This window comes from Schistocerca serialis, chromosome 10, assembly GCF_023864345.2.
Source record: "Schistocerca serialis cubense isolate TAMUIC-IGC-003099 chromosome 10, iqSchSeri2.2, whole genome shotgun sequence".
Lineage (NCBI taxonomy): Eukaryota > Metazoa > Arthropoda > Insecta > Orthoptera > Acrididae > Schistocerca > Schistocerca serialis.
Genome location: NC_064647.1, coordinates 75,961,378 through 76,105,556, shown reverse-complemented (window position 1 = coordinate 76,105,556; position 144,179 = coordinate 75,961,378). Strand labels below are relative to the sequence as shown.

Genomic DNA, 144,179 nt, shown 5'->3' with positions numbered 1-144,179 from the left:
TGGGATGGCTATTACTGCTAATACCCCGTTTAGAACGTTCTAATGGAAAGCAACTCTCAAAGAGTATGAGAAATGTGTTCAGTAAAGCATTAAATTTGTCATATATGTTATTGGCACTATAAAGATCCTGCCACTCTTGTTCCCTGACAAGGTTCAAAAAACTCTCTATTGCTGTTGAAATAACTTTCCTACATAGTTTGTAATTACATGTGACATTTGTTTAAGTACAAAAGTCTTTTAGTGTTAAAATTTGTGCATCATGTCTGAAACACCATTCACCCTCGTATTAACAGAATGCCCATCTAGTAATGGCTGTGCTACTGTTCCCCTGCACCCTAGTTGAAAAAAAAAAAAACAGTCTACATCGGGTCATATGAATTTAGGAGATCCTCCAACATCCTTTTCCTTGCATCATCATATTGAAATCACCACATATAACTAATTTCTGGGTCAAAAATGGCTCTGAGCACTATGGGACTTAACATCGGAAGTCATCAGAGAACTTAGAACTACTTAAACCTAACTAACCTAAGGATATCACACACATCCATGCCCGAGGCACGATTCGAACCTGCGACCGTAGCGGTCTCGCGGCTCCGGACTGAAGCGCCTAGAACCGCTCGGCCACCGCGGCCGGCTACTAATTTCTGGCACTTCCTACAAAGTGAATCAAGAATCCTCTGTAGCATGAGCAGAAATGCTCTGAAGTCAGAGTTAGTGGACCTATAAACACAACAATTAGAAGTTTAGTTTCACTAAATTCAACTGCCCCAGCACTACATTCAAATATCTGTTCAGTGCAGTGCCGTGATGGACTCAAATCATGAATACTGCTTTTTTTTTTTGCGTACACAGCCTCTCCCCCACCCCCCACTCCTTGGAAAACAGCCAGCTATCATCTGACTTCAATATAAAAAAGGTGCAGCTCTAACACCAACTAGTACAGGAATTTTTCCATGAGTGATCCCACCAGCATCCACTACACTGTCACCTATAGGCTTTGAGGGCCTCCTCTTCCCATACCTATTGAGATGCAGGCCATGCCTAGTGAAACCCGATCTGCTGATAGATGCAACTGGCACCACTGAAATGTGTTGACGTTCTGCTTTCTATACACGACTTCCAGAATCTGGCAACATGCTTCCAAACTTTCATACATTTACACGGTGATCTCTATATATTATTTTACTTTATCTATCTCGTTCTTAAGTTTTGCAGACCAGTGTAATGTCAATCATGAAACTGAAAAAGAAATACATCTGACACTGAAAACATACTAAATACGACCATAATGAAGTATAAAGAGGAAAATATTCTGCCAATAAACAAACGAGGAACAGATAACAGTAATCTGTACCGAATTATGTGTAGAGATCATACTTGACAAACGGAATAAATTTATTATTGTTTCCTTTTGACGACCTCCAGACTCAAAACTATCCCAACACCGGGCTGAAAATGACTTACAACTTCGTGGCGCCCTCCATCGGTAATGCTGGTATTCAATATTGTGTTGACCCACCCTTCGCCATGATGACAGCTTCCACTCTCGCAGACATACGTTCACTCAGGTGCTGGAAAGTTTCTTGGGGAATGGCAGCCCATTCTTCACGGAGTGCTGCACTGAGGAAAGGTAAGGCCTGGCACGAAGTCGGCATTCCAAAACATCCCAAAGGTTTTCTATAGGATTCAGGCTGTGCATTATGAACAGGTGCTCCATCATGTTGAAAGATGCAATCGCCATCTCCGAATTGCTCTTCAACAGTGGGAAGCAATAAGGTGCTTAAAACATCAATGTAGGCCTGTTCTGTGATTGTACCATGCAAAACAACAAGTGGTGCAAGCGCCGTCCATAAAAAACATGACCACACCGTAGCACCAACGCCTCATAATTTTACGGTTGGCATTACACACGCTGCCAGATGACGTTCACCGGGCTTTCGCTATACCCATAAACTGCCATCGGATCGCCACATTGTGTACCGTAATTCGTCACTCCACACGACGTTTTTCCATTGTTCAATCGTCCAATGTTTACGCTCCTTACACCAACAGTGGACCTAGGGATGCTTAGGAATACGGATGTATGACACAAGTGACACCCAATCACCTGACCACGTTCGAATTCCGTGAGTTCCACCGAGCGCCCTATTCTGCTCTCTCACGTCTAACTACTGCTGAGGTCGCTGATATGGAGTATCTGGCAGTAGGTGGCCGCACAATATGAAAAACTTATGTTTTTGGGGGTGTCCGGATACCTTTGATCACATAGTGTACAGTTGCTGAATCGATCAAAGAAGGCTTGAGTCTCACAGTGAATACGTAGCCCACCCATACAATTATACTTGGAAGTGACTTCAATCTACTCTTTATATAACGGAGAAAGTAGTTGATTAAATTCGGCGGTAGGTGTAAAAACTCATCCGAAATCGTACTCAATGCTTTCTCCGAAAGTTCTTTTGAACAATTAGTTAAGGAACCCACTAGAATTATAAATTGTTGCTAAAACATGGTCGACCTTTTAGCAATAAATAATTCAGAGCAAACGGAGAGCATTATGAAGGATACAGGAATTAAGGATCACAAGGTCGTTGCAATATCGAAACCCACAAAAGTAAGGGCAAAATATACCGCTTCGATGACGCAGACAAAAATTCGTTTCACACCTTCCTAAAAGAAAGACTCCGTTCCTTCCGAACAAGCTACGCAAGAGTGATGTGATTCTTCAATTTCTCCAGGCGTATTTTGTGATGAAATAAATCTCGGGTGAACAGCCTGGTATGAGTCTGCATAGAACACAAATGGCTCTGAGCACTATGGGACCTAATATCTGAGGTCATCAGTCCCCTAGAACTTAAGAACTACTTAAACCTAACTAACCTAAGGACATCGCACACATCAATGCCCGAGGCAGGATTCGAACCTGCGACCGTAGCAGTCTCCCGGTTCCGGACTGAAGCGCCTAGAACTGCACGGCAACCGCGGCCGGCGCATAGGACACAATATTTTGGCAATTGACCACGTTGCCATCACCAGGTGCGCTGATGTAATGGCCGGCGGTGAGTCTGCGCCATGTATATATAAGACAATCCCCCTTCTGCTCCTCCCGTAAACACAAAGTGAAAACTATCTTCCGTTCTCCAAACAAAACCAAGAGCCTTCATGGTAGTGTCAAGCACAACCTTGGTCTAAAATCAGGCGTTTATCAGATACCTTGCCAATGCGGTAGTGTATACATAGGACAGACCTGTACCATTGAGGACCGATGCCGAGAACATCAACGGCACACTAGACTGCAACAGCCCAGTAAGTCGGCAATCGCTGAGCATTGCGTGTCGGAACTCCACAGCATGGATTATGACCAAACCAAAGTTCTGACACAGACCTCCAAATACTGGGACTGTGTCATCAAAGAAGCCATAGAGATCAGAGTAAGGGTCCACAGCGGATCCATCCTTAGCAAGGCGTGGGAACCCGCGATCACCCGGATTAAGAAGAAGAAAAAGGATATTTCCCGGAGTGTACCGACTTCGGGGCAGGAGGGAAGAATAACGCGAGATGGCATGGCAAAACAAAGGGAGTTTCCGTTGCGGCGAGATATTTTCAGTAAATATCAATCACTTTCGAATGCGAGAATATTTTGTTGACATCCACCTACGTAGGGAGAAATCATCATAGTAAGTAAAATAAGAAAAATGAGAGCACGCTCGCAAAGATTTAAGTGTTCATTTTTCCAGCTCGCTTTTCTCGAGTGGAATGGTAGAGAAATGGAGTGAAAGTCGTTCGATGAAGTCTCTGCCAGGCACTTAAACGTGGTTCTTGAAATTTTCCCGACGTGTAGAGTATTCCATGACAGAGATCGCTCATGTACCAGCGGCCTTTGTTGCAGTTGTCTTCGCACTTGTTTTTACTATAAAGGTAACAAACTAGCAAACTTCAGTGCAAAACACTCTTCTGAAGATGGCTGAATGACTGTCAGCTGAAACATCCAGGGAGGAAATCGATGTTATCTGGCTGCAATTCTGAAGCTTTGCAGGACAGACTCAGGTTCGAGCTGTATAGTACTGAGGTAGATATAGATATAAATGAACCTGGTAAAAGCAAAAGACATCGATAAACATTTACGAGTCGTATCAATTGATTTGACCTTATCCCTAGGACCGTAACTCGATAAAAATATTCCAGATAGTGTGGGACATAACAGAATCAGCCAATAAATAACGACACTGGATCGCTAGGATGGATGAATCGCGATTCTGCTCTACCGTGAATAACCATTGTAGGCGAATATGATGGAGATCTGGAAAGATGTCTCATTCTTCTGCGACGGACAACTTAATTTCAGTTCCACAAACGCATTATTTATCCATGTTTCGAATCAAGAAGATCACTGATACTAGATGTGATACAGCTTTAATGATTTATTTCATTACAAGGTGGAAAGTGTGTATTTTGTGCATCAATTAAACCGTCTGAACATCTCACAATGCGTTGCATTGCACGTCATGATTCTGTAGAAAATTTAATCAGTTCCACCTTTTATCGCCCCGCGTCGTCTTAGACGATGCCAATCGCTGTTGCGCAAAGGCTTATGTTTAGTTATGCACCACAGTTTTTTCATGATATCGTCACCTCGACTGGCTTCTCTTGTAGTTTCTTTTTATGAATCAAGACACAAAGGAATTAAAGACAGAAGCTGTCATTGTAACTTCGCAAGGTACACGCTGGGTATGTAAATGATTGGAGTTCCAATTGTCTGTGACAGATAGTACGGCAACAAGAGTACATGAATGTTGTTAGTGTTTAGTGTTGTCATCAGGCCTGGTAAGGTCTATAAGGGGCGTGAACAGCTTCAGTTGTGGAGGGCAAGGAGATGCCGTGTAGTTGTCTGAGACTGCCCTATCAGCAGCTCACAGAGGCTCATTGTGGGCCTCCACTTGCTCGGCTGGTCGAATGTTACTATATCCAGATTTGTAGGGTACTCTGATGTGAGAATGTCCCGATGTCGCACAGAATAAAAACGTGAGGGCTGGCGTATTCGTCACAAAGGATCCGGTCGACCCATGTATGGCCAAAACTAGTAAAGATTGTTGTATTGTGCACGGAGCACTTCGTAACTCTTTCACATATCTGCCTGCCATCTGAGAAGAACTGGTAGACTCCATGTAACATTTTCTGCCATCCAAGTCCGTTGGTTAGAGAATGACAGCAGCAGGATTAGGGAATTTCTGGCCAGTGCGTAGCCTTCCGTTAACACCACAACACAAACGGCTGCGCTCCACTTGGCGTGGTGTCGCCTCTGGAAAACATAGATCGCTGTTGAAAGACATCGCACTGTGTTCAGCGACGAATAACGGCTCTGCGCTACACTGAATAACGGCTTGTAGGCAAGTATGAAGGAAATCTGGAAAGAGGTCTCATTCTTACAGCCAGCCGGAGTGGCCGAGCGGTTCTAGGCTCTACAGTCAGGAACCGCGCGACCACTACGGTTCGAATCCTGCTTCGGGCATGGATGTGTGTGATGTCCTTAGGTTAGTTAGGTTTAAGTAGGTCTAAGTTCTAGGGGACTGATGACCTCAGCAGTTAAGTCCCATAGTGCTCAGAGCCATTTGAACCATTTGTTTGTGCGAACAGCTTGCGAAGCAGGAAATTGGAGCACGGAACTGAACAGCCAGATAGGCATGAGCATAGGCGACCCAGACGTTTGCTTTCTGCCCAGTCCTGGCGAAGAAGAAGAGTGAGCGAAAACCCCGAAAAGACGTCGGAGAGGGTTTGAAACATTCTTACAAATTTTTGGAGATAAACAGCGGTATTACACTTCGGTTCACCTTATTGGGATGCATCGGGTCAGTGACTCCATGTCACAGTTGGTAGTGATTGAGGGAAATGTTTTGGCACAATAGTACCTCACGGATATACTAAGACACGAGCAATGGCTCATACGGAGGCATAGAAACAGTAACTTTTCTCTCGCTCTATCGACTAGTTGTGGTACAGGGTACCCTCCGCCACGCACCATACGATGGCTTGCCGAGTGTGTATGTAGATGTAGACGTACTACGACGTCATGCGTTAATTCTCACTCGACAATATTGTGGTGGCATTTTCAACAGGAAAACGCTCGTCACACACGGCGTGTGCCTTTATAGTCTGTCTAGGTGACAGTGAGGTATTCCTGTGGGCAACAAGATCCCCAAATCCGGTCCCGACTGACCATGTGAGAGACCAGCTCGGACGGTAATTGTGTCCCAGTGGCAGTACCGAATACATCGTAGACCAGCTACAACAGTTGTAGGTCAGTTTGTCTCAGGACAGGATACAACGGATTTGTGACACCCTTCCAAAGCGAATCAGTGCCGGCATCCAGGTCGGAGGGGCCGCCCCGTCACGCTGACAAGTGCGCTCACACTGCCGAATTCTTCATATATTTTACTCTTCTCTGTACTCACTCAAATAACAACATAAACTCTCTCAACCTGCGAACTTTCACTTCGTTTCCTCCTCCTATTCTAGATTCTCCACTTTCTTTTGTCACGCAGTGTACACTGCCTCCGTAAGTCAAGTGAATTTGTGGCACTGTAACGGGTCCGTCTTTCACTTATTCCGATTTGCTCTCCTAGCTATGACTATTGTTGCTACTAAAAGATAAAATTTACAATATGTTCAGAGTGTATAGCATTGAAACTTCCTGGCAGATTAAAACTGTGTTCCGTATCGAGACTCGAACTCGGGACCTTTGCCTTTCGCGGGCAAGTGCTCTACCAACTGAGCTACCCAAGCACGACTGACGCCCCGACCTCACAGCTTTACTTCTGCCAGTACCTCTTCTCCTACCTTCCAAATTTATCAGAAGCCCTCCGGCGAACTTAGCAGAACTAGCACTCCTGAAAGAAAGGACACTGCGGAGACATGGCTTAGCCTCAGCCTGGGGGATGTTTTCAGAATCAGATTTTCACTCTGCAGTGAGGACGGGGCGTGAGTCGTACTTGGGTAGCTCAGCTGGTTGAGCACTTGCCCGCGAAAGGCAAAGGTCCCGAGTTCGAGTCTCGGTCCGGCACACAGTTTTAATCTTCCAGGAAGTTTCATATCAGCGCACATTCCGCTGCAGAGTGAAAATCTCAATCTGGAAACATCCCCCCCCCGTTGTGGCTAAGCCATGTCTCCGCAATATCCTTTGTTTCAGGAGTGCTAGTTCTGCTAGGTTCGCAGTTTGGAAGGTAGGAGCCCGCATCTCGTGGTCGTGCGGTAGCGTTCTCGCTTCCCACGCCCGGGTTCCCGGGTTCGATTCCCGGCGGGGTCAGGGATTTTCTCTGCCTCGTGATGGCTGGGTGTTGTGTGCTGCCCTTAGGTTAGTTAGGTTTAAGTAGTTCTAAGTTCTAGGGGACTTATGACCACAGCAGTTGAGTCCCATAGTGCTCAGAGCCATTTTTTTGGAAGGTAGGAGAAGAGGTACTGGCAGAAGTAAAGCTGTGAGGACGAGGCGTGAGTCGTGCTTAGGTAGCTCAGTTGGTAGAGCACTTGCCCACGAAAGGCAAAAGTCCCGAGGTCGAGTCTCGGTCCGGCACACAGTTTTAATCTGCCAGGAAGTTTTATATCAGCAGACACTCCGCTGCAGAGTGAAAATCTTATTCTGTGTAGCATTATTGTTTCGGTCATAGAGCAAAGTATAAAGCAACACCGTTACATTAAAAGTGAAGTGGCTTTTATCGAGAAATGTTGGCAACATGTGCGATGCGATATTCTCACTCCATATGTATTAGTGAAACATGCTGTTCACATCTCCGCTAAAAATTGCGTCAGTTACTCAGAATACCTTTTTAAACACGTTACCACTTCAAAGTTTTGAACACATCCTTGTTGCAACCCACAAAATATGTCATGCGACAGTGACATAAATAATTTGCATATTAGATCGATGTTACTTTCTACGTGTATATGGCGCTTCAAAATATGTTTTTCGGAAACAGTTTTCCCAGTCATCTTCTGGATGTCACTGTACGAGCTACCTGATCAAAACTGTTTGGCCACCTATCAGACGACATTAATGTCGTACAAATTATGTGTTCCTTTGGAAGTCATATCTGGAAGCTGGAGACATCTGGAGACATTGAATAAGAGTCTCTGACCGTTCTTTCCACCAACCTGTCGTCTTCTAAAGTTGTGTCCCCAGCGCAGAAGACAGCTCGTCGTTCGTGGGATCTTCTTCGGTGGAGGCTGCTACGCTGTCAATTCGAACCTGTAACTGTGCTTTTTGCGGGATGCCACTTGCCCAGGTTAGTCTCCGTATCTACAGAGGGCAAGATCTGTAGTACTGACAGTGATAGTAGGCGACACTTCTCATTAATGTATCCTGTTTGATTATTATTCAAATAATCATACATTTATACTGTCTTTTACAGCAATCGGCATAGCTTTCTTAATTGTACGGTAACTTTTCCATTCAACTTCCAAAACACAAATGCCCGACTCTCCAGTAGGCATTAGACAGAGTACTACGAATTCACAACTAAGTTACTCCCGGTATAGAGTACATGTCGGGCTCTGAAGAACACCCGAAACAGAGTGACTATTACATATTCACATATAAGTAACGCACGATACTGACATACGTGTCCGACTCTACAGAACACCCGAAACAGAGTGAGTAGCGCAGCCGAAGTACTTTGCCTCCCAGGCACGACAAAGCGACCAGAAGGTCTTCAAAATGGTTCAAATGGCTCTGAGCACTATGGGACTTAACATCTAAGATCATCAGTCCCCTAGAACTTAGAACTACTTAAACCTAACTAACCTAAGGACATCACACACATCCAAGCGTGAGGCAGGATTCGAACCTGCGGCCGTAGCGGTCGCGCGGTTCTAGACTGATGCGCCTAGGACCGCTCGGCCACTTCGGCCGCCGCTCTAGAATACTGAGTATTCTTCAGATTCCGTACGTTCTGGGTTCTTATTTTATCGAGGCGCCTGTGGGTCCCTGTAGTGCCCTTATGGTTTTCATTTCGGTGGATTGCATATTGCTGTTATCTTTCTGTTTTAACGTCCACGTTTCACTGCCATACAGAATAACCGGGCCGTGCGGAATTAGCCGAGCAGTCTAAGGCGCTGCAGTCATGGAATGTGCGTTTGGTCCCGGCGGAAGTCCGAGTCCTACCTCGGGCATGGGTGTGCGTGTTTGTGCTTAGGATAATTTAGGTTAAGTAGTGTGTAAGATCAGGGTTTCCGAAGCATCTCGGTTGCAATATGGTTACTCTTATGTTTCTCAATACTAGTCAAATTTAATAAACAAAAACGATAGACTCGTAGGGTAACCATGACAGATTGTCATATTAAAATCAGGGTTAAACACAATGAGAAGTATACAAATAACTACCCTTGATGAACTGTGGTATCGTGTTGAAGCTGCATGGGCAGCTGTACCTGTACACGCCATTCAAGCTCTGTTTGACTCAATGCCCAGGGGTATCAAGGCCTTTATTACGGCCAGAGGTGGTTGTTCTGGGTACTGATTTCTCAGGATCTATGCACCCAAATTGCGTGAAAATGTAATCACATGTCAGTTCTAGTATAATATATTTGTCCAATGAATACCCGTTTATCATCTGCATTTCTTCTTGGTGGCCAGTAGTGTACTAACCTCACAGACCAAGCTGCTGCAGAGGTCTCCCGCACGCCAATGATCGCAACCGATTTACCATTCATTTTAGGTGATTTCTATTCCCAATTAAGGTTTCGTTTGCAGTAACAATAAGCAAGGCTAAAGGTCAGACAGAGTGGCAGTAGGAGATAGACAAGGAGAACGGAGAGAAGAAGGTGCACAGCGAGAGCGTGTGAGAATGAGACGGACAGAGACAGAAAATGTACTGAGACATGGAGGAGAAGGAAGTTACAGATATTCAATCACCATATATACTGAGGACTTCCGAAGCCAATGCTAGTACAGAACAGCATGTATGTTGGACCAATTTAAGAGAAGCGGAGTCCCATTGTTTCGGCATCGGAACACTTGCTGCAGGCAGCGCGCTCTGGTTCCAACCGGGCGCCGGCGGCCGCCCTGAGTGCCGCGACCGCCCCAGCAGGCGGGGGCGGATCCGCTGAATATGCATGCCGCGGCGCGCGCTGAGCCCGCCGGCCGCGAATCTATTACGCTGCGATCCGCGGCCGTGCTCGGAGAGGGCCGCCTGCCTCCAGGAAAACGCTTCTGCCGGGACCGCCGGACGGGCAGCGGCGCGCCGTCACCTACACGGAGACGGGCAGCAAGGAATCTCGTGTCCCACTTGTTGTACCTACCCTTCACTATCACCATAAATATAGCAGAGTCAACTGGAACTACCGGTACCGGATGCCGGGGATTCAACTGAACCTATCGATACCGGGTGTCTGTATAATATCGTAATGTATTGTTGTTCTGGTATGTTACATCCTACTTGGGTATTTTTACGAAAGTACCCGTGACAAAGCGATCTGTAATTGTAGCCCGAGATCTGCGTTATGCTGGAAGGTAATAATGAGCGTATGGCATTGGTGGCCGGGACACCCCTCGCGGGGCGATTCGGCCGCCGCTACACAAGTTCTTTAACGCCACTACGGCGACTTGCGAGTGAATGAGGATGAAATGCACACAACATCCAGTCATCTCGAGGCAGAGAAAATCCCTGACCCCGCCGGGAATCGAACCCGGAACCCAGTGCGCGGGAAGCGAGAACGCTACCGCAAGACCACGAGCCGCGGGCATGTTGGAAGGTGATAGTTTGGTTGTGAGTAGGAATGGACCAGCAATGTAACTACGAGAACTATGATGCGGTGATACAACGATCTGTAAAGTAGCCCGAGGTCTAGGCCAGCCTGAAAGGCGACGGTTTGGTTGAGAGTTGCCAAAGCGGAATCTAAAGCTTCAGTTAATCCATTAAACATTCTGCGTTGATAATGCTATACATCGCATCGTGTAGCCAACGACTACTTCCCTAATATATCTTTCTACCGACGTTTCCCGTCCCGCGCGACGGTCATGTATTTACCGTTTCCGTCTCATGGAGTGATCTTTGGCCGTTGAACTTCTTCACTATCAGGTGTAAGTGGACGTGGTTACCTTGGCCAGTTACCTTATTGAAATTACAATTAGATCCAGTCCTTCAGCTGCTTACAGGTTTTGATAAATATCAACGGGGACAGTTGAAAATGTGTGCCCCCACCGGGACCCGAACCCGGGATCTCCTGCTTACATGGCAGACGCTCTATCCGAGTGAGCCGCCGAGGGCACAGAGGATAGTGCGACTGCAGGGACTTATTTCGGGCACGTTTCCTGTCAGACCGACACTTGTAACTTACTGTCCATACACTACATTTGCAGTGCTCCTGCCCACTATACTCATTACTTGCGGCAGTCAATATTCCCGTAAGAGTTTGAGCAATGTGAGTGCGTCCGCACTGAAGAAGATCAGAAAGAACGGAAACCATCTTCATAGTGATGAAGCCTACCGGCCAATGATCTTCTTCAGTCATTTCCTTTCCTGCTCCTCTCACAAATAGAGCGAGGGAAAGCCTCCATATGAGGCTTTACTCGTGTCTTATTTTCGTGGTCCTTAAGCGCGATGTATGTTGCCGGCAGTAGAATCGTTCGGCAGTCTGCTTCAAATGCCGGTTCTCTAAATTTTCTCAATAGTGTTTCTCGAAAAGAACGCCGCCTTCCCTCCAGGGATTCTCATTTGAATTCCCGAAGCATCTCCGTCACACTTACCTGTTGTTCAAACCTACGGGTAACAAATCTAGGAGACTGCGTCTGAATTGCTTCGCTCTCTGCCTTCAATTCCTCCTTGTGCCAATCTCAAGCACTCGAGCAGTACTTAATGACACACACAGTGGTTACGGTTACTACAAGCCACACCACAAGTTGGAAAACGGTGCCAAATTTCTAGTGGTTTACTGTCGAGTTGAGATTTTTCACACACAAATGTTTTATTCGTATCTTACAGAAACTACCCGTACGGCAATAAACAGCCTTTTAAACACGCCGCTAACGGCAATCAAGTAATTTATAGCAACACAACAATTTAAAAAAAATTTAAAAAAAAAACACACAGAAGCTAGCAGTACGGCAATAAACTACCTTTTAAAACACGCCGCTAACGCCAAACAAAGTAATTTATAGCAATACAACAATTTAAAAAAATTAAAGAACATTAGTAAACAGGCTACTAAAGTAAATAAAGAACTTTGTTAATAAGGTACGGTGAGGTAGTGAAGCTACCAACACCGCCATTTAAAAAAATTAACAGGTCTCAGCAAACACACGATTAATGGCAATAAAAGGAATTTACAAACTAGGAGGAATTTTAAAAAAATTAAACAAAAGTGTCCTGGAATATCATTGGAACATAACAGATATGACGGACCTGTGTAAGGCGATCACAAATCACCCACTCAGGGATGCTCAGGCTAGACAGAATACTGACCAATTTAAATACGCCCGTAAACACAATTGCCACTCTCAGGCTGATCACTGCACCGACTTTTAGTCAGTGAAAACTTGTTATAAGATGGCTTAACTTGCTGACAGAATTAGAGCTAACCTCGTGCAAGGAAACATTACACCACACAGTCCTGAATGAGAGACCACATGATCAACCAACAAGAAGCATGATTTACTCATAACCCACGACATAGTAGCGAAACAATTAAACTGCCAAAACTACACCTCCCATCGGACAGTAACGAGAGGAGGAGGAAAGATCACTGTCTTCAATTACACCGGTGCCAGGGACAGGAAACCCGGTCGCCGGAGGCCACAAGGCAGAAGAGACGCTGGTTACACAAAATTATTACTTAATGATTAAACTTTCCACGAACTTAACTTCCAATTATGCTCGAACAGGCAGTACACGACCTTCGATGGCAAGGATCCACACATCCGACCGCGCACGCGTCGCCAGCGTACCCAAAAAGCCACGGTCACGCGACAACACGCTCTGTCACCGAAGTTCACGTCTTCTCTGCAACATTGATGGGTAGTGACCGCTCCTTCATGTTAGGTGTCTCCTTTTACACTCCATTGTTGAAACGGAGGTTTAAAGAAGCTTAACGTCCTACCAAGGTGAAATGAACAGCAACTACTCGTGGGGCGGTTCAGTATACAACCAACACGCGGGGAGCTCTTCCGTCAACTCGACCCGCTCGTCACACACAACCGACACACATCACGTGGGCGACTCGGTACAACCGACCACGCCTGCTTCGCGCTGGAGAGCCACACTGCCCTCCCGTGTCCACCACACTCTCTACGCACGCCATGCCCCTACTTCAGCGCCACCACACGAGGTTACAACCAGTCAAAGATCTCACTTCCTCCATAGCAGTTTCCCGGAAGCAAAAACGCACATATCGATAGCAGAGGGAAAAACAACCAAGCAGCCACTTAGTGACAGACAACATATCAAACAAACATGTCAGGGTAAGGAAAGGAAAACCAATGCAATCTAAACACAAGGTGTAGCACCTGCGTTCTATGTGTGGTCTCCTTTACAGGTTAACGACTATTGTCTAAAATTTTCCCAACAAACCGGAGTCGACTATTCCCCTTCCCTACCACGGTTCTCACATACCCGTTCCAAGTCATATCACATTGCAGTAGTAATACTGTTTCCGAACGTTACAAGATTGATCTTCCTACTCATCAGCATTAACGTACATTTTTCCACATTTAGGACCATCTGTCATTCATCACACCAACTGTAAATTTTGTCTAAGTCATCTTGTATCTATCTACAATCACTTAACTTACACACCTTACCCTACACCACGGAACCATCAGCAAACAATCGCTTATTGCTGCCCACTCTATCCCCAAATCATTTATGTACTATAGAGAACAGACAGTGGTCCTATCCCACATCCCAGGGGCACTCCTGACGATATCCTTGTCTCTGATGAACACTCGCCGTTGAGGGCAACATACTGGGTTTTTTATTTAAGAAGTCTTCGAGCCACTTACATATCTGTGAACCTATTCCTTAGCTCACACCTTTCGTTAACAGCTTGCAATGGGAAACTATGTCTAATCCTCCCCGGAAGGCCGGCCGAAGTGGCCGAGCGGTTCTAGGCGCGGCAGTCTGGAACCGCGCGACCGCTACGGTCGCAGGTTCGAATCCTGCCTCGGGCATGGTTGTGTGTGATGTCCTTAGGTTAGTTAGGTTTAAGTAGTTCTAAGTTCTAGGGGACTGATGACCTCCGCTGCTAAGTCCAATAGTGCTCAGAGCCATTTCAACCATTTGAACTCCCCGGAAAACTAGAAATATGGAATCTGCCTGTTGCCCTTCACCCTCGGTTCGCAGTATGTCATGTGAGAAAGGGGCAAGCCGAGTTTCGCACGAGCGATACTTCCAAAAATCATGATGATTCGTGGACGTAAGCTTCTCAGTCTCTAGAAAGTTTATTATATTGTAACTGAGAGTATGTTCAAGGATTCTGCAGCAAGCAGAAGTTAGGGATATTTGTAATTTTGCCATCCGTTCTTTTACTCTTCTAATACAATGGAGTCACTGTGCGATTTTCCAGTCGCTTGAGACTTTGTACTGCGCGAGAGATTTGCGATAATGGCAAACTAGGTAAGGGGCCAATGCCTTAGAGTACTCTTTGAAAAATCCAACTCGGATTCCAACTGGATCTGGTGATTTATTTACTTTCAAATTTTTCAGTTGTTTCTCTATGCCAGGGATGCTTACTACTAAGTCGTCCATACGGTGACTGCGATGGTCAAATGATGATATGTTTGTCTGATTCTCCCGCGTGAAAGATTTCTTGAAAGTGAAATTTAAAACTTCGGCTTTCGTTTTGATATCTCCGGCTGCCACGCCAGACTGGTCAACAAGGGACTGAGTGGAAGCGTTAGACCCGCTTAGCGATTTTACGTAGGATCAGAGTTTTCTCGAGCTCTCTGCCAGATCTTTTACTAAGGTATGACAGTGGTAGTTGTTGTATTCTTCATGCATAAATCAATCCTACCTTTATAAAGGGAATCAAGCAGTAAAGACAGTTGTTTATATGGTCTGTAGGGTCCCATCAGACCAATAGGCACAGCAAAAACGTAACTGGTTGCTGTAACAATCAGTCTGTCATGGAATAGAGTAACTATAGATATTTTAAATGTATATATGCAGACTGAAGCGACGAATGAAAATTTGTACCGAGGTCATGATTCGAACCTGGGCCACCAGCTCCCTCTGCAGATGCTCTAACCGTTATGCCACCCTGGCACACTGGCTTTTCGGAATAGCATGGGCTACCCTATCACGCGTCCCTCCTCAACACAGATTCTCCGTCATGTCTCAGTCTACTTGGTATCCCCATATACTCTAATAGCACTACAGAGTCTCACCAAATGTATTGCAGTAGCAACTCAGCAGCGATCATCATCGTCATCACCATCACCACCACCATCATCCCTTGGAGGTTGGGCCCTTCGACCTATTCTGGTCTCAATTCAACTTTGTTTCGGTCTTCCTGGGTCCCTTTGGCCAATAGGTCTGTGTTACAGTGTCACTTTCGGAATCCTCGTATTGTCCATTCTTCGTAATTGCTATTCCCCCTTACGTCTATATTCGTCCCTTTTACCTCGTACTGTAAATACTACGAGGGGCGTTCAGAAAGTAAGCTCCGATCGGTCGCGAAATGGAAACGACTATGAAAATCCGATAAAGTTTTGCACAGATGTGTTGGGTAGTGTCTCTAGTACAACCCCAGTTAGCATCACGTCGCTCTTCTCATTTCTGAGCTCGCAGTGAGTGCGTAAAGATATCTAGAAAATAGTGTCTGCCGCCAAGTACGAGGGCGTGGTGAGAAATTTCGCCTGAAGCTATGCAGCTAACATTACATAACTGTCGTGCTGTTTCTTCTTCAAGACAATTCTCAGCCGCATTCTGCAGGGGCAATGAAGATGCTCCTGCATCGTTTTCAAATGGAAATGTTAGATTACCCACAATACAGTCCGCAATTGTCTCCCCCTGAGTTTCATCTCTGGTCACATGAACCGCTCTCTTTGAAGACAACATTTTGACACAGACAACGAGGTGTAGGCCAGCGTGGAGAATTGGCGGAAAGCACTAGCGGCTGCCTTCTATGATGAGGCTATTGAAAAGTTGGAACAACGCTATGACAAAAGTCTAAGTCAGAACGGCGACTACGTAGAGAAGTAGCTGAAAGGTGTAGCTAATTGTTACAAGTAAAACATTTCTGATGTTCACTGTGGTTTCAATTTGGCAATCAATCGGAGCTTACTTTCTGAACAGGCCTCGTAGTAAATGATTCTGTTACGTCTGCCACAGACGGCCCCTGCCAGGCAGACTACTCTCAAGACACCCCTGTGTACCACATAACATACACAAGCACTTGCAGGCGCAACCAAGAGGAAAACCCTTCTTCAAAATAAACAGAACTTGCTAGAGACTAATGCGAACCCTTTTCTGCAGAGGTCGCCTCACAGACACAGGGAAAGTTGGAGTACTCCGCCGACCTCCGCCGGCTTTATAAGGCTAGCGCAGCAGCAGTATAGCCAGTTCCGAGCTAGGACCTGCTCCGACAGACCTAACCGACGCTCTTAATGAGTAGTCGTCCACATGTTATTTGTTTTCTTTGTGTGGTTCAAATGGCTCTGAGCACTATGCGACTTAGCTTCTGAGGTCATTAGTCGCCTAGAACTTAGAACTAATTAAATCTAACTAACCTAAGGACATCACACACATCCATGCCCGAGGTTTCTTTGTGTGTATATAGTGACTGTTCGAGAAGTGTAGTTCAGTTTCAATAAACGATATTATACTGAGTGTTCTACAATTCTGAGCGTTCTTCAGATTCCGTACGCTTTTCATTTCGGTTGCTTGCGTATGGCTGTTATCTTTCCTACTTCACGTTTCACTGCCATACAGAATAACCGGGCCGTGCGGGATTAGCCGAGCGGTCTGGGGCGCTGCACTCATGGACTGTGCGGTTGGTCCTGGCAGAGGTTCGAGTCCTCCCTCGGGCATGGGTGTGCGTGTTTGTGCTTAGGATAATTTAGGTTAAGTAGTGTGTAAGATTAGGGACTGACGACCTTAGCAGTTAAGTCCCATAAGATTTCACACACACAGAATAACCAGCACTGCCATTATCTTGTACACCTTCAACTGAGCTCCTGTGCATGCTGTTTTCAGTGTTGTTAGAGTAGTTACCTTCTATCGCTCCAAGTTATAATTTGTACCCCTATCATAATCATACGAAATATCACAGCCGAAATACACTGGTGAGTCAAAACATTATTACAACCTGCTATATAGTTTGTTTGTCCGTCTTTGGAACGAAATACATCACTGATTCTGCATATCAGTGATCCGAAAGTTAGTTGGTAGGCTTGCGGAGGTTTGTGACATTAGATGTGCACGCAGAGATCATGTAATTCGCGTAAATAACGGGCAGCTGATTCGCGCACGCGGTGATGGCGCCGATGGGGACGCAGACGTGTTCCACAGGATTTACATCAGGCGAATTTGTCGTCGACACATCAGCGTGAGTTCAATATGATGCTCTTCAAACCACTGTAGCACGGTTCTGGCTCCGAGACACGGAGAATTATACCGCTGAACGACGACATGGCCGTCGGGGAAGACGCCAACATGAAGTGTTGCCGGTGGTTCTCAGTTGTCAGCGTGTCTTCGATTAATAGCAGGCAAGCCCAGGAGAATGTCTCCTACAGCATAATACTGTTCGAACCAGCCTGTGTCCGTGGCGCACTGCACATTTACAGCCGCCGTTCACCTTAATGACGGCGTTTGTGAAGAAATAGTGTAGCAAAAATGTGATTCACCCGAAGAGCCGACACGTTTCCATTGATCGATCGTGGAATCCCGATGGTCCCGTGCCCACTGTACTCGCACCTGACCATGCCCTCGGAACATGTGAAGACGTTGGGGTGGTCTCTTGCAGTGCTCCATGTTCAACAATGTACGATGAACGGTGTGCTCCGAAACGCTAGGGCGTGCACCAGCGTTGCGCTCTACCGGCGGAGACAGAGCCACCGAGCTGCACGTTCCGTGGAGAGTCGTGGACGGCTAATCATTTAGCGCCTATTACACTCCAGGAAATTGAAATAAGAACACCGTGAATTCATTGTCCCAGGAAGGAAGGCAACAGAGCATGCATAATGTCGGCACTAGTACAGTGTATATCCACCTCTCGCCGCAATGCAGGGTGCTATTCTCCCATGGAGACGATCGTAGAGATGCTGGATGTAGTCCTGTGGAACGGCTTGCCATGCCATTTCCACCTGGCGCCTCAGTTGGACCAGCGTTCGTGCTGGACGTGTAGACCGCGTGAGACGACGCTTCATCCAGTCCCAAACATGCTCAATGGGGGACAGATCCGGAGACCTTGCTGGCCAGGGTAGTTGACTTACACCTTCTAGAGCACGTTGGGTGGCACGGGATACATGCGGACGTGCATTGTCCTGTTGGAACAGCAAGTTCCCTTGCCGGTCTAGGAATGGTAGAACGATGGGTTCTATGACGGTTTGGATGTACCGTGCACTATTCAGTGTCCCCTCGACGATCACCAGTGGTGTACGGCCAGTGTAGGAGATCGCTCCCCACACCATGATACCGGGTGTTGGCCCTGTGTGCCTCGGTCGTATGCAGTCCTGATTGTGGCGCTCACCTGCACGGCGCCAAACACGCATACGACCATCATTGGCACCAAGGCAGAAGCGACTCTCATCGCTGAAGACGACACGTCTCCATTCGTCCCTCCATTCACGCCTGTCGCGACACCACTGGAGGCGTGCTGCACGATGTTGGGGCGTGAGCGGAAGACGGCCTAACGGTGTGCGGGACCGTAGCCCAGCTTCATGGAGACGGTTGCGAATGGTCCTCGCCGATACCCCAGGAGCAACAGTGTCCCTAATTTGCTGGGAAGTGGCGGTGCGGTCCCCTACGGCACTGCGTAGGATCCTACGGTCTTGGCGTGCATCCGTGCGTCGCTGCGGCCCGGTCCCAGGTCGACAGGCACGTGCACCTTCCGCCGACCACTGGCGACAACATCGATGTACTGTGGAGACCTCACGCCCCACGTGTTGAGCAATTCGGCGGTACGTCCACCCGGCCTCCCGGATGCCCACTATACGCCCTGGCTCAAAGACCGTCAACTGCACATACGGTTCACGTCCACGCTGTCGCGGCATGCTACCAGTGTTAAAGACTGCGATGGAGCTCAGTATGCCACGGCAAACTGGCTGACACTGACGGCGGCATTGCACAAATGCTGCGCAGCTAGCGCCATTCGACGGCCAACACCGCGGTTCCTGGTGTGTCCGCTGTGCCGTGCGTGTGATCATTGCTTGTACAGCCCTGTCGCAGTGTCCGGAGCAAGTATGGTGGGTCTGACACACCGGTGTCAATGTGTTCTTTTTTCCATTTCCAGGATAGTAGTAGTATCTCCGGCCTTCTGCCTCTTTCCCTAGATGCCCACGACAACCGCACGGGAACATTCGACCAGATCTGCCGTTTCCGAGATACTCGTTCACAGGCTCTGCGTAATAAAACTCAGTCCTTTGTCAAAGTCGTTTATCTCAACGGATTTCCCCATCTGCAGCCCATATCCTCAGTAGGGTGATCCCCCGTCCGTGTCTGCTCCGCTTAGTTGCTTTCTTTACAGAGTCACACACCCGCAACAGCACCAGGAGGCATTCTACGTCATTGTGGTCTGTTCTTATAATGTTTTGACTTATCAATGTGATTGAAATGTTTAAGCTATTCTACAATTTTGCTATCCAAATTCATCTTCGCGGTTACTAAATAAACTCCTGGAAATGGAAAAAAGAACACATTGACACCGGTGTGTCAGACCCACCATACTTGCTCCGGACACTGCGACAGGGCTGTACAAGCAATGATCACACGCACGGCACAGCGGACACACCAGGAACCGCGGTGTTGGCCGTCGAATGGCGCTAGCTGCGCAGCATTTGTGCACCGCCGCCGTCAGTGTCAGCCAGTTTGCCGTGGCATACGGAGCTCCATCGCAGTCTTTAACACTGGTAGCATGCCACGACAGCGTGGACGTGAACCGTATGTGCAGTTGACGGACTTTGAGCCAGGGCGTATAGTGGGCATGCGGGAGGCCGGGTGGACGTACCGCCGAATTGCTCAACACGTGGGGCGTGAGGTCTCCACAGTACATCGATGTTGTCGCCAGTGGTCGGCGGAAGGTGCACGTGCCCGTCACCTGGGACCGGACCGCAGCGTCGCACGGATGCACGCCAAGACCGTAGGATCCTACGCAGTGCCGTAGGGGACCGCACCGCCACTTCCCAGCAAATTAGGGACACTGTTGCTCCTGGGGTATCGGCGAGGACCATTCGCAACCGTCTCCATGAAGCTGGGCTACGGTCCCGCAAACCGTTAGGCCGTCTTCCGCTCACGCCCCAACATCGTGCAGCACGCCTCCAGTGGTGTCGCGACAGGCGTGAATGGAGGGACGAATGGAGACGTGTCGTCTTCAGCGATGAGAGTCGCTTCTGCCTTGGTGCCAATGATGGTCGTATGCGTGTTTGGCGCCGTGCAGGTGAGCGCCACAATCAGGACTGCGCCACAATCAGGACTGCAGGTGAGCGCCACAATCATGGTGTGGGGAGCGATCTCCTACACTGGCCGTACACCACTGGTGATCGTGGAGGGGACACTGAATAGTGCACGGTACATCCAAACCGTCATCGAACCCATCGTTCTACCATTCCTAGACCGGCAAGGGAACTTGCTGTTCCAACAGGACAACGCACGTCCGCATGTATCCCGTGCCACCCAACGTGCTCTAGAAGGTGTAAGTCAACTACCCTGGCCAGCAAGATCTCCGGATCTGTCCCCCATGGAACATGTTTGGGACTGGATGAAGCGTCGTCTCACGCGGTCTGCACGTCCAGCACGAATGCTGGTCCAACTGAGGCGCCAGGTGGAAATGGCATGGCAAGCCGTTCCACAGGACTACATCCAGCATCTCTACGATCGTCTCCATGGGAGAATAGCAGCTTGCATTGCTGCGAAAGGTGGATATACACTGTACTAGTGCCGACATTGTGCATGCTCTGTTGCCTGTGTCTATGTGCCTGTGGTTCTGTCAGTGTGATCATGTGATGTATCTGACCCCAGGAATGTGTCAATAAAGTTTCCCCTTCCTGGGACAATGAATTCACGGTGTTCTTATTTCAATTTCCAGGAGTGTATGTCACGGAATGCCATGTTTAGCGATTTTGTAGTGTAGAAATTTTAAAATTATACTCTTTACAGATCTTATGCAGTAAAAAATTTGCCCTTTGAAGGTTCTCTTTTGTGTTATTCATAACCACTAAGTCATCAGTGAAATGTAGTCGATTTATTTGAAGCTAGAATTAGATTATGTTATGCATTTATTACATTAATCTACACAAATTGCTCATTTACTTCAATTAATTATAAGCACAATACAAGTACTTAATGCAAAGTACAACCACAAAAACAGAAACACAGAGTTAATCAGGAAAGGAATAAACGCTCAGGCTCGGTAGTGTAAGGTGCTTAAATACACCATCCACATGAAGAAAATTTGAATTCAAAATTCTATTTTAAAAAACATTGACAAAATTAATTTAAAATGTCAACTCACTAAATTAAATCATTACACCGCTGCATTCAACAAATGATTCTAGTTGCGGAAGCGGCCAGCTACAGGCCCTCACTAGCGCCAACACCCACCGCCTGAGATCACCTTTACACAACGTTTTATAACACTGTAGACAGGAATTTCTAAAACACACAAGAAATATTTCAGCAAACCACTGAGTTAATATACTGCATCCCCAGGGTCTCACAGCTTGTGAGTACGTGGCTGGTGACCACGGGGCCACGATCTGAGTCCTGGCATTGCTTCCACTTACTTACGCCAGGCTCCTCACTTTTGTCTTTCCTATCTGGCCACCCTCAGATAACTCTTGTTCTTTTCCGACCCTGACGCTATTAGGTTTCGATGGCTAGGGGTCTTTCATTTTCCAACATATACTTCTCATGCAGCGTCTGACCCTCTTCGTCCCAAGTTAGGGGCCGCCTCCAGAACTGCGGAAGGCAACGGAATACCACCGCAGATTATCTTCCCTGCATAGTGCAGTCTCCATTTTATGCCCAAAAATGGCTGCCTCTCATGTTAAATCAGTACCCGGAGGTAAAATAGTCCCCACCCGGATCTCCGGCACGTGGGGGGGGGGGGGGGGGGGGGGGGGAACACATCTTGAATGGAAGCAAAAAATCAAAACAAGAATTGGTACCTGCAATGTTAGATCTCTGCTACGGGTAGAAAGACTAGAAAGCCTTAAAAGAGACATGGAAAAGAATCATATGGACCTCGTAGGAGTTGCTGAGGTAAGATGGAATGAATGTCGAGAGTTACGGTCAGATGAATATGTATTGTACCACTCAGGAGGAGAAATAAAACGAATTAAAGGAGTAGGAATGATTATGACAAATGGATTGGCTAAATGTGTGGAACATGTGGACTTTTCTTAAAAAAAAATCTTATGGGACTTAACTGCTAAGGTCATCAGTCCCTAAGCTTACACACTACTTAACCTAAGTTATCCTAAGGACAAACACACACACCCATGCCCGAGGGAGAACTCGAACCTCCGCGGGGACCAGCCGCACAGTGCATGACTGCAGCGCCTTAGACCGCTCGGCTAATCCCGCGCGGCGCACATGTGGACTATGCAAATGACTGGGTTATTGGTGTAAGGCTGAAAGGAGCACAAAAACATTTACTGATTGTCCAGGTGTAATGCCAACTTCAGAACATGATGACCAAATTGTAGAGGAAACGTACAATGTAATAGAAAGAATAATCGACGAAAATAAAAAAAATGCTGCAAAATAGTAATGGGAGACTGGAACGCCATTGTGGGAAAAGGGAAAGAGGGAACATAGTAGGCAGTCATGGTCTTGGAAAGAGAAATGACAGAGGTGAATGGCTAATTGACTTCCGCAGACTGATAGTCGGCTCTACCCTTGGAAATCACCGGAGGATAAACACAGAAACCAAACTGATTTTATACTGGTAGAAGAAAGATACAGGAATGGAATTAAGAAGGTGTACACATTATCAGGCGCAGATATTAATAGTGACCGCAACTTACTTTTGGCAGAAATAGAAATAAGAATAAAAAAAGCTGAAGGAGGCGATCATGTTGAAGAAGTGGGATCTACAGAAGATAAGATCCAACAAAGAACAAATTAAATGGTCTCACTTGAGTTTCTAAACACATTATGAGACAAGGAACCACCTGATAATATCAAATAGTACTGGAATATGCTGAAAGAAGGAATCTTTAAGGCAGGACAGCAAAATGTAAGACATGTAAAAAGAAAAGGGCGAAAAGTCATGGGTAACACAGATGTCCCAGATCGAGGAAAGAAGAAAATTTAAAAAGAAAGAACACTGAAGATGCAAGAAAAATGTACCGAAGGTTAAATAATGAACTGCGAAAAGAAATAGAGCAGTCTAGGACAAAATGGCTAAAAGGGGAATGTGAAGAAATTGAAGAACTGAACAGGAAGGGAAGATACGACCTACTATACAACAGAGTTAAGTCTATGGCATGGGATCAAAACAGAGCAGGAACTGCTACTATGGAAATTTTGAGTAAAGATGAAAAGGTAGTGTACAAAGATCGTAACGATGCCCTCCAGAGATGGGTAGAATATCTAAAAGAGGTGTATGACACAAATCGCAAACCAGAAACTCTGGAACTTGAATCACTCAAAAGTGTCAGAAAGGACCAACCATCATAACTGAAGAAGTAAAGTCTGCCATAGTAGCAAAGAAAAATGACAAAGCAGTAGGTACAGATACGATACCGGGAGAAATATTAAAATGCTTGACCTAAGATGAAATAAGAGAAATATTGAAGTTATGTAATAAAATATATGAGAGTGGTAAATGGCCTGAGGACTTGCTGACAACAGTAATGATTCCTTTACCGAAAAAACAAGGAACCAAGAAATGCAGTGAGCACAGGAAAATCAGCCTCATTTCTCATGCAGCCAAAGTGATGTTTAGAATAATTAATAAAAGAATTGAAATATTAATGGAGGAGAATCTTGGCGAGGAACAGTTTGGCCTTAGACGGAATATGGGCAACAGAGATGGTTCAAATGGTTCAAATGGCTCTGAGCACTATGGGACTCAACTTCTGAGGTCATCAGTCCCGTAGAACTTAGAACTACTTAAACCTAACTAAGCTAAAGACATCACACACATCCATGCCCGAGGCAGGATTCGAACCCGCGACCGTAGCGGTCTCGCGGTTCCAAACTGCAGCGCCCAGAACCGCGCGACCACTTCGGCCGGCAACAGAGATGCAATAGGGCTCCTACAAATATTGGGAGAGTGGGTTACTGAAAGAGGAAGTGACCACTAAATGTGCTTCATCGTTCTAGAAACGGCATTTGATAATGTGGCTTATGAGAAGCTGGCGACTACAACGATGGAAAAGAGAGTGGACTGGAAAACCAGAAGACTTGTAAACTCATTATATCTGAATCAAAAAGCCTCAGTTAAAGTACAAACTGGGTCGGACTAGGAAAAGGAGTAAGACAAGGATGCTGTCTATCACCTACCCTTTCAACCTCTACTTGGAAAATATGACTGACCAATGCGCATTAGATGACAAAGGAGTAGAAACTGGAGGAAGAAGAGTAGGGTGTTTGAGGTTTGCTGATGACATGGTCCTTCTAGCCACAGGGGAAAAAGGATTATAGGATTTAGAGGACACCACTCAAGGTAATGGAAAAATTATGGAATGAAAATTAACAGAAAGAAAACAAAAGTATTGCACAAGGATAAAATAAAGAAATAAAAATTATGCTGAATGGAGAAATATTAGAACAGGTGCAAAATTTCAAGTATCTTGGAAGAAGGATAGACATCGACTGGAAGCGCAGCACAGAAATTAAGAGGCATATTATGAGAAAAGGAGAATTTTCTGCAGCAGTCTGGACAGAGAACTGAGGAAAAGACTCATAAAATGGTTTGTATGGAGTGTCCTTCTGTATGGTGCTAAAACATTAAGGAAGAAAGGCAGAGAAAGGCTGGAGGCTTTTGAGATTTGGACATGGCGGAGGATGTAAAGAATAAATTGGATGGACAGTCTACGATACTTTTACAACTCTAGGTGCAACAGATGGGTGAAATGGTTCAAATGGCTCTGAGGACTATGGGACTTAACGTCTGAGGTTATCAGTCCCCTACAACTTAGAACTACTTAAACCTAACTAACCTAAGGACATCACACACATCCATGACCGAGGCAGGATTCGAACCTGCGACCGTAGCGGTCGCGCAGTTCCAGACTGTAGCGCCTAGAACCGCTCGGTCAGCCCGGCCGGCCCAACGTATGGGTGAATGGGAAAGAGAGGGAGAGAGAAGAGACAGAGAGACAGAGAGAGGGAGAGAGGGAGAGAGAGAGAGTGAGAAAGGGTGGGAGAGGGTGAGAGAGGGGGGAGGGGGAAAGAAGGTGCGTAGTTAGTTAGACAAGGGAAGCGGGAGAGTGTGTGAGAGACGATAGGAGAGATAGGGGAGAAAAGCGGAGACTGATACTGATGAGAAGGTGGGGGTGGGGCGGGGAGGGGGGGAAGTGCAGTAGAGGTACAGATACATGGAAGGAGAGGGAAAGGTGTTGGTGATGTTTAATGGTGAGACATGGAGGGCATCTGAATTCAAGAAATACTTTATTTGCATCCAGTTAACTTGTATGAGAGATGCTTGCTGGTAGAGTTGACCTACTGCTTTCCCATGTCAGAACTGTTAAAAGAGAGACGCGAATGGGTCTGGAGAGTAAGGGAGAAAAACTTTCCCCAGATGAGCACAATATACAGGTCAGATAATAAGAGCCGTAGTAAAAAGGAAAGGGGGAAGTTGGTTGTTCTTTTGCAACTGGGTTACTGGCGGCAGAATGGGATGGGAGGCAGGTTCCCCTTTAAAGTGGTTAACTTATAAATTAAACATACAGTCAGGAGCCACGTGGCCCCGTAGCCAGCCCGCTCGCGGCATTAAAGTTAATTTTAAACGGTGCGGCGTGGGTGCGGGTGGAGACTCATTAAAAAGCGGCGTGACTCGATTACGGAGGGGCGGAGCGGCCGCCCCCAGAGCCGGGGGGCCGTGATTTACACCGAGTTAGGCCGCGGCTGGGGGCGGCAGAGAAAGAAGCCGGCAGACACGTCTCCTGCCTTATCTCGCCTGTCTTCCCTGCAACCACCTGGCAGGCATTTGCACGGGAGGGCCCGACCACAGATAGCGAGAGCCCTTCCGCGGGGATTGTTAAGCCCACAGCCCTCGGGTCTCACAGACGCCACTACCAAACAACACGTTAAAAAGTTTGTTTTACAAGCACATACAACAGACAGGTTACGACTGCCGGTACATTTCTTTTCTATATATGCACAACAAAGCCACGCATCTACGAGGTAAAAGGCCTCGTACTATGATCTGAACCAGTTTATGAAACAACATTTACTGCTTCAGTCACTTCTTTTATAATATTTAATAGCACGACGAGTTTCGGTGATATGGTGTCATCATCATACGCATTGCTATAACGTGCGAGCTACATTGATCTGAAGTGTTGTGAGGAATATTTGCTTGGTGTTGCAATGAGGTTATGCACCGCAATTTAACTGTGTTCAGAATTATGTACGTACCTGTTGGCACATCCACCAAATGATCATCATAACATTTTACATTAATGTACACGTACCTAATACACCTGCTGATGCCATCGGGGTAATAAATAGTAGTAAAAGTGAGTAAAGCGGTAAAAATTATTTCACAAATATATAATGTAGTTGCTGAGCTCAGCCATTTCCATACAACGTAGATAACGTTAAACTTTGAGTCATCGTCTCTTAACTTTTTGATAGGTGGAACAGGTTTTTTGATTTCCACTTTTACTGTGGGATCCTTGCTTTGTTTATGGTAAGTTATTAATGCAGTATTCTCCAAACAGATCTTTTTCGACAGAAAGGACAGTTACTTCAAATCATACGAGGGCTATTCAGTAAGCTATGCAGCACATTTTTTTCTCGGTCAATTTCGGTTCAAAAAATTAGGAACTTCTTGAGCGAAGTTGTGAAATATTCCCGCTTCTGCCGTTAGTTTCATGAAGTTTCGATGAAGTGGCACGATACGTAACCTTCAAAATGGCGTCTGTAACGAAGGTGCGTTCCAAGCAGAGAGCGGTCATTGGGTTCCCATTGGCAGAAAACCAAGGCACCGCAGATATTCATAGGCGCTAGCAGAATGCCACTCAGAGACCTTGCAGGAAAAAAAAGCACGGTGAGTCGGTGAGCGTGGCGTCTGTCATCATCGCAACGAGGTCGCGCGTGCAGGCCGGCCGCACACAGCTGTGACTCCTGCAGTGTTAGAACGTGCGGACACTTTCATTCGAGGCGATCGACGGCTCAGCTGAACGTCTCTCTTGGTAGTGTTGACACACTGGTCCACCAGGTGGGATACCCAAAGGTGTGATCCGCTTTGTTCCTCGCCGCCTAACAGAAGACCATAAAGAGCAACGAAGATCATCTGTGTGGAACTGCTTACACAATTCGAGGCTGATCGTGACATTTTTTGTCGAACATCGTCTTAGTTGATGAAGTACGGGTTCATCGAACCGGAAACAAAACGGCAATCCATGAGTGGCAGCACACCATCTGTCCTCTGAAGAAAAAGTTCAAACCTGCACCCTCAACCAGTAAAGTGTTGGTGATAGTCGTCTCAGACTCTGAAAGGGTTATTCTGATGTCCACCCTCATGCTGCAAGGAACAAACTCTGAAGTGTATTGTGTTATCCTCAGGAAGCTGGAGAATCGACTTCAGCATGTTCGTAGGAAAAAAAAAAGTGCAGACGAACTTTTCCTTCTCCACGACACTACACGACTTCGAACTGTTCGTGCACATGGTTGTTGTCTTGCAAACGTTCCCATCTGTTGACTCAGGAATCAAGACGTGGCTGCACAATCCGTTACAGCCACGCAGATAAGATGCCTGTCATCTCGACTGCTAGTGATACGAGGCCGTTGGGATCCAACACTGCGTTCCGTATTACCCTCCTGAACCCACCGATTCCATATTCTGCTAACAGTCATTGGATCTCGACCAACGCGAGCAGCAATGTCGCGATACGATAAACCGCAATTGCGATAGGCTACAAACCGACCTTTATCAATGTCTGAAACGTGATGGTACGCATTTCTCCTCCTTACACGAGGCATCACAACAACGTTTCACCAGGCAATGCCGGTCAACTGCTGTTTGTGTATGAGACATCGGTTGGAAACTTCCCTCATGTTAGCACGTTGTAGATGTAGCCACCGGCGCCAACCTTGTGTGAATGCTCTGAAAAGTGAATCATTTGCATATCACAGCATCTTCTTCCCGTCGGTTAAATTTCGCGGGTGTAGCACGTCATCTTCGTGGTGTAGCAATTTTAATGGTCAGTAGTGTACTTACTACGGCGACTTCTCTTACTGCAGCGATCTCTTCGATCATTACTTGCAAAACGATTCATATCAATCCTGTTTAGAGACGGAGTCACAAGATCCCGATTTAGGTTTTCGTGATTGCCCTAAATCACTCCAGACAAATTTCAGGATGGTTCCTTTGAAAGGGTAAGGCCGATATCGTCCCTTCTCCTTGAAACATTCCGAATTTGTGCTCCTACTCTAATGGCCTCCATATCGACGGGACGTAAAAATTGGTCCTTAGCTCCGCAACAGCTGACCGCCTCCGAGTGCTCCACAGATAGGTGGACGGCCGTGCTCACGACCGCAAGGCGACTCCTGTCGGCTATCCCTCGCTGCCACCCGCATTCCGTCCACGGCGAGGCCGCTCGCAACCCAAGGTCCGTCCGCTCTGTTCGGCTCGCCCGCCGGTCAATCCAAGGCTCCGGGTTCAGCACTGACCACCCCTTGAGACTCCCTGCCGCCGTCACTCGCCACCCCGCAAAAGCTCAGAGCGCCGACCGCGCCCCCTAGGCAACCGTTAGTGGGTGCTAACGAGACTGCCTCGGCGGGGCAGGCATCAAGATGCGCTACAAACTTTAAAAACAGTAATTATAATATAATCCGACCCTCAGTAGTGGAACCTCTAGTCATTCAAGCAAAATTGACGCGCACAACAATGAATTACGCTGTGCAATAATAATGCTAGTTAATTACAACGTTAAACAATACTGCTCATTCCAGGAAGAGGAGAAACTGAAGAAGAATATGTTACGTCTGCCACAGACGGCCCCTGGCACGCAGACTACACTCAAGACACCCCTGTGTACCATATAACATACACAAGCACTTGCGGGCGCAACCAAGAGGAAAACAATTCTTCAAAACAAAGATAACTTGCTAGAGACTAATGCGAATCTTTTCCTGCTGAGGTAGCCTCACAGACACAGGGAAAGTTGGAGTACTCCACCGACCTCCGCCAGCTTTATAAGGCCAGCGCAGCAGCAGTACAGACAGTTCCTCGCCGAGCTAGGACCAGCTCCGACGGACCTCACCGACGCTCTTGATGAATGGTCGTCTACAAGTTATTTGTTTTCTTTGTGTGTATGTAGTGATTGTTCGAGAAGTGTAGTTCAGTTTCAATAAACGACATTATACTCTGCCTCGTGATGACTGGGTGTTGTGTGATGTCCTTAGGTTAGTTAGGTTTAAGTAGTTCTAAGTTCTAGGTAACTGATGACCATAGATGTTAAGTCCCATAGTGCTCAGAGCCATTTGAACCATTTGAACATTATACTGAGTGTTCTTCAATACTGAGTATTCTTCAGAATATGTTGCTAAATTGCTGAGTGAGGAAAATTGTGAGATATACAAATAAAGAAAAAAGAGGATTTGTGCAGAAAAGTAATGATGGAAGCGATGAAGGATAGGAAATGTGAGGAGAGAGCATGAAAATCTCTCACAATTCTGGTGCTGGAGTACATTATTTTCCTGGAGTACATTATGCAACATCCAGATACCTGGAAACTGATGTAATTCTCTTAAAGCAGTTGTGCGCCGTAATCGCTTATTATCACTGCAAAAGCTAAAAATTCGGGTCATGTTTCATAGTGAATGAACTACTGTGCATTTACACCCAAAATACCACGTTTCCTATGAAAATGAATGTATATTTGGATTTAATGACAGTGTAGTGTCTATGTGCTTAAACTAAATTTCAGACACTCCTAATAATCCGGAATCTCCGCTGATGTTGCACCCATATGTGCAACGAATGGCTAGATTAGTAGGGTTCCATGTAAAAAGTTTTATTGTGGTGATAATCCATTCATGTTGTAAAAACGGGTATATGTATATACAGTGTGATTTAGCTGCCCCTACCGACAGGTTTCATGCAAGGTTGAACGCCATATTCTCTCTGACGCTAAACGCGAAAAGTAAACAGCTCTTCCTCGCAGGAAATTTAAAAAATGGTTCAAATGGCTCTGAGCACTATGGGACTTACTGCTGTGGTCATCAGTCCCCTAGAACTTAGAAAATGCGTTTGAAGGTCACCTTTGTATGTTTTCTTGAATAATTCAGGAACTAAAACTTCTAGTGAAAACGTATCCCAGTACTAAATTTAAGTGCATTAAATTTTCTGCAAAAATGTCCTCCTTATTTTTTTTCTATAGGACCAATAGTTTGTACATATCAAGTAAAAGAATGTACAAATCTTGGATATCTGAAGGCACTGCTTCTAGCACGCAGTAGGAACTGAATCACTCCATATATACACTCCTGGAAATGGAAAAAAGAACACATTGACACCGGTGTGTCAGACCCACCATACTTGCTCCGGACACTGCGAGAGGGCTGTACAAGCAATGATCACACGCACGGCACAGCGGACACACCAGGAACCGCGGTGTTGGCTGTCGAATGGCGCTAGCTGCGCAGCATTTGTGCACCGCCGCCGTCAGTGTCAGCCAGTTTGCCGTGGCATACGGAGCTCCATCGCAGTCTTCAACACTGGTAGCATGCCGCGACAGCGTGGACGTGAACCGTATGTGCAGTTGACGGACTTTGAGCGAGGGCGTATAGTGGACATGCGGGAGGCCGGGTGGACGTACCGCCGAATTGCTCAACACATGGGGCGTGAGGTCTCCACAGTACATCGATGTTGTCGCCAGTGGTCGGCGGTAGGTGCACGTGCCCGTCGACCTGGGACCGGACCGCAGCGACGCACGGATGCACGCCAAGACCGTAGGATCCTACGCAGTGCCGTAGGGGACCGCACCGCCACTTCCCAGCAAATTAGGGACACTGTTGCTCCTGGGGTATCGGCGAGGACCATTCGCAACCGTCTCCATGAAGCTGGGCTACGGTCCCGCACACTGTTAGGCCGTCTTCCGCTCACGCCCCAACATCGTGCAGCCCGCCTCCAGTGGTGTCGCGACAGGCGTGAGTGGAGGGACGAATGGAGAGGTGTCGTCTTCAGCGATGAGAGTCGCTTCTGCCTTGGTGCCAATGATGGTCGTATGCGTGTTTGGCGCCGTGCAGGTGAGCGCCACAATCAGGACTGCATACGACCGAGGCACACAGGGCCAACACCCGGCATCTTGGTGTGGGGAGCGATCTCCTACACTGGCCGTACACCACTGGTGATCGTCGAGGGGACACTGAATAGTGCACGGTACATCCAAACCGTCATCGAACCCATCGTTCTACCATTCCTAGACCGGCAAGGGAACTTGCTGTTCCAACAGGACAATGCACGTCCGCATGTATCCCGTGCCACCCAACGTGCTCTAGAAGGTGTAAGTCAACTACCCTGGCCAGCAAGATCTCCGGATCTGTCCCCCATTGAGCATGTTTCGGACTGGATGAAGCGTCGTCTCACGCGGTCTGCACGTCCAGTAAGAACGCTGGTCCAACTGAGGCGCCAGGTGGAAATGGCATGGCAAGCCGTTCCACAGGACTACATCCAGCATCTCTACGATCGTCTCCATGGGAGAATAGCAGCCTGCATTGCTGCGAAAGGTGGATATACACTGTACTAGTGCCGACATTGTGCATGCTCTGTTGCCTGTGTCTATGTGCCTGTGATTCTGTCAGTGTGATCATGTGATGTATCTGACCCCAGGAATGTGTCAATAAAGTTTCCCCTTCCTGGGACAATGAATTCACGGTGTTCTTATTTCAATTTCCAGGAGTGTATGTTTGTAAGTATGCAAGTTCCACATCATCTTCTAAAACACCGGACCAATTTCAACCAAACTTGTGCACATATCAATTACTGTCCTGAAAGAGCAGTGGTGGGGGTAAGTACCACCTACCTATCAAAGGGGTGCAGGTGGGGCTCAGAGAGCAGTGTAGCCGATGGCGTGCAAATACCCGTACTTTACTCATCCAGTATTTAAGAATGAGAACAATTAGTGACCTGCAACAAACTTTACACAGTGTTTGAAATATCGACGAAGCTCTTTCACGCTGACGAACCACACAAAATGATGAAAGGAAGAAAATTTATCGCTAACTACATTTTCGCTGTTCATATAGATAAGCTGTCCACCAACGTAGATGAGTGGACAGCGCTTCGGCTTGGCATCCCGGGGTGGCCGGGTTCGATTCCCGGCTGGGTTGGGGAGTTTCTCCGCTCAGGGACTGGTTGTTTGTGTCGTCATCATCATCATCATCATCATCATTTCATCCTCATCGACGCACAAGTTGCCGAAGTGGCGTCACCTCAAAATACTTGCAACAGGTTATCGGGTCTACCCACCCACGTGACATATCATTTCATATAGTTAGGCTGCCACATGAAGCATAGTGTTTTAATTTATTACTTCATTACTTCTAACCGTATTTGTGACATACTTTGCATATAGTTCTCACATATAACTTTGAATGCACCAGAAAAATTGTATCGTTCTACGACTCACAGATCATTAGCTATGTCGTCATAAACACAGAGATGCGTGAGAAACTGGTAAATCATGCTAGACGTTTGAACTTTACTACGTCATTGCTACTTTCTCCATTCGCAAAACTTTTCTCAGACAGCATCCACATCTGCGGAGAATGTACTTACATAAAATCGTGCGAAACATAGTTCAGAAGATATGACGTCAAATACTGAGGTGCACGAAAAACGGCCGCATCACGTTTTACATTTTGATTTGTTACTTCTTTGCTGCTATCTCTATTCACAATATACTTCGCGGATAGTAGCCACAATTTACATCATTGTACAGCGTACAGTTCAGAAAATTTTGTTGTGGTGGTCTTCAGTCCTGAGACTGGTTTGAAGCAGCTCTCCATGCTACTCTATCCTAAGCAAGCTTCTTTATCTCCCAGTACTTACAGCAACCTACATCCTTCTGAATCTGTTTAGTGTATTCATCTCTTGGTCTCCCTCTACGATTTTTACCCTCCCCGCTTCCCTCCAGTACTAAATTGGTGATCCCTTGATGCCTAGGAATATGTCCCTTCTTCTAGTCAAGTTGTGCCACAAATTTCTCTTCTCCCCAATTCTGTTCAGTGTCTCCTTATTAATTATCTGATCTACCCAGCAAATCTTAAGCATTGTTCCGTAGCACCACATTTCGAAGGCTTCCATCCTCTTCTTGTCTGAACTACTTATCGTCCACGTTTCACTTCCATACATGGTTACACTCCATACAAATACTTTCAGAAACGACTTCCTGACACTTAAATCTACACTCGATGTTAACAAATTTCTCTTCTTCAGAAACGCTTTCCTTGCCATTGCCAGTCTTCATTTTACATCCTCTCTACTTCTAACATCATCAGTTATTTTTCCCCCCAAATAGCATAACTCATTTACTTTAAGCGTCTCATTTCCTAATGTAATTCCCTCAGCATCACCCGATTCAATTCGACTACAATCCATTATCCTCGTTTTGCTTTTGTTGATGTTCGTCTTATATCCTGCATGGGGGCTTAATTAAATATAATGCAAATATTTTTGGATTTTTTTAGTAGCTGTACGTCCGATTACGCAAGTCTCGTAAACGGTTGGTCCTGACTAGTATTTGTCCGCAATCTGACTGCATAGAACAACAACAAAGAATGAAATGAAATTTTTCGTTAACACAATTAATTAATTAAGTCCCCAGCAACTATAAAACCTACGAACCCAAAGCACAAGTGTAATTGTTCTGTGTGTGGGAGTGTGACTCAACGTACACATCTGGCACGGTTCTTCTTCAACAAGACAAGAATTTTTAAACACCAATTATACTGACGTGATAAAAGAAAATTAGAAATACTATAATTGCGCAAGAAAACCAGAATTACACTCTAATACAAGAACACACGCCAGATGCTTTGTTGACTGAACCTGTAATGACGCATTATTTAGGACACTGAAATAATGAGTAAAAAAAAGAAAAGTAGTTTGTTACCTTAATTTATATTGATGAAAAGCACTCTAATCATTACAATCTCTCCACACCGACTCGTTACTATCACATCTCAACCAGAACTCTCCAATATCACATCTCAACAAGCACTGCCTACAAACACTCTCTGCTACGAGTTCTTAACAAGTACTGACTGCCCCGAGTCCTCGACAGGCACTGCCTACTACGAGCTCTCCCCAAGCACTATGGAGGCGGCTTAATAATACTCTTTGGCGCAATCTCTGGCGCAGTGGCTCAGTGTAGCCACCTTTCATATGCCCCTCCTCCACAGGCCAGAATTTGATGATATTTTTGCCAGCATTGGTGGTGAAAATACCACCAAATTCGTCCACAAAAATACAGACAAAAATAAAAGATAATATTAATACCTAAATATCACATAATTAGTTAAAATTTGTTACCTGAAAAATGAACTCAATTAATAGTTTCCTTTTTTAGTTTATTAGTTTCTTCTTCAAAATTACATTCTTCCTGAAAATTTCTCGATAGCAAGTCGTCTTAACGTCGGACACGCACAGAATTTACCTGAAGTTCTTAAATATTTTATAGAACCGTATCCTGAAAAATACTGAATGTTAATAACATAATTCATCAAGTCACTATAGCTTTATACTGAATTTAGTCGGAGAAATTAGACCGTGTATTTGTTTACGGCTGTCAGTGCATTCGCACTGAGCGCTCGATCAGCTGTAGGCGCGTGACGTAGGAAGTAATTGTTTGCGATCAACGACTGCCTTGTGCGGCGCGCAGACTTGACTGTTGCTTTGAGTATGTGCCGCCGCCAAAACACACCGCGGTATCCTTGTATTCTCTGCGTGTTTACATGTAGCTGTTAGTTTCTCACAAGTATGTCATTCCACAAAAATTTTCAAAAGTATATTATTCCACAAAAATTTTGGAAACTACGAACCTCACGTTTTGTGGTAGGAACAGCATAATTACGAATAGCGTCTAATTTCTCTGGATCAGGAAGAATACCTTCTGTAGAAATAATGTGACCGAGAAATTTCACCTGAGAACGACCAAATTCAGATCTTTCCAAGTTCACTGTAATGCCAACTCTTGCAAAGATACGTAATAATGAATCCAAAATTGTGTTATGCTCACTCCAAGAACGTTTAGCAATAAGAATATCGTCAACATAAGAAGTAATATTGTCACGAAGATAAACAGGTAAAATTTCATTTAAGCTAGGAATGAATGCTGCTGAAGGTACAGTAAGTCCAAACAGTAATTTCCGAAATCACATTTAGGTAAAATCGTCATATCCGGTTATTGTTTACTACTGTCTAGATAGATTGATAGTCGAAGAGTTGGTTTGACAGATGCAAAGAATAGTAAAAGAGTAGGCAGCGGTGCAGAAAACTAAAAGAGAAATAGCACCACTACAGCTCGGGGCCCTATGCTCGCTACGGCACATATTCACTTAGAGTAGTGAATCCCCTGAGGACCTTAATAGCCGCACATAATTTCCAGTTTGTGGCTTAGTGGCCAATCTGGTGGAAGTGCGTACATACATTGATCTAACCATGCACATGGATGTATGTCATTCTTAGAGTTGCGAAAGATCTTAAATTTCCGAACAGTCAAAAAGTGTTTATAGTCAAAGTTTTCGCCTCGTGGCGACAAAGACCTACCGCGTCTGTCCCAGTCCCAATGACGATTATTGTCAAGTTCGCGCGCCTGGCGCTCTCTTGTCGCATCCCGTAAATGAAACAAATTATTTTCTTCAAACCCCTCTGCTATCTGTGATTCCAAATTTCTTTTGCTGTCTTTTCCTACAATTTCGCCTTCGATCTGTTTGACTTGATTTCGTAATGCCTCAACTTTCCTTTTAACGCATTCATTACATTTTCCCTGATTTTCAACATGTTTATTTATGTTCTGGTACTCTTCGGTTTCTGCAAATGGTAATGGAGCTGTATCATCCGAATCTCTGTCCCCATGTAAACAAAGATTTGTCAGTTTATCTGAAATCTCCTCAACTCTTTCCGATAAATCACCTATTTGTTCTTTCTGTTTATTTATGTCTTCCGTAAGTGTCGCGACTCGGGTTTCAGTATTAACACATTTAGTAGTTAACTGTTCATATTGTTGTGTTAGATTATTTAATCTGTCATTTGGTACGGATTCCTCGATTCTCTCAAATATTTCTTTCTTATCGTGTGCACGTTGTAAATTTAACTCTGAAAATTTTTGTACTATCACGCGATCTCTTTCTTCCTGTTCTCTATCCTGTTCCCTTTGTCTAATCTCTACTGCAATTAATCTATTATTGTGAGAATTCAAAATCGGTTGTACTTCTTCTCTGATTTCTTTCTTTAACTCATCTTTCATATTTTTGAAACATGTCCCTATTCGTGAGTCTAACCGTGTTTCCAGTATTCCCATCTCAGTTCTGATTGTTCCTATTTGTGAGTCCAACCGTGTTTCCATTGTTCCCATATCAGTTTTTAATTCAGATCGAAAGTTCCCATCTCTCTTTTAATTGATCCAATCTCTGTTTTAATTGTTCCTGTCTCTGTTTTAAATTCAGAGTTCCCATCTGTGATTTCATTGTTCCCATTTGTGAGTCTAACCGAGATCCCAAATTTAATATTGCACCCATCAACTGCTCCATGTTAAATGGTTCAGAATTCTTTTCGCCCCTAACATTTCCCGCAAAACTAACTTCCTTCGTCATAGCTGTAAGGCTATCTGTGTTCGATACTATTTCAGAATCTTCTGTCGTTAATCTCGTATTCTGTGAATTTTCTGATTGAGAAAAATTTTGAAATGGTTCCGGACTATTTTCCCGACTTATTACATTGTTCTCCACTTCATTATTCATGATACTGTTTTCCTCTGTTGGCGAGTTCGCCATGTTAACAATTTCGTCATTCTCACTATCCATCATTTTTGCCTTTTTCATCGATCGCGTAATCATTTACAAAATATACAAAACTCGTCACTGTACGAAAATTATACACAATGACTCCTTATCTTCAACGATACCATTCACACGAAATATTTCCCTCAAACACGATTAACGAACAATTGAAATAATTGCACTAAATTATCAAACCCGTAGACAAGACCACAACAAAAAATAAATTTTGAAAAATACCATTAGAAGAATGCCAATTACCAAATCTACACATGCAATATAGACTACAATTACTAAACTACAAATTACTACAACAATACTACTGTCTACTATTTTTACAATCAGAAGAATTCCAAGGGACGATCCTGGCAGGGTCGCCACGTGCATGGGGGCTTAATTAAATATAATGCAAATATTTTTGGTTTTTTTAGTAGCTGAACGTCCGATTACGCAAGTCTCGTAAACGGTTGGCCCTGACTAGTATTTGTCCGCAATCTGACTGCATAGAACAACAACAAAGAATGAAATGAAATTTTTCGTTAACACAATTAATTAATTAAGTCCCCAGCAACTATAAAACCTACGAACCCAAAGCACAAGTGTAATTGTTCTGTGTGTGGGAGTGTGACTCAACGTACACATCTGGCACGGTTCTTCTTCAACAACACAAGAATTTTTAAATACCAATTATACTGACGTGATATAAGAAAATTAGAAATACTATAATTGCGCAAGAAAACCAGAATTACACTCTAATACAAGAACACACGCCAGATGCTTTGTTGACTGAACCTGTAATGACGCATTATTTAGGACACTGAAATAATGAGTAAAAAAAAGAAAAGTAGTTTGTTACCTTAATTTATATTGATGAAAAGCACTCTAATCATTACAATCTCTCCACACCGACTCGTTACTATCACATCTCAACCAGAACTCTCCAATATCACATCTCAACAAGCACTGCCTACAAACACTCTCTGCTACGAGTTCTTAACAAGTACTGACTGCCCTGAGTCCTCGACAGGCACTGCCTACTACGAGCTCTCCCCAAGCACTATGGAGGCGGCTTAATAATACTCTTTGGCGCAATCTCTGGCGCAGTGGCTCAGTGTAGCCACCTTTCAATCCTTCTTTCATGACACTGTCCATTCCGTTCAGCTGATCTTCCAGGTCCTTTGCTGGCTCTAACAGAAGTACAATGTCATCGGCGAACCTCAGTTTTTATTTCTTCCCCATGGATTTTAATACCTACTCTGAATTTTCGTTTGTTTCCTTTACTGCTTGCTCAATATACAGATTGAATAACATCGGGGATATGCTACAACTCTGTCACACTCCCTTCCCAGCCACTGCTTCCCTTTCATGCTCCTCGACTCTTATAGCTGTCATCTGGTTTCTGTACAAATTGTAAACGGCCTTTCGTTCCCTGTGTTTTACCCCTGCCACCTTCAGAATTCCAATCAACATTGTCAAATGCTTTCTCTAACTCTACAAATGCTAGAAACGTAGCTTTCCCTTTTCTTAATCTAGCTTCTAAGGTAAGTCTTAGGGGCAGTATTGCCTCACATGTTCCAACATTTCTGCGGAATCCAAACTGATCTTTCCCGATGTCGGCTTCTACCGATGTCGTAAACTGCACGAAAATGAAAGTGCAGAGCATTATTCGCTGATTTGCACACCAGTAACTAACACCAATAGCTTCTTCCCTATCATCCCCCATCCGCCATAATTAGCCTATGAGATATTGACACAGATCGGATGCAATAAATAGAGCCAAATTTCCTCCAATAAAATACCAGTCTTGTCTGAGTAAGATGACACGGTAGAACGTTTGTTATAGTTTTATAATCAAAGTATGTTAAACTATAACGTTTTGCTCATTAGCGAGCCACTCTCGCCTTTCTTCTAAGTTGTTGTTTTGGTCTTAGTATAAACGTTAATCTTGGAAACACGCAAATCAACCTACTGATACATTTGGCGTATTTACACCCGATAACGACTTACGGAATCATTTTCTGGCGGAACTCATCACTTAGAGTGGAAGCATTGACTGCGCAGACGGAAGCAGTAAGAATAATATGTGGTGTTCACCAGCGGTCGTCATGAAGGTACGTCTTCAAGGAGCCACATAAATAATTTCGCTAGTGGAATTCGTTATAAATAATGCGTCACAATTCGCGAGGAATAGTGATGTCCAAAGTTAAAACACCAGCTGGAAAAATGACCTTTATTACACATTGTTAAAGGTGTTCAGTGGCTCAGAAAGGAGTTCAGAAAGCAACAACAAAATTTATTATCATTTTCCCAATAACATAAAATGTCTGATAGGTAGCAAACCAAGTGTTAAATCTACCTTGAAATTATTTCTTCTGGACAATTCCTTCCATTCCCTGGACGAATTTCTATTTGTTACAACTGGTAGCCTGTGAAAAATAAATAACTAAATACAATAATTAAAAATTTAAATGTAGTTGCATGAGTAGGACTAATGTATTCATTAATGTTAACACCAAACACGTAGACACATCATGTAAACCGCCTCGTTCCACATCGTTTCGATAAAGCATCGTTCAAATGATTTATGATACATGTAACAAACTAGTAACTATAGGGAAAAGCGACTAATATTGAGATTCTACATCTTTTACCACAGGTAAGACAAACATGATCTTTAAATATAATTAATAAGCTATCTTCAGACCATATTAGGAAAAACTACTCGCTCATAGAACGTGCTGCTAAGTAATTAATACACTAATAGAAAACAAAAATGATCAGCGCCATTTGAGCTGAGCTTTGTAACTTTACATTCTTTATTGTATTTACTACCCGCGGTCCTGACACTACGGTTCGTCTGTGTGTGTGTGTGTGTGTGTGTGTGTGTGTGTGTGTGTGTGTGAGAGAGAGAGAGAGAGAGAGAGAGAGAGAGAGAGAGAGAGAGAGAGAGACCGCTTAACGGAGAGTTTATAAGCGCTGGTAGTAAAATTGGTAGAAATGAATGTTGTTAAAACGTCAAAATATTACAAGTAAGAGTCGATCTTACACAAAATTGAATTCTCTCTACGTCAGTCTTACGTTCACACGTACAAAATGGCTCTGAGTACTATGGGACTTAACTTCTTCGGTTATCAGTCCCGTAGAACTTAGAACTACTTAAACCTAACTAACCTAAGGACACGACGCACATCCATGACCGAGGCAAGATTCGAACCTGCGACCGTAGTGGTCGCGCGGTTCCAGGCTGTAGCGCCTAGAACCGCTCGGCCACTTCTGCCGGTTCACCCTTACAATAACACTGTCTCACATTCTCTAAGATTCTGTAAATTTGTTCAGATGTTCTAAACGTTTCAATTGAGACACAAGTAATGCAAAAGGAAAGCTAAAATTTTTGCACACTCGCAGTAGCTGGCTGACCTGACGATCAAATCCAGTCGTTAATTTAAAAAAAAAATATTTGTCCAAGATACTCAAATCTAAAATTTAATCTGTTACAAAGGTCAGCTTTTCCTCCATAGATTCAAGTAACTTAATTTTTTTTTACTGAATTTCTGCACCTTACGTACATTCAACGACTATATTTTGGTGTAGACAACAACATAGTCAGCATAGGATATATTTTACCAATGGCGCTGCTGATCTTACCTGATTAATCTATTACGTACAAGATGGTTGTAAAGTGAATACTTACTTTTAATTTTGATTTTCCTCGAAAGTAGCATCAGCTCTCGCTCGCTTGTAATAATGTTGACTAATATGAGTCTCACCATTTATGATTACAGAGGTTGATCGAATGGAAACCGAAAAATGGCTTGTGTTCTCACAGTAGAAGACAGAGCTGACTCTGCAGCCAGGTGTGAAGTTCGGCGTTCGATGGTGCAAGTTCGCAGATGCCGGAGGCAGGAGCGAGGTGGGAATGCAACGCTTAGGCATAAAACAAGAAAAAACACAAAAAATTACTGGCACCTGGTAGTGTGAAACATGAAAGTCGGTATGGAAGACACTCACCATCCAAATCGAAATAAAGTGTGAATGTTGATCAGCACATCACTGAACAGAGCCTTCCAAAGACAAAAAGACAAGCTGCTAGGGAAACGGGACTGTCATATCACATGCTAATGAACATTTTAAAAAGTAAGCTACTTCTTCGATCTTTGAGGCCACATTACGCGCAACAAATGTTAGATGAGGATTGCGACAGGGAAATTGAGACTTAATTGGTTCGGGAGATGATTATCTCGATCTGCACAACAATATCCTCTGGTCGGATGAAGCGGTATTTTACGTTGAAGGTTTTGTTAACTTACACAGTTGTCATTATTGGTCAGATCTGGATCCAAATGTAACGGATGAAAAACTGCAGTCAAGATCAAAGGAACCATCTGATGTGGGATGACGACAGGCAGGTTCACTGGCACTTACGTGCTTCGCCACGCCATGCATGGTGCACCACACGTCGAATGCTTCGCTCGTACGTATGGCCTGTGATTCGAGAAAGGGGAAAACGGAAGGAAATAATTGTTCATGAAAGATGGAGCTCCGCCACGCTACGCAATCCCAGTGAGAGAATGCCTTGATGACAGTTCGTCTTTCAGATGAATCGGCCGCTGGGGGACGACAGATCGGCGTGTGCACAGTACTCGCAGACCTAATCTCACTTCATGCGAATTCTTCCTTTGATTTTGGGTTAAGGAACAAGTGTACAAGTTAAAACCAAAAGATATAAACAGTCTTGAGATTCTTGAGATAAAAACCTGCGAAATTTTTGCAAATTTCCCAGTTGAGGAGCTACGAAAAGGCGCGGGTTCTTTTCCTAAAAATTGAAGATTTGCGTGGAAAAAGCGGGTGCATATATTGAAATGTGACTTAATAACCAATTGGAATACCCTAGTAATGCAGTCAATTCAAATATATCTGTGATAAGTTGTGTACTTCTTGGAATATTCACTGATACAAATAAGTACTGACTTTACAACCACCTTGTATTTTCGGAACGTTATGGCCTTGTAACACCACACAAACGTGTGGTTCCTGAAGAGGGGCAGCAGCCTTTTCAGTAGTTGCAGGGGCAACAGTCTGGATGATTGACTGATCTGGCCTTGTAACAATAACCAAAACGGCCTTGCTGTGCTGGTACTGCGAACGGCTGAAAGCAAGGGGAAACTACAGCCGTAATTTTTCCCGAGGGCATGCAGCTTTACTGTATGGTTAAATGATGATGTCGTCCTCTTGTGTAAAACATTCCGGAGGTAAAATAGTCCCCAATTCGGATCTCTGGGCGCGGACTACACACGAGGATGTCGTTATCAGGAGAAAGAAAACTGGCGTTCTACGGATCGGAACGTGGAATGTCATATCCCTTAATCGGTCAGGTAGGTTAGAAAATTTAAAAAGGGAAATGGATAGGTTAAAGTTAGATATAGAAAGAATTGGTGAAGTTCGGAGGCAGGAGGAACAAGGCTTTTGGTCAAGTAAATACAGGGCTATAAATACAAAATCAAATAGGGGTAATGCAGGAGTAGGTTTAATAATGAATAAAAAAATAGGAGTGCGGGTAAGCTACTACAAATAGCAGAGTGAACACATTATTGTGGTCAAGATAGACACAAAGCCCACGCCTACTACAGTAGTACAAGTTTATATGCCAACCAGCTCTGCAGATGACGAAGAAATTCATGAAATTCATAAAATTATTCTAGGTAGTGAAGGGAGACGAAAATTTAATAGTCATGGGTGACTGGAATTCGAGAGTAGGAAAAGGGAGAGAAGGAAACATAGTAGGTGAATACGGATTGGGGATAAGAAACGAAAGAGGAAGCCGTCAATGTAGAATTTTGCACAGATCGTAACTTAATCATAGCTAACACTTGGTTCAAGAATCATAAAAGAAGGTTGTATACATGGAAGAATCCTGCAGACACTAGAAGGTATAAGATTATATAGTGGTAAGACAGAGATTTAGGAACCAGGTTTTAAATTGTAAGACATTTCCAGGGGCAGATGTGGACTCTTACCACAATCTATTGGTTATGAACTGTAGATTAAAACTAAAGAAACTGCAAAAAGGTGGAAATTTAAGGAGATGGCACCTGGATAAAATGACTAAACCAGAGGATGTACAGAGTTTCAGGGAGAGCATAAGGGAACAATTGACAAGAATGGGGGAAAGAAATACAGTAGAAGAAGAACGGGTAGCTTTGAGGAACGAAATAGTGAAGGCAGCAGAGGATCAAGTATGTAGAAAGACGAGGGCTAGTAGAAATCCTTGGGTAACAAAAGGGATACTGAATTTAATTTATGAAAGGAGAAAATATAAAAATGCAGTAAGTGAAGCAGGCAAAAAGGAATACAAACGTCTCAAAAACGAGATCGACAGGAAGAGCAAAATGGGTAAGCAGGGATGGCTAGAGGACAAATTTAAGGATGTAAAGGCGTATCTCACTAGGGGTAAGATAGATATTGCCTACAGGAAAAATGAAAGAGGCCTTTGCAGAAAAGAGAACCACTTGTATGAATATCAAGAGCTCAGATGGAAACCCAGTTCTAAGCAAAGAAGGGAGAGCTGAAAGGTGGAAGAAATATATAGAGGGTCTATACAAGGGCGATGTACTTGAGGACAGTATTATGGACATGGAAGAGGATGTAAATAAAGACGAAATGGGAGATAGGAGCGCTGAAAGACCTGAGTCGAAACAAGGCCCCGGGAATAGAGAACACTCCATTAGAACTACTGACGGCCTTGGGAGAGCCAGTCCTGACAAAACTCTACCATCTGGTGAGCAAGATGTATGAGACAGGCGATATACCCTCAGACTTCAAGAAGAATATAATAGTTCCAATCCCAAAGAATGCAGTTGTTGACAGATGTGAAAATTACCGAACTATCAGTTTAATAAGTCACAGCTGCAAAATACTAATGCGAATTCTTTACAGACGAATGGAAAAACTGGTAGAAGACGACCTCGGGGAAGATCAGTTTGGATTCCATAGAAATATTGGAACACTTGAGGCAATACTGACCTTACGACTTATCTTAGAAGAAAGATTAAGGAAAGGCGAACCTACGTGTAGACTTAGAGAAAGCTTTGGCTAGAATACTCTCTTTCAAATTCTAAAGGTGGCAGGGTTAAAATGCAGGGAGCGAAAGGCTATGTACAATTTGTACAGAAACCAGATGGCAGTTATAAGAGTTGAGGGGCATGAAAGGGAAGCAGTGGTTGGGAAGGGAGTGAGATAGGATTGTAGCCTCTCCCCGATGTTATTCAATCTGTATACTGAGCAAGCAGAAAAGGAAACAAAAGAAAATTTCGTAGTAGGTATTAAAGTCCATGGAGAAGAAATAAAAACTTTGACGTTCACCGATGACATTGTAATTCTGTCAGAGACAGGAAAGGACTTGGAAGAGCAGTTGAACGGAATGGACAGTGTCTTGAAAGAAGGATATAAGATGAACATCAACAAAAGCAAAATGAGGATGATGGAATGTAGTCGAATTAAATCGTGTGATGCTGAGGGAATTAGATTCACTAGGATGTAGGTTGCAGTAAGTACTGGGAGATGAAGAAGCTTGCACTGGATAGAGTAGCATGGAGAGCTGCATCAAACCAGTCTCAGGACTGAAGACCACAACAACAACAACAACCTACGTTATTTTCGTTTCTGTGCCACATTCACCGTCCCGCTTAATGTACTGAGTTCAGTTACTTAAATATTCCTCAAGAAAATTACTACACTGGCAGAGAGTTACAGTATGACGTCTGCATCGCGGACAGGTTGACTCTAGAAATTACGAGAGCGTGGAAGACTCGGCTAGCATATCACTTGGAAATTCCTGACCGATGGTGACTGTGTACCGGAGCGGTACCATGACAACTTTACTTCTGCCAGTACTTATTACGCTATGTTCGAAACTACCCGGCATACGTTGCAGGACTGCAGAGTGAAAATCCATTTTGTAATTCTATCACTTCTCCCAAGCATATCTCGTGCGCTGACCATGACCCGAAAAAATCAGAGACATGAAGTTCATAAGCAGGGTTGCAGACATCGTAAGTCAGCTTGGGGACTGGATGTAAACTGGAGTACCTGTGCTACAACTGAATATTAGCACTGCTGGAATCCAATTTATTTTCTGAAATTATAAAAATAAATTGCGATTATGATTAATACAAGCTCTTTCTTCTAATTTTTAATTTTTTAAAATGTTTTTCTTAAACTCACCAGTCTACGATTGCGCCTACAGTTTCTCCACACTTTTAACAAACCACCATTCACCGCACTTGAGTATTCGCTGGCCTGCTGTGGGCATCGAAGTCGAGTGCCGGAAACCCACCACAGGGGCACACAACTAAAGGAATTCGTTAATTCCAGGCGCCTGCCAGTAGTCGAGACGGGAGGAGCTTTCTGGAATTCCTGGAAGCTGCAGAGCTGCGTAAATATACTTTAGACTCGCCTCATAGAGGGACAGGAATTCCAGCACAGTTGGCTCGCATTCCCTCTTTTAATTTGCTCGCTGGAAAATGGCGAGGAATTCCGTTAATATCGTCCGATATACGATCTGGACATGCGACGTGTGCTTAGGCGTTCTGAAGATTCCCCGGCAGCAACGAGGGAAACGCGAAGACGCTGAGCTGAACGCAAAGTGTCTACCGCCACAAGAGAGCAATCGCCAGCAGCCAAATCGGAACTTCTAGCGGCTTCTTCTATCTGGGCTCGAAGTAACGCTTTCATGATACTGAGCAGCAAGTAGTGACACCTCAAGACGATCGGGACCGACCGACCACCGTGTCGTCCTCCACCAGTGGCACTATTTAGATGAGGTATGGAGAAGAAAGAAGAGTAAACATTGGACGATTGACACAGTGGAAAAAAGTTTTGTGGAGTGACGAATCACGATACACAATGTGGTGATCTGACGGCAGGGTGTGGGTATGGCGAATGCCCGGTGAACGTTATCTGCCAGGGTGTGATGTGCCAACAGTAAAATTCGGAGACGGTGGTGTTATGGTGTGGTCGTGTTTATCATGGAAGGAGCTTGCACCCCTTGTTGTTTTGGGTGGCACTATCACAGCACAGACGTATACTGATGTTTTAAGCGCCTTCTTGCTTCCCACGGTTGAAGAGCAATTCGGGGATAGCGACTGCATCTTTCAACAAGAGCGCACTGCTTCCCAGCCATTGTCGACGCTTAGACCTTGGAGGTGCTACTCCTCCCTCAGGCATCTCTTCAGATGACGTCACGAGGTTGTGTGCGCACCTTTCCAGTCCTCCCACCAAGGAAAATCCCTGGCAGAACCGGGAATCGAACCCGGATTCCCTGCATGGCTATCAGCTACTCTGACTACCCATCTACGGACGCAGACCCTTTATGATATATATGTAGTGTTATTTTCATAAATGCCTCCGGTGTTGCAGAAGGCGACTGCGTGAAAACTACAAGGCGTACAGAAAAATGAGACATATTTGAGGACAGTGCAGTGCTTCACGTTTCGATTCAAAACAAGCACCATGGAATAGTAGCGTTTCCCGCGACTATGGGGTAGGCATGTATAAATGTCTAATGGAGCGATGAGAGCGGTTTGTTATCTTGAACTTGTTAAATGTCACTTGTAGCGCTCCAGTGACGAGTAGGTACCAAATATCAGGTAAAAGCGGGAACAAAAACAATTAACGGTGGTACAACAAATTCAGTGAGACGAGCTGCGTATGTAGAGCAAAGAAAATAAGACGGTCGTGACCATCAGTAAAGGCAGAGAGTGAGCAGTAACCCTTCGTCAGGATTCCAGAGAAACAGAAAGTAGGTGGGAGAGAAGAGCTGCAGATACCGCAGTCAGCTGTCTAGACCTACTTTCCACAAAAAGAGGGGGGGGGGGGGAGGGGTGGAGAGTAGTAAAAGGGATTCAGGGATTCTGGCTTCCATCGAAATATTTATATTTTGTACTGTGTAAAAGAAGGCCTTAAAGATTTTGTTTTTGTTTTTGTTGTTCTTGTTTACCTGGTCTTTGGGGGGACTGGTTTAATGCAACTTTCCATGCTCAAAGGAGAGAGGAGGGGGAGACCCGGAGAGTAGTAGAAACGACTCTGGTTTTCATCGAAATATTTCTGTTTTGTACTGTGTAAGAAAGACCTTAAAGATTTTGTTGTTGTTGTTCTTTTTGTTTTTGTAGTCTTCAGGGACTGGTTTGATGCAGCTTTCCATGCTTAACGGAGGGAGGGAGGGGTGGGAGACGCCGAGAGTAGTAGAAGGGATTCTGGCTTTCATCGAAATATTTATATTTTGTACTGTGTAAAAAAAAAACCTTGAAGATATTGTTGTTGTTGTTGCTCTTGTTGTTAGTGTTCCTGCGTTTGTGGTCTTCAGGGACTGGTTTGATGCAACTTTCTATACTCAAAGGGGGAGTTGTGGGAGGGGGGGGGGGGGAGATGCGGAGAGTAGTAGAAGGGATTCTGGCTTTCATCGAAATATTTATATTTTGTACTGTGTAAAAAAAAACCTTGAAGATATTGTTGTTGTTGTTGCACTTGTTGTTGTTGTTGTTCCTGGTTTTGTTGTCTTCAGGGACTGAATTGATGCAACTTTCTACGCTCAAAGGGGGGAGTTGTGGGGTGGGGAGGGGGAGATGCGAAGAGTAGTAGAAGGGATTCTGGCTTTCATTGAAATATTTCTATTTTGTACTGTGTAAAAAAAAGACCTTAAAGATTTTGTTGTTGTTGTCCTTTTTGTTTTTATAGTCTTCAGGGACTGGTTTGATGCAGCTTTCTATGTTCAAAGGGGGTAAGGGGGAGGGGGAGACCCGGAGAGTAGTAGAAGGGATTCTGGCTTTCATCAAAATGTCTGTATTTTGTACTGAGTAAAAAAACGAACTTAAGATTTTGTTGTTGTTGTTGTTGTTGTTTTTATTGTCATCAGGGACTGGTTTGATGCAGCTTTCCATGCTTAACGGAGGGAGGGAGGGGTGGGAGACGCCGAGAGTAGTAGAAGGGATTCTGGCTTTCATTGAAATATTTATTTTTTGTACTGTGTAAAAAAAAGACCTTAAAGATTTTGTTGTTGTGGTCCTTTTTGTTTTTGTAGTCTTCAGGGACTGGTTTGATGCAGCTTTCTATGTTCAAAGGGGGTAAGGGGGAGGGGGAGACCTGGAGAGTAGTAGAAGGGATTCTGGCTTTCATCAAAATGTCTGTATTTTGTACTGAGTAAAAAAACCAACTTAAGATTTTGTTGTTGTTGTTTTTTTTACTGTCATCAGGGACTGGTTTGATGCAGCTTTCCATGCTTAACGGAGGGAGGGAGGGGTGGGAGACGCCGAGAGTAGTAGAAGGGATTCTGCCTTTCATCGAAATATTTATATTTTGTACTGTGTAAAAAAAACCTTGAAGATATTGTTGTTGTCGTTGCTCTTGTTGTTGTTGTTCCTCGTTTTGTGGTCTTCAGGGACTGGTTTGATGCAGCTTTCTATGCGGAGAGTAGTAGAAGGGATTCTGGCTTTCATCGAAATATTTATATTTTGTACTGTGTGAAAAAAAGACCTTAATTATTTTGTTGTTGTTGTTCTTTTTTGTTTTTGTAGTCTTTAGGGACTGGTTTGATGCAGTTACTATGTTCAAAGGGGGTAAGGGGGAGGGGGAGACCCGGAGAGTAGTAGAAGGGATTCTGGCTTTCATCAAAATATCTGTATTTTGTACTGAGTAAAAAAAAGACCTTAAGATTTTGTTGTTGTTGTTGTTTTTATTGTCATCAGGGACTGGTTTGATGCAGCTTTCCATGCTTAACGGAGGGAGGGAGGGGTGGGAGACGCCGAGAGTAGTAGAAGGGATTCTGGCTTTCATCGAAGTATTTATATTTTGTACTGTGTAAAAAAAAACCTTGAAGATATTGTTGTTGTTGTTGCTCTTGTTGTTGTTGTTCCTGGTTTTGTGGTCTTCAGGGACTGGTTTGATGCAACTTTCTATGCTCAAAGGGGGAGTTGTGTGTGTGGGGGGGGGGGGAGATGCGGAGAGTAGTGGAAGGGATTCTGGTTTTCATTGAAATACTTTTTTTTTTACTGTATAAAAAAAAAGATCTTAAAGTTTTTGTTGATGTTGTTGTTTTCGTTTTCGTAGTCTTCAGGAACTGGTTTCATGCAGCTTTCCATGCTACCCTATCCTGTGCAAGCTTCTTCATCTCTGAGTAACTACTGTAACCTACATCGTTCTGAATCTGCTTGAAGTATTCATCTCTTGGTCTCCCTCTACGATTTTCACACCCCACGCTTATCCTCCAGTATTAAATTGGTGATCCCTTTACGCCTCAGAACATGTGCTACCAAATGATCCATTCTTCTTCTCAAATTATGCCACAAATTTCTCTTCTCTCCAATTTTATGTTTCTTATTACTTACGTGATCTCCCCACGTATCTTCAGCGTTCTTCTCTAGCACCACCTTTCGAAAGCTCCTATTCTGTTCCTGTCTAAACTACTTATAGTCCAGTTTTCACTTCCATAATGACTACATTTCATACAAATATTCAGAAAAGACTACCTGACGCTTACATATATCCTCGATGTTGACAAATTTCTCTTTATCAGAAACGCTTTCCTTGCCGCAGCATGTCCACACCACTACATTCGTAATAGATGTTTGCCCATCACTTGTTGGGAATGTAGATCTCACGGGGAGCTTGCAGGGGATGAGTCCCTGCAGGCGCACTATCCTCTGTGCCCTCGGTGGCTCAGATAGATAGAGCGTCTGCCATGTAAGCAGGAGATCCTGGGTTCGGGTCCCAGTCGGGGCATACATTTTCACATGTCCCCAACGATGTATATCAACGCCTGTTTTGCAGCTAATGTTTCGATTCCATTATCATTTCATTTAGAGAAGCTGCACGGTCATCAATGGTATCTGTTCTTTCGGGAACATATACTACCTTCATATATATTCCAGTCACCATTGTCAAAAGCTTCCTCTAAGTTTACAAGTGCTAGAAACGTTGGTTTGTCTACATTTAACCTATCTCCTAAGATTAGTCATGAGGTCAGTAATGCCTCACGTGTTCCATTTCTATGGAATCCAAACCGATCTTCCCCGAGGTCGGCTTCTACCAGTTTTTCCATTCGTCTGTAAGGAATTCGTGTTATTATTTTGTTGCCGTGACCTGTTACACTGATAGTTCAGTTATTTTCACACTTGTCAATGCCAGCTTTCTTTGGGATAGTCGTTACTATATTCTTCTTGCAACCCGAGGGTATTTCACCGGTCTCAAGCGTCTTGCTCACCATATGGTGGGGTTTCGTCAGGGCTGGCTCTCCCAAGGCCATCAGTAGTTCTAATGGAATGCTGTCTACACCCAGGGCCTTGTTTCGACATACACTATGTGATCAATAGTATCCCGACACCCCCAAAACATACGTTTTTCATATTAAGTGCATTGTGGTGCCATCTACCAGGAACTCCATATCAGCGCCCTCAGAATTAATTGACATCGTGAGAGAGCATAATGCGGCGCTCCTCGAAACTCACGGAGTTCGAACGTGGTGAGGTGATTGGGTGTCACTTGTGTCATACGTCTGTACGCGAGATTTCCACAGTCCTAAACATCCCTAGGGCCATTGTTTCCGATGTGATAGTGAAGTGGAAACGTGAAGGGACACGTACAGCACAAAATCGTACAGGCCGACCTCGTCTGTTGGCTGACAGAGACCGCCGACAGTTGAGAGGGTCGTAACAGGAATTACAAACTGCATCATAATTCACTGCAAGTACTATGACAGTTAGCCAGGAGGTCAGAAAACTTGGAATTCGTGGTCGAGTGGCTGCTGATAATCTACACACGACGCCGGTAAATGCCAAACGACGTCTCGCTTGGTGAAAGAAGCGTAAACATTGGACGATCGAACCGTGGAAAGACGTTGTGTGGAGTGACACTACAAGGGGTGCAAGCTCCTTCCATGAAAACCACGACCACAACATAACACCACCGCCTCCGAATTTTACTGTTGGCACTTCACACACTGGCAGATGACGTTCACCGGACATTCACCATACCCACACCCTGCCGTCACATCGCCACATTACGTCTATTGCCCGCTGAATGAGATCCGACTTCCTTCTCGTCCTGTGCAGCTGGCGCTGGGAGTCGATGAAAGTGGCGGAGATACCACAACATAGAAGAAGTAACTGAGTACACTGGATGCTAATGCCACTCTGAGATGAAGGCATTGGCATTGGACATGTGATGTGCTACAACAGTTCCCGTACATGTCACGGTGAGTGTGCGGCAGCGCAATGCCGAACAGAAAGGGACAATCGAGCAGAAATTAATAATCAATAAATAAGGTGACAGATTCTAAATCATTTGACAGCTAACAACCCGTCGATATATTCATAACTTACCAATAAATTTTATTCTGATATACTTAAAAATTCACAGAGGGTATAATAAGAGTGGCCGACCAAGAATGAAGTGTTCGGATTAAAAATGGTGTAAGACCGGGTTGTAGTCTTTCGCTCCTACTGTTCAATCTGTACATCAAAGAAGCAATGACGAAAATATAAGAATGGTTCAGGAGTGGACAGAAATTCAAGGTAAAAGGATACCAATGACACTATTCGCTGATGACATTGCTGTCCTGAGTGAAAGTGAAGAATAATTCGTGATCTGCTGAATGGAAGGAACAGTCTAATGGGTACAGAATACGGATTGAGAGTAAATCAAAGAAAAACGAAAGTAATGTTAAAAACATAGGCCTAAATTTGGGATTGAAATTTCTGAGCATGTACGTTTGGAGCACAGCATTCTATGGTAGTGAAACATGGACTGTCGGAAAACCGGAACAGGAGAGAATCGAAGCAATTGAGATGTGGTGATACAGACGAATATTAAAAATTACGTGGACTGATAAGGTAAGGAATGAGCAGGTTGTGCGTAGAATCGGAGAGGAAAGGAATATGTGGAAAAGACTGCTAAGGAGAAGAGACGGTAGGACATCTGTTAAGACATCAGAGAATGTCTTCCATGGTACTAGAAGGAGCTGTAGAGGGCAAAAACTGTAGAGGAAGACAGAGTTTGTAATGCATTCAGCAAACAATTGAGGTCGTAGGTTGCATATGGTACTTGAGATGAAGATGTTGGTACAGGAGACAAATTCCTGGCGGGCCGTATTAGATCGGTCAGAAGGCTGATGACTAAAAAATAAAATAAAGTAGATAAATCAGTCACGAATTAAGCCATTAACGAAATTTTTGAGAGAAATGAAGCTTTATAGAAATGGCTCCTGACATACCGACGAACTGAAAACTGGAAACAGACTGCCGCCATTTTTAGAGGAGTTAATAATTTATTCGTGATGGTTATAACCCTGAGAAACCGCAAAAGATTTAAACGAGCATCTTGTTGCCCATCGGCACCGTAGACGGCTGTGGCTGAGCTACGGTAGGAAGCCTATGTGGCATCTGGCAGGCTCCAGCTCCCCACTCTCACACGTAGTGGGATATGTACTAGAGCGTGGCGTCAATCTTCCCGAACAAGGTCTGGCTGTTGCCACGTATGGCCCATTCTAAAGGGAGTAAGGTTTATAAGTGCATATACACTACTGGCCATTAAGACTGCTACACCAAGAAGAAATGCAGATGATAAACGGGTATTCGTTGGACAAATATATTATACTAGAACTGACATGTGATTACATTTTCACGCCATTTGGGTGCATAGATCCCGAGAAATCAGTACCCAGAACAACCACCTTTGGACGTAATAACGGCCTTGATCAGCCTGGGCATTGAGTCAAACAGAGCTTGGATGGCGTGTACAGGTACAGCTGCCCATGCAGCTTCAAAACGATACCACAGTTCACCAAGAGTAGTGACTGGCGTATTGTGACGAGCCAGTTGCTCGGCCACCATTGACCAGATGTTTCCAGTTGGTGAGAGATCTGGAGAATGTGCTGGCCAGGGCACCAGTCGAACATTTTCTGTATCCAGAAAGGCCCATACAGGACCTGCAACATGCGGTCGTGTATTATCCTGCTGAAATGTAGGGTTTCGCAGGGATCGAATGACGGTTAGAGCCACTCGTCGTAACACATCTGAAACGTAACGTCCACTGTTCAAAGTGTCGTCAATGCGAACAAGAGGTGACCGAGATGTGTAACCAATGCCACCCCATACCATCACGTCGCCTGACACGCCAGTATGGCGATGACAAATATACGCTTCCAATGTGCGTTCACCGCGATGTCGCCAAACAGTTATTGCGACCATCGTGATGCTGTAAACAGAACCTTGATTCATCCGAAAAAATGACATTTTGCCATTCGTTCTCCCAGGTTCGTCGTTGCGTACACCAACGCAGGAGCTCCTGTCTGTGATGCAGCGTCAAGGGTAACCGCAGCCATGGTCTCTGAGCTGTTAATTCATGCTGCTGCAAACGTCCTCGAACTGTTCGTGCAGATGGTTGTTGTCTTGCAAACGTTCCCATCTGTTGTCTCAGGGATCGAGACGTGGCTGCACGATCCGTTACAGCCATGCGGATAAGATGCCTGACCTCTCGACTGTTACTGGTACGAGGCCGTTGGGATCCAGAACGGCGTTCCGTATTACCCTCCTGCACCCACCGATTCCATATTCTGCTAACAGTCATTGGATCTCGACCAACGCGAGCAGCAGTGTCGCGATACGATAAGTTGCAATCGCGATAGGTTACAATCCGACCTTTATCAAAGTCGGGAACGTGATGGTACGTATTTCTCCTCCTTGCACGAGGCCTCACAACAACGTTTCCCCAGGCAAAGCCTGTCAACTGCTGTTTGTGTATGAGAAATCGCTTGGAAACTTTCCTCATGTCAGCACGTTGTAGGATTCGCCACTGGCGCCAACCTTGTGTGAATGCTCCGAAAAGCTAATCATTTGACTTATCACAGCATCTTCTTCCAGTCGGTTAAATTTCGCTTATGTAGCACGTCATCTTCGTGGTGTAGCAATTTTAGTGGCCAGTAGTGTATTTTTGTTGGTGACTGAGGACTGTGTACACATCAACATTAAGCTCAATTACACTGGGTGTAAGCGGGATGAGCGCGTATGTTTTTGTTGGTGACTGACACCAGCGTACTGATCAACATTACATCCGTATTTAAGTCATTTGTAGACTAATAATTACAGCTATTACAACTGTTATGTTTTTAGTTTTGGTAGTGCCTCCAAGTGGATGAGTGCAGATCAAGCGACTAATGATTATTCTCCCGTGGGAAGCAGGTCGAGTGTTACAGTGTGGACGTCTATACTGTGAAGCGTCCTTCAGTTCCCCACATACCCTTTGCACGCTGTTTATGAGCTCTGGCCAGCAAGCGCAACTGCAGCCACGTCGCTGTATGCAACCAGGCTTGCTATAAGTATTACCGCCGTGGTGTCTTAACAGTATCACCGTTTTCGTTACTGAGAACAGTACACAGCAATGTCTTTCGTTTTTCCTCGCCGTTTCATTGACTCACTGAGCGCGACTATCTCGTACTTCGACAAAAAACCGACGTTGCCAAACATATGATAAGGGTCATCAGACTTTCCCCGGCCCCCTCTCCTTCCCTTTTGACTCTCTTAACGGCTTCTCATGTTTCAGCATTCTCTTTCCTATTTTATTTCAGTTGTATGTGTCTATTTTTGATTCAGTACACATTCTGTGTAACATACAGGGTGTCCGAAAAGTCTTTCCCTGTTACATAAATTGATAACTCAGACTAGAAGTAAGATACAAATATGAAACAATTGTGTAATTGTTTACAAACTATCAAAGTTTTTTTCACACATCAGTAAACTTCCACATGAGCGCCATTGGTAGCACGTAGCACATCTAGGCGATATTCAGTTTCCGTCCACACATTAGCCAACATCACTGGAGGGATCGATTCAACGACTGTGGTTATCCGTTGCCGCAGGGTTTCAAGATCTAGTGTTCGGTAGACCTCGTCCTTGACATAGTCCCATAAAAAGAAGTCTGATGGGGTTTTTTCAGTAGAGCGTGGAGGCCAAACCGTTGGCCCATCACGACCAATCCATTGCCCAGGAAAGGTCATATCGAGATAGGCACGGACGTCCAAAACCCAATGAGGCGGTGTACCGTCTTGCTGAAACAAGACATCGGGGTGATACTGAAGCAGCTGAGGAACATCATACAGTTGCAACATGTCCAGATACACTGCAGATGTGACTGTAGCCTCAGCGAAGAAGAATGGCCCGAAAATTCAATCGTGCAATAGCGCGCACCAAACATTCACCTTTGGACTACCTCTGGTGCACTCCATGACCTCGCCAGGGCGTTGTGAACCCCAAATGCGCACATTATGGCGATCACTACTCCACTGACAAAAAAGGTCGCTTCGTCGGAAAAGGCAATTCATCTGAGATAACCATCATCGTCCTTATTACGTGATAGGATTTCGATCGTAAAGCCATACCGACGTGTACTGTCATTGGGCAACAAGGCCTGAACGATTTGCACTTTGTATGCACGAAACAATAAACGTTTGTGTAAAATGTCATGGAGAGAGCTTTTTTGGCATCTGTAATTCACGTGAGGTCCTGCGCACCGATTTCTTCGGACTTCGCAGAAAAGATTGCCTTACAGCTTCCAACCTGTCTGCTGGGGTTCTTGGTCGACCAGACCTCCGAAGGTCAGCAACTGATCCTGTGTTCTTGAACTTCTCATACCAGGCTTTAATGCTCTTGACATCAGGTGGATTCCTTCCAAATGTTGTCTGGAAGTGTCTCTGCACTGTGGTTGGTGATCGTGTCTCCTGGTACCACAGGACACACTGTGCCTTCTCCTAATGGTTAACATGGCTTCTTGGACGCTGCACCTCATCCACTACTTACGTACTGCGAACCTAAAACAAAAAAAAAAGCTTTGATAGTTGTAAACAATTTGACACACGTTTCATATTTGTATCTTACTTCTAGCCTGAGTTATCAATTTATGTAATCGGGGACAGTCTTTTCGGACACCCTGTATTGTCACTGTGCAATATCAGGAAAGCCGCGCGGTACAGCAGTGCCGTCCAATCCAAGAGCAGCCGTCACCGTAATATTGTTCCATTCTCTGTCTGTAATACAGTTAGCTGCAATTTGTAGTAAAATGCCGTCAGACGAAGCGGCCATTTGCATGTGCCTTAATAACTTTCTGATGTTTTGACCACACTTTTTGAATTTTGGATATAATAAAAAGTGTGTTCAAAACAACAGAAAGTTATTAAAATGTTTCGCTTGTAACCAAACCGTTGGCGACGCCTTACACGGTCGATTATTATTATTATATTATTTATTGATTGGCGACTCCATGGAGTGCTGTGTGCACCACGACCATATATGTTATATTAAAAGGAAGATCAGCGTTGGTCGTAATATTAATGTTTTACTGATAGCAGAATCGATTTTCGATCACATAGTGATGATCTTCGGTGCTGTACACATTGAACTCAGACACTGGTATCAAGTTATCAGTTGGTTGATAACTTGATACCAGCGTCTGGGTGCGTAAGCTTAGGGACCGATGATAACTTGATACCAGTGTCTGAGTTCAATGTGTACAGCACCGAAGATGATCAGTATGTGATCGAAAATCGATTCTGCTATCAATAAAACATCAATATTACGACCAACGCTGACCTTCCTTTTAATATTATTATTTAGTCATCAGTCTACTCACTGGTCTGATACAGCACGCCATAAATTCCTCTCATGTACCAACTTTTCCAGTCTCTGTCTTCCTCTACAGTTTTCCCCCTCTACAGCTCCCTCTAGTACCACGGAAGTCATACCTTGTCGCATTAACAGTTCTCCTATCATCCTGCCCCTTCTTGTCGCTGTTTTCCATATACCGCTTTCCTCGCCTAATCTTAGGAGAACCTCATCCCTTGTTTGATCAGTCCACCTAATTATTAACATTTTTCTGTAGCGCCACATCTGAAAGTCTTCGATTCTCTTCTGTGCCGGTTTTCCCACAGCCCATGTTTCACTGTTATACAATGCTGTGCCCCAAACGTAAAAGGTCGGAAATTTCGTCCCCAAATTAAGACCTATATTTGATAGTAGCGGACATCTCGTAGCCAGGAATGCCCTTTCTGCCAGTGCCCATCTGCTTTCCGTCCATCATGAGCTACTTTGCTGCCTAGATAGCAGAATTCCTTAACTTCGTCTGCTTCTCGTTACTTTCACTTTTCTTCCATTTACTGTCAATCCACATATCTCCTCATTCCATTCAACGCCTCCTGCAAATTCTTCTTCACTTTCACTGAGGATAGCAATGTCATCAGCGAACCTTAACATTGTTTTCCTTCCAGCTTGAATTTCAATCCTTATCTTGAACCTTTCTTTTATTTTCGTCACTGCTTCTCGCGACGTATAAATTGAACAGCATGGACGAGATACTACGTCGCTATCTTATCTCTTTTTAACTCGAACACTTCTTTCTTGGTCTTTCAGTCTGACTGCTCCCTCTTAGGTCTTGTGTATATTGCCTGTTACCTGTTCCTCCCTATAGCTTATCGCTATTTTATTCACGAGTAACTAATACCTTGCACAATTTTACATAGTCGAATGCTATTTGCAGGTCTTACAAAGTGTCTTGATTTTTCTTCAGTCTTGTTTCCATTATCAACCACAACGTCAGAAGTCCCTCTCTGGCGCCTTTACAAGCTGTCCTGATAGTCATCTAACAGGTCCCCAATATTTTTCCGTTCTTTTGTAAATCATTCTTGTTAGCAAATTGAATGCATAGGCTATTGAGCTGAATGTGCGATACTTGTAGCCTCTTAAGTTTCAGCCTACCCTTAATCATTACTAAATTGTGATCTGATTCTATATCTGCCGCAGAGTACGCCCCTTACAATCGAATATCTGATTTCGGAACCTCTTCCTGACCATGATCTAACTGGAATCTCCCGTATTTTTCGGCCTTTTCTAACTGTATTTTCTCCTCTTATGACTCTTCAACAGAGTATTCGCTATTATTAACCGATATTTATTGCAGAACACAATAAGTATTTCTCCTCTCTCGTTCCTGATACCAAGACCATACTCTCCCGTAACATTTTCTTCTGCTTCCTCGCCTACAACCACATTTCTAATTCCACATGGCTATTACATTTTCGTCTTCCTTCACGTACTGAAATACTTGTCCAATATCCTCATATACTTTTTCTATTTCTTCATTCTCTGCTTGCGACTTCGGGATGTATGTTTACACTACCGTCGTCGAAAAATGTGTGTGAAATCTTATGGGACTTAACCGCTAAGATCATGAGTCCCTAAGCTTACACACTACTTAACCTAAATTATCCTAAGGACAAACACACACACCGATGCCCGAGGGAGGACTCGAATCTCCGGCGGGATCATACGCACAGTCCATGACTGCAGCGCCTAAGACCGCTCGGCTAATCCCGCGCGGCCTACCGTCGTCAATGTTGATTTATTGCCTGTTCTGATGAGAACAAGCCTATCTCTGAAATCTTCACAAGCACTCACTCTTTTTCCTACCTTCCTATTATTAACGCATCTGACTTCCTTTATACCATTTTCTCCTGCCGTTGATATTACCCTATACTCATCTGATCAGAAATGCTGGCCTGCCTTCCATTTCACTTTAGCCACCGTCCGCCCTCCCACTACATCTAAATTCAGCCTCAGCAATTCCCTTTTCAGAGTTTCTAGCTTCCCCACGGTCTTCAAACTTCTGACACTCCACGCCCCGACTCGAAAGGGTGACAAGCCTATAACTTCCTTGTTAGTGCTGCGAAATCCTACAACCCTTGGCTGATATACAAAGAGATCCCCCACCTAGTATAGGTGGGGGATCGAGCAGCGCTTTTGGTGGGGGAAGTGGCCTTTCCCAGAAGAACCCTGCCACTGGCCTACAGGGGCACCCAAAATCAGTTGCCCGTTACCTGTCTAGCGCTGTAGATCGGCGTTCAGTGACACACGTCGTTCTGTTCGTGGGATCTTAATTGCCATTGTTAGTCAGTTAATTTTGTATGCATACTGATATACTTCGGTATCCGGAAGTGATTGATAAGCCACATGCATTGCAAGAAAATGTGCAGAATATGGAGAAGATGAGGTATTTATGGAGTAACGAGCGTTCGATCGTCTCTAATGTTACAACATCATGTGTTAAAGAGGCCGCACAAAAAGAACTGTTGGCTAGTATTACCAGTCCCAATCAAAGGGCTGCAGTTTATTCAAACGACAGCCTCACCACAATAGGCCGCATAAGGAAGAAGCGCGAAAATAAACTGAAACCGCCACGAAGGAAAACTAATAATTTTGGAGGAAACTCATCGTTACAGGCAGTTTCACAAAATCGGTCATTCGACAAACGATGGAGGACTTCCACAAAAACCAAAAAATAATGCCGACGTTATGGCATTACTTACTGCTGTGAAACAAAAAATCGATTTTCTTTGGTAGAAATATGTTTTATATAAACACTGCTTGAAATGGGATTTACATGGAAAAGATCTATAAGTAAACGAAAGATTCTGATAGAGAGAACGGATATAATTGACTGGCTATTTTAGCACCTGAACCGAGGAAATTAAGGGAGCTTGGCAGAAAATTTCTTTTATATTGCTAAAACTTGGGTGGACGATAATATTACTTACAGAAAATGTTGGCGGGGCTCTGGCGTTGATAGCATTATCGACAATGTTAGCTGAAGCAATAGGATTATAGTGGTCAATATTGAGTCAAAATTTGGGTTTTTATCCAACGCAGAGTTAATTTATAAAGCGGGATATGCAATGGGGGCTACCATGGGCAAATGAACTACAAAAATTTTTCAAACTGGATACCGACTAAAGTAATTCTGAATCTGCCACCGAACTTTGTTATTGTAATGGACAACACCTCAAGTCACAACAAGGAGCATAACAAAGCTCCGACTAGGTCCTCGAATAAAAGGGAAACTATTGAATTATTATTAAAAAATAAGGTGAAAGTTGATTTGTCAATGATGAAAACAAAATTATTTCATTTAATTAAACAACATAAGCTGGAAGACAAGGTATTTGAAATTAATAAAATACTTGAAGGTTATGGGCACAGAGTGTTGCGACTTCCACCATACAACTGTGATTTAAATCTAATTGAATGGGCGTGTGGCAAAATTCAAAAATTTTGTCAGAGGAATTCAAAGCGCGCGCCGCGGCAGGGCCGGTAGTACTTTGTGAAACAGCCTGTAGAAGAGCCTTGTGACGTAGCTGGGTAGACACAGTGGGGACTCGCCAGATCGCTCTTCAGTTTACCGACAGACTACAGGAACGATGCCGACCGCTTACGTCATCGAATACTGGATAAAAAAATCAGTAGATTGCTGCTCACCATCTAGTGGATATGTTGAGTCGCAGACAGGCACAACAAAAAGGCTGCTAAACACGTAAGCTTTCGGCCAGAAGGCCTTCTTCTGAAATGGACAACATACAAACACAGATTAACGCAAGCACGCCTCACACACACACAGTCTGTCCTCGGCAGCCGTAGATAGTGATCATGTGTGTGTGTGTGTGTGTGTGTGTGTGAGCTACGCTTTCACAAGAAGGCCTTCTGGCCAAAAGCTTACTTGTTTAGTAGCCTTTTTGTTGTGCTGGTCTGCGACACAACATATCCACTACATGGTGAGCTGCAACGTATCCTCTTCGTAATACGCTACTATTCCATCCTGGATTTTCCAGTGTTGGATAAGAAATCAGGCTAGAACACTGATGACGTAAGGAAAGATAGAGGTGGGCAGGAAGTGCTGTATTGTGAGAAGGCGGGAAGCTCTATGTTAGGACGCCGCACGCTGGAGAGGCTGGTCTGTTCCGGAGGCTTGTGCTGCAGGGTGGCAGCGGGGGCGGCAGCGAGCCGGGGGTGGCGGGGGTGGCTCCGCTCTGGCAGGGCGGGGCCGCGGCCGCCGGCGCCGCTATTGATTTATTGAGCAGCGGGGGTGGGCGCGGGGGTGGGGGTGGGGTGGCCGCAGAGCCAGGCCACGCGCCCCCACACGCCACCTGCGGCGCAGCCCGTCTGGAGTCTCGAGCGGAGCAGGGGCGAGGTGCCTGGAGCGGCCAGGCTCTTCCAGCCGGTTCCAGACTGCTCGGTGCTTCCTCGACGTCGCGATTGTACCTCCAGTGGTCCACTTGTTATTCGTCAACAGCGGAAACTTGAGTCCTGCACACCTTTCGTCTGCGTTATTCCGCAATTAACATTACCTTTGCAAATATTATATGCTTTGTATAAGGGTCCCCTATTCTCAATATTCCTCTGTGTATCCGCTGTAACATGCATACTCTTTGAACGGGACAAAGCAAATGATGTTGTTGTTATTGTGGTCTTCAGTCGTGAGACTGGTTTGATGCAGCTTTCCATGCTACCCTAGCCTGTACAAGCTTCTTCATCTCCCAGTAGCTACTGCAACCTACATCCTTCTGAATCTGTTTAGTGTATTCATCTCTTGCTCTCCCTCTATGATTTTTACCCTCCACGCTGCCCTCCAATACTAAATTGGTGATCCCTTGATGCCTCAGAACATGTCCTACCAACCGATCCCTTCTTCTACTCGTGCCACAAACATCTCTTCTCCCCAATCCTATTCAATACCTCCTCATTAGTTACATTATCTACCCATCTAATCTTCAGCATTCTTCTGTAGCACCACATTTCGAAAGCTTCTATTCTCTTCTTGTCCAAACTAGTTATCGTCCATGTTTCAGTTCCATACATGGCTACGCTCCATACAAATACTTTCAGATGCGACTTCCTGACACTTAAATCTATACTCGATGTTAACAAATTTCTCTTCTTCAGAAACGCTTTCCTCGCCATTGCCAGTCTACATTTGATATCCTCTCTACTTCGACCATCAGAAGTTATTTTGCTCCCTAAATAGCAAAATACCTTTATTACTTTAAGTGTCTCATTTCCCAATCTATTTCCCTCAGCATCACCCGACTTAATTCGACTACATTCCATTATCCCCGTTTTGCTTTTCTTGATGTTCATCTTATATCCTCCTTTCAAGACACTGTCCATTCCGTTCAACTGCTCTTCCAAGTCCTTTACTGTCTCTGACAGAATTACAATGTCATCGGCAAACCTCAAAGTTTTTATTTCTTCTCCATGGATTTTAATACATACTCTGAATTTTTCTTTTGTTTCCTTTACTGCTTGCTCAATATATAGATTGATTAGCATAGGGGATAGGCTACAACCTGCCTTCCCAACCACTGCTTCCCTTTCATGTCCCTCGACTCTTATAATTGCCATCTGGTTCCAGTACAAATTGTAAATAGCCTTTCGCTCCCTGTACTTTACCCCTGCCACCTTCAGAATTTCAAAGAGAGTATTCCAGTCAACATTGTCAAAAGCTTTCTCTAAGTCTACAAATGCTAGAAACGTAGGTTTGCCTTTCCTTAATCTAGCTTCTAAGATAAGTCGTAGGGTCAGTATTGCCTCACGTGTTCCAATATTTCTACGGAATCCAAAGTGATATTCTTACGTAAATACTATCTGATGAAAGGAGTTGCCAAATACATTTTAAATTGAGTACTGGAATGATGCGGAATAGCGAATCGGAACTACCTTTGGGGCTCCGTATTAGAAGAAACATAATGAAAAGTTGTGCGCGACCGGGACTCGAAACCGTATTTCTCACTTTACGATAGCGATCACCTAAACCACTTAGACTATCTGTGCACGAATCACGGCCAAACCAAACTTCCGCATCCCGTCGTTCTTGTTTCACCAACTGCTCTCATACGTTACATGTATTCCAGTCCAAAAAGGACATATTTATTGAGAGTGGAGAGCCTGGTATTGGCGAATAAATACAAAACAGCAGTGCCTATGTTATTAAAAAGCACGATGGAATATTCCTTCGGAGGTGCACGTATTACTGAAGTAAGAGGCACTGCTGCGACAACCGTCGTCAAGAAATATAGGAAATTTATTCGCAGCTACGAAAATAAACCATTTTCTGCTATATATTACGGGTAGAATGACAACAATGAAAATTTGTACCGGACAGGGACTCGAACCCCGCTTTCTCACTTTACGCGAGCGGTCGTGTTAACCATTTCTGCTATCTGTGTACGAATCACGCCCACACTCAAACTTCTATCTGTCGTCGTTCTTGTGTTAGACACCTGCACTCGCATATTACGTTTATTCCAATCCAGAAAGAAACTGGCCATTAAAATTGGTACAAGACGAAGATGACGTGCTACAGACGCGAAATTTAACCGACAGGAAGAAGGTGCTGTGATATGCAAATGATTAGCTTTTCAGAGCATTCATACAAGGTTGGCGCCGTTGGCGACACCTACAACGTGCTGACACGAGGAAAGTTTCCAAACGGATTTCTCATACACAAACAGCAGTTGACCGGCGTTGCCTGCTGAAACGTTGTTGTGATGCCTCGTGTAAGGAGGGGAAATGCGTATAATCATGTTTCCGGCTTTGATAAAGGTCGGATTGTAGCCTATCGCGATTGCGGTTTATGGTATCGCTACATTGCTGCTCGCGTTGGTCGAGATCTAATGACTGTTAGCAGAATATGGAATCGGTGGGTTCAGCAGGATAATATGGAACGCCATGCTTGATCTCAACCGTCTCGTATCACTAGCAGTCAAGATGACGGGCATCTTATCCGCATGGCTGTAACGGATCGTGCAGCCACGTCTCGATCCATGAGTCAGCAGATGGGGACGTTTGCAAGACAACAACCATCTGCACGAACAGTTCGACGACGTTTGCAGCAGCATGGACTATCAGCTGGGAGACCGTGGCTGCGGTTACCCTTGACGGTGCATCACAAACAGGAGCGCCTGCAATGGTGTATTCAATGACGAACCTGGGTGCACGAATCGGAAAACGTCACTTTTTTCGGATGAATTCAGGTTCTGCTTACAGCATCATGATGGTCGCTTCCGTGTTTGGCGACATCGCGGTGAACGCACATTGGATGCGTGTATTCGTCATCGCCATGCTGGCGTATCACACGGTGTGAGGGTCTGGGATGCCATTGGTTACACGTCTCCGTCACCTCTTTTTCGCATTGACGGCACTTTGAACAGTGGACGTTACATTTCAGATGTGTTACGACCCGTGGCTCTACCCTTCATTCGATCCCTGCTAAATCCTTCATTTCAGCAGGATAATGCACGACACCATGTTGCAGGTCCTTCTGGATACAGAAAATGTTCGACTGCTGCCCTGGCCAGCACATGCTCCAGATCTCTCATTGATTGAAAACGTCTGGTCAATGGTGGCCGAGCAACTGGCTCGTCACAATACGCCAGTCACTACTCTTGATGAACTGTGGTATCGTGTTGAAGCTGCGTGGGTAGCTGTACCTGTACACGCCATTCAAGCTCTGTTTGAATCAATGCCCAGGCGTATTAAGGCCGTTATTACGGCCAGAGGTGGTTGTTCTGGGTTCTGATTTCTCAGGATCTATGCTCCCAAATTGCGTGAAAGTGTAATCTGGACTGTGCGTCTGGTCCCGGCGGAGGTTCGAGTCCTCCCTCGGGCATGGGTGTGTGTGTTTGCCCTTAGGATAATTTAAGTTAACTAGCGTGTAAGCTTAGGGACTGATGACCTTAGCAGTTACGTCCCTTAAGATTTCACACACATTTTAACACATTTTTAAAAAATGTAATCACATGTCAGTTCTAGTTTATTATATTTGACCAATGAATACCCGTTTATCATCTGCATTTCTTCTTGGTATGGCAATTTTAATGGCCAGTAGTGTATAAAATTAAACTTCATGTACTTGTCAATGTTTGGTGTTGTTGCCATACTATAAATAAATAAACATATTTTACTCCATCAGACAGATGGCCATTGAAGAGTACGGAGTGAAACGTTTGAAAGTAAACAGAGCAAATAACCTGTAAGAGTCCAGCCCGGAGGAGAGAGCGTTATAGTCTGGGCAATTACTTTCTTTGAATCTCTGGGTGATTTTCGGAGGGAACCAGCTACTAGATGGTCCGATTAGTCTTTCGCCCCTACACGCAGCTCCGACGATTGATTTGCACGTCAGAATCGCTACGGACCTCCATCAGGGTTTCCCCTGACTTCGTCCTGGCCAGGCATAGTTCGCCATCTTTCGGATCCCAACGTGTACGCTCTTGGTGCGCTTCACCTCGCAATCGGGACGAGACGCCCCGGAAGTGCGGAGTCCACCGCAGTGAATCGACACAGGTACACATCTACCCCTGGGGACCACGGGCACCCCCACGGTTTTCCTCATAACCTTTACATCTACCAGAAGGACGGTGCAACGTGTCACACAGCTCGCAGCCTACGTGCGGGATTTGTAGACCATCAGGATGAGCGTACCGAAATCCCTTGGCCACCAAACTCCCCCGATCGAGAACCTTCTAGAATCATTGACTCTCTTGCTGCACGTCTCGTAGCGGTTGGCGCTGCAAAAAGGTGCTTTTGACAAGTTGTCACGTTAATGCACCTGGACAGTGTAATTACAGTAAAAATTTTCTAAAATTCAGAGGCATTTCATTGCGCTGTTAGGTGAAACAGAGTTTGTGGGCTGATCTCAAAGCTCCAAAATGAACCCTACCACGTGACTGGAGGACGAACTATGTGAGAACCTTGAGCCATCAAACCGAGTGAGATGTCGAAGTGTTTATGGCATTGTATACCCCGTTGAGACATCTACATTTAGTTTTCCTGTTTTTTAGCTGAAGGCTAAATACCGTGATAGTTCCTCTGAAAAACAGATACCGTCGATTTCTTTCCCGGCTTGCCCCAATCCCAGTTTGTGCACAGTCCATTACAATTTTTCTTTCAGGAGAGAGATCTGGGAACTCGTTACGTCTGACGGGTTTCGTGATGCTTCAGCAATGCCGATGCGAGTGAAACAGTGAATGCAGCGTCATCATGAGTTTCTTCTGAAGTGGATGGTATTCATTTCAGATAGATACTTCACAAGGAGATTGTGAAAGGGCCATGGATATGCCGTTTTCTTTAACTAGAAACGTTTTGCTTCGAATATTAATGTCGAATATTAACGTGACTGAACAGTGTATTTAAAATTTTTCTTAAGAAATTTAATACAGTGATTAGTGAAAACCAGGTTGTTGTTTAACTTCCGAATCATTCTCTTAACATCTCACTCAACATCCCCACAATAAATACTTCCATGCCTAACTATCTCACACTTTAACATCTTAATATTAGGCTGAAATCAGCAATCACTATCTTCATTCTGTTTTCGCCATATGGGGCTGCCATAAACTGCTGACGCAATTTTAGCTATATTAGTATTTAAGACACTCCTAAATATAATGAACGAATTTAAAATACCATCAAAATTAATCAGATTAGTTAAAATGTGTATAGATGAAACTTTATGTCGCATAAAGACACCGGTAGGAGAAACTGAAGATTTTAAGGTGTACACTAGACTGAGACAAGGGGATGCCATTTCACCAATTTTATTTAACCTTGTCCAAGAGAAGATCGATAGAGAATTTTCTAAAACCAGTCCACAAGGGGATCCAGCTACAGGATGTGAACATCACAGGACTTGCCTATGCAGATGATGTAGCACTAATAAGTAGTTCCAAAAAAGAATTAATCAGAATGATGCAAAATTACTACAGAATTGTTGAGAAAACAGGATTACATGTTAATGAAGAAAAGACAGGATACGTGCCCATAAGTAAGAAAACCAGAAAAGATGAACTTCTGACTGTAAATGGATTCAATTTCAAGACTGTTGACCAATTCAAGTACCTAGGAAGTCTTTTTAGTAATAACAACAGAACAGATATAGAAATAAATGCCCTTTTATCAACAGCAAACAAGACACTTTTTAGTTTCATCAAAATTCTAAGAAAAGATTACTTAGCAGTAACTTTAAAATCCGCTTATATCAATCGACCATTATACCTGTGATATTATATGGATGTGAAACATTAATATTTAGAAAGAAAGATGAAGAAAAACTGTTAATATTCGAAAGAAAAGTACTAAGGAAAATTTTTTGACCTGTGTACGACGGAAATAACATGGAATGGAGAATAAGAAGAAATGAAGAATTAAGAGGGCTGTACAAACACCGTAACATCTTCGAAGTGCTCAAGAGGAGAAGGTTGAATTGGGCAGGCCATATAGCAAGAATGACAGAGAATAGACTATCTAGAATGCCATTCAGCAGAGCCATAGATGGTACGAGAGGAAGAGGGAGACCCAGAATCAGATGGCGGGATAACATTCGGGAGGACACGACTAGGATCAACAGCAACAGCAACTGGACAAACAGCGCATTGGACAGGCAGAAGTGGAAGAGGCTCACAGAGCAGGCGTATGGTCGATAAGGCCTTTGCCACATGTAAAGTAAAGTAAGTATTTAAGGAATGTTAAGAATGGAATGCGAAGAAGGAAGGGGTCAGGTTGAAAACGGTGTAACACAGGGCATAAGGCTTTCGCCCCTACAGTTCAATCTATAAATCGAAGAAAAGTTACTGACATTAAAAAAAAAAAAGCTTGAAAGGTGTCAGCTAGATTCCTTTCATGCTATTTTCCTCGATTTATTGTGGTTTACTTTATACATTTGCACCTCTAAATTTACTGTGGCATTTCCAAATTTATCTGGGAGCAGACTGCGCAGAGGAATGTGTTATATTGACATATAAACACGAACAACTTGTCATACAACATTTTCAAACACATTTTTATATGTAATTCTTAGCATACAGTGTCCTATGAAACCCACATCAGTCTCCTTTACCAAGTGTATATGATCTCTTAAGATATTGTCATCTCCTTCCCGTCTGGCGTGAAACGATGAATAAATGTATTTGTAGTTGCATGCTTGGTGGTAGCAGAGAAGTTCTGTCTGCTAGAGAACAGTAGGACCAACGTCTGAGTAGGCAGATACGATTTTTAAGACGAAGAGGCTTGTCTCCTTAGTGTGGTTCTGTCCGTCCCTTGTCAGGTTGGTAAAGGAAGCTACCTCTCTGGTCACTTCCTACTGTATCTGTGGGACAGCCTCGGACGGGACCAACGCTAGTCAGTCTGCGGGCAGTTTCTCAGGTGGTAACATCTCCGGATAAGAGCGTGTTTGGTGAGTCCGAAGGATAATGAAATTCTTAAGTTTTCAACCTCACTGAAATATTAATTACTTATTAATTACTTACAGATCTACATCGAAAATGTTTTATATATTATTTCAAATCGGGATTCAGGGCGATTTAAGTGTTGGTTTGAGAGTGTATTGCGGTAGTTGCTTTGTTTCCACTCCAATAAAGGGAAGTGGAAGCATGTTGTCATGAGGTGTAATGCTGATTGAAATTCCTGAAATCAATGTTCCAGCCACATGTAGTAAGCGTTGCTTCACGCAGTGGAAAATGGCAAAACAGAGGCACGCCAGCGACCGAGGTGTTTGGAAGTAAGTGCGACACAGATAGCCTTGCTCACGCAAGGACGCACACAGACCGAGCGCCGAGCGAAGCCTGGAGAGTGCTGAGTAAGGGAAAGTGAGGCCAGCGCGCTAAGTTACGCAGCAATATACTGAGGGAGTAATAACAAAAAGCTACGAGGGAAAAAAACGTCCTCCTGCCGAATATAAATAGTGGAGCGCAGGCAGCAACAGGCAGAAGCCATTAGGAAGCAGTTCGGATCTGAGGACGGACGTGGTCCGTGTCCGAATTTTCAATCTTCGTAGATGACGATTCTGGAAGTCTGTTCCAGCTCGCAGGAGTCATCCGTTCGCCGCCAGATGTCAACTTCAGCTCTGGAGGTCGGCCCGAGTTCAGTCGGCACCATGGCTGACTGATTACAGCGTTGTAGAATTTTGGAACACGTATTGTGTTCGAGTATAATGACTTTTCTGGAGACTAGAAATCTACTCTGTAGGAATCAGCATGGGTTTCGAGAAAGACGGTCATGTGAAACCCAGCTCGCGCTATTCGTCCACGAGACTCAGAGGGCCATACACACGGGTTCACAGGTAGATGCCGTGTTTCTTGACTTCCGCAAGGCGTTCGATACAGTTCCTCACAGTCGTTTAATGAACAAAGTAAGAGCATATGGACTATCAGACCAATTGTGTGATTGGATTGAGGAGTTCCTAGATAACAGGGCGCAGCATGTCATTCTCAATGGAGAGAAGTCTTCCGAAGTAAGAGTGATTTCAGGTGTGCCGCAGGGGAGTGTCATAGGACCGTTGCTATTTACAATATACATAAATGACCTTGTGGATGACATCGGAAGTTCACTGAGGCTTTTTGCAGATGATGCTGTGGTGTATCGAGAGGTTGTAACAATGGAAAATTTTACTGAAATGCAGGAGGATCTGCAGCGAATTGACGCATGGTGTAGGGAATGGCAATTGAATCTCAATGTAGACAAGTGTAATGTGCTGCGAATACACAGAAAGATAGATCCTTTATCATTTAGCTACAAAATAGCAGGTCAGCAACTGGAAGTAGTTAATACCATAAATTATCTGGGAGTACGCATTAGGAGTGATTTAAAATGGAATGATCATATAAATTTGATCGTCGGTAAAGCAGATGCCAGACTGAGATTCATTGGAAGAATCCTAAGGAAATGCAATCCGAAAACAAAGGAAGTAGGTTACAGTACGCTTGTTCGCCCACTGCTTGAATACTGCTCAGCAGTGTGGGATCCGTACCAGATAGGGTTGATAGAAGATATAGAGAAGATCCAACGGAGAGCAGCGCGCTTCGTTACAGGATCATTTAGTAATCGCGAAAGCGTTACGGAGATGATAGATAAACTCCAGTGGAAGACTCTGCAGGAGAGACGCTCAGTAGCTCGGTACGGGCTTACATCAAAGTTTCGAGAACATACCTTCACCGAAGAGTCAAGCAGTATATTGCTCCCTCCTACGTATATCTCGCGAAGAGACCATGAGGATAAAATCAGAGAGATTAGAGCCCACACAGAGGCATACCGACAATCCTTTTCCACGAACAATACGAGACTGGAATAGAAGGGAGAACCGATAGAGGTACTCAAGGTACCCTCCGCCACACACCGTCAGGTGGTTTGCGGAGTATGGATGTAGATGTAGATGTAGAGCGAGAACTTCCAGCAGGACCGGCTGCAGCGCGGTCTTGGTCATAGGCGCTGCTGGGGACTGACGCCCGGCCGGACTCCACGGCAACCCGGCCCCATGGCGCGTGGTCCGTCCGTGACGGGAGCTCGCGCACATCGCGACTGACGGCTTCCCAGCCGCCGGTGCAGCAGGCGTCGGCAGCTGACCTCCCGGCGATGCGGCTGCCGAGCGGCGACGAGTTCATCTCAACCACAGGGCATCCTGGCCTCAGCAGAGCACTGGTGGCCTGAGGCTCCGAGTGCGATCAGCAGCGTGCGTTGCCCGCATTGTCGGAGAATCTACACAGCAGCAGCCAGGCGGAGGGATCCCCAGGGCTTGGCAGCGACGACGATTGGTTCAAATGGCTCTGAGCACTATGGGACTTAACTTAGAACTTAGAACTACTTAAACCTAACTAACCTAAGGACATCACAAACATCCATCCCCGAAGCAGGATTCGAACCTGCGACCGTAGCGGTCGCGCGGTTCCAGACTGTAGCGCCTAGAACCGCTCGGCCACCACGGCCGGCAGCGACGACGAGGGAGAAATTATAAAGAAAGTTCAATAAATAATTGTAAAGCCCCACGACGTCTCAGTCTTTGGCGCAGCCACTGTGTCTGCTGCTAACAAGTGGTGCAGAAGTCGTAACATTAATAATTTCTCATTGGGTTCAACCCAAGTGGTGTATGCTTTGTAGTAGCAGTACCACGTGCTCGTAAAATTGTTTGAGCCATCAGGTCAATACTATGCCGTTATTAATGCCGTTCGGAAGTTTCTTTCGTAACTAATGTGTTTGGATTAAAATCGTTGTGGAATTACGTATTATCTGTAAATGTACTTGTGCACGGGGAACATGTGCTGTAGAAACAAAACTAGTCCTCAGCTAATCTTTTCATAATATTTCGCGTCTTCAAATTAATCGCTATCGCAAGCAATTTTCCTACTTCACAATTTCTAGAAAGATTTTTGTAGAGCATTTTGGTAAGATTGCGGATACATCTTAACACGTGATCTTTGTCTAAACTTCCAATACCAGTCTGTGGTTATACACTGGGAACACGGCTATGCTAGCAGCGTAATTTCAATGCCTTAAATAGAATGGATTGGTGACGGTTCAGATCCTTTTTTCTGTACGCTTGAACTATCATTGTGTGTTTGTTTGATGAGTTTCCCATCCTGTTTCCTATTCTTTCTGTTTCCTATTCTTTGAAAATCACATTTTATGCCAATTGAACCCCAACTGAGTAACACTTTTCTTAATTAATTCGCAACAGTAAATAAGGCACCAGCTTGGAGACAGACTTAGCATGAGTTATACGGTTTATTGAACACTGGTGAATTTTAAAATAAATGTAAAAGTTTAAACCTACTTTACTTTTCTTTGATTTAATTTTCCTAACATCCGTTTACTTAAAATAATAGTAAAATTATAAAAAATGTGGGTGACTATTCGACAGATTTCAAAATTTATAACAGTAATAAAAATTTGTCAATCACCCATGCATACTTTCCAGCCTAGGTTTGGAAGGTTTTAAAAACACTAGGCTCATTATAAGCTTCAAGAGTAGGCTTAAAACTCACGATAGAAGAATATCGATGATAAAACCCATTGATGACATTGCTATCCTCAGGATAAGTGAATAACATTTGGAGGGTAAGCAAAATAAGGACTGAGAGTAAATCGAAGATAGATGAAAGTAATGACGAGTAGCAGAAATGAAATTAATTGTAAACACGATATCAGAGTTGAGGAACACGAAGCAGACGAAGCGAAGGGATTCTGCTGTCTTGGAATCAAAATAACACTTGACGGACGTAGCAAGAAGGATGTAAAACGCAGGGTACCACGAGCCAAGAGGACAGTCCTTGTCAAAAGCAGTCTGTTAGTATCGAACAAAGGCCTTAATTTGAGGAGGAAATTTCTGAGACTGCACGTTTGGAGTACAGCATTGTCTGGTACTGTATCATGGCATTGGAAAAAGAGAAAGAGACTCGAAGTATCTGAGTTGTGTTATGGAACGATGTTGAAAATAAGGTGGACGGAGGAAGTTCTCCGCAGAAAAGGCGAGGAAGGAAAAATGTGACCCTCTCTGACAAGAAGAAGAGAAAGGATGGTAGCACATCTGTTAATACATCGGCGAATAACTCACGTGGTGCTACGGGGAGCCGCAGCGAGTAAAAACTGAAGAGCCTCGCGAGATTAGCCGAGCGTATTCTCCCCTACACACCTTTGGATCTCTTGGCGAAAATATACTTTTCTCCTAAATGCTTGAAAACTTTATAACTGGGTAATTAGAAAGTAAATTCTCTGATTCAACAGCAATGAAACGAAAATTGTTTTCTAATATCAGATAGGAAGTAAGAGCGTATATGTACAAGTAAATAAAAGGGAATGTCGGCAACAACGGCTTTTTTCTTTTCTTTCTCTCTTTTTTTCCTATTATGTCACAGAACACAGAAGTACCACCACCCCGTGGCTCATTGTATAATTTTCATTTTATTTCCGCGTGAGAAGGGTTTCGGTCACTAGGTCATTTGACCCTCTAAGATGTTGGTTACTTTATTACATTTCATTTAATGTTACTTATTGTTCCCGTTGACCTTACCTTTCTGTCACTCAGCGTTACATTACTTTTTCACCTTTTTCTGTTTATAAACTTATGTTACTTTGCTACATGATTGCTACACGATTTGGCTCGGAGGACTCTGATTTGAGCGACCTCTCAGGAACGACGGACCCCACGTAATCAAGATGTGAAGTGCGCTTTAGTTCTTCAACGATAGCGAGTTGTTTTTGTGTGGATGATACGATTAATTCCCTGATGGTCTCCATGTACAGTTTCTGATAAAGATCCCTGATCCTCGCCCACCTAGGTGCTCCAAGGATTAACCATAGGTATCGGTTTTGTACGGTTTCCAGCGGTATGAGATCGCTGTTACAAGAGATCCCCCAGGAGGAGCATCCATTTAAGACTGACGGCAGGATCTTTGGTCGGTAGAGGCATGGTTTGGTCCTCACGTTCAGATGTTAACTAGAAAAGCGTGCGTATAATTAGTGAAAGAAGTGCATGATGTTGATGCATTTTCCTTAAACATTGTCCTTGAAGAGGAGTTTCCGGTCCAATATCAACCAGGTATTTCACCTGATTTGTCCAAGGCCGTACGACGGTTTGCAGTGTGAGACGCTCTGTGAGTTCGGGCCGACGGCGAGTAAACATAATGGCCTGCATTCAGGTTCTCCATAATTCAGTAAGTATATGTGGACGTTGGAGGCACAGTGTATCTGCGTCGATTCTGTGGCTGCTGGTAAGGATTGTGGTATCCTCAGCGAATGGAGCTAGGACGACTTGTGGAAGTAGCGGCAGGTCATTCACATACAAGACAGATGATGGAAAAGGGCCTTGCATGATGCCCTCCAGAAGTTGTTGAATGCTGGACAGCTGACCGTCTATTCGGACAAAGTAGCGTCTATCTTGAAATACTCTTCGCGCCTTGGTCAAGGGTGGTGGAGATATGATGCGATTTGATGAGTAACTTATTTCTCCATACTAGATCACATGTCTTTTAATCGAGAAAGGTCGCGGCTGTATAGTTCGCATGGTTCATATTACGAGGCCTGTTCAGAAAGTAAGCTCCGATTGATTGCCAAATTGAAACCACAGTGAACATCAGAAATGTTTTACTTGTAACAATTAGCTACACCTTTCAGCTACTTCTCTACGTAGTCGCCGTTCTGACTTAGACTTTTGTCATAGCGTTGTACCAACTTTTCAATAGCCTCATCATAGAAGGCAGCCGCCAGTGCTTTCCGCCAATTCTCCACGCTGGCCTACACCTCGTTGTCTGTGTCAAAATGTTGTCTTCAAAGACAGCGGTTCATGTGACCAGAGATGAAACTCAGGGGGAGACAATTGCGGACTGTATTGTGGGTAATCTAACATTTCCATTTGAAAACGATGCAGGAGCATCTTCATTGCCCCTGCAGAATGCGGCTGAGAATTGTCGTGAAGACGAAACAGCACGACAGTTATGTAATGTTAGCTGCATAGCTTCAGGCGAAATTTCTCACCAGGCCCTCGTACTTGGCGGCAGACACCATTTTCTAGACATCTTTACGCACTCACTGCGAGCTCAGAAATGAGAAGAGCGACGTGATGCTAACTGGGGTTATACTAGAGACACTACCCAACACATCTGTGAAAAGCTTTATCGGATTTTCATAGTCGTTTCCATTTCGCGACCGATCGGAGCTTACTTTCTGAACGCCCCTCGTATATGCTACGCACTCCGTAACCCAGAGAAGCTGGAGTTCGGCTGACAGGCGTGGCTGGAAGGCGAACTGGTCCGAGCGTGTCACATCACATTTGATGATTAGTGGACGAAGCCGTTGGAGTATGATCCGTTCCAGTATTGGCAGGAGACTGATGGTCCGGGGTTTTCTGTAGTACATCGCCCGTATTGCTAGCGCACTCGCTCCCCCTGGTTGTTAGGCTGACCCGTGCAACCACCGTCACTAAAGGGAAGGCTAATTTGCAGTGGAGTTGAGATCGTACGACTCATGGTCACAACAGACGATACGGAAGAGGGAGGAGGGAGACAGGTAAATCTATGACAGGAGAAGGTGACTGTGTCCTATTGGCAGTGAGCTGGAGCGTTAGTCGTGAAGCAACAAAATAGTATTGGTCAGCCTCCCACGACATTTTATCTTACTTCTGAGGAGATTTCAGTAACATACGAGGTTTGAGTATAAAATAACTGGAGTGATCCTTTCACGGTGTACATACGCATACATCAAAGAGGAACGAACATAGCTACGAAGCGTGAAGCATTCTCATTCGAATGCAGAATGTCTGGTGTCTGTAGACAAGTCAGTGTGGCCCTTAGTCAGAAAAAATAGAGAAACGAATTGTGTAGTTTAAATGACACTTGGAAAACCTGCTACTGAAACCTATCTTTTACTAAAAGAAATGCATGGCGAAGACTGTTTATCACGTACACGAGATTTTGAACTGTTCAATCATTGCAAGATGACATAAAACAAGTTGAAGATGACTCATGCCCGGGAGGCCCTTCAACATCAAAAATGGATGAAAATATCGAAAAAATAGGTAATGTGATTTGAGTTGATCGCCAGTTGACTATTCGATCGATTGACGAATCTAGAGGAGTTGACAAAGAATGGGTATCGCAAATTTTACATAACCAATTTAACATGAGAAAAGTGAGAGCAAAACTGGTACCGAAAATTCTCATGATCGAACAAAAAGAAGCTCTTCCAAACGTTTGCACTGACACCTTGAATACCATTGAACATTATCCCAATTTCTTGTTAAGAGCGACAACATGCGACGAACTGTAGTTTTTCACTTATGATCCAGAAATAAGCGCTAATCCATGCATTGCAAGGGCCTAACTTCACCGAGAACGAAAAAAAAGCTCGAATGTGCGAATTGAGGTTCAAAAATATGTTGATTCTTTTATCGAAGTTCGAGGAATTTATCTTAACTGGATTCGTGAAGGTCAAATAGTTCACCCACATTACTACCTTGAAGTTGTTGATCGATGAAAAAATAAAAAGAAACCGACCCGATCTGTGAAAGAACAACTCACTGGTTCTGAATCAAGACAACGTCCCGGCTCGTTCCACATTTTCTGTTAAAACGTTTCTGGCTAAATACAGTATAACACCTCAATGTTAGACCACCCACCTTATTCACCTGACATAGCGCCACGTACTTTTATCTGATCCCCAAAGTCAAATTTGCATTAAAAGGAACAAGAGTTCAGCGAATCGAATCAATGAAAAAAAAAGCGACACGCGTCTTCAAGGAGCTCACAAAGGTAGATTTCCAGTGCTTTTTGCATCTGTGGAAAACTCGCATGGAGTTTTTTTTAGGGATAGAGGAGGGCAGTATATTGAGGATGACAATAACTAAATAGGTATTATATTAATAAAAGGTATTACATCGACAGTCCCTATGTTTTACAGCCAAACCTCTTACTTCTGCGACGATTTAACCCCTTACCGTCGTAAGATGTTAGCTCCACAACGCATAACTCCCATGAAATACCCTAAACACCCTAAATTGGAACGATCACATAGATAACGTTGTGCGTAGAACTACCCAAAGACTGCGATTCATTGACAGAACACTTAGATGTGGCCACAGGTCTACTAAAAAGACTGCTGACACCACGTTTGTCCGCCCTACTCTGAAGTATTGCTGCGCGGTGTGGGATCCGCATCAGGTGGGACTGACGGATGACATTGAAAAAGTACAAAGAAGGGCAGCTCGTTTTGTATTATGCTGGTTTACGTTACCGCTGTTGGTGCAAAAAATTTGTCATCGTCCCGTAATTTTTCTTGGTCCCAGTGGCAGAACTGTACACGACTTTCAAAGTCGTCGCCATGCTGTTCCTGGTGCATAGAAATATGCTATGGGTGCAATCGATGTTGATGTAGCATTCTCAACACCGACGTTTTTGAGATTCCCGATTCTCGCGCAATTTGTCTGCTACTGATGTGCGGATTAGCCGTGACAGCAGCTAAAACACCTACTTGGGCATCATTAACTGTTACAGGTCGTGGTTGACGTTTACATGTGTCTGAACATTTCCTGTTTCCTTAAATAACATAACTAACCGGCGAACGGTCTGGACACTTGGATGATGTCCGGGATACCGAGCAGCATACACAGCACACGCCCGTTGGGCATTTTGATCACAATAGCCATACATCAACACGATATCGACCTTTTCCGCAATTGGTAAACGGTCCATTTCAACACGGGTAATGCATCACGAAGCAAATACCGTTCGCACTGGCAGAATGTTGCGTGATACCACGTACTTATACGATTGTGACTATTACAGCGCCATATATCACAAAGTGAAAAAAGTGGGCCAACTAATCGTTCACATTTCTTTACGTACTACACGAATATGTAATAAAAATGGGGGTTCCTATTTAAAAAAAAAAGAAACGCAGTTGATATCCGTTTGACGTATGGCAGCGCCATCTAGCGGGCAAACCATAGCGCCGTCTGGTTTCCCCTCCACGCTAGACGAGTTTCGTTCTTTGTAGTTTTTTCGTTTGACGCTTATTTCGTGAGATATTTGGCCGGGTTGAAACATCCCCTTAGAAAAACTATGAATGACTGTGCTGGTAAACCTCTTACGTTATTTGTTTTTTCAAACAGCTGAGCAAAACTGAACGTACTCAAACATTTCTCTCTTTACTTATTCTGATCAACAGTAAGCTGACACGCAATATTTATTTTTTAGTATTTTTTTTTTTTGTTTTAGAGCACAGCGAGTACGACATGCCGACGAGCGAGGATGATGCGCGCGCGGCCGGGGCAGCCGCCTCGGACCAAAGCCTTCTAGATACAAGGCCTACGCACATCGGCCATATTGGCACGTGACGTCACAAACTGTTGGCCATCTTATCGTCAGTCGGAAGTCCTGTTGGCGTGTACGTTGTGTTGAAAGTGTGTGACACGTGAAAGTGATATATATTTCATACAGTATTCGCCTACAGTTCTTCGAAGTATGGGATACAAGTGCTGCGTTCCCTTTTGGCAGGGAAATTATAAATTATAAAATTATGAAAGAAATTATAAATAAATTAAATTATTAAAAAAAATAAAACAGTATGAAAATGCACATGTTTCAATTTCCCAAACGTATGAAGTTGAGAAATTGCTGGACTGCAGCTATTCCCAGACAAGAATTTGTGTCTACGCATCTTTCAAGGGTAAGTAAATGACAATTTGTAGCGTGCTATTTGTTTCCATAGCACCACATTTTCCAATTTTTTTTAAAAGCAGTTATGTATCATGTACCAGTATCATTTGTTTCTTAATTCTGGACCGTTGCTGCGAGGTTAATACGAAGCTGGCTGTGAAATGTCTCTCATATTTGCAACTATTGTCATACAGAATAGTTATATTAATTAGTGTGACTCGAAAATGTTTAGTGTTCCTACCAGATTATCGAGTTTCCAGTAATTTTATTTGGAAGAGCTACAGAATGATTTTGTTCAGTTTTACATATACAGCTATTCGGAAATAATTTCAATTTCAGTAAACTACCTTAGAAAACTGCTTTAATAAATTCAGTGTTACACAGATCAAGCAGTATAGAAAGCAGAATTTCGAGGTAAGTGCATTATGATTAAATTAACAGCACTCTGTGACACGAATTTCAATCAAGGATGTTGGAGAAACGATCTTTTCATGTTTAAGGTTCTAAAGTTCTGGAGAAACACGGAAATAAAATATTTTTTCGGGTTTTTTGATTTATTAAACATTATGTCAGGAGGTGCTCTATTTCGTCGAATGATTTGAGTTTCGTGTGAGAGGAAAATTTAGGAAAATAACCAGGGAAATAAATTCTTAAATTCTGTAGGAGCTCCAGCTGCTGTATTTAAAACCGAAAAGGTCTGCTAGTTGTTGCATATTGCCGATTTTTTACTGCAAGAAAGCGTAGCTCCTGAGGGGAATGATAGAATTTAAAATTAAAGTTTGCATTCAAGCCTAGAAACGTGTATTTAAGGCAAATCGTCAAAATAATTTTACATCTCGAAATAACATAGGACAGTTTTGTTCTGTTACTTTACGCACTGATATAAATTTCCATACTTTCATTACAAGGACATGTAGAAGAGGAAAGCACGAGAATCTCTTTGCGGTCTCAGCTCTAAAACCTGTAAAGTTCGTATAGCTGCAGAGTGCGTAACAGGAGCGTTCCGATACAGACCCGGCCATCAGTATGTGACGTCACAAGAGTGCGCGCAGGCCTGTAGTCTAGGTGGTGTTGCTCGGACGCGCCGGAGTCGGCCGCTGGTCGGTCGGTTGGGACTGGCCCGCCGGACGCCCCAGCGGCCGCTCCACACCGGACGGATCCCAGGTTGACGACCCAGGCTACGGCACCGGTTCATGACAGGATAGAACGTCAAGAACGACGATCGACAGGCGCTATTCGATCGCAGAAGACTACACACCACACGACGAAATCCTATTCGGACGTCGGCCATACGTCACACCACGACGGACGCAGCAACGAAGACGACCGACAGGACTACGCCAGAAGACTCGATATATGTCGGGAGGAGGACAGAGAAACGCTGAAGGGCATACAACGTCTTATCCACTAATCATGGAAAACGCAAGAGCAGGATAACGACACCTGCCTGGCATCGCCAGCTATGGACTCAGATGTCGAATCACAGCACTCCAACCAAACGGACGACGACGCGGAGATGGCAGCGACCCTTCCAGCAGAAAACGACTCCCCACACGCAGAGGGGGACTTTACGCTCGTACACAACAAACGGCGCAGAAGCAACGCATTAGCCAAGGACTCAGCCAACCCGGCTAAGAGACGAACAGAGACCATCCCCACGACGAACCAGTTCGCGCCACTGACGCCTCAAGCTACGCCTCCATCACCCACCAACAAGCCACAGGCACAAACTTCTAATGCCGCAGAAGCCGTGGACAGAGACAAGAATGTGCTTCACAAAGTGCCCCCAGTCACTATTTATTACACGAAGGATTACGTTTACCTCAATGAAACGCTCAACTGACTTCTACAGGGCAACCTTAAAGCTATATACCAAAAGGACCGCATCAAAAACCACTTTGAGTCCTTCGAAGACCAAAGACGTGCAATAAAATTCTTCACGAACAACAAATGGTTCAAATGGCTCTGAGCACTATGCGACTTAACTTCTGAGGTCATCAGTCGCCAAGAACTTAGAACTAACCTAAGGACATCACACACATCCAGGCCGGAGGCAGGATTCGAACCTACGACCGTAGCGGTCGCTCGGCTCCAGACAGTAGCGCCTATAACCGCACGGCCACTCCGGCCGGCCTCACGAACCACAGCTTTCCATATTTTACGCACCAAGCACCAGACTACAGATAACTGAGTTGCCAAACGCCTTCCGGCAGAAGTTACCGAAGAACAACTTTACTATTCCCTCAAGGAAAAGTGTTACAAGTCTACCAATTTAAGGGACGCGACGAGAAGACGAAACAACTGATACCGCAACCTGTGTACCGAGTCACCCTCCCATCCGGAAAAGACAGTGACAAGATATATGATGTCAAGTACCTGCTCTTCATACGAGTGATAATAGAAACCTATAATAGTAAAGAAGAACCAGTTCAGTACCGACTTTGTCAACGTTTCGAGCACACAGCGAACTACTGCAGCATGCCAGCCCGTTGCGTCCACTGCGGTGGCTCCCACAAATCATGGAATTTGCCCATCATAGAACAGCGCCCCTAAAGTGCGCCAGTTATGAACCAGAACATCCAGCGACCTACAGTGGCTGCCCCAAATTTCAAGAACTTCTACGGAAATATACTAGAAGAACACCAAAGAGGTCGACCCCACAACGGCCTATAACTGTTAAGAACTCGGCCATGGCAGCGATTCCGGCCATCCAACAACAAGCGGCACCTCTCCCTGCGGAAACAACCGCCTTCCGACCACAACCGATCACCTATAGTGACTGCACGACAGACAAGACAACAGCTCTCTTACTCCGAAGCAATACATGCCCATCCACCGACGCCAACACCAGGGGAGACATCATCTGCCTGGTCGACCACCTTTATACCAGCGTTAACAGATATTCTTCAACTACTCACCGCCCTCCAGCAGAAGCTGACGTCTGTGCTCTCGCTTGTAGAGAGCGTACTGACAGTTTTTCAGACACCCTAAATGGATAGACGGCATCACACGAGGAATCTCAACTTCTGCATCTGGAATGCCAACGGCCTGAAACTGAAGAAATTCACGGACTTCTTACTTCGCCACAAGACAGACGTAGCATTTGTCTCCGAAACACATCTCCGCGAGTCAACCGACCTCCGCTTGAGGAACATGCACATCTACCGGACGGACAGACGGGATCAACGTGGTGGAGGGACCGCAGTTCTGATCAAACAATGTATTCATCACCACCAAGAACGTTTACCCCAACTCCAGACTTTAGAGGCCACAGCAGTAACAATCCACACGACGCTCGGAAACATTACCTGTATTGCGGCTTACCCTAGCCCAAAGAAGCCTCTCCACCCAGAAGATCTTTACGCCATTACAGAGGGTTACGACAAGATCCTCCTTGGAGGAGATCTTATTAGTAAACATGTTGCCTGGAATTCCCGTAAGACTAACCCAAAAGGACATATGTTGTTTGCACTGCTTGAGGATTTGCATGTTTCCGTCCACGGCCCACGTGAACCGACGAGGATACCTTACGTCCAGACACAAGACCCTGATGTTCTAGACATCGTCATAATCGAGAACATCAACCCGAATCTCCATCTGCGGATTCTGGATGATCTTTCGTCGGACAACAGACCGGTATTACGACTCATAGAGAGGGCCACTTTGCATCTCCCACCGCTGATGACAAGAACTTACGTACCTCAACAACAATGTGCGACCAACCCAGGTTGTTACTACCAGAGAAGCGGTTGATGTGGCAGTTTCAGTACTCATGAAGAAGATTAATAGTGCGAAACAACGAGCACTCACGCAGCGCCTGCAACCAGAAGTCAATTATGACGAGTTTCCACCACCACTGCAGGAACTTACGACAAGGCGCAATTGATTTCGGAAACGATGGGTCCGTTATCGCCATGCGGATGATAGACGGGAGACTCACAGACTGGCCCGAGAACTCCGGCGGAAGGTTCAGGACTGGAAGCAACACACGTGGGAAATCTGAATGGTCAATTTTCTATTACGCACTAAAGATGAATGGCGAATAGTTAAAAGTCTCAGACAGCAACAGCCCCCCAAAAGGGCAAGTCGAGGACCCCATGGCCTCTTGTACGACTCATTGGCGTAGGCGGAGCTGTATGCGGATACATACCAACAACAGATGACTGCGCCCCCCACGGAGAATGGAGATGAAGCACTACACCGTGCAGAGGAGGACACAGCGGCGGAATGGGAAGCTATTCGGGACGCCCCGACTAATATTATGCCCCGGCCGACAACGCCGGAGGAAATGCAGAGGAACAGATGGAATCGGCAATACGGAATTGAAACACCTACCGAGAAAGCCTATCGTGCTTCTCACCCGGACAGTGAACAGCTGCCTCAGGACTGGATACTTCCCCGAGGCATGGAAGATTGCCAGAATAGTGCCAATACCAAAACCGGGCAAGGATTTCTCACATCCTGACAGCTACAGACCCATAAGCCTACTGCCGACGCTGTGTGCTCCTGAAACGCATGCTGGACGTCCTTGAGGCACGCAACATCATCCGTCCGGAGCAGGCGAAGCTATCGGCTGAGTTACAACTACTACGCATCACGGAATCAATCCAAGACAATTTCAACAACAAAAAAAAACATACAATTGTGGTCTTTATCGATGTACAGAAGTCTTGCAATGAAGTATGGCGACGCAACTTGATCGTCAAGCTCCGACGTACCACTCCCCTGCCAGACTGCTATTTAAAACTTCTCGACAATGTTCTTCAGGATCGCAGATTATATGTTGGCATTGATGACAAGAATTCAACAACACGGCCTGTCCCTGAAGGACTTCAACAAGGATCGGTCATATCTCCACTGCTGTTTAATTTATATATTAACGACCTCCCGACTGTGCCACATGTTACTTCCAGTTTCTGTGCCGACGACACAGCGCTTCTGACTGCAGGCACCAGAAGGGACCACCTCGTCACACAGATGCAGTGCCAACAAGATTTAGTGCACCACTGGACCCACAGGAACAAAATAACGGTCAATGCAGAGAAAACCAAAGTTATTGACTTCACACGTCGGAGACCCATCGTCAATGAATGCCTACGGATATCAGACCAGCCACTGCCCTGGGCAACAACTGTAAAATACCTTGGAGTGTATCTGGACTCCAAACTGCTGTATAGTCTTCACATTATGGAGAAGAAGACGTCTGACCTCTAAAATGCTGGGAGCTCTCCTCCCATTTCTGAAGAGCTCGTACCTCAGCCAACGCACGAAACTCCAGCTGTACCACGCCACAGTCGGACCATTTTTTTTGTATGGATCGACCTCTTGGGGTACTATGTCTGCCACTAATTACAAGAAGCTACAGGTTACACAAAGCAGATGCCTACGATGGATCACTGTAGCCCAATGGTGGATCCGGACTCATGATATTCATCGAGCCTTAAGCGAATCTTACGACAAGGTCAAGGAGAAGGCACGAACCTTATTTCGGAAGTTGGACATGATATGCAACAGTACACCACAACTCACCACAGTAGGTACGGTAGAACCCTCACGCAACCACAAATATGAAGTACCGAAAGTGATAGTATTTGAGCCTCCGTAAATGTTTTCCCTATGTAATTCTCCATAATTTAAGGACATAAAGTCCTTTAGCACTTCTACACACTGCTTTCAAAAACACACCAAAAGCAGCGAGTTAAAGGACCCCTCTGTGTGCCCAAACTAAAATGGTTCAAATGGCTCTGAGCACTATGGGACTTAACATCTACGGTCATCAGTCTCCTAGAACTTAGAACTACTTAAACATAACTAACCTAAGGACATCACACAACACCCAGTCATCACGAGGCAGAGAAAATCCCTGACCCCGCCGGGAATCGAACCCGAGAAACGAGAACGCTACCACACGACCACGAGCTGCGGACTGCTGAAAGAAGAATAAATAAATAAAGCGAAAATTTTTACCCTTTCCATTCCCTATAGAAGTAAAACTCAACGAAGTTGATCAGACTTCAGCACCACTTAAAAAAAAAAATAAAGAATGGCCCTGACTAACAATAACCTATACCTTTCATGAATCACTTACCTCACAAAAATCTTCGTTACTCAAACTACTGCAATACAGCGTGCGCCAATACTGCCAGCTAAATAAAAGATTCTAACTACTGAAGGCACTAACTACTGGTAGGCATAATTACCAAATGAAAGACTTTGATGGAGAACAAACAATGTATTTACCTTAATAGCATTCAAAAGTCATAATATATATATATATATATATATATATATATATATATATATATATATATATATGTATATGTATATGTATATATATCAGTTCATGAAATTCAGTATTACAAATTTCGTGTTTCTGACAGACACATGTCCAGATCGTCCGCTCTCAAAACTCTGCCTTTCTCTTTCCCCACATCCACCATTGCTGGCGGCTAACTTCCAACTGCGCAACGCTACGTTCAGTTCACATCCAACTACCCAACACTACAATAGCAAATATTCCAACAATGCAAACCAGCCACAGACTGCACACAACACAGACAGTGATTTTCATACGGAGCGCTACGTGGCGTTACCAACATAAATACCTAAATAGCCTACTTACAGGGTCACGATCAATGGACCACCCTATACATATATTCAGCACAATTTCCGTGCAGTAATGTGTTCATTGTAAATAAGTATGTGTGTGTGTGTGTGTGTGTGTGTGTGTGTGTGTGTGTGTGTGTGTGTGTGTGTATAAGTACAATCTAACTTCAGCACCATTTCAGTGCAGTAATGTGTTCATTGTAAACAAGTATTGTAGTAGTTCTATTATATGTATATTATCTTATAAATAAAAAAAACATTTTTTAATTTTAAATTAAGTGCATTAATGCGATCTTAGTAAATGAGTGTTTGTGAAATGTTTCTTTCATATAGTGTTCATTAAAAAGAAAAGAGCCGACCGTTCCACTTGGGACCTGTGGAAGGTACATTAGCTTATTTGTTTCAGTTGTAAGTATCTTTCGCGTATTACTGTTTTTCTGGCATGTTCTACATCCTGGAGGACCTCCTCACTGTGGATCAGTTAGAACGAAAGTAACTCTAATCTAATCTAATCTAATCTATCAGAAATCCGGTAAAACTTCAAATCTCCGACATTGCTGCGGTCGGAAAAAGATCCTGCAAGAGCGAGACCAACGACAGCTGAAGAGAAATGTTCAACGTGACAGAAGATATGAGCTTTTGGAGCTGAACGTCCCCTCATGTGCCCTTGATGACTGCACGACACAAAGCTTTATGTCTCGCTTGGGCCCGTCAACACGGACACTGGACTGTTGGTGACTGGAAAAACATTGCCTGATCGGAGGAGTCTCTTTTCAAATTGCATTGAGCGAATGAACGTGAACATGTATGCAAACAACCTCATGAATCCATCGAGCCTGCGGCCGGCTGCGGTGGTCTAGCGGTTCTAGGCGCTCAGTCCGGAACCGCGCGACTGCTACGGTTGCAGGTTCGAATCGTGTCTCGGGCATGGATGTGTGTGATGTCCTTAGGTTAGTTAGGTTTAAGTAGTTCTAAGTTCTAGGGGACTGATGACCACAGATGTTAAGTCCCATAGTGCTCAGAGCCATTTGAACCATTTGAGCCATGGAGCCTGCATGACAGCAGGGGACTGTTCAAGCTGGAGAAGTCTCTCTAACGGTGTGGGGCTTGTGCTGTTGAAGTGATATGACCCCTGATACGTCTAGATACGACCCTGACAGGTGATACGTACGTAAGCATCCTGTATGATCGCGTGCATCCATTCATGTCTATTGTGCATTCCGACGGACTTGAGCAATGCCAGCAGGACAATGCGACACCCCACGCGTCCAGAGTTGCTACAGAGTGGCTCCAGGAACACTCTTCTGAGTTTTAACACGTCCATTGGCCACCAAACTCCCCAGACCTGAACATTATTGGGCACATTTGGGGTGCCTTGAAACGTCCTGTTCAGAAGAAATCTCCACCCCAATTTCCAGAAGTGTTGCACTTCTGTCATGCTGAACGATTCTCTTCAGTCGTTGTTAGTGCCGTTCTTGCGGCACCTTTTTCCGGCCTCAGCGATGTCGGAGATTGTGGTGTCACCGCCAGACACCACACTTGCTAGGTGGTAGTTTAAATCGGCCGCGGTCCATTTAGTACAGGTTGGACCCGCGTGTCGCCACTGTGTGATCGCAGACCGAGCGCCACCACAAGGCAGGTCTCGAGATACGGAATAGCACTCGCCCCAGTTGTACGACGACTTTGCTAGCGACTACACTGACGAAGCCTTTCTCTCATTTGCCGAGAGACAGTTAGAATAGCCTTCAGCTAAGTCAATGGCTACGACCTAGCAAGGCGCCATTAACCATTTTAAGATAGAGTCTCACTTGTATCATCAAGGAATGCTGTATTCACATGAAGGATTAAAAGTTAAGTATTAAAGCAGCTACGTACTTTTCTTGCTACCATTCATTACGTATCCTGTTTCAGACCTTTCTCTAGCCTAAGTGAGATTACGCGTGCCTTTCGGCTACTTCAGTGTGGCGTAGCTGTCTTGTTACGCCGCAAAAGTTGGCGACGAGTCAACGGGAAGGGTCTTGTTCTTTCTAATTGCTTACATTTACTTGGGTCATGGCTTCGCCAGATGTACTGTCCGAATTTTATCGCTTGCAGAATCAGCATACGAAGGCGTTATTGGATGCCCTTGGACAGCTCGTCCAGGGTCAACGTGCACTGCACACCGATGCGGCAGCCGCCGCTTCACCGCTACCGCAGCCACAACATGCAGTTGCACCGCCGTTTCGCAAGTTTGACCCAACCCAAGAGACATGGACTGAGTGGTCACGCCAGTTTGGATTTCATCTCGCCGCCTACAGAATTCAAGGTAACGAGCGGCAGCCTCATTTATTGTCGTGTGTAGGGGTGCAAACGTACCATGTGATAGTGAAATTGTTTCCCCGACGCGACGTAGTGACTCTGTCCTACGAAGAAATTTTGTCGGCATTGGACGCCTATTTCAAAGAAACAGTCAATGTCGTTGCAAAAAGGTATACGTTCTTTCGTACAAAACGTACGGCCAGTCAAACTAATAGGGAGTGGGTTGCAACTTTGCAAGGCCTTACAAGGGATTGTGCTTTTGAGTGTGAATGTGGACTCCCTTATTCAGATACAAAGGTACGAGATGCAATAGCACAGAACGTTTCTGATGTTCGCATACGGGAGCAGATTTTGAAACTATTTAATCCCTCCCTTCAACAAGTGATAGACATATTGGATAGGCAAGACACACGACTTTGCACAGGAATCATTTGCAACTTCGCCAGCCGTGTGTAACATTAACCGGTCCGCCGGGCGCGCTGCGCGGCCCGGTAAACTGCCCTCGAACACGTCCGCACAGCTGCCGCCGCGCTCTAAGCCAGGTGTGCCGCGCCAGCACACAAATGCAGTGAAATCATGCCCGCGGTGTGCTACTAGACATTCGCGTGAAAATTGCCCGTCACGCCAAGCTATTTGCTTCTTCTGTAATAAGAAAGGACATGTTCAAAGTGTTTGCCAGAAATAGCTCAGATCAGACAATCATACTCATTCCAGGCCTTTTGCTTCGCTCCGGAATCGAACCAAGGACACTCAGGCTCGTGAACCTTCGCCCATGGACATTCATGTAGTTAATTCCACTTCGTCCAGTGCCACTTTCTCTAACAGTGACTGTGTTCGTCCCACAAAAAGTGTGCGTCGACGTCGCCGGAAATCACGTCAATTAGCAAGTGATTCTGTACCAGTGTCTATTCAAATTGCACGAGACAGTCGCTCTTGTCGTCAGCAGGACAATAAACTTTTTGTAGATTTGGACTTTAATGGCAAGGTCATACCATTCCAGCTCGATACCGGAGCTGCAGTTTCATTGCTCAATCATGACACATACAAACAACTGGGCAAACCTCCGTTGCGTTCCGCAACTGTTAAGCTAATTACATATTCAGGACAGCAGATCCCTGTGTTAGGACAGTGCACTCTTCTTGCAACATACGAGGGACAAACAAAACTTGTGTCATTTTACGTTCTTCGTTCTTCTACTGCAGTGAACTTGTTTGGTTTAGATTTATTTCAGTTGTTTAACATGTCTATTGTAAATCAGGTCCTATCAGTGAATCAGACTGTGCCTTCAGACAGTGTTTCTCGGCTATGTGAAGAATTTGCAGACATTTTTGCACCGGGCCTGGGTCGCGCTAAGAATTATGAAGCACATTTGGAACTGAAAGTAAACGCGCAACCGAAATTTTTCAGAGCGCGCCATGTTCCTCACGCACTGCGTGATGAGGTCGCAAGAACATTAAACGATTTAGAATCACAGGGAGTGAGTGAATGTGCGCAAGCTTCTCTCTGGGCCTCACCCTTAGTAATTTTGCCAAAACCTTCCGGAAAACTGAGACTTTGTGTGGACTTCAAGGCAACAGTGAATCCACAACTCGTGATTGCAACTTTTCCCTTACCCCGCCCGGAAGATATTTTTGATAAACTGTGCCCGGGTAAATACTTTTCCAAGTTGGACCTAGCAGATGCGTACTTGCAAATCCCAGTGGACGCCGAATCCCAGCGCGTCTTGGTGGTTAACACGCATCTTGGTTTGTACCGCTTCAAAAGACTGCTATTCGGGTGTGCATCCGCCCCTGCATTGTTTCAGCAATATTTACAAACTGTTTGTGCGTCGGTCCCTACTGCTGCGAACTATCTGGACGATATTGTGATCTCCGGAAAGACGGCCGACGAGCATTTAGCACACCTACGAACATTATTTCAGGTATTGCGACAAAATGGTCTTCGCTTGCGGAAGGACAAATGTGTGTTTTTTGCTCGTGACTTACCATACCTGGGACATGTCATCAATGCCCAAGGAATACATCCGAGTCCAGAGCACCTCCGTGCCATACAAGATTTGTCTTCGCCACGGAATGTGAAGCAGCTACAGAGTGTGTTGGGTAAAATTAACTATTATCATCGCTTTCTGCGCAATGCCTCTTCCATTTCAGCTCCGCTTCATCGCTTACGCCGTACAGGTGTTCCGTTCGTTTGGACGACGGAATGCGAACGCGCCTTTCGCCAGTTGAAATCGGCGTTGCTTTCCAATACTTGCCTTACGCCATTCGATCCCCAGAAACCCCTTTTGTTGATGGTAGATGCATCGGACTTCGGGATCGGTGCTGTGCTTGCGCACAAAGATGGATCGCATGATCGCCCTATTGCCTTTGCGTCAAAATTGCTCTCGTCTGCGCAAAGAAATTATTCACAGATGGAGAAAGAAGCTTTGGCTCTCGTGTTTGGCGTTACTAAGTTCCATGATTTCTTGTATGGTCGTCACTTTACCATCATCACAGACCACAAACCTTTGACGTCGCTTTTTCATCCGAACAAGCCTGTACCTCCGCGTACAGCGCAGAAATTCATTCGCTGGTCTATTTTCCTCTCGCAGTACCGCTACGATATCTTGTATCGGTCCACTGCTAAGCACGGAAACGCCGATGCGTTGTCCTGTTTGCCTGTTGCTGAGGATAAAGCATTCGATTCTTCCGAACTTGCTTGCATGTTCATTGATGCGAAAACCGATGAAGTGGTCGACTCGTTTCCGATTGATTTTCGTCATGTAGCTACAGCCACAGCTGCTGACCCTGTCCTTGCTACCGTTTTGCGTTTTGTTGCTACGCAATGGCCTTTGTCAAAGTCTCGGATCGAGGATCCGTTGGTTCGCCGATTTTTTGCTCACAAGGAGAGACTTCTTGTTCGACGTGGTGTTTTGTTGTTGCGTTCTGATAATGATCAGTCCAGAGTCGTGGTCCCACGTTCGTTACAGTCCTCTGTCTTACGGCTTCTTCACCAAGGACATTGGGGTATAGTGCGAACGAAACAACTTGCTCGTCAGCACTGTACTTGGTTCGGAATCGATGCTGCGATTACGAATATGTGTTCTTCTTGCATGGCGTGTGCCGAACAACAATCCGCATGGCCGCGGAAAGTCTTTGCATGGCCGAAAGCCACTTCCCCTTGGCAACGCTTGCACATCGATTTTGCTGGTCCATTCTGCAATGCTCGATGGTTGGTTCTGGTAGATGCCTTCAGTAATTTTCCTTTTGTTGTCCGGATGTCTTCCACAACGTCAACTGCCACCATCCAAGCGTTGTCTGCTATCTTTTGCATTGAAGGTCTTCCGCAGACTATTGTTTCCGACAATGGCCCACAATTCATGTCCGCAGAATTTCAGTCATTCTGCCAGGCCAATGGTATTCAACATCTGACATCCGCGCCGTTTTCCCCTCAGTCACACGGTGCCGCTGAACAATTGGTCCGGACTTTCAAGTCGCAGATGTTGAAGTTGAAGGAGTCGCATTCTCGGGAGGACGCGTTGTTGCTCTTTTTGTCATCGTATCACTCTCAGCCCCGAGATGGTCGCTCGCCGGCTGAGTTGCTCCACGGTCGTCCTCATCGAACCTTGATGTCTTTGCTGCATCCGCCGCATCAGGTTCCTGTGCAGCGGCAGACTCATGCTTTTGCTCCAGGCGACGTTGTATTTTATCGCAACTATCGAGGTTCACGGCGTTGGCTCGCAGGGCGCATTCTTCGCTGCCTCGGCCGCGCGATGTATTTGGTTTTGGGGGCCTCTGGTGAGGTGCGTCGGCATCTCAATCAGCTGCGCCTCTGTCGTCGCACGGGTTCTGCCGCTGCCCGTCTGCTTTCAGCGACAGTGCCGTCCGGTCAGCGCCCTGGGGACTCATCTACTGGCTCGCCTCATCCCCAGGTGTTACCGACGATGCCTTCCATTTTGCCCCATGGCGACGCGCCGCCGCAGCCGCCGCCGCCTGTTCTCCCGCCAAGCGCCTCCCTGGGTCACGCGCCGCCGATCGCTTCCCGTGACCAGCCGTCCTCCGCCATGGAAGTACTGCCCGCTCCGGACCACATGGCGTCATCCCGCGTCGGGTACCCCGACGCAATGGAGGTCGACCCTTCGGCCCCTCCTGTCTCTTTACGGGCGCATACACCGCATGTTGACGAGCACCCTGCACTAGGTTTTCAGGCGTTTCCTAGCTCCCCTCGGACCGAATGGCCGGGTGCGGGTGGCACAGCCTCGCCTATTGTTAGGCTCCCCACCTCGTCGCATACGTCAACAGGGGGTCCTCCCCACGGCGGGCGGAAGCCTTATAACACGACCGTTCGCCGATTTGCGGGGGAGGAATGTGGTGTCACCGCCAGACACCACACTTGCTAGGTGGTAGTTTAAATCGGCCGCGGTACATTTAGTGCAGGTCGGACCCGCGTGTCGCCACTGTGTGATCGCAGACCGAGCGCCACCACAAGGCAGGTCTCGAGATACGGAATAGCACTCGCCCTAGTTGTACGACGACTTTGCTAGCGACTACACTGACGAAGCCTTTCTCTCATTTGCCGAGAGACAGTTAGAATAGCCTTCAGCTAAGTCAATGGCTACGACCTAGCAAGGCGCCATTAACCATTTTAAGATAGAGTCTCACTTGTATCATCAAGGAATGCTGTATTCACATGAAGGATTAAAAGTTAAGTATTAAAGCAGCTACGTACTGTTCTTGCTACCATTCATTGCGTATCCTGTGTCAGACCTTTCTCTAGCCTAAGTGAGATTACGCGTGCCTTTCGGCTACTTCAGTGTGGCGTAGCTGTCTTGTTACGCCACAAAAGAGATCTGACGTTTTATCGGATTCCTGATATTCACGGTGCACTCGCGAAATGGTCGCACAGGAAAATCTCCACTTCATCGATACCTCGGAGATGGTGTGTCCCGACACTCGTGCGCCGACTATAATACCACGTTCAAACTCAATTAAGTCTTGATAACCTGCCATTGTAACCGATTTAACAACTGCGCCAGACACTTGTTTTCTCATATAGGCGTTGCAGACCGCAGCGCCGTATTCTGCCTCTGTATTTGAATACGGTTGCCTATACCAGTTTCTTTGGCGCTTCAGCATATTTCATTACTTTAGAGTTCCCTGTCTACAGGTTTTGTGTTACAACCGACGACGAGAAAGAAAATGCTGTTTGGTGTCCTGCAGTGAAGAAGTGCGTTGTTTATCTTGCAACTACAATATGAGGACATTTACACCATTAGAGAAATTGTTTCTCTGCGACACGTTCTTTCCCATTAAATACTATTATATATAAAACTTTATTCAGAACACTGTGCGGCTTTATTTTATTCTTCGCCACTCGGATTTCATAGTAAACAGCTAACTTATATGTATGGCTCATCGGCTTATGGTTAGTATATTACTGCAGAACCTGAATAAACAAGGTCAAAGGTCAAAGAGAGGTGGTATAAAGGCGCCTTTTCATGCCGTGCGTGACTTTCCTCGGAAACGCGAAATCTTAATTAAATAATTAATCTCCGACAAACAAATAAAGCCTGTGGCACAGAACTGCAGCGATATGCCGCTGATAAAACAAAATACAATTACGACACTCTTATGTTTCATTCAGAAGAAGAAGGTCTTGTACAATAGCTGGAGCGGGAAGCACGTATATTTTATTAACTGGCATATCGCCATATTTGATGTTATATAAGAACACTGCGAGTTGCAATCTCACTAGGCACTCGACTCTGTAAAGATTCTATATTTATGAAAGTAAGTTGATTTATTTAACTGTAGGCTTATTCGTTCAATATATCTGATTTAACTAACTGTGTAAACTTTTTTATGTTTAGCAGACAGTCACCTCTGTACGACGTATTGACATGGCTGACAAATTATTCTAATATTGTGATTTTCAGTCCGCACCTACCGCAGCAGTCTTTGGAAACGATTTAAATACGAAGTCCGATTATCTGAGTTACATTTCACGGTCAAATACGAATAACATTGCATTTACGAAAAAGCCATTGTCAAGCGTCTGATACCAAATAATTAAACGTCCATGTTCTAGATAAGCAAATATTAATTACAACCAATCACTACCATACATATACAATAATTAATATTTTATTTTATTTTTTTTATTTATTTATTTTATAGTGGGAAGAGGAAATGGACAAGGGATGGGACGAGGAATGGATGCAGGGGGAAGGGGGATATGGACAGAGAGTTGATGAACAGACGGGGTGGAAGAGATTAGCACGTATATGCGTTTTCCACAAATATTTCTCAGTTGTGAAGCACTGCCAGGTTTGCTACTACGTCTGTACATTCGCTTCGATTTTCACTTGTCAACGTTGTGTTTATTCCCATGCCCAATTGTAGCCGTGTTCTTCGTTGTTCTTAAGATCTGGTATTATATGCATACACTACAACTGTATCATAAAAGTAGAGTGCAACAGGACAGACACCTCACATAGCAAAAAAGGATAATTGAATAACTTACTTTTTCGAGGAGATTATTGAAATTTCATGTCTATTCCTCCGTTTAACTGTGAACAATAATGGATTAAAAATCCTAGGAGAGTACTTCATCCTACAGTGGGATTCGAATGGCTGATGATGGCGATGGCCGTGATGATGACTAAGATGACGATGGTGATGATGATGATTAAGGCAGTAGTGATTATGTTCTTGATGATGGTGATAGTGCTGATAGCAACATGGTGATAGTGATGACGTTGACGATACAATGATGATGATCATGAGGGTGTAGTTGTTGATGATGGTGGTCATGAGAGTGTGGTGGTGACAGTGGTAGTGGTGGTAGTTGTGATTGTGGTGCTGATGGTGATGTAATGAGGGTGGTGATGATGATACTGATGATGATGATGAAAGCAAATTTGGCTCTAAACAGACGTGGTGAATTAGGTTTGGAAAAGAGATTCAACCGTTCCCATCATACGTAGTCCCTTAAGTCACGGTCTTTTGGCGAGGGAAGCGTATCAATAAAAAGCGGCGTAATTGTTTTCTTTTATTCTCTCAGGCCTGCGTGAGGGAGGTGCCGAGAATTTCATTATATCGCCGCCTGCTCTGCATGACGGGCACGTAGACGGCCTCCCTCCCCCCAACTCTCTCTCTCTCTCTCTCTCTCTGTCTCTCTCTCTCTCTTTCCCGCTATCTCTCCCCCCATCTTTGACGGCCAACGCGGTTTCTTTCGTGCGTCTGCCACTTTTCTCGCGAAAACTCGCTGCTACAAGGAAGGGCAGCTCGGCTTTAAGAGCGGAAAGTTTTTAAGCTAAGGACTCCTCCACCGTTGGCTGCTTCAGCTGGTCTGGAACAATGCAGTGCCGCCAACATTTCGCCAAGAAACTGACCTCTCCATATGTCATACAGCACCACAATTTGAGGTAGTTTCTCAAGCAAAGATGAAGTTTTCCCTGGCATGTAATACGATTAACTTTCGCTGCGATGTCCTACAAACTCCTCTTCCCAAAACTGCTCGCGTTAACTTCTGCGTCTCAATGTGTCTATTCTTCAACGAAATTATTTGTAAACAAACGTGAGAAAAAAAGAAAAAAAAATACTCCGTTATTTTACTGTTTTCTTGTTTACTTGCTTATCATTTGACCTGCACCCCGTGTTGTTGATGTAAGAATGGATGCAAAAAATTAGTAGCTGGATACTACCCGTTCGAATTCTCCTACCGACTAAAAGTCCCTGGCAGTACCGGTAATCGAACCCCGGGTCCTCCGCGTAATATTGACCACCGAGCTAGGAAGACAGATATGAATCGATGGGTTGAGTAATAAAATATGATTATTTTGTTGTTGTTGCTAATTTGGGTACTCTAAAGACAATGAGAGTCTTCATTCCCCTGACTCTCAAGTTCTTTACGTTAACTGTTTTCTGGCAACTGGCTGGTCTCCTAATTTTAACGAAACACCGCATATTGAATTCTGCATATAGTATGATAAGGTAAAGTTGAGAGGCACCCACATGCCTTGCTCGTACTGTGGCATCAAGCAGTCAGGCCTGCAAGATGAGTGGTCTGCCAAGCGAGTGGATTCATTCTTATTTATCGAGTAACATGAACTCTCGTACTCACAATTTAGTTACAAATTATCCTCCTGTATGAATAATACGCAACGGAAACGCACATCTGACTATCAATAATTTACAGAACTCTGACTGTTCACTACGCACTGGCAATACCACATTTTCTTTTTTCTTTTATTTAACGGCTTTTATCAACACGTGGCCACCGCACTGAATATGAATGGCGCACATATTATAAATTCGGGACATCATGACAACATACAATTCGAAGGAAAAGTCCACCAATCTTTTTCTTTTCACTATCTTATTTATTCCGATAAATTCTATAACCTAAACACACAAATTCTATAACCTACAACAATAACACATGAGAAATTCCGCCCAGTGGGCATGGCTTTACATTGGTGATTCTCTACCTTATGATCTCGTAATTATTTAATGCTACAGTGCACTTTCTGGATAGGATGGTGGATATTTTATTATACCTCACACTTCGACTCTCACAATCATCATCACGAAACTTTCCTCCAGACCGAGCGGTACCGAAGGAACAAGTATAACCCACTAATCTTTTGAAACTACCTTGCTACTCTCCCATGCAAACCACACATACCCAAATTACGTGACATACACCACACTACGACATGGAATACAATACAATGAATAGTCACAACACTATCACTTTCAGCTTTCCCACTTCAATTAGTATTTATCCCAGTATCACACGACACTGCCCCACTTTGTAATTCTTCTTTCCTACTATGAACTCTGGAGATATATGCACGTCTTCCTGTGCAATGCAAGCCAAGTGGCGTTGCTGGATAGACGGCCGACTCACCTTGCTTCTCTCTCAGAGTTTGAATCTAGCGTCACACGGAATCATATCACGCAAAGTGATATTAAGAACATATTCATCACACACGCGAGTCCTCAACTGATACCATGGACGAGTACCTTTTTTTATCCTTTGTCTCATACACAGATTGAGACTCACACAGTACTCACCACGGGGAAGTACTCGTCTCTAATTTCAAGTCCTGCACACGCCATTTCTTAAATGTTTCAACTTATGGTACACACGCTATTTCTTAAATATTTCAACTTATTGTACACACGCTAGTAATTCAGCTTAACTTAAGCACACGGAAGTATTTCAACTTATTGCTACACGTGGTTTCATTGTGACTTCCGAAGATTACTACGATCCCATTAATATTACCTGACTGACATTTAATTCTCCCCAGAAAAGTCCCTGAAATAGAGAAATTATTATTTCAAACTACTCTTAAGTATTCCACATGCATACCATGCCTCCACTCTTTTGTCTTTACGGAGCACAACTAAGACAGGTCTTAACAGCACAAGATCCAGCGGCAGAGTGCCGAAACATGGCCGTTCTTCAGGTCCCCTCGCACCTCTGTCGAAGTAGGGGAGCACCTTGCTACCATATTGGTCAGCCACATTTCAGGCGCTCAAAGCTCCGGTAAGTTTCATCTCTTTGGTTCCACCAAAGGTGGCCAAAGGATCGTCTCAAAGATGATCATATATTCACATTCACTACCTGCGGTTAGCAGACGACCATACATTCATTCATTTCACAGATCTCACCAAACTGGATGTAGGGATTTATTTTGTGGGAGTGCACATGTGATCAATTAAATAAATAAATTGTCATTCTTTCCCACACTGGTATCCGGCTTCGCTGTATTAATTGTAATTGAGTTATTTTACAAAAAAAAAATGTGTTGTTCTGACAAAAATAATGAAGTATGTTGTACCTATTTTCAATGTCGGGCAGTACTGTACCCTTTCAAAGTATTAGCAAGCATTAGTAACGTAAACTGTGTCTTGGTAATTTATGGGTTTGTCTATTGACAAGAATTTGAAATTAAAAAAAAAGGGTTTGGTGTGTGTGTGTGTGGTTTGAGGTTTTCGGGTGCTAAACAGAAAAAAAAAGGGTTTGGAAACGCTTGAACATCTCAGTTGAGCCACTATTGCACTTCGCGGAATTGCAACCTGTGGAAGAGACAATTCAGTAACAACTTATTAGGTTAGGGCATAAGTTATATTATGCTTCACTATTTACAGCAATCTGCCAACACTGGGATAACTTTGTAAGTAGGCTGCCAGACTGAGATTTTTCTGACGGATAATTAATTGTGGATGTCATTATTCCTTCTGAACTCTACCGGGATTGTTCACAACAAATTTCGTACGGGAACATATGAAGTATGACGCTACACCCAAAATAACTTGAACGATATACAATTTTCTACTACATGTTCGAGGGCGAGCAACACACTGTTACGATTCTATATCCTCACACGTCCTAATATTCACTATTCTTGTTTGTGTGTGTGTGTGTGCGAGCGCGCGCGTATGTGTGTGTGTGTGTGTGTGTGTGTGTGTGTGTGTGTGTGTGTGTGTGTGCGTGCGTGTGTGTGTAATATCTGAGTCGGTCCAGTCGTTTGGCAGCAATCTTTGGTTACGGACGCGTTTAGACGTGTGTGTTGCGATTTTTTCAGGGTAAAATTGTCTCCATCTTGACAATACGTCCAGTCTAATACACTACTGGCCATTAAATTTGCTACACCACGAAGATGACGTGCTACAGACGAGAAATTTAACAGTCAGGAAGAAGATGTTGTGATATGCAAATGATTAGCTTTTCAGCGCATTCACACAAGGTTGGCGCCGGTGGCGACACCTACAACGTGCTGGAGGAGGAGGAGGAGATTAGTGTTTAACGTCCCGTCGACAACGAGGTCATTAAAGACGGAGCGCAAGCTCGGGCGAGGGAAGGATGGGGAAGGAAATCGGCCGTGCCCTTTCAAAGGAACCATCACGGCAGTTGCCCGAAGCGATTTAGGGAAATCACGGAAAACCTAAATCAGGATGGCCGGAGACGGGATTGAACCGTCGTCCTCCCGAATGCGAGTCCAGTGTGCTAACCACTGCGCCACCTCGCTCGGTACAATGTGCTGACGTGAGGAAAGTTTCCAACCGATTTCTCTTACACGAACAGCAGTTGACCGGCGTTGCCTGGTGAAACGTTGTTGTGCGGCCTCGTGTAAGGAGGAGAAATGCGTACCATCACGTTTCCGACTTTGATAAAGGTCGGATTGTAGCCTATCGCGATTGCGGTTTATCGTATCGCGACATTGCTGCTCGCGTTGGTCGAAATCCAATGACTGTTAGCAGAATATGGAATCGGTGGGTTCTGGAGGGAAATACGGAACGCCGTGCTGGATCCCAACGGCCTCGTATCAGTAGCAGTCGAGATGGCAGGCATCATATCCACATGGCTGTAACGTATCGTGAAGCCACGTCTCGATCCCTTAGTCAACAGATGGGAACGTTTGCGAGACAACAACCATCTGCACGAACAGTTCGACGACGTTTGCAGCAGCATGGGCTATCAGCTCGGAGACCATGGCTGCGGTTACCCTTGACGCTGCATCACAGACACGAGCGCCTGCGATGGTGTACTCAACGACGAACCTGGGTGTACGAATGGCAAAACGTCATTTTTTCTGACGAATCCAGGTTCTGTTTACAGCATCATGATGGTCGCATCCGTGTTTGGCGACATCGCGGAGAAAGCAAATGAAAGATTTTGATAAAGAACAAACAATGTATTTACCTTAATAATGTTCAAAAGTCATCATATATATATCAGTTCATGATATGCAGTATTACAAATTTACTCTTTCTGATGGACACACTTCCAGATCGTCCGGTCTCAAAATTCTGCCATCTCTCTCCCTACATCCACCACTGCTGGCGGCTCACCTCCAACTGCGCAACGCTAATCGCTGTTCACATCCAACTGCCCAACACTACAATAGCAAAAATTCCAACAATGCAAACCAGCCACAGACTGCAGACAGCACAGCCAGTGATTTCCATACAGAGCGCTACGTGACGTTACCAACATAAAAACCTAAACAGCCTACTTACAAACTTCCTGGCAGATTAAAACTGTGCGGGCGACCGAGACTCGAACTCGGGACCTTTGCCTTTCGCGGGCAAGTGCTCTACCGTCTGAGCTACCGAAGCACGACTCACGTCCTGTCCTCACAGCTTTACTTCTCCCAGTACCTCGTCTCCTACCTTCCAAACTTTACAGAAGCTCTCCTGCGAACCTTGCAGAACTAGCACTCCTGAAAGAAAGGATACTGGGGAGACACAGCTTAGCCACAGCCTGGCGGATGTTTCCAGAATGAGATTTTCACTCTGCAGCGGAGTGTGCGCTTATATGAAACTTCCTGACAGATTAAAACTGTGTAGCCGACCGAGACTCGAAATCGGGACCTTTGCCTTTCGCGGGCAAGTGCTCTACCGTCTGAGGTACCGAAGCGCGACTCACGCCCGGTCCTCAGCTGTAGAGTGAAAATCTCATTCTGGAAACATCCCCCAGGCTATGGCTAAGCCATGTCTCCGCAGTATCCTTTCTGTCAGGAGTGCTAGTTCTGCAAGGTTCGCAGGAGAGGTTTTGTAAAGTTTGGAAGGTAGGAGACGAGATACTGGGAGAAGTAAAGCTGTGAGGACCGGGCGTGAGTTGTGGTTCGGTAGCTCGGACGGTAGAGCACTTGCCCGCGAAAGGCAAAGGTCCCGAGTTCGAGTCTCGGTCGGCCACACGTTTTCAATCTGCCAGGAAGTTTCATATCAGCGCACATTCCATGCGAGATTCTTTTTTAATTTAGGAACTTGTAGTTTATGTAATGCAAAAGTGTGAATCAACTGGGGATTTCTTGGCAGGTTGAACGCAGCATATTATCGTGGATGCAGACTCATCGACGGATTTGCAAATAACTTCATGTGTGCTCCGAGGAAAGTGTGTTGTAAACTCAGAATAACTTCAAATGGCCAAAATCGCTGGTAAAGTATTTATTTCGATATCCTGTTTCGCTAAGACTGCGTTAACATGTTCGGATCTTATGCTGTACAAATTCACATAGTCTCCTCCTCGTACCTCGCCTACCAAATTACATTTACTCGGCATATTGAACGAATAGAGAGAAATTCAGCACGAATGGTCACAGGTTTGTCGGATTCATTGGATTCATGGGTAGACTGTTGAACGTCCCATTATCAACTCCCCACTGAGTTTGAATAGGGTCGTGTAAAAAGGCTACATGAAGCTGAATGTCCCTTCTGCGATACTGCAGAAAGTCTTTGCAGGAATGTTGGCACTGCACATGACTCCTGGCAGCGATAGTCATGAAAATGTGCAGTCGCAAGAAGACCGCTCCCTGGACGGCCACGTGTCACTAGAGAGAACGATGACCATAGTGATCGGCGTCTGTCACATCGCACTGCATCTTCAGCAGGAATCTGAGCACCAGTTGGCACCACAGTGATACAATGAACTGTTACAAATCCGTTACTTCTAGGGCACCTCCGCGCCAGGCGTCCTGTAGCGTGCATTCCATTGTCCCTAGAGTACGTTGGAGGGAAGGGTGAAGGACTATGTATTTTCTTATGAAAGCTATTTCTACCAGTGATGGCAATATCTTGTTTAGGGGAAGGCCAGTTGAGGATGTACAACCAAGCTGTCTGCGGCGAACACACACCTGGCCTACACCTGGAGTTACTGTCTGCGGTGCGACTTCGTATGACAGCACGAGTACTCTCGTGTTTATCGTACGCGCGCTGGCTGCACAGTGGTACGTCAGTCTGGTGACTCGACCTGTTGTGCTGCCATTCATGAATAGCATTTCAGGACGCGTTTTCCACCAGGATAACGCTCGCTCACATGTCGTTGTTGTAGCCCAACATGCAGGGCGGTTTCCACGTTTGACATCAGCCCGCCTCCGGCACTTCCACCATCAGACCCAACACCAAGGACAAGTAAAGCAATAGTGTTCACGTTATCTCCTTTTAAAATGGCTTTGGAGCAGTCCATAGTTAAAGAGCAAAAGAAAACAAGAACAAAGACTATAGGGAAGACAGAACCCAGTCTAGGTGCTTCACTTGATGGATCGGATAGACCTTCAGCAACTGGGACTAATAAAAGGGATCTCTTCGTCAGAAAGAAACAGAGAATCACCAAGCAGCAAGATCGTGGTGAGCATCTGAATACGAAGCGGACGAGGAGTGCGTTTACTGCGACCAACTGTGGTCCGCTGATACCTCTAAAGAGACCTGGGTTAAATGCATCGGTCGGTTTCGCTGGTGTTATGAGCTTTGTGCAGATTCGATGACGATAGTTGGATAGTTTTTAAATGTGACTGCCGTACCAAAAAACACAAACACTGAGCGTTTTTCTCGTTATCGTAGAAGCGTCTGCAGAGTAACCGACAATTATTCAGCACTGTTTACTTTTGGAAGAAACAGTTGGTGCGAATTAAGGCTATGTTAGTAATTCATTAAATTTTAGTGCTTAATTACAACTCATAATCAGGAAATTCCAATCCCAAAAAAAGCAGGTGTTGACAGATGTGAAAATTACCGAACTAACAGTTTAATAAGTCACATTTGCAAAATACTATCACGAATTCTTTACAGACGAATGGAAAAACTGGTAAAAGCCGACCTCGGGGAAGATCAGTTTGGATTCCGTAGAAATATTGGAACACGTGTGGCAATACTGACCTTACGACTTATCTTAGAAGAAAGATTAAGGCAAGGCAAACATACATTTCTAGCATTTGTAGACTTTGAGAAAGCTTTTGACAATGTTGACTGGAATACTCTCTTTCAAATTCTAAAGGTGGCGGGGGTAAAATGCGGGGAGTGAAAGGCTATTTACAATTTGTACAGAAATCAGATGGCAGTTATAAGAGTCGACGGGCATGAAAGGGAAGCAGTGGTTGGGAAGGGAGTGAGACAGGGTTGTATCCTCTCCCCGATGTTATTCAATCTGTATATGAGCAAGCAGTAAAGGAAACAAAAGAAAAATTCGGAGTAGCTATTAAAATCCACGGAGAAGAAATAAAAACTTTGAGGTTTGCCGATGACATTGTAATTCTGTCAGAGACAGCAAAGGACTTGGAAGAGCAGTTGAACGGAATGGACAGTGTCTTGAAAAGGGGATGTAAGATGAACATCAACAAAAGCAAAACGAGGATATTGGAATGTAGTCGAATTTAGTCTGGTGATGCTGAGGGAATTAGATTAGGAAATGAGACACTTAACGTAATAAAGGAGCAAAATAACTGATGATGGTCGAAGTAGAGAAGATATAAAATATAGACTGGCAATGGCAAGGAAAGCGTTTCTGAAGAAGAGAAATTTGTTAACATCGAGTACAGATTTGAGTGTCAGGAAGTCGTTGCTGAAAGTATTTGTATGGAGTGTAGCCATGTATGGAAGTGAAACATGGACGATAAATAGTTTGTACAAGAAGAGAATAGAAGCTTTCGAAATGTGGTGCTACAGCACAATGCTGAAGATTAGATGGGTAGATCACATAACTAATGAGGAGGTATTGAGTAGAATTGGGGAGAAGAGGAGTTTGTGGCACAACTTGACAAGAAGAAGGGACTGGTTGGTAGGACATGTTCTGAGGCATCAGGGGATCACAAATTTAGCATTGGAGTGTAGCGTGGAGGGTAAAAATCATAGAGGGAGACCAAGAGATGAATACACTACGGAGATTCAGAAGGATGTAGGTTGCAGTAAGTACTGGGAGATGAAGAAGCTTGCAGAGGATAGAGTAGTATGGAGAGCTGCATCAAACCAGTCTCAGGACTGAAGACCACAACAACAACAATCAGGAAACTGCAAAACCTGAAATTAAGAACCATATTTTCTGGAGCTAAAAATTTTTTGCAGGAGAAGTATTGAAATATTCGCTAGTAACAGCATAGTACTTTTTAATTCATTTAAAGACTGCTAATTTACGGGTGATATTACATTTTAAAAACGTTACCTGTGTGCAGGGACTTTGCCCTACTGGCGCCGATACGAGTCCGCCGCTGTGCTGTGAGAGAGGGCGGGTATTTTTCAGCCTCTCCCATTCGTTCTTGCGGATTGTAGCGAGACATTGGTAGCGTCAGTGGTATTTAAGCACCACGATCTTTGGATTATAGCAAAGAATGGGTAGCAGATCGCTTCAGATTGCATCAGAGATCTTCCAGCCCCAACGTCTTGGACTTGTCGCAATGCTACTCACAATGCTTTAAAAATTAAAACAGAAAGAAAAACTTATTTTTGGAGGCATAGAAAATTAACATTGAAAACCGAAAACTCCCCTCAGGGAATTAGGCCTTAGACCTGTTCCGATGGTCCGGCCGGTGTGGCAGAGCGGTTCTAGGCGCTATAGTGTGGAACCGCGCGACAGCTACGGTCGCAGATTGGAATCCTACCTCGGGCATGGATGTGTATGATGTCCTTAGGTTTAAGTAGTTCTAAGTTCTAGAGGACTGATGACCTCAGAAGTTAAGCCCCATAGTGCTCAGAGCCATTTGAACCATTTTGAACCTGTTCTGACGGGCCTAGCGTTTCCTACAAGCCAGTGCGAGGAGCGGTCTATGATGGCGGGTCATGCTGCCAGGATGTGGCAAGTCCCTCCAGTGGTGATACCGTTGCCTCTTTATTCAAGCAGCCGCTTATCTGTCCTCATGAGGCTCTCATGACCCCGTCCCAGACCTCCAACCCTTTAAAAAATAAATTTAAAAAAAGGATGTACTCAGAATCGAACCCAAGGTCCTTCCGCTGACGACTGGGACGCTAATCACTCGGCTCCTGCAATAGTGTAAGATTACCACAAGAAAATTTTAAGACGGCGTAATTCTGCTCGGAACAATATACTTTATAAATAGACGACACTGAAAAACATGAAGAAACAAAAAAAAAATGACGCTCCACGAAACAATTATACGAATGGGACATAAATCAGTAGAGGTGACGTACTAGTGGAGACAAACAAATGATTACTTCAGAAAAATTGGATGATTTATTCAGGAGAATAAGCTTCAGAAATTGAGCCAGACAGTTACGCATTGGTCCACTTCACGCCCTTTTGTAAGTAGTTGTTTAGCTTGCCACTTATTGATATTGTCGAACGTCCTCCTGACGGATATCGCCGGCCGGGGTGGCCGAGCGGTTCTAGGCGCTACAGTCTCGAACATCGCGCCCGCTACTGTCGCAGGTTCGAATTCTGCCTCGGACATGGATGTGTGTGATGCTTTTAGTAATTTTAGTAGTTTTAAGTTCAGGGGGACTGATGACCTCAGAAGTTAAGCCCCATAGTGCTCAAAGCCATTTTTTTTAGGGATATCGTGATAAATTCTTTGCAATTTCCGTGTTACATCGCCAAAATCGCTAGCTGGTTGGAGGGCCCTGCCCATACTGCTCCAAACCTTCTCAATTGGGGACAGATGTGGCGACTCTTCTGGCTGAGGTAGGGTGTGGCAAGCTCGACGACAAGCAGTATAAACTCTCGTCGTCTACGGGTAGGTATCATCTTGCTGAAATGTATGCCCAGGATGGCTTGCCGTGAAGGGCGACAAAACGGCTGGTAGAATATGGTCGACGAACCGCTATGCTGTAAGGGTTCCGAGAATAACAACCCAGGTGCTGCTATGAAATGCAATGGCAACCGAGATCATCACTGGTCGCCGAGCGGCACCGTGGGTATCAGTCATTTTGGTGTCCCACCGCTGTCTGGGACGTTCCTAGACACTTCTTCCCTGGTCATCGGGACTCAGTTCGAAACGCGAATCATCGCTGAAGACATTACTACTCCATTCAATGAGATTCCAGGCCGAATGCGCCCGGAATAACTGCAAACAGTCCTGTTGGTGTACAGAGGTCAGTAAGAGCAGGCGCAAGGGCCACCGTGAGCTCGGCCTCCTTTCTGTAGGCCGCCTATTAATCGTCCTTCAACTCACTGAAGTACCAGCTGCACGTCGGATCGATGATATTAATGAATCCTCTCAGAGAATTCCTCGGTCCTCAGATTTTGTTGTCTCCCTAGGTCGACGGCTCCTTCCTTGACACTATGTTGCACCATGGTTCACCTACTAATAGCCTACTAGATGAATACCAATCAGGTTTCCGTAAACATCGAAGCACAACATCCGCAGTGATAAAGGTGACAGATGACCTGAAACTTGCCATGGACAGACAAAAAGCGACTATCATTTGCTTCTTAGATTTCAGCAAAGTATTTGATACTGCCGACTTCGACATTTTACCAGCCAAACTTAGCGGTCTAAATTTCTCACCACGTGCAGTGCAATGGTTTCGCTCATACATGACGTCTCGTCATCAACGCGTCCTGTCCGGTAATATAAAATCACAATGGCGGCAGGTAGTGTCAGGCGTTCCTCAAGGCTCAGTATTAGGTCCTATACTCTTCTCTCTTTATGTCAATGATGTGTCATCGGTCCTGATCTATTGCAAATACCATATGTATGCTGATGACCTTCAGTTGTATCTAAGTGCGAAACCAAGCAATCTCAAGAAAGCTATTGAAAATTTCAATACTGACCTCGATGCACTGTCAAAATGGGCACAGGACATAGGACTAAAACTATACCCATCTAAAACCCAAGCGGTACTTGTTGGTCACTCTAAGCTCATTAGCCCAAAACATTGGGGATCCGTACCATCTCTTATCCTAAATGAGACAAATATTAACTTCTCTCCCTCGGCAAAGAGTTTGGGAGTAATAATAGATGAAAATCTAAATTGGACAGAGCACGTAACTGCAGTGTGCAAAAAAGCATCAGCATCCGTTCATGTCCTACAAAAATATAAAAAACTCTTCCCTTTCGATCTGAAAAAGAAATTAGTACAAACTCTTATACTCCCGATCATTGACTACAGCGATATTATCCTACAAGGCCTCTCTCAGGAAAACTCGCGACGTCTGGAACTGGTCATGAATGCCTGCGTCCGATATATCTGACGTTCGACTTTTGAATCACATTTCACCAGCATTTGCAAAATTGTCCTGGCTGCGTGCAGACAAACGCAGAGATTCCCATACACTCTGTCTCATCTACTGCCTTATAAATGTACACTGTCCCTCATATCTCTCCTCGTCCTTAACGCTTGACAGAAACACACGTTCCCATCATAATAAAATCCTCTCTGTTCCACTGCATCGCTCAGTCACCTTCTCCAAGTCCTTTATAGTAGCGGGAACCCGACTCTGGAATAACCTCCCTCGTTATGTTAGAGAACTTAAATACATGTCCGGCTTCTAAAAACAGTTAATGACGTATCTACTTAAGCAACAGTAATGCCTTCCTCAGTACATGAATGCACATCACCTCATTACTTCCCTCTTTCCCCCTCCTTCAATCTCCCTTCCCCAAAATTCGCTATACTAGTAAACATCTACTTTATACACCGAGATATTAATGTACATCTGCACAAATCTTCATTACTATTCCAATTTTTCACATGTTTATCATTATTATTTGATTTTCTTTTTTTACTGTTATTATTATTGCTTTTATCATAATTTGTATGTATAGCACCTGTTGTAAAAATACTTCAAGCATTTACTTTATTCGGTCTTAGTCATTACTCTTTATTCATATTGTCACTAGCGTAATCTAATTTTATTATTTAAACTATTGTCATGATGTAACTCTGATGTGTGAAATGCTGCATGTATGGAACACTGGTCCGTTGTAAGAGAGAGCCTGATGGCCCTAATCTGACCAGGTTAAATAAATAAATAAATGAATTATTCTTCGCCCATTCGTGCCAATGTCATCGAATAGTACCTCGCTCCTATCCGAATATCGAGTGATTCGCCGATTACTCCAACTGGCTTCTTTGAGCCCAACCGCACTACCTCTCTCAAACGCTTATTACTCACGAACTTGTCGGATAGGCATCGTTACCGTCGAACTGAGTAGGTACAAGGAATGAATTACGCGAAGAGTTTATGCCCTGGTATCGACATGTCTCCTGTTTACTATGCTTACTAGGTGTACAGTGAAATTGCGCTGCAGCGTCACACATTCATCTATCGGCCACCAAAGTTTACAGTTTCCATTTTCCATCGATACCTGTATGAATATCAGTTTGTGAGTCATTTCCGCAACTCCTTTCGTCGTCGCCGTTTTCTTATCGCGGAGTGTGCATGAGAATGTCATGAAGTGACATAGAAGTGTATGAACACGAGACTGTCACGAAGAGAGGCTTAAAGGGGTTTGGTGGCACACGTATCTAACGGTATTTCCTTGCAATATCCGCCAACAGTATTTTCCGTTTCTAATTAATCGTTCTCAGACCGGCCGACTCGGAAGCAGACTGTATCACCTCATCAAAATAATGGCATTCAGCTCTCTGAGGGCAGCTAATTAACAAGCCTGTCAGGCTAGCCGTGGAAAACTTTGTCCCCCTTCACAAGAAACGTAAATTGGAAAGCCAAAATTTCTAAAGCAAAACCTCTGTGAAATGGCGTCAAAGAGCGCGAACGATGTTGAAGGTGCCACTGGCCCCGGCGAGATGACTAATTAAACTTCTGAATACCGCCGGTCAAATTGGCCAAAGGGGAAGCCGAGGCCAAAGCGTGCGCGCGCACACACACACACACGCACACACACACACACACACATACACAAACAGCTCATGACTCTACATTCAGCCGCAAGGAGAGCCCTTGTAGAGAGGCAGTGACTGATGTTGTGTGTGGGAGTGTGTGTGTGTGTGTGTGTGTGTGTGTGTATGTGTGGGGGAGGGAGGGGTGAGGGAACTGTAAACAGTGTAAGAGCGGCCCCACCCTCGCGCGACCGCGTGGACGGGGTCCAGACGCCACGGACCAATCAGCGCGCAGCAGCTGACCACACCACGGTCACCGCTGGCTGGCTGCCCTGTCGGGCGCCGTGGTGGGGGGTGAGAGCGAGACAGCTGCAGGCGCGGGAGGTGGGGGCCGATGCGCGCGCACCCCAGAACAGCTGACGCACGCCGCATCATGGCCGGCTCCGCGTAACTGCGAAGCGAAACGCTTAGCCGGTAAGAGGCGCTCGCTCTTCCTAATATTCCGTCGCACACAGGTACACAGTAGCGATGAGTTCATGATCTATGCTGTGCGTTTTCAAGAGACTCTGTTGTAGCGCTTGTCTTTTAGTTTTGCATTGGAAGTCGTGTATATTCACGCTACTAAACAATAACCTAGGAAAGCTTCACCCATTTTCAAAAGGCTGACTCGTATCTGCAGTCACAGTTTCCTCCCTTCAGCAGCTCTCTTCATCTCCATATATGAAGAATATCCCACAGAACAGATCATATTTTTTTAAAAGTAGGATGTTATCGATTATACCCTGTTTTCGTCCCTACAGTCTCGTATTCGAGGACTTTTGGTTAAAGAATATCGATTCTAATCGAAGTTGCATAACTACTGTAGGCTATCGTAGACTAAGTAAGCGTGAAGTGCGGTAGTTTTTCTAATAGCCTTGCTCTGCTTACAAAGTAGCCGTGTTACCTGTACGTTAGGTGTCTTGCATACCTATCGGGCGTTATTTCAGTTCGATCGCTTTGTTTGTGTAGATACCCCTCAGAAACCGGAAGCACTAGGCAAATTGAGTGACGATATGTAAAGGACCATGTAACCCACAGAACATATTTGTTCTACATACTTAAACTCCTGTTACTTAAAAATAAACAGTATTTATAGTAAAATCGAAACTTTAGATGTTAATTCATGTTTTATAGGAAAACTGTTGATTTGTAACGTGAAACAGAGGGAGGCGTACTAAAAATTAAGAAGAAAACAATACAGCTTACAATTACACAGATTTTTTGTGGCTGTGCGTGTAAACAGTACTTACATCAAAAATGGTTCAAATGGCTCTGAGCACTATGCGACTTAACTTCTGTGGTCATGAGTCGCCTAGAACTTAAAACTAATTAAACCTAACTAACCTAAGGACATCACACACATCCATGCCCGAGGCAGGATTCGAACCTGCGACCGTAGCGGTCGCTCGGTTCCAGACTGTAGCGACTAGAACCGCACGGCCACTCCGGCCGGCACTTACATCAAAAGTGAATACTTTGGTCACATAAAAAACAACTGATTTTAATTTCTCGTAAAATGTAATTTATATTTTCTAAAGATGTAAAACATACGGTTGCCTAAGACTGAACTACACTCCTGGAAATGGAAAAAAGAACACATTGACACCGGTGTGTCAGACCCACCATACTTGCTCCGGACACTGCGAGAGGGCTGTACAAGCAATGATCACACGCACGGCACAGCGGACACACCAGGAACCGCGGTGTTGGCCGTCGAATGGCGCTAGCTGCGCAGCATTTGTGCACCGCCGCCGTCAGTGTCAGCCAGTTTGCCGTGGCATACGGAGCTCCATCGCAGTCTTTAACACTGGTAGCATGCCGCGACAGCGTGGACGTGAACCGTATGTCCAGTTGACGGACTTTGAGCGAGGGCGTATAGTGGGCATGCGGGAGGCCGGGTGGACGTACCGCTGAATTGCTCAACACATGGGGCGTGAGGTCTCCACAGTACATCGATGTTGTCGCCAGTGGTCGGCGGAAGGTGCACGTGCCCGTCGACCTGGGACCGGACCGCAGCGACGCACGGATGCACGCCAAGACCGTAGGATCCTACGCAGTGCCGTAGGGGACCGCACCGCCATTTCCCAGCAAATTAGGGACACTGTTGCTCCTGGGGTATCGGCGAGGACCATTCGCAACCGTCTCCATGAAGCTGGGCTACGGTCCCGCACACCGTTAGGCCGTCTTCCGCTCACGCCCCAACATCGTGCAGCCCGCCTCCAGTGGTGTCGCGACAGGCGTGAATGGAGGGGCGAATGGAGACGTGTCGTCTTCAGCGATGAGAGTCGCTTCTGCCTTGGTGCCAATGATGGTCGTATGCGTGTTTGGCGCCGTGCAGGTGAGCGCCACAATCAGGACTGCATACGACCGAGGCACACAGGGCCAACACCCGGCATCATGGTGTGGGGAGCGATCTCCTACACTGGCCGTACACCACTGGTGATCGTCGAGGGGACACTGAATAGTGCACGGTACATCCAAACCGTCATCGAACCCATCGTTCTACCATTCCTAGACCGGCAAGGGAACTTGCTATTCCAACAGGACAATGCACGTCCGCATGTATCCCGTGCCACCCAACGTGCTCTAGAAGGTGTAAGTCAACTACCCTGGCCAGCAAGATCTCCGGATCTGTCCCCCATTGAGCATGTTTGGGACTGGATGAAGCGTCGTCTCACGCGGTCTGCACGTCCAGCACGAACGCTGGTCCAACTGAGGCGCCAGGTGGAAATGGCATGGCAAGCCGTTCCACAGGACTACATCCAGCATCTCTACGATCGTCTCCATGGGAGAATAGCAGCCTGTATTGCTGCGAAAGGTGGATATACACTGTACTAGTGCCGACATTGTGTATGCTCTGTTGCCTGTGTCTATGTGCCTGTGGTTCTGTCAGTGTGATCATGTGATGTATCTGACCCCAGGAATGTGTCAATAAAGTTTCCCCTTCCTGGGACAATGAATTCACGGTGTTCTTATTTCAATTTCCAGGAGTGTATATGCAATTCTAATTGTGTGCAAAACAAACAAAGAGAAGTCGGCGGCTCCCAGTTTCTCTCACACACAGCCCTATTCATTTATGTGTCTTTCCCTAACTATATCGCTAATACTACCAGCAATCCGACAGTATTCCACGTCACTCACGTACTGTACCAAAACTGCCGAGCTGTAGATTTGTTGGAGCGGAACTCTAATTAATTATCCAGTGAAATTTGCTTAGCGAGGGAGTATAACTTTCATTAGCTGTTTTCTCTCCTATTTCTCGTAGAACCATTTGCTTTTCTGTCAGTTCAGCTAGTTCTTGTAATCCTCTTCCAGAACGAATTTCCGCATATTTCAGCCTAACTTTCTCCTGGTTCCCTAACGTCCAGATTTCACGTCTGTATTGTAATATTTCTGACTTTGCAGCCATCATACTTGGCTACAAGAAACTCTTTTTAGAGCTGTTGAGAAGGCAGCACTGGCAATGTGTAAGGTGGTGTGAGGTACCGATGACAGATGGTTTTTTCGGTACGGGTATCGTGAGAAAGACCACCTGAATTGTGATCCTCCTCCGCGATTGACTGCTGCATTGGGAAGTAGCGTGCCAAAACGATAATCTTTTGTTAGTAATGTTAGACATACCAAACAGCATATTTACTTACATTTCAAATATAAAACATCTCTCAAAAGAGTGCTATCATTCCTTTATTTCACAAGTATTAATAACCAGCAAAATAATAAACAACTGCAAAACAAAAAGGCTGACGAAGCACATAAATGATCTTTGGATCGCGCCTTACTTGAATGGCGGGCAAGTGGCTCGGCTGTAAAGTCAGAGCTGGTTAGGCAGTCTCGGAGGACGGAGATGTTATCCGCTGCGGTATCAGTTGGGACTTAATTTTCAATGCCTAGTTTGTAAATGTGAGAGCTGGTTGGAAAGCCTCGAAAGACAGACATGTTGTCTGCCGCGATAGGTGTTAGTTAAGAATCTATTAGCAATGTATGGTTCTTTGGAACAGGTGGTTGAGAACAGTGGGACAGTAATTACGGAATTACGCAGTTCGTTATTTTGTTCAAGAATATAAATAATCTGTGACCCTAAAGTGAAATGTAACTGTGCCGTTTCTCGTGTTCTGGTAATAAAAGACAGCGAGTGGCACCCCATATAAGCAAACCGATGGGAAATTTAATTATTTATAAAATAACGGTTCCTCGTTAAGGGTTCTTACAAAATGAAGATTACGGATTCACGACCAAAGTGCTCTTTTCTGCGCAGGGGGCAACAAATGTAGAAGACTGCAGGTTGGTGAACATTTATTAGAAGTTATGCATTCGACTCAAGGCGGTGGAAACAAATAGCCACCTTGCGTATACTGCAATATTAGTACAAGTGATCAGTGAGGTATGAAAGAGAGAAATATTTTTGAAGGAAGGGGTTTATCACTCCCACACGTATATCACCCTCTCTCTCACACTCATAGCACGGCAGGACATTCCATACAAAAGTGTTTACAAATATTTTCTTAATGCGAAAGCTTATCTGCTTCTTCAGCAGACCGCTATTCTTATTTAGGAAGCCGTTCTTGAGCAGTGGAATTCTTCCCTTGGTTTTTTGGAGCAACCGATTGCTTTCCTCCAGGGCTGCACTGAAATAGCGAAATTTGGTTACTTTCTCGAACTTCTGACTTTCTGTCCTTATGTCAGTATTACCTCCACCTACTTTTTTGTACATAACCACGACTATTGTATTCTTCACGTTTAATTTTAATTGCAGTTTCGTTATCTCTTGATTAAAGACCTGAAACATCTTCCTTAATTCCTTCTCTGAATCTGCCACCATTGCAGTACCACAGGTAAATATAATCCAACGAATACCATCAATCTTCATTCCAGATTTTAAAAAAATCTATTCGGAAAAAGCAAAACACATATTCCAATAATGCAAAACAAAAAAAATTAAGAATCCCAGGATAAGAAAAAGCGAAGACGTTCTTCGTTATGAATAGGAACGTAGGACAGAGAGCGTGTCACTGTGGACAGTTCACTGATAGAATTGTTCTCATTAGAAAAGACAGCGGGCCAACACCGACAACAATAGGCACGTATACTTGCGGACATCTCAAGCAGAGGAGAAGCGATGGACATATTTAACGGGTAATCCAGTGCAGTACGTAAATGCAGATGAAAATGTAATAGTAATGTGTGATTGGAATGAGCTTGTACGGGAAAGAGTAGAAGAAAGGGTTAGGTGAGAATAAGGGCTTGGTGTTAGGAATGAGAGAGAAGAGGAGGAGAGCCACAAGAGGAGGAATTGTGCTTGGAAAAGACCAGGAGGCACGGGAAAATTCCAGGTGGATAACGTCATGGTCAGTCGGAGATTCATAAATCAGATATTGCATAGTAAGGCGTAACCAGGAACAAGTAAAGACTCACATCAGGCCCACCCGGTTGGCCGTGCTGTCTAACCCACGGCTTTCCAGACGGGAACGAGCGCATGGTCAAATGGTTCAAATGGCTCTGAGCACTATGGGACTTAACATCTATGGTCATCAGTCCCCTAGAACTTAGTACTTCTTAAACCTAACTAACCTAAGGACAGCACACAACACCCAGCCATCACGAGGCAGAGAAAATCCCTGACCCCGCCGGGAAGCGCCTGGTCCCCTGCACGAATCCGCCCGGCAGATTTGTGTCGAGGTCCGGTGAACCGGCCAGTCTGTGGATGGTTTTTAGGCGGTTTTCCATCTGCCTCGGCGAAAGCGGGCTGGTTCCCCTTATTCGGCCTCAGCTACACTATGTCGGCGATTGCTGCGCAAACAAGTTCTCCACGTACGCGTACACCACCATTACTCTACCACGCAAACATAGGGGTTACACTTGTCTGGTGTAAGACGTTCCCTGGGGGATCCACCGGGGGACGAACCCCACAATAACACTGGGTTCGATGCGGGGCGGTGGTGGGGTGAAGTGGACGGGGGTAGTCGTCGTGGGGTTGTGGACTACTGCGGCTGCGGCGGGGACGGAGCCTCTCCGTCGTTTCTAGGTCCTCGGTTAACATACAATACAATACAATACAAAGACTCGCATCACAATTGGTGATGATGGAGAATAGGCTGAGGTTTAAGAGAATACTTTAGGACGACTCTGTGTGGAAGAAAGTTGGACACTGAAATTCTTGTGTTTGAAATTCGCTAAGGCTTTGTTTACTGCTATAGGAAATACCAGAATCGGCAGTTTAGTTGAAGAAGGGCGGACGTGTTTAGAAAGGGCAAACACAGATGTTGAACAGTCCAACGTAGGTACAAGGAAGAGAACTGTGAAGGAGCAGACGGTAACAGAAGAAATACTCCAATTGATCGTCGAAGGAAGTGTGTATAAAAATGTTAATAGGAAGACAGGGATACAGCAATATACGCTATTGGCCATTAAAATTGCTACACCAAGAAGAAATGCAGATGATAAAATGGTATCCACTGACAAATATATTACACTAGAATTGACATGTGATTACATTTTCACGAAATTTGGGTGAATAGATCCTGAGAAATCAGTACCCAGAACAACCAGTTCTGGCCGTAATAACGGCCTTGATACGCCTGGGAATTGAGTCAAACAGAGCTTAGATGGCATGTACAGGTACAGTTGCCGATGCAGCTTCAACACGATACAACAGTTCATCAAGAGTAGTGACTGGCGTGTTGTGACGACCCAGTTGCTCGGCCACCATTGACCAGAAATTTTCAATTGGTGAGAGATCTGGAGAATGTGCTGGCCAGGGCAGCAGTCGAACATTTTCTGTATCCAGAAAGGCCCTACAGGACCTGCAACATGCGGTCGTGCATTATCCTGCTGAAATGTAGGGTTGCCCAGGGATGAAATGAAGGGTAGAGCCACGGGTCGTAACACATTTGAAATGTATCGTCTACTGTTCAAAGTGCCGTCAATGCGAACATGAGGTGACTGAGACGTGTAACCAATGGCACCCCATACCATCACGTCGGGTGATACGCCAGTATGGCGATGACAAATACATGCTTCCAATATGCGTTCACCGCGATGTCGCCAAACATGGATGCGACCATCGTGATGCTGTAAACGGAACTTGGATTCATTCGAAAAAATTACGTTTTGCCATTCGTGCACCCAGGTTCGTCGTTGAGTACACCATCGCAGGCGCTCCTGTCAGTGGTGCAGCTTCAAGGGTAACCGCAGTCGTGGTCTCCGAGCTGATAGTCCACGTTGCTGCAAACGTCGTCGAACTGTTCGTGCAGATGGTTGTTGTCTTGCAAACGTCCCCATCTGTTGACTCAGGGATCGAGACGTGGCTGCACGATCCGTTACAGTCATGTGGATAAGATGCCTGTCATCTCGGCTGCTAGTGACACGAGGCCGTTGGGATGCAGCACGGCGTTCCGTATTACTTTCGTGAACCCACCGATTCCATATTCTGCTAACAGTCATTGGATCTCGAGCAAATCGAACAGGATTGTCGCGATACGATAAACCGCAATCGCGATAGGCTACAATCCGACCTTTATCAATGTCGGAAACGTGATGGTACCCATTTCTCCTCCTTACACGAGGCATCACAACTGCTGTTTGTGTATGAGAAATTGGTTGGAAACTTTCCTCATGTCAGCACGTTGTAGGTGGCGCCAGCGGCGCCAACCTTGTGTAAATGCTCTGAGAAGCTAATCATTTGCACATCACAGCATCTTCTTCCTGTCGGTTAAATTTCACGTCTGTAGCACGTCATCTTCGTGGTGTAGCATTTTTAATGGCCACTAGTGTAAATCCGTTAGAAATAAAATGAATATGATGTTCAGGGCAGCAAAGGTAAATTGCTATAGAAAAAATTTGAAGAAATTGGAAAAGAAATGATCGTGGAAGGAATCACTGAGCATTTACTGCTATTTTTTTTTTTTTTTTTAGTTCAGTGAATTTGTAAGGCAAGGATGCTAACATTACGAGTGAAATGAGGATTCCACTGTTAATTGCAAAGGAGAGAGCAGATAGTTAGGAAGTGCACCCTCCATGAGGGTGTGGGTCTGATGATGTGACAGAATTGGAGTCGAAACGGAAGACGCGGGGGATCCGTTATTAGAATCAGAATGTAAACGTGATCGGGAAGATCTAATATCAAATAAGGCAAAAGGAATGGTTAACATTTCATCGGAATTTCTAAAATCATTGGAGGGTATGTAGCAACGAAACGAGTATCCAAGTATGTAGAGCCGAAGCCAGAGAGCATAGCGATAACGGAGGCTGGGGTCGGAACCAAAGCCAACAATCTGGCTCAACCCAAAGTGTTGAGGTAGGAACTGCGGACAGTCCGATCCACTTCAGGAATCTTACTGCCCACAAATCGCTGCGTCACGGATTCTGCTTTCTAAGTTGATACAGTCTTCGTCTCTGAACTGTTCCTCTACTGTGCACGGTATGCAATGGTGTAAGACATGTTCGCAGGCTTCTACATTTGGCATTTTACTAACCGCAAGTAGGGGATACGCACGCAGTCCAGTACACTCTAACACCACCGCCTGTGTACTTCACTGCTGGTTCTATACATGATGGCAGGAGAAGTTCTCGAGACATTCGCCAACCCAGACTCTTCAGTCGGATTGCTATAGGATATAGTGTGTTACATCGCTATATATCACTCGTATTTAGTTATCCACATGACAATATTTGTTTATGGTTCATTTAAATTTCTTATAATTGTTTTTGCTTTAAAAAATTTTCGCAGATTGGTACTTAATTTTCGGTATATGTAAAGTAAGGTGAACTATACTGGGGATCGAAGTTCTTTGCATTTTATGTGAGTAATGTATGTAATATACTATGTGAGTTGTTTATTATGTTAAATAATTTTCTGATGACGTTTTGTATTTAAAAATATTTGTGTGTATAAATTGTTCATGTTAATGTAAATTTGAGAATTTAAGAAATGGTCACTCTTAGCAACAATATAAGAAATAGGTGTTACGTAAAAGCCGGTGTGCTTTTGCCTAAAACGAAAGTGGCTCTGGTGGGGATGTGGGGGGGGGGGGGTGGAAAGGGTGAGTTTGCGCGCTACCTAGGGCAAGTGCGGGAAGTAAGCCACACAGTCTGTAGGCAGCAATGATTGATGCAACTCCCTTGTGGAACAGGAGAAGCTTTGCCTGCAAATTTGCACAAAATGCCTCGGATGGAGACTGCAAACGGCTTACGGCATAGCTGCATGTTGTTGGGATACTGTATGTAAAATTGAGGGCGCCAAGAAGAGAAAGTGAGCCCATACAGCAAGATACTTGCACGCTGTACAGTGGGTAGTGTAGCCGTCATAATTGATCGCCACACCCAAGCCTACAGTTACCAGATAAGACTTTCTTATAGTAAATTTACTTTTGTGCAGCCCGAACCATTAATTTAAACTGTGTTTTAATGATCATTCTTGAGATTTAAAGAAACCTGTTATTTCATCCTAATCATACAACTGTATAGTGTGTAAGTAGGCTGTTTAGGTTTTCTTATTGGTAACGCCACGTAGCGCTCTGTGTGAGAATCACTGGCTGTGCTGTGTGCAGTCTGTGGCTACTTTGCATTGTTGTCTGCCATTGTAATGTTGGGCAGCGGCAGCTGGATGTGAACAGCGCGTAGCGTTGCGCAGTTGGAGGTGAGCCGCCAGCAGTGGTGGATGTGGGGAGAGAGATGGCGGAGTTTTGTAATTTGTCATGAACTGCTATATATATTATGACTATCAAGGTAAATACATTGTTTGTTCTCTATTAATATCTTTCATTTGCTAACTATCCCTATCAGTAGTTAGTGCCTTCCGTAGTTTGAATCTTTTATTTAGCCGGCAGTAGTGGCGCTCGCTGTATTGCAGTAGCTTGAGTAGCGAAGATTTTTGTGAGGTAAGTGATTTGTGAAAGGTATAGTTTAATGTTAGTCAGGGCCATTCTTTTGTAGGGATTATTGAAAGTCAGATTGCGTTGCGCTAAAAAAAATATTGTGTGTCAGTTTAAGCACAGTCGTGTAAAATTGTTCAAAAAGGGGACGTTTCAAGTGAAAGGGTCGTATAGTCCTCTTTCATTATCATTTTATTTGCTTTCCAGTCCACTTTGGATCCCACAGAACAATTCGGGTGTTTTCGATGCTAAACTTCGTACCAGAGAAGACTGAGCTATGATTCAATCTAGCATTAGCCTATTTCTTTCAATGATTTGCAAGCATCATATGGTTGTTATGTTGGTTCTTTTCAGACTTGCAAATGCGTCTATAACGCTATTATAAGTCTTCCATGTTTTTATATGTGACCCAACTCATGACTATGATTCCATGAAATGTTTATCCCTTGTTCTCCTATTCCAGAACTCTCTGACATGCGTGAGTGAATGAATGTGGGTGTGTTTCATTTTGCTGTACGCTGGTTTTGTCTGCTGCAGAGTATCAGCGGTAGTATTACAGAATGGCCAACCCTTGTAGTTTCCAGGTAGGCAAAGAGGTTTGTTGCCCTTGTGTGAAAGTTACCTGTGTTAGGTTGGTGGTGGGTTTCCTGGCCACGGGGTTGCGTGGGAGAAGCTTTAGTGTGAGAGGGGCAATCTGCTTTCAGCTCTTCGAGGGTCTGCAGCCGAGGACTCTTCGAAGAAAGGTGAGTTGTTTTAACCGCGTGACGCGTTGTCTCACGGCGAGACGGGAGTTTTTTGTAATTCAGTCTCACTTGTGCAGCTTTTAGCCTCACATTTCTTCTTATTGTGTAGCTGGATCGCAGCAAGGAATGCAGGGCTTTCGCATACTTTCAGTTTGATCCCTAATGCAGACTTTGGTCCGTAAGAAGAACGTAGCACAAAGGTGTTGCATATGTTGAAGCGATCTCACATAGGAAATGCGGCCTCGGTTCAGTGTGAATGTTTGTGTGACTGCGACTGCTTGTGTATACCGAGTGATCAAAAAGTCAGTATGAATTTGAAAGCTGGATAAATCACGGAATAATGTAGATAGAGAGGTAGAAATTGACACATAGGCTTGGAATGACATGGGGTTATATTAGAACAAAAAAAAAAAAAAAAATACAAAAGTTCAAAAAATGTCCGACAGATGGCGCTTCATCTGATCAGAATAGAGATAATTAGCATAACAGAGTAAGACAAAGCAAAGATGATGTTCTTTACAGGAAATGCTCGATATCTCCACCATCATTCCTCAACAATAGCTGTAGTCGAGGAATATGTTGTGAACAGCACTGTAAAGCATATCCGGAGATATGGTGGGGCATTGGCGTCGAATGTCGTCTTTCAGCATCCCTAGAGATGTCGGTCGATCACGATACACTTGCGACTTCAGGTAACCCCAAAGCCAATAATCGCACGGACTGAGGTCTGGGGACCTGGGAGGCCAAGCATGACGAAAGTGGCGGCTGAGCACACGATGATCACCAAACGACGCGCGCAAGAGGTCTTTCACGCGTCTAGCAATACTTTTTTTTGTTCTAATAAAACCCCATATCATTCCAACCATGTGTGTCAATTTTTACCTCTCTATCTACATTATTACGTGGTTTATTAAGTTTTCAAATTTATACTGACTTTTTGATCACCCGGTACATTCTAATCTTTTCCGAATCTTGATAATTTCTGCCTCTTTGCTAATTTTCTTTGTTTCATTACTATAAGTCCGTTGAAAACCATCCACATGGGTTAATATCAGAGTTTGTTGGCCCCCTACCATTGTACTTAGTCTGTTCAAATGTGTCCTCTGTAAAATGTTAATTGTTCGCGGCTGCGTGGTTTAATGTTGCTAAAATTTGGTCACGGAACGTAGAAATTGTGTCTCCGCGAACCACGTAGGCATACGAGCTCAGTGTGAGCCCAACTTTCCTGTGGCCCCCTGCCTCTGTCCTAGAGTTTACTTATTGCGCTGATTTTAGACTACTGAATATATCTTGCCCGGATTTTGCAATTGTATTTGTGGTTTGTGACTTCATGTTAAGCTCGTAAGCGTGTATGTGTGGCTCTCGTTGAGGGGGTTCCCCAAACCGTGGTTCAACTTTGATTGTAACCGTGATATTCATATTTACTCTTTTATCTAATCATTTCTCAACACAGCGAAACAAACCTACTAGCTTCGTTGCATGTTGGTGTTGGGGCCATCCTTGCAGTTCTTTGAGTGAATGTGGGTCTAAATGAGAGTATTAAACTTTCCCGTCCCCCCCTACAATTACATTCTCATTAAGAGATTATGTTGTGAATCGTATAGCGTTTCACAAGCAGTCGTACGTAGTTACCAGGCAATAGCAGTTATATACATGTCTTATATTGATGTCAAGAAATAAATAATTTTGTTTCAAGTCTTATCCAGTGTACTGTTGTGACGTCTCCTTTACCTACGCCATTCACCTTGTGGTTTCCTTGTTAGCCCATCCATAGCGCTTCCATGCGCACACGTTCAATAATTAGTGTTCCCTTTTTATTTAAAACACATTCTTTAGAATAGATCTTGTTTTCAGCAATGCTGCTGCAAGCTGCTCTTATTCAGAGTGTTCACACATTTTTTACTTTATTTTAAAATTTGATTCATGTGAACAATCTCTGGATCATATTAATAAATGCATCCCATTTTTTATGAGTAACATTACAATGAATGTTCTTTTATGAGTTTTTCTGATGACTAAATTAATTAATTTTCTAACTCATTCGAACCTCTTGTTTGTCGTGTGGCTAGAGTTGGTAGCGACACAATCTTTTTCATTGATTTTAATGTCAGATAGCACTTCCATTTGCGTGTGGGTCTTTTAGCCATCAGCCCGCATCTCGTGGTCGTGCGGTAGCGTTCTCGCTTCTCACGCCCGCGTTCCCGGGTTCGATTCCCGGCGGGGTCAGGGATTTTCTCTGCCTCATGATGGCTGGGTGTTGTGTGCTGTCCTTAGGTTAGTTAGGTTTACGTAGTTCTAAGTTCTAGGGGACTGATGACCATAGCTGTTAAGTCCCATAGTGCTCAGAGCCATTTGAACCATTTTTTTTTTTAGCCATCAGGATATAGCTCATGGTCCCACTCATTTGATAAACACCACTTAAGTGCACGTCACATACAGTAGGGTTCCTTCCTGGAGTTTGATGACTCCGAGTATCCTATATTAAAGACTTATGAAGTGCCAAGTTAATATAAAGGGGCTCCATTTCAATTGTTTTTGTGTTTTCTTAACAACTGCAAAGTGTTGTAGTAAAAGTGTACTTACGTAAAATTCAATCAGAGTGTAGCAAAGTTACTAGAATCTGCCAAACGACTATACAGAATTAGTCCAAAGAATAATAGCTTTTGAAAGTCAATTACAGTAAGAAAGAGTTTTTTCTTGAAGTGAAATGTTCAGTCTAAAAAGTGTGTGCTTTAGTATCTAACTCTTTTATTATTTAAGTTTGTTTATTATGGAAAATGCTTTTCTATAGGTCCCCTCTGGCCACTTTTTTTTTTTTTAGGTTCCTTGAAGTTGTCTACTGGGATTTTTCTCTTTTAAAACGTAATGTATAAGGATGTAGAAGTCAAAAAGATATTCCTGTGTTTGCACCAACATTGTTTACGTGGAGTAACATTTAAGGTGAAAAACCAAATTAAACATAGGAAGAAAGTAGGCAAAATTCATACTTCTGCTCTACCAATACTTCACTGTTTCATTGCCTGGATAGGATGGCGACAATTAGTACTTGTTTTAAACCACTAAATGAACTTTGAACTGAGTTGTCCTATCTTTAGTAGAATATTATTCATACTGTAATTCTATTTAACAGCCGCGTAAAATCTTAGGAAAAGAAATGAATAGTCTGACTTACTTATCCATTACACACATCAAACGGTCAAATTCTGTAAAAAAGGTAGCTCTACTGATTAGCTTTTCCTATTAACAGGGCTATCCTCCCGTAGCTTACTTTATTTGGAAACTAAACTAAATTTTAGTAAGAGGGTAATACGTAGCTTTTCCCGTAACTTTACAATTTGTTGGGTGTGGTATACGTGACAAAATAGGTTTTTCTGTTAGTTAGGTAAATGCATACTTAATTACAATAGTACTGCAAGGATTATGAAGAGTCCACTATGGCCGGTCTTTACAAAAAAATGTTCAAATGTGTGTGAAATCTTATGGGACTTAACTGCTAAGGTCATCAGTCCCCAAGCTTACACATTGTAGGCGCCCCAGTGGTCCCGGTCGCCTACAGTGGACTACAGTGACCTCTCCAGTTGTCAGGATGCTAGGAAATGACTAGGAAAGGAACATTATTAATTCATAACACCTATATTCCTGCCGAGTACAATGTGGCTTGGTGATATCAACGACCTTCCCGAGTCCTCGCTGACTCGTAGTGATGACACCAGCACCGGGCCGCACAGTCTTGCTAGCGCAGTGCCGCGTGCTGTGACGTAGCGAAGGAATGTCTTTACTTCGACCGTGCGTGGCTGGCGCGCCCGGCTGGCCGGCTGCCTCGGCAGCGGACAGCAGGAGGCTCCGGGTTGGAGTCCCGGTGCTGGCGGCACGAAAGGCGTTCTCATAGTTCGGAGTGTACTCTATCCCACCCCGTCTTCTTCCCTGCTCCTCCTGGTGGCTCGTCCATGGTGGACGGGTGGAACGGGCTGCAGTCCCCCAGCGTCGCCGGCTCATCCGGCTGTGACAGCGGATGCCCAGGGCCTAGGGCCCACACGATCTCAACGATGGTTCACTGATGTGGTCAGCATTGGCGGCGAGCGAGTAGGTCGCGATGTCTGCTTATCGGTTGATGATTGACAGCGGCAGCAGAGAGGACCAGAGCTGGTACTGTCCCCTCACGTATGCTGCTGGATGGGCCGCCCTTACTGCAACATCTCCTTAATAAAGATTAACATGTCGATCTCCGAGCTGAGCGCTACGCAGCGTCCCAGTACACACCTAATTTCAAGTCTAACTGCGAGTGCCTTGTTGCTATCAAAGCTGGCGTATTTAAAGGAAGCACGAGCGACGTCCTGACGTCATGCTCGTTTGTAATGAACGCATTCGTTCCATTTATACTGCTGATTTACGTGTCGTACTCACCCCTTAGATGTTCTTGTGACAGAGTTACATGTTGTTACGACAGACTTACGCGAAGATGTGAAATGCAGTATAGCTTACGCTATACCTCTGTCTTGCACTCTACGAAAGTCTCCGTCTAACACAAACCCGCGTGCTAAGCAATTCTCTCTCGCCTGTTGTGTGTAACCAGGCCATTGCCCCTGCGTGACGACACATTCTGATACATGTGCAATCCTCTTACCTCTTGGCTAACCTACTGCCTCTGGCTCTCGGCATAGGCAACGAAACTTTGACAATATTCCACGTTCCCGCGACACTACAACACTACTTAATCTAAGTTAGCCAAAGGACAAACACTTGAGGTTGGTGAGTTGCTTGAGTATTGTTGCCATCCATTTCAACTCCTTATTCAGAGTCATTCTGTTAGCTGGACTGCTGGTGGCCTTTTGGAAAGCAGCAGTGATTCCTCCCGCTGACGTCGTGCCATTTCTTACACCAACGTGCTCAATGCTCGATGGTTCCTGTCCATCGGTGTATGAGGTGTGCCTAGCTACGTTTGTCTTTTCGCACTCTACAACTACGTCACCAACGGTCGACTTGGGCAGCTTGAGAGAGCTTAAAATGTCTCTGATGGATGTGTTACTGGCCTCACGTACTGTAACCAGTTCATATTGAAGTCACTGAGCTTTCCTGGTCCTGAGCAACCCGCTCTGCTGTTATCGCTTCTCTACTCGCAACGCAATACAACCAGACCCTTTTTGATAATAGCAGGCCCACCTCTCGTGTAATCTAGTGGTCTTTCCCGCATTAAGCAGTGATGTCTGGATGCTTTTGATTGGATAGCGTACGTAAAATATTTGTTGTTTTCAAGCCTTTCTTAATGCGCCTAATACACCCTAAACGATCAGATATACATGGCGTATAAGCGTGCCATTAAGCACATAGTATAATGGTGGGACAGAATTCTTCAAATAATGGTTCTCCAAATTTAACCTGCACGGTGTCGCGGAGAACCGCGTCTTTCTTCAGTTACCCGAGCATTTATTTCACGCTTTTCTATAGGCTATACCGACCTCTTTAGTTTGATGACTGCTGTTTCGTATACTTGATAAGGACTCCAAACTCTGGAACAGTATTCTAGAACTGGTCACACTAACGTTTCATATGCGGTTTACCTTGACGGCACATTACACTTTCTTCCATGTACAGTTACTGTTACAAATTACACGTTTCTGTCTCGCTCCCTATAGCTTCCTAGGTGTTTGTTGTTGTTTTTGTTGTTCTTGTTGTTGTTATAGTGTTCAGTCGTAATACAGATTTGATGTATCTTTTCACAGTTGTCTATACTGCGCAAGAGTTTAAATTTTTGCGTAAACATGACTACATACATCTAGTGGCAATTGCATACGGCAGCTTGGCTTTGCTCAGCCTATGCAAACTTTGACACCCTCTCACCCATCCACATACCGTCTTCTACCTGTCCCTCCCACCGTCCTCCCCCTGTCCCATGCACAAACACTTCCCTGCGTTTCAAAATTAGCGATCCCTTGATGATTCAGTACTATTTCTTTTCGTATGAACCATACTTAGTTTTTAGCAAATTTATACCACAAATGTCTTTTTCCTCTTTTCGACTCGATAATTATTCAATACTCAGGAAAATTTTTAAAATATTTGATTTTGTCAGTCTGTTGCATGGATATACTGCACTGGTTACTGGCTTCGAGCTGACTCTCCAATTCTCAAACCTAACACTTTGTTCTGAACCGTAGGTAGTTATACAAAAAACACGAATAGATTTCGTTAAGATGTAACAGTAGACATATTGGTTGTCTTGTCAATGAGAGTATTTGCTGCTCCCAGTTTGACTTTCTTTTACGTACCTATTAGGGTACTTTGGCACCATGTTGTATATAACCATTTACGGTTAATATCAAGGTGTGTGGTTTGAGAATGGAGAGTTATCCCGAAACCGGTAACCACTGTTGCATTAAACTTTATATTCATGCCACTGAGACAGACAAAACGGGAATTTACCATATTTTCCTCAGTACTAAACGGTTGCGGACCTACCATGCCAAAGCAGCATCAGTTCACAAGTTCAAACATTCTTCCACATTGCAAAATCTTCTTTTCTTTTCTTGTCTGAACTATTTATCGCCGACATTTCACTTCCACGGAAAGCTACACTACAGGCAAAAATTTTCAGAAAACACTTCCTAACACTGAAATCTATGTTCGATGTTAACAAATCTTCTCTTTTTGAAAATCAACTTTGCTGCTATCCCAGTGTGCATTTCATATCCTCTCTCCATCAGTAATCATTAATAATGATAATGTAGATCCCTAAATAGCAACATGTATCTCTCACTTTTCGTTTCCTAGTCTAATTCTCTTATCATAACGTGATTTAAATCATTATCATTTATTTACTTTTCTCGATATTAATCTTTTAACCTCTTTCGAGGTCACTATCGATTCCGTTCCACAGTTGTTACAAGTCTTTTCTAACAGAATTACAAGGTCATCGGCAGATCTTACAGCTGACGTTGAAAGGGGGCTGTCTCATTTGGCATGGCAATTTTCTGGTAGTATTGGCCGTAAATGTGAATGAAGTTGTGAATTTGATAAATATACTCGACCACTGCAGTATCAACATAATCATACTCTTTGTATGTCAGTGTTTTGAGCCCAAAGACGTTAGTCAGATAGAAGCAGTGTATAGTGTGTTTTGGACAGTCTGGCAATGTACTTGGTTTCAGCAGCATGTAAGCTGGCCTGCCGTGTATTGGAGGCAATATTATTTACCAAGGATTTTGTTCTAATATGTTCTGAGGAAAGGAAAAGAGACTGTATTAGTGGAAGAATGAAAAAACCAACTGTTGAACTGATAAGGTAATCCAATACACACACACACACACACACACACACATATATATATATATATATATATATATATATATATATATATATATATATATATATATATGTGTGTGTGTGTGTGTGTGTGTGTGTGTGTGTGTGTGTGTGTTCGTGTGTGTGTGTGTGTGTGTTTAATTTCTTATTGTTAGAACATAGCGCATGCGCGTGTGGTTGAAGTTTACTGTAGAAATCTTATAATGCAATTCATGTGTTGTATTACAGCTGAAATAAATGTCAAGGAAAGTAATTGTACCGAGGAAAATTATCAATAAATATTGTGCTAACTTGTCTAGGTGAGAAACTTTATGAAACGGTGTATTGTTGTCACGGCTTAATGAAGCTTAGTTAAACTTGAAATCGCCGGCCGGAGTGACCGAGCGGTTCTAGGCGCTGCAGTCTGGAACCGTGCGACCGCTACGGTCGCAGGTTCGAATGCTGCCTCGGGCGTCGATGTTTGTGATGTCCTTAGGTTAGTTAGGTTTAAGTAGTTCTAAGTTCTAGGGGACTGGTGACCTCAGAAGTTAAGTCCCATAATGCTCAGAGCCATTTGAACCATTTTTAAACTTGAAATTTTCTTCTCATTTATCTGACGTTAAGATTAGTCCCCCATTTTCATTACTTTCATGAGTCAACCTGCATTCTCACATTACACATCGCGAGTTGTGTACCGAGAAGCATTTTTATGGAATTTGGTGGAACACCGTCTTGCACTGTACATCGCAGGTACGGTAAATGAAATTTGGTTTTTGGCAGGCTCATCATTATCTTAACGGAGACGGGCTGCAGAGCAGACGAGCGTTCCGTGCGCACAGGTAGGCCAGTACAGTTAATTACCATCAGGGTTCAAGTCCACTGTAAGGCACAGTGATTGCAAGAGCACTTTTTTGTGAAAATAATATGAGTATCAGTTCTGAGACTTAATACCAGTAAACGATTTCAGTGAAGTGCCATATTGTGAATTTTCAAGTAGTTTTATCAGAAAGACAGATGAGTTAATTTTTATGTCTATTTGATCTGTGATTACAATGTAATGTTGATGCATTAAGTTGTTCTGAAAGCGGTGCTGATATTCGAGATAATAAAAGTGGGTTAAAAGCTGTGAGCTATCCGGGGAAGTTAACCTTGCATTACTGAGCAACTGTTTCACCAGGTATCCAGCCTAGCTTACCAAATTCCCAACCAGACTAACATTAATTATAATCTTTTAATAGTCATCTTACGACAACCGGTGATATATATATAAAAATGTGAGTGTATGCTTTCCCGGCGTATACAGCTGGCGAAGAGTTCTCGGGCTTCCAGCCGGGTGGCGGTGTCTTCAAACAGCGACGTTTCGACGAGTGACATACTCATCATCTTCTGGCGAAGTGCCGAGACTTTGCGGATGCCGGTCCCTTTATACCTGCGGTGTGCCCCCCACCACCTGGCCGCGGGAGGCTGGGTCCAGAGGAGCCGGCGGGCGAGGTGGAGGGGGAAGCGGGTGCGCCGTTCGTGTCTCCGTCAGAGCATTCTGATTGCGTCTCGTGAGCTGGACGGTTCTGGTTGCGTTCCTGGCGTATTGCGGCTAATGCTGGATTCCAGGCCGCGCTCAGTTGGTAGCCTTCGTCCCTGTTCACAAGGTTCTCGTGGACCCGTATTTCTATTGATTCTTTAATGACGCTATCCCAATAGCTCCCGGCTCGGCATAGCACCCTGGTGTTTTCGAAGTCAAAGGTGTGGTTTTCTTTGATGCTGTGTTCAGCTATAGCAGATTTCTCTATCTGTCCAAGTCGAACATGCCTGATGTGTTCCTCGCACCTTTTTGAGATGCAGCGCTGCGTTTGACCAATGTACTGCACACCACATTCGCAGGCAATGTTGTATATACCAGGTGTGTTTAGTTTGAGTGGGTCTTTTGCTGAGCCCAGCAGCTCTTTCGTCTTCGGCGGTGGTCGGAAGACGGTATTAATGTTAGATTTTCTTAATAGCCTCCCGATTTTGGCTGATGTGGGCCCCAAATATGGAAGAAAGGCGAGTCTCTTGTTAACTTCCTCTTCCTCTTCCTGAACTTTGTCAGCCTGTCTCCTCTTGAAGGCCCTGCCAATCTGTGTTTCACTGTACCCGTTTTTCCGAAAAACCTCTCTTAGGTGGTGTAATTCGTCTGAGAGGCTTTCTTTGTCACAAATGACGTGCGCCCTATGCACCAAGGTGGTCAGTACTGACTGGCGTTGCGCCGGATGGTGGCAGCTGGTTGCATGGAGGTACAGGTCTGTGTGTGTCTTTTTTCTATATACTGAATGGCCCAGCGTGCCATCCGCTTTCTTCCTGATCAGTATGTCCAGGAATGGAATACAGCCATTCTCTTCTACTTCCATCGTGAAGGTTATATTCTCATGTATGCCGTTTAGGTGGTCCATAAACTCCTCCAGTGCCTGCCTGCCATGCTGCCAAATCACGAAAGTGTCGTCCACATAGCGGAAGAAGTGCCTGGGTTTACGGTGAGCAGTTTGTAGTGCCACTTCCTCAAAGTGTTCCATGTAAAGATTCGCGATCCCTGGAGCAAGGGGAGATCCCATGGCCACTCCATCCACTTGTTCATAATGCTCTCCATTGCACTTGAAGTAGGTGGTCGTAAGTGCATATTCAAAGAGTTTCACTGTTTCAGGCTCGAAGTGCCGATTAAGGAGCGCCAAGGCGTCTTGTAGCGGTACTTTTGTGAACAAGGAGGTGACGTCGAAGCTCACGAGTAGGTCATCACTCTGTATTCGGATGTCCTTCAGTATTCTAACGAAATCCGCGGAGTTTTTCACGTGATGACTGCAGTGTCCCACCAGTGGTTTCAATAGTGTCGCCAGGTATTTGGCCAGTCCATAACTGTGCGAGTTGATAGTGTCCAGAAGATGATGAGTATGTCACTCGTCGAAACGTCGCTGTTTGAAGACACCGCCACCCGGCTGGAAGCCCGAGAACTCTTCGCCAGCTGTATACGCCGGGAAAGCATACACTCACATTTACGACACCTCTACGGGGAGGAGATGCTCTGTAGCTTCAAGCTGCTGCAGAAAGAACGCAACAGGAAAGCCAAATTGCTCAGCTCACTGGCTTTCCTCCAACGTTGCCGAGACAAGAACATCTTGCCACGATTTGCGGAATTAAGACATCCTGTGAAAACGAAGAAAACCGAACGTATTTTACGGCGAGCAGGGATGGCCATTGTCAGGGAACGCATTCACTACACACGGCAAGAACTGGACAAGAATGCACGCATCCTGATCGCATGTCACCTGAAAATGGCAGAAGCATTACCGGCACACACTTGGGAGTGGGTTGACTGCAGCTCTCACGCCGACAGTGAGGTGCAGAAACGACATGTTGCCGCAAAACAGATCAACAAATTCGGCAGACTCTCTGGAGCTCAGTCGACCCAGAAGGTGACAAATAGCACCAGAGCTATTGTAAATTTGACAGATAAGGTGCTAGATGCAGCCACAACTTCTGTCATCACGAAAGGGTTGAACTTTGCACCTGTACCAAGGACCATACCGAAACGGGACATCATCAGCAGCGTAGAGGAAGCAATCCGGGGCCTACCCAAGGAGGAAGCTGAGCAGATACGAAGGGAGACCTGCAGGATCATCGACAAGTCACGACTCCCTAAAGCTAACATTACTGCGCAGGAGCGAGAGGCTATCCGCGCACTGAGGGATGATGCTGACATCATGGTCCTCCCAGCAGACAAGGGAAATGCGACGGTGCTGATTCGCACAGTCGACTACCAACAGAAAATCTGCTCTCTGCTGCAAGACCCAGCCTACAGGAAGCTCAACAAGGACCCTACATCGACGATGACCAGGAAAACCGTGGCGCTACTGAAGGACTCAGATCTACCAGAGGCAGTGCAGAAACGGCTGTATCCCAGAGCGCCAACGACACCGCGCCTGTATGGGTTGCCCAAGATTCACAAAGATGGGGTGCCTCTACGGCCGATTCTGGACACTATCAACTCGCACAGTTATGGACTGGCCAAATACCTGGCGACACTATTGAAACCACTGGTGGGACACTGCAGTCATCACGTGAAAAACTCCGCGGATTTCGTTAGAATACTGAAGGACATCCGAATACAGAGTGATGACCTACTCGTGAGCTTCGACGTCACCTCCTTGTTCACAAAAGTACCGCTACAAGACGCCTTGGCGCTCCTTAATCGGCACTTCGAGCCTGAAACAGTGAAACTCTTTGAATATGCACTTACGACCACCTACTTCAAGTGCAATGGAGAGCATTATGAACAAGTGGATGGAGTGGCCATGGGATCTCCCCTTGCTCCAGGGATCGCGAATCTTTACATGGAACACTTTGAGGAAGTGGCACTACAAACTGCTCACCGTAAACCCAGGCACTTCTTCCGCTATGTGGACGACACTTTCGTGATTTGGCAGCATGGCAGGCAGGCACTGGAGGAGTTTATGGACCACCTAAACGGCATACATGAGAATATAACCTTCACGATGGAAGTAGAAGAGAATGGCTGTATTCCATTCCTGGACATACTGATCAGGAAGAAAGCGGATGGCACGCTGGGCCATTCAGTATATAGAAAAAAGACACACACAGACCTGTACCTCCATGCAACCAGCTGCCACCATCCGGCGCAACGCCAGTCAGTACTGACCACCTTGGTGCATAGGGCGCACGTCATTTGTGACAAAGAAAGCCTCTCAGACGAATTACACCACCTAAGAGAGGTTTTTCGGAAAAACGGGTACAGTGAAACACAGATTGGCAGGGCCTTCAAGAGGAGACAGGCTGACAAAGTTCAGGAAGAGGAAGAGGAAGTTAACAAGAGACTCGCCTTTCTTCCATATTTGGGGCCCACATCAGCCAAAATCGGGAGGCTATTAAGAAAATCTAACATTAATACCGTCTTCCGACCACCGCCGAAGACGAAAGAGCTGCTGGGCTCAGCAAAAGACCCACTCAAACTAAACACACCTGGTATATACAACATTGCCTGCGAATGTGGTGTGCAGTACATTGGTCAAACGCAGCGCTGCATCTCAAAAAGGTGCGAGGAACACATCAGGCATGTTCGACTTGGACAGATAGAGAAATCTGCTATAGCTGAACACAGCATCAAAGAAAACCACACCTTTGACTTCGAAAACACCAGGGTGCTATGCCGAGCCGGGAGCTATTGGGATAGCGTCATTAAAGAATCAATAGAAATACGGGTCCACGAGAACCTTGTGAACAGGGACGAAGGCTACCAACTGAGCGCGGCCTGGAATCCAGCATTAGCCGCAATACGCCAGGAACGCAACCAGAACCGTCCAGCTCACGAGACGCAATCAGAATGCTCTGACGGAGACACGGCGCACCCGCTTCCCTCCACCTCGCCCGCCGGCTCCTCTGGACCCAGCCTCCCGCGGCCAGGTGGTGGGGGGCACACCGCAGGTATAAAGGGACCGGCATCCGCAAAGTCTCGGCACTTCGCCGGAAGATGATGAGTATGTCACTCGTCGAAACGTCGCTGTTTGAAGACACCGCCACCCGGCTGGAAGCCCGAGAACTCTTCGCCAGCTATATATAATAAGACAATTTAAATAAAAAGAAATAAATCAGTTTATATTTAGACATTTATTTTAACATTGATTATTGTACCGTTAAAATTTCAGCATATTAAAGTTGATTCATAACTAAACTGGTGCCTTATTTAGGATTGTGAAACTGAGTTTGTAATCTTACGGAACACATCAAATATGGAGCCAAGATTGGGAGACTGCCCACAGCACTGCATTCATAAAATAACACACGAAGAACGTTGAAAAATATGCAAGATGAAATTAACCACAGCCAACTGATTCAATTTTCACCCAAAGAAGTTACGTTCGTAGCACAATCCTGTCCGTCATATAATTACCACACACTGGTATACTAAATTCATACTAACTCTCTGTGAAATCTTCCCGAAAAGGATAGCTGAGGGCTACTTTGATGATTACACCACATGCTTCACGTGGTCAACTTGGTTTACACAAAGAGTGTAACTCCACAATACTTCTGAGAATTAAAATAAATTACATTGAAAAGAAAAACCTTGAACTGGTTACTGTCGTCAGACTATTAACCAGATGGGTCAAACAATTATATAAGCACATGGTACTGGTCTCACAAAGTACACTCCACGTGGGTTGAACATAAATAAAAGTTGCTACATTGAAAAATATTGCCAAGACGAGACGTTATAACCTCACGCACATTCGCATTTAAGATTTATGATCTTAGATAGAGTTACGGTTCCTCAACACGTGGTTCCACTTTGCTCACAAATTAGTGACAAAGCAACTACTGGAAGATATTCTGAACTTCACACTTGAATTACACTGCGTTGCAATTTAAGATAACATAACATATTTTAGATGTAAACCTGAAACAAAGGTGATTAAATTTTCAGTTAGGCTGAACTTAAGAAATCCATTGTCCTACGGTCTTAGCCGACACGCGCTTAGCCGGAGATCTTACCACTTCAGACGCTCGCCGCGGACAGACTGACCTGCGCTGCTACCAAGGGTGCTTCCGTATACAAAACGGAAGTGACCAGAGAGGCAGCTTCCTATACCAACATGACAAGGGACGGACAGGACCATACTAAGAATAGAAACCTCTTTGCTTCTAGAGAGCGTAGCTACCTGTTTCGACGTTGGTCCTACTGTTCTCTAGCAGACAGGCTTGTCTGCTACCATCAAGCATGCAACTAGAAATACATTTGCTCATTCATCCTTTCACACAGAAGGGGAGGGGGATGACAGTATCTTATCATATACACTATATAAAAAAAAAGCGCATGTAGGTGCTGTATGAGACTGTGTGACATGAATTACATATAAACTGTGTTTTAAAGTGTAGTAGTGTGACAGATCGTTCTTGTTTATGTGTAAAGGTAACACGTTCTACTACTCAGTCTCCTCCCACATGAAGTCAGAAACACCACAGTAAATTCAGAAGTGGAATGTATGTCGTAAATGACAACAGATTTAAGAAATTAACATGAAAGGAATCCAACAGAGACCTTTCAACAATAACTGTTCTGGTACAGTGATTATTTACAAGAATAAGATATAAATTAACAATAGTCAGAGCAAACGCTTTAATTTCAGTAATTTGTTTTGCAGTCGGATAGCCTACGTAAATTTCACTGAAAGTGAATTACCTATTCGCAGACGAACTGTTCAATTTACCGGCTGGCCTGGATTTCGCATCGTGTAGCGTGAGCTCCACACATTTCCATTCAAAATGGGCGGAGATTTACGCATTTCGATATCAAAACAAGTTTTACAAATTACTTTTAACATATCTCAACCGTAATCCCTTTGTAACATTCTCTCTTATTTCCTTCACTGTTTGCTCGATGCACATATTTAAAAAAATGAGAGACAGAATGCACCCATGTCTCTCTCACTCCCTTCTTCACTACTGCTTTCATTTCTACATCTACATCTTCATCCATACTCCGCAAGCCATCTGACAGTGTGTGGCGGAGGGTACCTTGAGTACCTCTGTCGGCTCTCACTTCAATTCCAGTCTCGTATTGTTCGAGGAAAGAAGGATTGTCGGTAGGCCTCTGTGTGGGCTCTAATCCCTGTGATTTTATCCTTATGGTCTCTTCGCGAGATATACGTAGGAGGGAGCAATATACTGCTTGACTCCTCGGTGAAGGTATGTTCTGGAAACTTTAACAAAAGCCCGTACCGAGCTACTGAGCGTCTCTCCTGCAGAGTCTTCCACTGGAGTTTATCTATCATCTCCGTAACGCATTCGCGATTACTAAATGATCCTGTAACGAAGCGTGCTACTCTCCGTTGGATCTTCTCTATCTCTTCTATCACCCCTATCTGGTACGAATCCCACACTGCTGAGCAGTATTGAAGCAGTGGGCGAATAAGCGTACTGTAAGCTACTTCCTTTGTTTTCGAACTGCATTTCCTTAGGATTCTTCCAATGAATCTCAGTTTGGCATCTGCTTTACCGACGATCAACTTTATATGATCATTCCATCTTAAATCACTCCTAATGCGTACTCCCAGATAATTTATGGAATTAACTGCTTCCAGTTGCTGATCTGCTATATTGTAACTAAATGATAAGGGATCTTTCTTTCTATGTTTTCGCAGCACATTACACTTGTCTACATTGAGATTCAATTGCTATTCCGTGCTCCATGCGTCAATTCGCTGCAGATCCTCCTGCATTTCAGTACAATTTTCCATTGTCACAATCTGTCGATATACCACAGCATCATCCGCAAAAGCCTCAGTGAACTTCCGATGTCATCCACATCTTTTATGTATATTGTGAATAGCAACGGTCCAACGACACTCCCCTGCGGCGCACCTGAAATCACTCTTACTTCGGAAGACTTCTCTCCATTGAGAATGACATGCTGCGTTCTGTTATGTAGGAACTCTTCAATCCAATCACACAATTGGTGTTATAGTCCATATGTTCCTACTTTGTTCATTAAACGACTGTGGGGAACTGTATCGAACGCCTTGCGGAAGTCAAAAAACACGGTATCCACCTGGGAACCCGTGTCTATGGCCCTCTGAGTCTCGTGGCCGAATAGCGTGAGCTGGGTTTCACACGACCGTCTTTTTCGAAACCCATGCTGGTTCCTACAGAGTAGATTTCTAGTCTCCAGAAAAGTCATTATACTCGAACATAATACGTGTTCCAAAATTCTACAACTGATCGACGTTAGAGATATAGGTCTATAGTTCTGCACATCTGTTCGACGTCCCTTCATAAAAACGGGGATGACCTGTGCCCTTTTCCAATACTTTGAAAGGCTACGCTCTTCTAGAGACCTACGGTACACCGCTGCAAGAAGGGGGGCAAGTTCCTTCGCGTACTCTGTGTAAAATCGAACTGGTATCCCATCAGGTCCATTTCATAAACTTCAGCTTTTATAACTGGAATCTCCTTTCTCTTCAACTTCTTTACAATCCGTTTTTCATCCCTGCTCCCTCGACAATTTCAGAGCAATTTTTGCAGCCAACATTGTCGAAAGCTTTCTCTAAATCTGCCAATGCTACATACCCATTTTTTTTCTTTCTTTAACCTATCTTCTACGAAAAGTCATAGGGCTAGGATTATCTCGCGAGTTCCTGGATTTCTACAAAACCGAAACGGATCTTCCCCAATATCAGCATGTACCAATTGTTCCAATCGTCTGTAAATGTTTCGTATTGGTATTTTGCAACCATGAACTGTTAAATTGGTTATTCGGTAATGTTTAAAGATTTCACCATCAGCCGTTTTTGAAATTGCAATTATAACGTTTTTCTTGAAGTCAGAATATATTTTGGCTGTCACATTTACCTCGAGTACGAAGGGGTACAGTTTTGCCGTTGTTGTTCTCTGAAAAATTTTAATAGTTCTGAGGGAGTGGGATATTAGGTTGGGCGTTAGGCGTGATATTGTATGTAAAGTAGAGGCGGGTGTTAAATATTAATATCGATTAAGTGTAAAGTTAAGTGGGATATTAAGTGAAAAACTAAATGGGATATAAACTGCGGATATTAACTGGAATGTTAAATGGAAAAGTATTGTGGAATGTTAAGTGGGGTGTTAAATGGGAAGTTAAGTTGGAAGATAAGTGAGTTACTAAGTTGGATGTGAAATTAGGAGGAATATTAAGTCCAGTGTTCGGTGAGATAATAACGAAATTCACTTCTTGCATAGGTCTCTAAATGTCTCCAAGGATCTCAAAAAACTGTTGTTTTCATAAGGGTTACCACTGGCGTATTCATGGTGAGAGCAGTCCAGCACACTCACTGTCAACAGCCAACTACCTTAAATGTATCGCAGATGAGACCTACGGTGTGAATTGTGAGGCACCTTTTATTGGTAAACTGTACGGCATTACAAACTGCTCCTCAAGTTCTCTTGACGGTACAGCAAAACTAGCTATCGTGATAATGATTATCAGCATATTTTCCCTCCGAAATTAGGTGGGGTTTCTTTTAGTGCCAGTCCACATACACAGCACATCATCTACATATATAAAGCAATATTTAATATTTGCACTCAAAGGTTGATTGGAGCTTAGTAGACTATACACTTACCAGGACATGTTTGAGTTTACGTGGAACAGTAACGAATAAAAGCTTGTTCTTATGTTACTTTTATTTGATGCAATTCCTAGCAAAATGTTACACAGTTTATGTTGTATGGCATAAAAATGTACACTATGTGATCAAAAGTATCTGGACACGCCCTAAAACATACGTGTAGCATATTAGGTGCATTGTGTTGCCATCTACTGCCAGGTACTCATATCAGCTACCTCAGTAGTCATTAGACGAGGGCAGAATGGGGCGCTCCGTGAAACTCACGGACTTTCAACGTGGTCAGGTGATTGGGTGTCACTTGTGTCATACGTCTATACACGGGATATCCACATTCCTAAACATCCCTGCGTCCACTGTTTCCGATATGATAGTGAAGTGGAAACGTGAAGGGACATGCACAGCACAAAAACGTACAGGCCAACCTCGTCTGTTGACTGACAGAGACCGCCGACTGTTGAAGAGGGTCGTAATGTGTAATAGGCAGACATCTACCCAGACCATCAGACAGGAATTCCAAACAGCATCAGGATCCACTGCAAATACTATGACAGTCAGGCGGGAGGAGAGAAAACTTGGATTTAATGGTCGAACGGCAGCTCATAAGCCACATATCACGCCAGTTAATGCCAAACGACGCCTCGCTTGGTGTAAGGAGCGTAAACATTGGACGATTGAACACTAGAAAAACGTTATGTGGAGTGCCGAATCATGGTGCACAATGTGGCGATCCGATGGCAAGGTGTGGGTATGGCGAATGCTCGGTCAACGTCATCTGCCAGCGTGTATAGTGCCAACTGTAAAATTCGGAGGCGGTGGTGTTATGGTGTGGTCGTGTTTTTCATGGAGGGAGCTTGGACACCTTGTTGTTTTGTGTGGCACTATCACAGCACAGGCCTACATTGATGTTTTAAGCGCCTTCTTGCTTCCCACTGTTGAAGAGCAATTCAACACGATCGAGCACCTGTTCATAATGCACAGCCTGTGGCAGAGTGGTTACTCGACAATAGCATCCCTGTAATGGACTGGCCTGCACAGAGTGCTCACCTGAATCCTATAGAACATCTTTGGGATGTTTTGGAACGCCAACTTCGTGCCAGGCCTCACCGACCGACATCGATACCTCTCCTCAGTGCAGCACTTCATGAAGAATGGGCTGCCATTCCCCAAGAAACCTTTCAGCACCTGATTGAACGCATTCCTGCGAGAGTGGAGCTTTCATCAAGGCTAATGGTGGGCCAACACCATGTTAAATTCCAGCATTACCAATGGAGGGCGCCACGAAGTTGTAAGTCATTTTCAGCCAGGTGTCCAGATCGCATAGTGTAGTAATCACGCCGGCCACGGTGGCCGAGCGGTTCTAGGCGCTCCAGTCCGGAACCGCACGAACGCTACGGTCGCAGGCTCGAATCCTGCCTCGGGCATGGATGTGTGTGATGTCCTTAGGTTAGTTAGGTTTAGGTAGTTCTAAGTTCTAGGGGACTGATGACCTCAGATGTCAAGTCCCATAGTGCTCAGAGCCATTTGAACCATTTTTTGTAGTAATCACAACCAAACCATAACTTTTGTAAAAAAAAGACATGATTTAAACTGCTACACTTTTGGTGAAAGTATTAAGAACAAACCTCCCCCTTTGCAAGACATGTGTTCTGATTGCATTTTATGCACTTTACTTTAGTTCTGCTACTGCAGTGTTCATATTGTCCTAGTAAGACAAGCCAAAGGGGCCTCTGTCAGAGACATCCAAAGTTTAAGAAAGGGTATAATGCCCATTTTCGCTTCCTGGTTTTCACGGCAATGCTTTCTGTACAGAGACCATCAGTTGACAAATGGAGGATGAACAGATGCAGTAAGCACTGACGAAACACCACTCAGATCAGACCCCCGCAACGGGCAAAGAATCTGCTCTTCTGTTAGACCAGCAGCGAAGTTTTCCCGTAAGAAAATGCCCAAAAAGCAGTGATAGAGCAAACATACAACCGTGTCCGTTCACAGCTGAAGTTATGCAGTTAACATCTAATCCGTGCAAACCATGCCAGCATAAAATCAACTCAGTATTATTGCACATAGGTGAGACTAATAATAATTGTCAATTCTAAACAACCACAACCCGCAGACCGTCAAAACAGATCTGTTGTATTTAATTACGAGCTACTGACCTAGAGATGCCATAGTGATTTTGTGTTGACAAAACTCAATTATCTGTGCAGCGAACTATTGGCGCCGAGTGTCAGCTTAAACAAAATAGCCACGCGGGGTAGCCGTGCGGCCTAAGGCTACTTGCCAAGGTTCACGCGGCTCCCTGCGTCGGAGGTTCGAGTCCTCCCTCGGACATGCGTGTGTGTGTTGTCGTTAGCGTAAGTCAGATTAAGTAGTGTGTAAGCCTAGGGAACGATGACCTTAGCAATTTGGTCCCACAGGAACTTACCACAAATTTCCAAAATAAACAAAATACACACATCGCACAGAACGTGCACGATTGCTGTTCGTTCGTTGGAAGCAAGAGCTCAGTCCGGAAGAAAAAAAGAAAAAGAAAAACGAATTCGCACGTTCGAGTGGACTCAAATGGAAAGGACTACAGCAGTAAGAATGAACCACATAAAGGGTCTCCATTGAAGAGCTCACTGATTTTAAAATTGAATGACGAGAAAATAAAGATAAATAGAAGAATGCGTGAAATCGGTAAGAATTTTATACTGAACTTTTGAAGCAGTAGCGCCAGAAGCTCGTAACGTCTGCACTGTAAAAGCAATCTCTCTCCCTATTCTCTTAATCCGTTCCCATTCTTCGTGACCGCATGAATCAAAGCACGCCAATTTCTTCAGTCCTGCACTTTTTCCCGTAGGCTTTCCAGGTTGGAACTCATGACTACTAAGATGCCATCGATCCATCTCACCCTCTGACTTCTTCTTCTTGTAGTGCCTATCGCAATACATAGTGTCAAGATAAAAAGTATTCACAATGGAGATGGGCAACAAATCCATAAACTACTTAGAGCTCACCATTGACATCAGTAAACACACAAATTGTTTAAAAATTTATAGAAAGACTACAACTACCGACACAGTGACACCTTCTTGCTCACAACACCCCACAGCTCATAAACATGCAGCTTTCCACACAATGACACACCGTCTCATATCTGTCCCTATGTCCACAGATGGTTCTGAAGCAGAGTTAGATACGATAAAAAAATTATTGGCTCAATCAGTGGCTAAAACGCAATCCTGATTGACCACATCAGGAAACAAAAACAGAAAACTACACCCCTCCTCCATGCCTTATCTGCCTCGCCATCCACTGTTTGCAAGAAATGGTGTACTTCACTGTATCTACGAGAGTTGTCACAGACTGTAGCCAAAGCAGTGAAAGCCTACAAGTATAGGCTCTCCTACTATATTAAGAACACCACAGCCCATTGTATTTTCAATAGCAAAGACGAGATCTAGTTATTAGCGAACAATGAAGTATACAAAATTACATGTACTGATGTAAACAGTTTTACATTGGTCAGTCAGCCAGAGACGTAGCAACTAGGCCAGCTGAACATGAACGCAGCTGGGGGTTGCAGAATTCTGTCTCTGTACTGAGTAAGAGCCACATGTACTAGCCGCAGTACCATGTCCGTCACTTAGCAAACAAAGGCCAGGAAGTCAGCCTGCTGGGAGCCCTGGAAACTAACAAACATTCACTGTCCAGATCTAATCTTAAATGACCAGACACAGCTTAATACTTCCCCTCTCCTAAACTTCACATTATCGTCTCTGTTTTTCTTTTATTTCCACACTGTCTGTTCCTACATATTCCCCATTTTCATGTATTCATTCAGTTCTTTTATTTTATTAAAATTGTATATGTAATCCATACAGACTGTTGTTACAATTGTTAAGTCTTTCATTTAACTGGTACTTGTATTACTTTCCATGTTTAATACCTGTTGAAGTTGTCTCATCGAGTACCGTTTTATATGTTATTTGGTTCATTTATTTAATGCAATCTGTTACAGAGGCACAGTTTTGAGTATAATGTTAATGTTTCTCCTGTTTGCTCCTCTTATATTTGTGTATTGTTCAACTTTTTACTTTTTAAAATGTAGTACCACCACACTCTCAAAGATAGCATTTACTGTATCCTGCCTAACACTCTTCCAATTTTCTGCATTTATTCATTTCTGTTTATCTTATGGTTATCGTTGAAGTTCCTCATATATTCTGTAGTTACAGTGATAATTCTTCCTTTTAATTGGTTTGTGTATGACTCTCCACGTTTTATACCTCCTCAAGCAACCTTATCAAGTGTTCATTTTATTTTTATTTATCGGTTTTGTTTATTGGTATAAATTGTTATGTAGGCATGCCGTTTCAGTTTTGTGTTAAAGTTTTTTCGTGTTTATTCCCTTTATTTTTATTTACAGCTCAATTTTTTACTTCTTACGTGACATTATGACTACACTGTCAAAGATCTGCATACGTTTCTGCTTTAATATAGATGTGTAACGTCTTTTCCAATGTCGTTTACAAACATTGTAACTTCTTTGGCGACAGTATTCAGTAAATGTCTGAAGACGGCTTTCTAAGGCGAAAATCGTTTAACACAATAAAAGTAATACCATAGAACAAAAACAAACTAGCGCTTTTCGTTTATTATCCAATAAACATAAACATTCGAGCCAGTAATTTTGCCACTAAAATTTTAGTGAAAGATTTTTATACAATTTTTTAACTGTCTAACAAGTCAAAATATTCTTAGAACTGAAATTAATTCACCATTTTCTATAAAATAACGCCTTTAGAGTGGAAAAATGTGGGCACTGTCTTACAGTTATCCATAGTTGAAGAGAGCTTCCTAACATTATACAAGTGTATATTCTGTCCACACTTCGTTTCGACCGTCCAGCGACGATGCATCCCCATAGACAATAGCGCCGTCAGGGAACAATCTCACAATGTTACTGATTCTATATGATAAACCGATCCACACTGACCAAGAGTATCCAGACACAGCTATGTAATTGCGGAACTGACCATCAGATGTCATGAGAGCAAGATTCGCAAGAGTAAAACGAGGAAAGGGTGTTTGCTGACAGTAGAGAAGCAGCAGACACCAGAATGAGTCTATCAGGAGACTTCAGTGATTTCGAATGAAGACAATTTGATGTCACCTGAGAAACAATTTCATGAGTGAAATTTTAACCCATGTAAAACTGTCGAAGTCGACCGCTGATGACGTGATTGTCAAGTAGAAACGCGAAGGGACAAAAATGGTTCAAATGGCTCTAAGCACTATGGGATGTAATATCTGAGGTCATCAGTCCCCTAGACTTAGAACTATTTAAACCTAACTAACCTAAGGTCATCACACACATCCATGCCCGAGGCAGGATTCGAACCTGCGACCGTAGCGGCCGCGCGGTTCCGGACTGAACCGTCTAAAACCGCTCGGCCACAGCGGCCGGCCGTGAAGGGACACCCACACCTAAACCAAGACAAGGTAGACCTTAGTGACGACCCGAACTACTGACCGTCGAGTGTTGTGGAGAATAGTTCTAAACAATCGGATGAAATCAGCAGAAGGAATCACTTGTGAGTTCGAAAGCGTTCCAACAGTCCAATTAGGGGACAATGGTCGAGTAATTCCTCAAAAGCCTCAGTGCTAAATGGTGCTTGAGGTAGTGTGAAGAGCAATCTGACTGTACAATGGATGACTGGAAACAAACGATTTGGAAAGTGATGAGTCGAGTTATACCGTGTGGTAACGCGAGAGAAGAATTTAGGTTTTGCGAATACCTGGAGAATGAGTAGCGCCAATAGTGAAGTACCGAGCAGGTGGTGTGATCATATGAGCCACTCAAGGAAACGCTAAATACGGCAGGACATAAACACATTTTATATCGTTGTGTAACGCCCACAACAGAGGAACAGCTCGCCGGCCGTTGTGGTCGAGCGGTTCTAGGCGCTTCAGTCTGGAACCGCGCTGCTGCGACGGTCGCAGGTTCGAATCCTGCCTCGGGCATGGATGTGTATGTTGTCATTAGGTTAGTTAGGTTTAAGTAGCTCTAAGTTCTAGGGGACTGATGTCCTCAAGTCCCATAGTGCTCAGAGCCATGTGAACCATTTTTTGGAACAGATCGGAGACAGGGATTTTTGGCGCCACCATTACAGTGCACCCTTTCCTAAAGCAATAACTCTGAGGCAATGGTCTGCAGATAGTGTCATTCCTGATATACAGTGGTCTGCCCACAGCCCCGACCTGAACCCAATAGACCAACTCTGGATGAGTTAGAATGTGGCTTTCGCTACAGACTCCTGCGTCCAACATTACTACCTTCCCCAGGTTCGACTCTTCAGGAAGAACGGGCTTTCGTGCCTCCAGCAGATTTCAAGCAGTCGTAAATGCGAAGGGTGGCCACGCCCCATATTAATGACCACTAATAGATGTCACGATAATTTCGAAGAACTATTGTATATTGAGAACATTAGAGATCCTGCTATGTGCTAACAGAATTGCCGCAATAACAGTGGTTACTATCCAGTCACCGATGTTAACCGCTGTCGGACGTGGATGGATGACAGTTCGGGCCTGCCTAGAGCTGTCGGCAAGTGGGGTGCACTCAGCCCTTGTGGGGCCAGTTGAGGAGCTGCTTGAATGAGAAGTCGAGGCGCCGTCACGAAAACTGCCAACGACCATGAGAGCGGTGTGGTGACCAAATGCCCCTCCGCAGCCGCTTCCAGTTGTGCGTTTACGCTGAGGGTGACATGGCGGTCAGTCGGTTCCATTGAGCTTTCAAGGCTTGTTCGGACGTATTTTCACATTTAGAGACCGTATTACACTTTTTTGGGACACACCCAAGGTGTCTTTGTTGCTGTGAAATATTTGCCGTCCAGTATAACACAGAAGAGTCCTGTTTGAAAAAATAAATCAGCTGTTCAACGAAAATATTCCCCTCATGCTGAGGCAGCAGACGAACCAGCAAGCACCATTGCTGTCTGGTATCTGCTGGTTGGTGATTCGCAGCCCTTGGTTGGTGGTTGGCGTTTGGGAGCAGCTACGCTTCTGAGGACTTCTGGAGGCAGCAGCTCACAATCGGCCCGGGCAGAGTGGCGCGGGGGCGGTAGTGGGGGCGGAGGCGGAAGCAGGAACGGGGGCGTGCAGACCGCGGATCGCGAATTCTCCGAAGCCGGCGACGCGACGAGTGCGGCGCTGGTAATTAGCCAACTCTGAGCCATCCAATTAGCACGAGTGGCCGCGCAGCACTCGACGTGTGTTGCGCCGTCTGTGTGGCGCCTGTGTGTGCGTGACTCCTGGCTGCGTGTGTTTTCCGCAGAGCATTCCGGCGGACCGCCCCCTCACCGACTGGGATCCGGCACAAAGTGGAATTGTGTGAAAGGCCGCAGCCTGTGGAGCACACAGCGCCTTTCTGGGCGGGCGGAGGACGGCGCGGCCCGGCCCGCCGCTCTGCGGAATCCTATTAGTGGTTCGTCCGACTGCCGCGAGGGCGCGCGAGGAAGTCGCTTTGACGTTCCCGCGGCCACCGCGCCCTCGACATGCCCGCCTTTGTCCGCACAGCGACCTGAGCTCCACGCGCCACAGCTCGTCTCCGATAATTGCGATCTCGTGTAGCTCGCAAAACTTGGCACAAAACATTTCAAACGCTGTAAAACATCCGTCTGAATTCGTTTTTTCTCGATTTGTTCTTCCGATACCTCCTTTACCAACATGCTGCGATTAACCAAAATTTTAACTATCACAGTTGCTAATGAATTTTATGGATTATATCGCTCTTTCAAATTCTGAAGGTGACAGGGGTAAAATACAGGGAGCGAAAGGCTATTTACAACTTGTACAAAAACCAGATGGCACTTACGAGAGTCGAGGGGCACGAAATGGAAGCAGTGGTTGGGAACGGAGTGAGACAGGGTTGTAGCCTCTCCCCGACGTTATTCAATCTGTATATTGAGCAAGCAGTGAAGGAAACAAAAGAAAAATTCGGAGTATGTATTAAAATCCATGGAGAAGAAATAAAAACTTTGAGGTTCGCCGATGTCATTGTAATTCTGTCATAGACAGCAAAGGACCTGGAAGAGCAGTTGAACAGAATGGATAGTGTCTTGAAAGGAGGATATAAGATGAACATCAACAAACGCAAAACGAGGATAATGGAATGTAGTCGAATTAAGTCGGGTGATGCTGAGGGAATTAGATTAGGAAATGAGAGACTTAAACTAGAAAAGGAGTTTTGCTATTTGGGGAGCAAAATAACTGATGATGTTCGAAGTAGAGAGGATATAAAAGGTAGACTGACAATGGCATGGAAAGCGTTTCTGAAGAAGAGAAATTTGTTAACATCTAGTATAGATTTAAGTGTCAGGAAGTCATTTCTGAAAGTGTTTGTATGGAGTGTAGCCATGTATGGAAGTGAAACATGGATGGTAAATAGTTTGGACAAGAGAAGAATAGAAGCTTTCGACATGTGGTGCTACAGAAGAATGCTTAAGATTAGACGGGTAGATCACATAACTAATGAGGAAGTATTGAATAGGATTGGGGAGA

The 144,179-nt window shown here is 44.6% G+C and overlaps 1 protein-coding gene across 1 annotated transcript; it reads right to left on the bottom strand.

The window, feature by feature from the left end:
- Positions 1–61,101: 61,101 nt before the first annotated feature.
- Positions 61,102–107,999, bottom strand: LOC126424553 (basic proline-rich protein-like). Its single transcript, XM_050087300.1, has 2 exons — positions 107,868–107,999; positions 61,102–61,374 (listed from the first exon to the last, which is right to left on the bottom strand). The coding sequence occupies exons 1-2, from the start codon at positions 107,997–107,999 to the stop codon at positions 61,102–61,104; spliced, it is 405 nt and encodes a 134-aa protein (XP_049943257.1).
- Between the last annotated feature and the right edge of the window lie 36,180 nt (positions 108,000–144,179).

Excerpts from the sequence above, each read along its gene's own strand:
- LOC126424553 (XM_050087300.1), bottom strand. The coding sequence starts at position 107,999 with ATGATGCGGCGTGCGTCAGCTGTTCTGGGGTGCGCGCGCATCGGCCCC. Across the intron at positions 61,375-107,867 it reads CCAGCGGTGACCGTGGTGTG|GCACCTCGCCCCTGCTCCGC; the intron begins GTCAGCTGCTGC and ends TGGCCGCTCCAG.